This window comes from Cinclus cinclus, chromosome 7 (assembly GCF_963662255.1).
Source record: "Cinclus cinclus chromosome 7, bCinCin1.1, whole genome shotgun sequence".
NCBI lineage: Eukaryota > Metazoa > Chordata > Aves > Passeriformes > Cinclidae > Cinclus > Cinclus cinclus.
In genome coordinates, this window is record NC_085052.1 from 16,508,118 (window position 1) to 16,652,296 (window position 144,179).

General features: G+C 40.2%; 3 protein-coding genes across 3 annotated transcripts; 2 read left to right on the forward strand and 1 right to left on the reverse strand.

Moving 5' to 3' along the window:
- The first annotated feature begins 52,417 nt into the window (after positions 1-52,417).
- Positions 52,418-59,652, forward strand: ANKRD1 (ankyrin repeat domain 1). The gene is made up of 9 exons (XM_062496610.1): positions 52,418-52,447; positions 53,641-53,820; positions 55,665-55,802; positions 55,892-55,999; positions 56,621-56,719; positions 57,787-57,885; positions 58,027-58,125; positions 58,268-58,366; positions 59,542-59,652. Exons 1-9 carry the CDS (start codon positions 52,418-52,420, stop codon positions 59,650-59,652), a joined length of 963 nt encoding a protein of 320 aa, XP_062352594.1.
- A 3,639-nt stretch (positions 59,653-63,291) lies between these two features.
- Positions 63,292-79,887, reverse strand: RPP30 (ribonuclease P/MRP subunit p30). Its single transcript, XM_062496408.1, has 11 exons — positions 79,806-79,887; positions 78,785-78,840; positions 78,411-78,467; positions 77,662-77,736; positions 77,060-77,131; positions 72,398-72,487; positions 70,199-70,315; positions 66,675-66,704; positions 66,223-66,260; positions 65,021-65,100; positions 63,292-63,664 (listed from the first exon to the last, which is right to left on the reverse strand). The coding sequence occupies exons 1-11, from the start codon at positions 79,885-79,887 to the stop codon at positions 63,555-63,557; spliced, it is 807 nt and encodes a 268-aa protein (XP_062352392.1). The 3' UTR covers positions 63,292-63,554.
- A 6,844-nt stretch (positions 79,888-86,731) lies between these two features.
- Positions 86,732-109,402, forward strand: HTR7 (5-hydroxytryptamine receptor 7). The gene is made up of 2 exons (XM_062496590.1): positions 86,732-87,258; positions 108,652-109,402. Exons 1-2 carry the CDS (start codon positions 86,732-86,734, stop codon positions 109,400-109,402), a joined length of 1,278 nt encoding a protein of 425 aa, XP_062352574.1.
- Positions 109,403-144,179: the final 34,777 nt, after the last annotated feature.

A 144,179-nucleotide genomic window follows, 5' to 3' on the forward strand; every position in this document is an offset into this window, starting at 1 on the left:
TTTCCCACACTTAGCTGCTCCAATCCTCTAATTTATACTATGAGGTACCAGTGCAAAGTTCTAAACAAATAAAAATGATAACATGTTCTTTCGCCCCAACAGTGACAAACACCCAAATCAATCCTTTCTGTTCCCACGTGGAGAATGATGAGCAGTACAAAACACAGGCAGTGTCATAAGGGATACCTGATGCCACACAAAAGAGAACAGTTCACTAGCAAGACATACAAAGACCTTCACTTACTTTATACTGTAAAACCACGTGGTGGTATGTGTGAAGCACTACCTCCCTGCTAGAAACAGTGACTTTGCTTCTTCACGGTGGTAGGTATGCCAAGAAAAGAAAGAAAAATTAATCTTATAAAATTCATAGTTATGCCTCTGTACAGAAAGAGAAGAATGTGTCCAAAAACTGTGGAGGGTGATAAATCCACTTTGGAAGCAAGCTGGAGTTGAAAGGACAACTATATATAGGATCCAGACTCTATCCCATTTAAAACACCAACAGGCAAGATGACCAGGAACAGAAGTCCATCTAGGTACAACTCCAGCATGTTTTTAAAATCAACTGGCTTAACTTTTAAAAACATCTATTCATATATTTTTTACTTCAACAGAGACTATTTTTGCTTAACAAAAATAAGCAAAACAAAACCCAGATCAAAAGCATCTAGGATCTGCCTCTGACTTCAGGGTATGGACATAATGCGATGCTACCTCTTAGGTATTATTGTTTAAATTTTATTATTTTAAACTAACACACTTTGAACACAGTTACTCAATTCTTACCATTAACATCCCCCCTTTTGAGTATTTGGCTAAAATAATGGGTAACAAGCTGTTACCTGAAAGAGTTAATCACTGAGCCAGAAAAACTGCGACTGAATGGTGCAAAACTTTCACAGTCCACAAACCAGCCCCACGAAACCTACTGGGTTTCTGAGCATTGTCTGTACTTCTGACATCCCATTGCATGTCAGAAACTGACACCAACCTTTCACTATCTACGGTACCAACTACGCTCCCTCACAGTTGTGCGTCTATGTGAGATGATTCACTTGCTTTTATTTCAGAGAACTGATGATTCATTCCATCGTCTCCAGATCATATTAATGTACTAAATATGCACATAAAGGAAGCAAAAATCAAGTTTTTAAACTTTTTTTTTATGCTCAAATGTTTATTTTTTTTTTTCTTTGAGAGAGAACAGAAGCAATCAAACATGGGAGACCAACCAGGACAGGTTACATTTCTGCTCAAGAGCAAGGTTTGGGGAACACACCCAACCCACGTGTAAAACGAGCAGCCGTATTCCAGCGGCGGACTGCGAAGGGAGGGGAACTCCCGTCTCCTCCCGGCCGGGGCTGCTCCCTCTGCTCCGGTACCTGGAGCGGTCAAGGCGCGGCGGACCGGTGCGTTCCCCCCTCCGCCACACCGAGGGCTTGTGCCTCTCCTTCTCCGGTGACATCTTACATAATAAGCCGAGCTAATCACGCCGGAAGCGAGCCAAACCGCCACGGAGCATCAGCGGGGATAACTACCCGCGGGAGGAGATGCTCGGACCGCCACCCGCTCCTCGCTCGCTGCCCGCCCCGGCGCCTTGCTAGAAAAATCCTCGCTGGGGCGGCAGCGGCTCCCGCAGCAGCCGCCAGACGCGGAGCCCTCGCTCGTCCCCCGCCGCGCTGCGCGCCGTCTCCCCAGGAAGCCGCAAGCATCGCGAACGGCACCAGCCTCTCCCGAGCGCGCTCCGCGCTCCCAGCCCCGCCGCCCTGCCCGGCCGCCTCCTCCCTCCTCAGCGCCGAATTGTAGGAGAAAGTTACTCGGCGGCGGCCCGGCGTCCGCCGCCGCCGCAGTTCAAGAGCAACGTCACGTTCAACAACTTGTTATGACACATGATCCCCCCTGCACGCATCCGCAGCTCGGCGGCCCCCGGCGGGCCCCTTACCTTCCCCTGCAGAGGCCGCGGGCACCCGCGGGCGTGTGCGGGAGTGGGCGCGTGTGGCAGCGCGGGCGGCGCCGGCTGGGCGGGCGGGCGGGCGGGCGGGGGAGGGGAGGGCGGCGGAGCGGCGGGAACGCGCCTCGCCGGACTTGTCGGCGGGCGGGGGCGGCTGCGGGGCGGCGCGGGGAGCGGCGCGGAGGGGAGCGCGGGGGGCGGAGGAGTTCCCGGGGCTTGTTTACGCATTGCCGCCCGCCCGGTGCAGGCGCTGCACTCTCTGATTGGACACAAACTGGGGCACAGCCCGGCTCGGGCTTTGCCGCCCCGGGGGCCCCGGCGTCGTTCGGCCGCCGGTGAAGCCCCCGCCGCGCTGCGGGGCTCGTGGCCGCCGGTGCCCCGCGGGCTCCCTCAGCACCGCCGCCCGCCCTCGGACGCCGCCCGGCCGCCGCCCCCGCGCATGCCCGGCGCGCCGGCGGGCCCGGGGCGCGCATGCGCCCTGCGCGTGCCCGCGGAGGCGGCGAGGCCGGCGCGGAGGCGCTGCCCGGTCCGTGCCAGCGCGGCCGGGCCGCTCCGCCTTGTCCGCTGGTCTCCGGCGGGGCGGGGGCGGCACCGGGACCGGCGGAGCCGCCCCCCGCAGGCGCCGCTTATGTAACCGGGGAAATGGCTCTGGCGGCCCCGCGACACCGCCCCTGTCAGCGGCAGCGCCCGGGGAGGAGGGGCTGCCCCTCGGCGCTCCTGTGGCTGCGTTTGCCGAGCAGGGAGTTGCATGCGCTCCCTCCGCCCCAGGGACGGGCCCCTGCCCGGCAGCGGCCGCTGGACTTTTCCGCCCCTTCCCCGGACAGGTGCGGCCCTCTCCCGCCGAGCAAGAGCACAGCACCAGTCAGACCCTTCTTCAGCCGCTCTTAGCGCGCCGCATCCCGAAAAGTTCAAAAGTTTGGGCAGTGCGCGGTCACCGCGCGTCAGCGCGGAGCGAACAGCCCCAGGCAGTGAGGATTGCTGCGTCTGAGCAGCGGATGCACAGAAACACCGCGCTGTGCCCTCGCTGTAGGCAAAAGGCCACCCCAGCAATGGGTATTTTCTCCTTAGTTTATTTCTGATGCGGTGGGTGTGACTCATAGCTTATCCTTGGTAATTTCCATTGAAATAAAGAGCTTGAACCAAGGAAAGAATGAGAACATAACACGATTGTATGACATTAGTCATGTACTCATTAATTCTAATTAAGCAGCTCCTTAATGTGTTCCTTTTACTCCCATCCCATAGTCAGCAATGTCAATAAATGTAATATCGAAATACAAGCCATGAGAGCTCTTTACAATAGGAATCCCCACTATGTACTCTGAGTAGGCACCACGGGAATTTCCCTGACTCATTTGCAGATGAGTAAGCTTCTCAATCAAGTTTTCATGGCATTTGATGGTAAAGCACTCAACTTCCTCGTACTGATAACACAGTCAATAGTCCCTGTAACCTGTTCCATGTTGCTTCTTGCACAGAGTTTGAAATAAAGGCCCTGGCTAGAGCCATTCCCCTGCAAGCCAGCAAAGTGGTTGGCCAGCGGTCAGGACTGCTGATACTAACATGAGCATCCACCTGCAAATTAGCAGCTTTCCTGACTTCAACTTTCATTCTTAGATGCAAAGGAAGAGTGTAGTTTTGAAAGATTAATATATCCATGATGCTTTCCAAGTATCATTGCATTAAAAAATAAATCTAGAGAAGAGTTCTCTCGTGTCTGCTTATTTAGAACTTTTCCATTTTAGTCACTTCTTGAGACAAATTACCAGGGTATCTGAATTACAGATACTTTAACATCGTCTGAATCAGGTCACAGCACCACATTTATTTAGACAGCAGGGAACACTGTCAGTAAGTAGATATTCTGAGGCTTTGCTGGTCAGATTAGTGTTGATCTTGACTGTCAGGTCAGCTGTTGGTTATAATTGTGTTTTTGATAATGAGCCAGATTGGTTTTATCAGAGCAACGAATTTTACTCCGTAGAGTTTATAGTCAATAGGTCTCACACAATGCAGAGTATTTTTAGGGATTAAAAGAAACTTCACTGAAAAGAAGCTAGACTTCAAACTATCACATCAGGATCACTGAAAACTGAGACCTGGGTCCTATCATTACAAGTTTTGGGGACACTTGTAGGGTTTTGTTGGGGGGGGGGGGGTGGCGGCAAGTAAAAGTTGTGACTATAGATTTTATAGGTTAAAAAAAAAAAAAAGAAAAAAAATCTGACTCATGAAAGACCAGTTCCAGAGAGTGACAGTAGTTCTTTATCTGAAAAATAAGGTCAGAAAGAGAACAAATTCCTTCCTGTTCATCAAGCTACTTGAACAGTCATTGACTTTACTGTAACAACTGATGCCAACACTAAAGTCACAGGAAAAAAAAATAAGATAAAATTATTCAAGGTATTGTTACAAGGTGGAAATGTGGCTACCTGTCATGGTATAGACATGGCAGGACAGGGCTCAGAGAAGATTAACGTTCTTCACTAAAAGAGCAAGGAAGGCACATAAAGCCCCCAATGCAAAACATACTTCAGTACTGACAGTTCTCTCACCAAATGTCCTGAGTCTACCTAATGATGGATAGAGATTTCCCTTTCCAAGGTTTTCCTTCACAGCCAAGAGGGCTGTATATTTAAATATATATAAGTACATACATCTGTAAATAAGTTGAGATGAAAGTTCATTTTCTCGCGTGTTTTCTTGGCTCCTAGGAGACACCAAATAGTGAGAGACTAATAATCAAAGCACAAGAGTCGGCACTACTCGTTTTGTGTGTAGCAGTGTAAAGGTCTAAGGCTCTACATCCATTAAGTGGCTGTGAAAACCTGAATTATAAATTCTATTTTTATTTTATGTCTTGCATGACACTGAATTTTTAGTGTAAATAATTTTTGCAGTTTCATGGGAGATTTTGCATACAGGAGAAAATGGTTTGCCTGGTTCAACACTCAGTTCTCTAATTATCTTTCTTTCACTTCCTCTGCTGATTTTATTTCTAGTAGAGTGAAAAGCCTTAAACTACTCCCTGGGGCTTTCTTCTTGATCCCAAGCTTTGTAAAATGTAGATGTTTCCTTAAGATGATGGCTTTTATAAGCTGTCAGTTAATTGTGATTAGAGCAACAGCCACATCTCTAACTCTTCTGCTAATGCATCTTTGGAGAACTGGCATGAAAATTGTACTCAAGTGTGAAATATGTGGTTGAAAAATATTTTCTAAAACTAAAAAATAAGCAAAATGAAATTGCTTAATTGTTTTTCAGCAGTTGCTACATGTACGGTTGTGAGTTAATTTTCAATTTATTAGTAGATTTTGCCTGTCAAATAAGCTCAAAAAATTTCCAGTGAAAGGCAAGCCACATCCTTTTGTTGTATCAGGGATTTTTAGGATCCCTGGCTCTCAATTTCTGACCTAATATATATAAGTCTCAGTGGGTGCCCTCCCTACCTCCTCCAAAATATTGCCAAGGTACATTTTTCCTTTTCCAAAGATTACACAGAAATTGAAAATTATGGTTTTAAAATGGCTAGCATTAATTATGCAGCTTTCTTATGACTTCTTGCCAGTGAGTGATAAATCCCTCTCTCCCTTTCATCCAGAATTTGACTACTTTAGCTGAGTACTAGGGCAGTCTAAAACTACTTCAATTTGAAAAGAGGGTATCATCAGTCCTAAATCCCTATTTAGAACCAGGATGCTATTTTAAATACTATTTTACACTATGATTTTTCATTCCATTTGTGCTGCTAATTAACTTCCTCTCCAAGCAAGGTTATCAATTGTTTGCTGGTCAGCAAAAGGCACCCTTGGGTTTTACTGAGCACAGCTTAGTGTTGCTATAATTACAGAGTGTCTCATACCAACAGCGAGACTAAAGTGTGAATTCTGCTTTTTGGTAGATATTTTCAACTTGAGCATTGCTTCATTTCCAGTCTATAAATACTGAAACACCTTGACACAAATTATGCAGCAGAAAAAAGGTGCTCTCTTGCCTTTGGACTAGACTGGGGGTTTTTGTTCAGTTGCAGAGGGGAAGAGCTGTGAAACACCTGCTCAGCCTGGCTTCAGCTCTAGCAGGAGTAAGAATTGCCAGATATCTGTCTTCTGTCAGCTGGGATAGCTGCCTATTTACAAAGTCACTATAGAGCCTACCACATAAAAATCTAAGACTTTACTTTCTCCTCATGACAGAAGCTGTTGAGATCCTTGGGTAAACAGCACATTTAATCATTTATTGGTGCATTATAAATACATACATAAAAGACAAATATCTTCATTGTTGGAGCAGAGCTACAGCAACATCAGGGTTAGACCCTCAGCAGGGAATTCTGAACCCCTTCAAAGGCATCAGGAGTCTCCACACACCTGCTCCTGGGCTTGAAGGCAAATCATATTTCCAGTTGCGCTATTCCAGAAACTTTTTCTACTTCCTTCCATTTCACTACTTTCTAACTCAACGATGCTCTATATCATAGTATATTATGAAACATTTTGGTTATAGTATCAGAGAAAGGTATTTCCCAGCTTCATTTTATGAATATGAACTAAGGTATAGTTACACTGTATAAGACATTATTACAAGATGTCATTTCACAGGCAGGATACAATACCTGTCAATGACTATGGGCAATCTTCCTCCAAAATGGAGAAGGGCACAGACGTGGTCTCATAGTCATAAGCTCTATTTTACATTGGGGAGTTCTGCTCATAGAGAATAACCAGAGTAGATTTTAACAGAGTCACTACTAACACTTTGAATGGGATGGCAGGACAAGACTGATACCTGAGCTCAGTAATAATCAACAGCAGCTGTTTCTGAGCAAGTCTCCCTCCTGCTGGTGAGGAAATAATCCCTTACCAGGGAATTCAGAGCATAATTACTGAATGGTGTCATTTCATAGCCCAGCACCACACTAGACAATCTGCCAAATGGAATGAATGCAGGAAAGCAGGGTGGAATAGCAAAGTCTTCAGGGACACTTTTCCTCTTTGTTTACAGATGAGGACATGACTAGTCTTCTGCATTACCCTTTTGTAGCCTGTGGTGTGCAAAACAGATACAAGGCAATTGAGAGAAGTAGCTGCTCATGAGGAGGAGATGAACCTATATATTAAATTTAGGTCCCACGTGTACCCTACCATAGAAACATTTTTAGATCATCCTAAAGGAGAATATTTCCTAAATAGAATTTATTTCCTTTTGCTAATGTTGATTTGAGCCACTGTTGAAGTGAAAAAGTAGGATGACACTTCATTTTTTTAAGACCCCTAAAAATGGGGGTTTCTCCAAATTTTTAGTGTGTCAACTAAAATACCTGCAGCAGATTCTTGCTGGCAGCTCAAACAATTAGAATAAGTTATAACCAGTCGAGTTCTTGTATTACACCAATTTCTAAATTAGAATTCAGAGTCCTTAAGGTGGCAAGTGTTTCATCTGGTATACCTTGTCACAGTCCTTGCTGGAGCATCTGAACTTAAAGGGCAAACATATGTCTAAGTTTTTACCTGCATGTCAACTAGAATGTATGAGCAAAGATTTTTAAAAGGTAGAGAGGAAAAAATGTTCCTCTTACACAGCATTTATTTTCAATCTAGTCTCTGGTTGTTGAAAAGAAACAATTTTTAAGGAGTTTATATATTTAGGGCAACATGGTTGAGGTCTGGATGTAGATAACTAGAGCTGTAGATACTGGAGTTTTTTCTTTACAATGGGATGCAACAGTACACAGAGAAGAGGGAAGAAAAAGATCTGTGTGAAAAAATCCATCCCTATGTAAGAGGGAGCTTTTCTAATCTTCAAAGATCAACCTGTCCACTACCAAATACTTAGGATGACACAGCATGCACATATTAAAAAAAAAAAAAAATCTCTTTTTAGCACATAGTAAAATGCACAGTATAAATCTGGAGCTTTTTTTTCCTGCCCCACAGCATTAACATATTTTATACATTTTTTTATCCCCTCTGCATGTACCTGATGGCACCATCACTGAGAACACACTAATCTTCCTTATAAACTTCCTTGCAGACAGCAGTGATCCAGCAGTTTTTAATCCTGAATGATTTATAAAACCACTGTAAAATCACATATGAGCAGTCTGAACAGCTATTGAGACCTTAAATTTCCATCAGGCAATATTTTTTTTTTTTTGAAAGTGAGTCAGTGAATGATTTACTTATCAGGTATTAGTGTAGTAGTATATTTTCTTGGCAAACATGGAAAAGATTCTGAACTGAGAGATAAGGAAGGAGAATTTGACAGACTGCTTTTTATACTTCTAATCAGAACAGTTACCATTTTTGTTTATCAAATGCATGAAAATTCTCCCACTATGTGAGAATTTTTTAATAAAACATGAAGAGTCTACAGCTGCAAATCCATGCAGAAGAAATATAGTTCTTTCATAATTTGATTTTTCGTAGTGCTAATTCTGTGCATGGAAGTGTAAATACTGCCTATGACCATGTGCTGTGTTCTTGCCCCTTCTGATTATTTGTTTCTACCTCTTTCCTCTGCTCAGCCCTCTCTTCTGATTCACTGGTTTTTAATGAATTAATCACTGAAGATCACTTCTCTTCTCAATTTTTTTTTTTCTTAACCCCAGAGGAAAACACAATTACTGGATTTTATTTTGGGTATGTGCAGCCATGACTAAGGCCAGGGAGACTAACAGATGGTAATATAATGATCTGCATGATGCTCCAATTCCTCAGGCAGTAGAGCTTCAGTGGGACAAGCCCTGGTGCTGAACACAAAGAAGGAAACAGAAAGGATAAATCCATTTGCTTCTGCCCCAGCAGGGCTGGTAGCAAACAATGATCAAAATACAAGCAACACCTTCTAGGGTACAAATGGAAGCTTGTGACATACAGCTTTGTACTGTGTGTATGGACAGAAATGTGTATTTAGAGGGCCTAAATATGGCCCCTAAAAACAGCCCATATGGAAGGTGTCTTTTACCCAAATCTACACACGTGAGGACTTGGTTTGAAACACCTACTACCCGTGATCCTGATTAAAAATATCCCAGTACCCACAGAGCAGGCAGGTTTAATCCCTTACTGTAAATTATGCTCTTTTCCAGGAGCTTCATGTCCTCCAAGTCTCTCTCACAAAATATAGCTGGAACTTGTCAGTAAGCTGAAACATCATTAGGGAAGGGAAGCCAGAAGATGGACAAACTGTTGGACTGTGGATCTTCCTTCAAAAACCCAGCTGAACTCGAGTTAGATCTAGACTTCAGAAACTTAATACTAGCCAAACAATTTCCTATAACACTGGTTAAAAGTCCAAACTATGTTTTCTGTAAGCTGATGATAAACATAATGGTGGATATAATTGAAAGTCAAGGTTTTGAGAAAGAGCTTTAAGCAACCAAATTTACAGACATCCTTAGTGACAAATCAGTGGAAGCAGGTGGACATCTAAGCTTAACATTTAATTTGTTTTCACACAGCCAAAGCTGTAAATAGGAAGACTCTACAAGACAAATTGCTGAAACTAAAAAAAAAAATTACGCCCCCAAATTTTATGTAATGAAACTTTCAATATCTCATCTAAATTCCTGCCAAATTCAGGATCCATATGCACTGCTACAAAGTTAATTTGAATTTTGAATTTAAGGTGTTACTTCTTCACTGGTATATAGCAAATTTGATAAAGCCTGATTTATAGTTGAAGAGATGAAATGGGAAAGTACTGCAGAACATGAAGAAACAGACTGGAAAAATAAAAGTCATAGAAAGAGATTTCACTCAGGTGTCTGTGTTAAGTTGGCAGCTGCTCATCAGAGGATAACTGCAGGTATCATGGTAGTGTCAGGATTTTGCATCCTCTTTGGGGTTTTCATTCACAGAATCTGCAGGGGGAGGTAAAGAATCAATGCCACTTTTCCTCATCTTGTTGCCCAAAAGATCATATGAATGAAGTATGCCAATGATGTTAAATGGCATACCAGGCTGGGTAACTGTAAATCACTGCAATTTGTTCTTCCTCTCTCAGTATTCAGCATACACTTTCTCTGCTACAACCAGCCCAGCCCATATATCCTTAGTTATTGATAGAAGTCACTAATTTTAAATATACTAAGTAAACACATTAGAGACTTATGTAGGCCAACCAAAGGAGAAGATTCCACAATTGCTTAGATATAGATTTTAGAGTGGAAGAGCAAATAAAACCATGGATGCACAACCCAGCTGGTGAATCACACATATATGGATAGATTTTGTCTACCTGGGGTGATATCCTCATTTACAGTCTCATACCTCTATTGTGAGGCTGTGATTCAAGGATGCATTTAGGAAAGGCAAGAAGAAAGAGCACCAGCAGCACCAGTCAAGTATAAATCATAGTTCACAAAGGACATTCTTTCTTTAAAACACTATGTTACATCTAGTTATTTTCCTAAAATCAAAGACAAGTTACTAAAAACCCATGAAACTTAAAAAGTCCTCACACAGTAGGTCTAAGATAGGAAAAGTCTGCTTCCTTACAGAATTTACTTCCTACTTGGAACTAAATAACTTTTATAATCCTGTCCCATCATATAAAATAATCTGGTCAGACCTGGTTTGGTAACTGACACACAGGTAAAGCTTTATGAACTCCATCTGTGTATATGCAAAAATAAAAACAATATAATCACTTTTCACAAAAATAAATGTCAAAACATGGATATTCAAGTGTTTCTAATAAATAGTGAACTATTTTCAGTTTCAAATAGTTTTACAAATATTTTAAGATTTGCTTTGACAGATAGAGCTGAGTATGTTTAATTTTGCTGTGACTGCAGGACTTTGAACTTTGGGTCTTAAAAGAGGAGATATAACTAGCTGGACATTCAAAATTTAAATCCTGTATTATGCAGGTAAGTTTTAGTTGCTGATTGAGATTATTTCAGTTGTTATGTACCAGGCTCAAAAATGAGTATTTGGTGCAATAAATAATGAAAGGTTACCTGTCTAAATGAGAGCACACTCTGGGCAGTGATAGTTTTTAGTGTTTCAATGTCTCTTAAGACTCAGAAACCTGAGTAAGGCTAGCCTGAGACCCCTGATACTTATTTCACTTGGAACAAGAGTTCTTAGACCCTTAGATGGAGCCGCTCTTGTGTCTGTATGGATGACCCCTCAGTGATGCACAGACACCTCCATTGTGGCCCCAGCCACGACACACCAAGGGACTGGGAGAACCTGGAAGACTTGGAATGCAAAATCTCCCTTTTCTTCCCCCTTATAAGAACAAGTGCTGATCTGTTTGTTATCACTTTGACTCAGGAGTTTGGCTGGACAGCAAAGCCACTGAAGAGGGCCAACTGGAGCTAGTGTGTCCTTGAGCATTATCAGATGTGCCTCGCTCACTGAGCTGAAGGAAGAAGCATGCTGGGGTGACAGGATCCCTTATACTGGCATTAGCTATGCTAAGCCTGCCTGGTAGATAGAAAACTTCTGTCTTCAGAACAGATTTTAGGCACATTTCATCAGCCCAAGTTTAATCCTGCTGACAGCATAGCATGCCTACTTTAATGCCATCTTTCTTTTCAGAAAATTTCACCCATCTTTTCTCAGCAGCTTTTACCACAGGGCTCCTAGGGGTGTGAAGAGTGAGGAATTGTTAGCAAGAGGTCACATTCCTTTACCCAACAGATTTGATGCTAGTTCTAAACTAAAGATTAAACTATTAAAGTTTTATTCAGCTTCATTATTCAGCTTCACAACTAGTGGGATTAGGTAATGCAGTGCACATCTTCTTAGTGCCTAGCTAGACTCAAAGCCAGTAGTAACTCCTCATAGGTATTACAGATTATTTATCTTCTGAGAACATCCATCCACTGCCAAACATTTTCCAGTTGTGAGGCACAAAAAGAGGGCTTTCCCCCTCCCCCTCATTTAGCTGCAAAATGCCATATAATTAACATTAGAGTGTGCTTAGACTTTTTTTGAGTGCTGTTTCTTCTTTTCTTTTTTTTTAATTTATTTTGTTGTTTGTGTGTGTATTTTCCAGGGGTTTTTTTTCGTTGTGGCTTTTTTTTTCCCCCCCTTTTTTTTTTCTAATGGGTTATATAATAGCTCCAGCAATTTCAGTAAGACACAGCATCTTCCTTCTCTCAATCTCTGAATAAGCATCACTGCTGGTAGCCCACACCTCTCCTTTTCTACCCCTGCAGCAGCTTCCGATCTGTTCATCTTTGCTCTCTGCAGGGAAGGTACCTCAGCTGCCTTGCAGTCATTCTTCATTCAGCAAAATGTGGAACAAATGTTCAGTGACAGCCTTTTGCACACCAGTTTAATAGTGCATAAAACAGAGAGGCTACTGCAAGAAGCTTTTGGAAATTCAGCATTTTGTATTTAAAGCTATTCAGCTTTGTAGTAATGTGATGGTTCACTCTGCAGCTAGATTTCCAGAGATGTGTGGCTTTATGTAAAGTAGTATTAACATATTTTTAAGACACTTTAGGATTTTGAGTAGAATCTTTTATAATCTACTATGACATATGTTTCAAATATTGTGAGAGGAGGGGTCAATACTGCAAATATCCCACTAACCTCAGCACAGTACTTCATGTTCTCCAAGAAATCAGTAAAAAATTTTGGAAGATACAAAAGACATCAGAGCAAATTCAATCAATAATATGTTTCTCTGTTGAATATGTACTTCTACCTAATGGTAGGTAAGTGCTTGTTTAAGCACTTCCTTACCAGACCATATATCTTCTGACCACTAGTGAAGCTGTTTTGTTTAAGGGGAGAGGAGTTTGTACTAGAGAGGAAAACTGCAACCAATTTTTCAAACTTGGAGAGGCATTGTCCCAAATTTCCTTTTTTCTTCCCAGTATCCCCCTCTGCTCTTGGTTCATCTCCCCTTTCAGACTCTAAACAGCCCCATTTTTTTCAGATTTCTCTCTCCCCAGTCCAGGTCATGCCTCACTGTCAATTCCTTTCTCTTTATATTTCTATCCCCTTGCCATACTTTGGAGGGGTTATACACTTCCCCTCTGGGGCACCTGCTACACATGCCTGCATGGAGGAAATCTCCCCATCTCTTCCTGCATGACTGGCAAGTGGGTTCAGTGAGGTACGAAGAGCAGCAGAAGCACTCTTCCTATGAGGATCTTTTGTACCCCTGTGCCTGGGTTTCTGCCCTGGCTGCTGTAAGCAAGCTGTGGGAATCATTATTTAGCCCTGTGTTCTGCCTACTATATGAAAGACTCCGTATTTTCCTAGGGCTGAAGATGGCAGTGCAAACCTATTCGTATCCTTCCCTCTTAGAAGGCTGCACTTACTTTGTCTGTCATATGAGAACTGCTTCCCAGCAAAATTTGCTGGAGGAAAAACAATGGAGGCTCCTTTCACTGCTTAAAGAGCATCTCTGGGGTTGCAGGAGAACTTACTGGGTCTTTCCAATTGTTCTTCTTCCTGTTGCACAGGCTTCCCGTTGGCAGCCAGCACTTCTGAGCCCAGCCAGGAGATGATATTGCAAAAGAAAAGAAGTAGCTATTGAAACCAAGAGCATCCTTTTACACATAATACTAAGTTTTATGAAAGCATTTGGTGGTCAGGCATCATTCCCTGGCTGCATTCAATCCCTGTAAATGTTTTTAAGCATATTTATTATTAGCAGAGCCTTCCTTTTCAAGTTGTGCATTGAACATAAATGACATTTGAAGAAATTCTTTCATATGTGGTTAGTCTTTAAGACTAATCTTCTAAGAATAAGCCAATCAAATGCAAATCTATTTCCCAACACCATATAATATGTCATCTTACTATAGATAGCTTTCCAGGCAGTATGGTTTCCCTAACAGCAAAAAATAGAAAGCTGTCCTCATGGAGGGGGTTGGAAATAGTACAACACTGATGAAACAATACTATTGTTACATAGTCAAGGAGCCTCCAGATTGTCACTTGCCATGAATCCTGATTGTTGTCTGCAGCAGGTAATAAAGCTAATAGTGGGCCTCTGAAAAGCTTCAAACCACTTCAGTGGTTTGCCTCCATTTACCTCTGGCACACCAGTAATATCATAAGAAGAATGCAAGCTGTGCCATCACCAGTCCTTTGTGAACATGAAGTAACTACACAGAACAAAAAGCAGTCTCAGCTCAACTTCTGTCCCTCCCTAAACTTTAGTGAGGCAAGAAAAAGGTGATAGATCTTTAAAGGGTCACTACCTGCTAAAGAAAACCAGAAGAACCCAAATAACTCCTAGCTGAATGTTCTTAACTTCCATCAGTACTGGAACTGGGAGGTGAGCAACATGAAAGGGAAGCATTTTCTTTCTATGACCTTTCTTGCTGCAGTAGGTGAGTACAGCACTTGTCTTTCAGGTATAAAATATTGTAACTATTAAACTCAGTCTGTTCTCAGTTTTCCCTTCTTTTCCTCAACAAGGAAATAGTAGTAGTAACACTAACTTTTGAGTATAGAAAATAATAGAAAAACTTCACAATTTCCAGCTCTGTAATATTCTATGACAAAAATATTTAATAAAAAATACCATCTTTTTATAAGAAACATAACTTTGATTTATGCAATGAAAATATATTTGACATCTCATAACAATAAAAACCAGTTGCTCTACACAAAATAACTGGTGGGTCACTAGGGTTAATTTTCCTGAGAACTGTTGAAGTGCGGAACAACAGAATGAGAATTTGAACAGCAGCAATGTGCCAAAAGGATGATTTCATTCACTATTTCATGTATGCAAAAATGGAGCGACAAATCACCTCCATCAAGACAAAACTGCAGGGAATGCAGCAAGGGGTCTGTATTTTTATCTTTGTTCTTACAAGAAGAACAATGGAAGGTTTGCAAAGTGCATTCTGGTCTGTCAAAAGCATTTAATGTTTGAATCACCACAATGCCTGTGAACTGGAATGCCTACCACTTTTTCTGTGTTGATTAAACTTCATTAGAGGTGAAAGAAATTCATGGTGTTGCAGGAGAGGGGAGGATGCAGCACTAACAGGCCACTTTCCAAGCAGATTTCCCAGAAATAGAGCAATTAATAAAAGGCCCTAGAAAGGCTTTCCGTACCCTTCTATTTATTATGTCATGAAGTGCAAACTAAAAGCTTAATGAATCATAAAATGCAGCATTTTTATGATTATTTCTTCATGCCTAATCCAGATATGTCTAAATAAACAAGGATAGTAATGTACAGGCAGAATTTGGATCTATCTTACCCTTGGCCAAGGTCACATACACAAAACAAATGGTTCTGTGAAGAGAGCTCATGGAGCTTGATTTGCTATAGATTTTATCTGTGAGCTCACTTCACTGGGAGCAAACTGGGTGCGCATTTTAAGTGAAGTTTTATCTAGATTTAGGATACTCATGGCAGTTCTTCATGTGGAATCTTTTGTATCTTGTAGGAGCTGAATCCTTAGTAGAGGCACTCTCCCCTTGTTAGGGCCACTCTTAAAGCCTGTCTCTCCCTTGGTAATGAGGTTCTGATTTTCATAAATATATGAGAAGGTAAATTGTTTAGAGACTGCTGCTGCTTTCCAGTATGGAAAGTGAGTTAAAAAACTGCCATAGCAGGACAGACATATGCAAGACCACATCCAAATCACATGATTGCATAAGCCTGTTTCCTTAGAAAACCAGAAGAGGAATTCTGAGACCCACAGAAAGGAAATCACAAAGGAGAGCAATTTAAGCAATATATTGACAGCACTTAAAAAGCACTTCCTACCCCTGTCCACAGGAAATCTACGCACATAAAAGAGAATTGTTGAGGCAAATATTGTTCACAGATTAAAGACATCTTAATGGCACATTAGTTTTACTCATTTGCCACATTAATTTTACTTTTCCTTACAGTAAACACAACTAAACTTGACTGAACTAACTACCAAAGAATGCATACTTCATCATCCTAGTATCAATAAAGCAATAGAGTGCATCAAAGAAATGTTGCCTAGTGAATGATATTTCTTTACTGCAGAAGCAAAAAACCATCAATATAATTAATTTCTTATTTTTTTATAGACAAGAAGTCAGGTAGAAGTCTCTGTTCAAATAAGTTGGAGAATGAGGATTTAATCCCTTTAAAGATTTTTTTTTTCCTTTTTCTTTCTTTTTTTTTTTTTTTTAAATCCTGCAAGCCATACAGTTTTGTTTTACACAGTACTTTTCACTATAAACAGGATCAAAGCAAACTTCCAGAAAACACCTCCTTGGTTCTGCTGTGGAAAATTATCTCCTTTGTTTCCTTTTCCCTCCCCGTGCGCTATTTTCAGTGTTTCCACCAAGTTGTTAGCCATAACAAGTTACCAAACCTGGAGGGTGTTAGCTTTGCAATGAAGCAGAAACAAGTCATGGATGAGGTTCTCTCCTAATACCTTTATCATATGAATGACACAGAAATTGTAGCACCCTGGGCAGACTGATACGACTTATTTTGAACCAGTAATTTAATCATATTTTAGAAGAAATTGTTTCTGACAAGTAGCCCCCAAACGGGCCTCTCTTCCACAAGAGAAGAAAAATCTGTGTCGTCCTAGAAACATTTGCACAGGTGTCAGGGGACAAGGTTAGGGTTACGGCACAAGGAAAACACCTTTGCCCTGAACTGAGATCTGTGTTACTAATGATGAAATGACGGCAGCACTTGCAGCCCTCTCCCAGCTTGACACACACCTCCCCTCCTCTCTTTTGTCCGTCCTCCCAGCTGTAAACCCTTGCTCGGTTCCCTCCCTCCGTTTTTCTTCAGCCCCTTCTCGTCTCCCGCCCTGGAGGCGGTGCCGGAGCGGAGGCTGCGAGGGCGCAGTGCCCCGAGCGGCGCTGCGCGGGGGGAGCGCAGCCCCTCGTGCCTGCAGGAAGGGGACACGACCTCTGCATCTGTGCCAGATTCTGCAGGTTGGAAAGAGTTTCCATTGAAGTGCGCTCAGGTGGGTGATGCTCGAGGTCAGCAAATCATCAGCTGGGGAACCCATCCGAGACAACTTTTACAACTTTTCACTTTAGCTGCTGACATCACTGCAGGAGCATCACTCGTGTGTGCAGCACTGCTCCAGGGGCTCAGCTCAGGAACGCAATGCTAATCTCTAGTATTTAAAGAGGAGGTCTTGGTGAATACTTAGATGGGTAGATTAGATTTGATACCATGAGAAGGGACTATAAACCCAAAGATTTTATGAAATCTATCATCACTCAGAAGATTAAATGACATTGTTTCCTTGCTTCTGAATTAACTGCAGCCTCAGTACTAATTTTTAATCCTCAAAATTTGCTCCTTGCAATATATGCTGGTTAAATTCAAGACCTTAGCGTTTCTCGTGTTTAATGGAGCACTCTCGCACAAGAAATACAGACATTGCCTAACAAGCATACTTGGAGTCTTGTTTTTTTCCTGGTATGGCGTAAGAGCAGACTTTTTCTGACTAATTATTCAGGTACGCATAAATAGCTGGTTGTAAAGTTTGTGTTCGGAGATAAGCTAGCGAGGTGCCAAGTTCCAGGAGAAGCCCAAGCGCTCGTTATGGAGGTAGCCTTTCTCACGACAATCAAGCTTTGTCTTTTTAGCAGACAAGCTGTACCCGTTGCCACGTGGTTGTTTTTTCTGATGGCCTCCTCTCCCAGGGCAAGAAAATCCCCAGCAAGCAGCAGTGACTGCTACAATTTCTGAGAGCAGAAATAAATGCACATTCAGGACTGATCTATTAAGAGCCTTTACTTTCCTTGCCCCAGCCCATTATCTGTGTTTTGCATCAGATACAAACAATTCTGAAACCTGAGCAGCTGAAATTGTTTCAGTCCCTCCCCACCACCAAGGAGCTCAATCCACCACTGGCAATCACACCATGGTTTAAAACTCAAGGTTTTTCATTCAACTGAACATGTACATTCTTCAAAACACACACACACTCTGGACTTGGAGTAATCCAGAAAAAAAAAACCAAGGAATTAATGCAGACAAGAACTTTAATGCTTTCATACACAACTTTTGTAAATATCACTTCTGAATTGCTTTCTCATCTCTAAATGGCAGTTTGCCAGTGGCCTCTGCCTCCTGAACTTCTGTGTGTGCTAGATGCTATAAACATCAGCACATATTAATACTTCTATTTCTGCACCAAGTACCAGTTTGTAAAATGACAAATACGGTAGCACAAACTCAATTTAATAGAGGCTTATTACGAGAACCACATTTTTGCTGGTGAGATTTTGTTGTGATCTAAATGAAGCAAACTTATTTGTCCTGTGTAGCTCTGGGGACTCAGATGTGCACTAATGAGAAGTCAGCCCCATTTTTTTATTAATTGAGATATTAACTATAACTGCTCAGAACTCATCTTGTTTTCTTGCTGGAAGACAATACCCTTGAGATAGATATGCTAGATTTTCCACCTCCCTACCTCATCCTTGTGGCTTTATCACACATGTAAATAATTGTCTACCATTATTCTACAATAAAACATTCAGATTTGGCGCTTGGATCTCCTTCAATATGGGAGGAGGCAAATCCACACACCTTCCAAAAATAATAGAAAAGGCTTCTTCCTTTATAATTTATCATTCAAATACTTCCTATACAGAGGACTTATTTCTAGCTCAAGGTCCTACTCTGGAAAGTTTTCCTCCCATTTCCTGTTTCCATTCAGCCATAAGAAGGCAGGATTCAAATACTTTCCTTGCCAATTTCTTTTTCATCATTACACAGCAGCAGAGCTCATGGTATGATCTGCATCAAGCACTCTTCTTGAGTACTACCACCTCTACCAGACCTTTCTACAGGATCACTACTTCAACAACATCACTTCATCTGGGCTGCTACCACCCTAACTAGTGGGGTGTCAGGTTGTATTATGACTCTGTCAGTGATTTTCTTTTGTACTATTGCTTGTATTCTATTTTTTCCCTATTAAATGGTATTTCTGACTTGGAGTCTCCTACTGGTTTTGTTTTCAAACCAGTACACATTGTAATGTGATCACTAGCAGGGTCACCGAAAGTGGTCCAGTATGCAACTGTATTTTTGGACAGCAGAACCTAACTTATAATAAAACAATGTTTCAGTCAGTTATTTGTTGTATTTTAAACCAGAGACAGAGCAGGTAAGATGTCAATAGTACTTCTTGCTGCTTTTGCCAAAAGCTGACATAGTCAGGTAGGACTGCTGGGCTTTTTAAATATACCAATTGAGCCAACTCACTTTGAAATGATCCACCCAGGGACCAAACTCAAATCTAAAAAAGGCATGTCCAATTGAAAGTCCAAACATAGCCCCAAAAGTAGTACATATGGTTATATACATAAATTTACATTCTATGCATAAAATTTAAAATAAATATACATATAAACATATTCATGTAAAAAGGTGGTTAAAACACCCCTCTGCTCTTGTTTAGCTGTCCTAATCAAAAATACTACAAGAGACCAGCTGGCATTTAGCATTACGAACAGCACAACTTTGGGCAGCCTGCATTTGTCTTTATTTTGTCAATTGTTTAAGAAATTGGACATGAAGAGGCTCTTATTTGTGTGACTTCCCTCACTGTTAAGGGCTAAATAACCCTGAATAACAACAGAGGAAGAAGCAGAATTGATTTTACTGCCCCAACCATCTTGCTCAGAGTTGGTTCTCACTCCTCCTCACCTTACAGACAGCCCTGCCCATATCAGAGTTCCCGCTTTTTCTTTTGAGGGAGACTTAAGGAAGGGACTGTTTTGGCTGATGTTGGGCAGGCATACGATCCATGCAAGTTTTCTAGAGCAGAAGTGCAAGAAAATATTTCTTACCAGCAGCAAGATCTGTAACTTCACCATTTGCCAGAAAGAGAACAGCATAACTTTTGGACATGTCCCATATCTGGAATATGTTCCACTGCCCTCTGCAGAAGTATCAAAATGCAACTCAGCTACAGTGCCAGAACCTCTCTGTAAGCAGACACAGTCACATTGTTGCTTATTACTGAAATTTGAATTGTGGCTCTGATTTCAAGGTAATGACAGAAAGTGTTACCACTCCAGAGCCTTGCAGTCACTGTTCCACTAGAGAGAAGTGCAGCCTTTCGTCAGTTGTAAGAGTTGCCTGCATAAATTCATTCATTTATTTAGCAGGTATCTCAGAAAATTTCCTGCTGGGTAAGGAAGTATCCTCTCTATGGGGCAAGGGTAACTGTAGCACTGGAAAAGTGATGGGTTGAGATGACACTAACAGTCTGCTACCAAAGCTTCTTTTAAGTCCCAGGGAGTTACCTTATTCCTTAGTAGGACCACTCTCCTTTCTTTTTCATCACAATTGGTCACTCTGGCAAACTTGGTTTACGGTGACTTCATGATCAGAAGCTTCTGCTGATTTCAGTAGGAGTTGGGCCAGATGTTTTTCAGAACTACTGTCTGAAATGCACCTCAAAGTTAAAAGTAAAGTTTTCAAGTGAAGGCAAATGAGAAAAAAACCACAGCAGTGTCTCTATTTGATGAAACCAGAAGGTGCACAGGGAGCCTTGAAGCACATTTCAGTTATGATCTGGCTTGGTTTTGGGGGTCTTTAGCTTAAAGGATAGGTCTCCTTTTCATGCAATGAGGCTGAGTCCAAGTTCTGTGCAGAATTTTCTCCTAGCATCAAGATTTTAGTTACCTTCCTAGAATCTTAAAACAGGGTGGGGGGGGGAATCTAAACTCTCACCTTTTAATTTTTTTGGGAACTTGAAAGTGCTGAACATGCTGATAAATATTAAGAAGCTTTTCACTGTCGTCATGATAAGTTGGAAACAAATCTTTCACTGAGACTAAAAGCAGTGGAAGTAAAGCTCTAATTAATTTCAGGAGAGCACAGACAGTCAAGTCTGATAATTCTTCTACAGGTTCAAAAGAGAAGAGACTGAAAAAGGCTTTGACTCATCTGTCATTTATGCTGCCCTAATATACATAGGCTACAAAACTTCTCAGAGCAAACTCAGACTAAAGAAAAATTCTCAAAGCTCATTATACGGTACTTGCAAATGAGTTGAAGTGCTAAGTCTTTGATTTCTGGAGTCGCCAAACACTGGCTCAAATCCCGACCCCCTAGCACACAGCCTACATAACTAGGACAAGCACTGAGGAAATCAAGAGAGACACTCTTTTCCTTCTTAAGAGTTTGGGGTAACAATAGAGCCAATTCCAATTCATATACAGCTCTTGGATACATCTTTTCTCCACTGCAATGGCAAACATACTGATGTATCTCAGTGCCATAGAGTGTTTCTTTCTCTGTCCCTGGGGAGACTCTTGAAGTTCCCTCCAGGATATATAGTGCTGGTCTCCCTGTAGGACAGACCCAGTGCATGCATGGCTCTGCCTGGTGTTCAGAAAGAGTTGAGAAGCTGCACAACATATTGCACCAATCTGCAAAGATTACCTTGTAGACAAAAAAATTAGACTGTGAAATAAAGAGTCCCCAAACTCTCAGCTCCCTGCTGCAAAGCTATCAGCCCAATCCTCATTACCATTTGTTATGACACTGTCTGGAAGGGCAGGAGCATTTCAATAGGAACACATTCTCTAGCCAGACTATGGAATGGACAAGTATGAGAGCTGTGCATCACAGGATTAGTTTAGAGGCAGCATTATGCACCATGAATTCTGAGGCAGGGCTGTGGTGTAGGGTAAGCCAGCTAACATTGCCATTTCATTCTTAGGGCTATTTACAGAGGGTGGGGAGGAGAGAGAACAAAAACACTTTCTTACAAGTGCTTTTCCAAAGTGGAGTCATCTGAACACAGAGGATTAAATCTGTCTCTACTGACAGACTGACATAAAGCATTGCCTTTAAGTACTGCCGCTGCATTAGATCTGGCCCAGAGCTTCTTCAGGTCATTATAAAATACATTATTAGTTACTTTTGGCATCACTAGGACTCCTTCATTTCACTCCCAGGAGGCAAAAAACAGATACAGAGTTACATGACTGAAAATATCCTCCATGTGATTAACTTCTTTGGGATCACTGAAAACTCAAGGTATGAGCTCTGTATTTCTGTTAGCTTTGTCAGATTGAGCTGCTGTACAATTCAAAAACAGCCAAATTTTATAACCACACAGTTAAAATCATGAGGGAAACTTTCCACAGTCTCAACAGAAAACAGTCTAAAGTAAAGGTTTGAGTGTTTTTATTAATATATACCTTGACTACATGGTTCTGCTGTTTGGGTATGACTTTTTTTTTTCCCAGCTAGACCCATACTGTATGGGCTGCTTACAGAGTGCTGGTAACATCATCAAGGCTGTGTCTGATCACTATGCTAGGAGCATACTAGATGCAAAAGGATTTCTGAATGTCAAAACGCTCCAGAGAAACAAGCAGGTTACAGCCCAAGGGGACAGAAATCATCCTTGTAGTCAATCTCTGCAGAGGGCTTTGTAGACCCCACATAGGACATCCATTACCAGGGGTTTCCAAGAGGAAAGGAAGATAGAGGAGAGTGTGAGCAGTTGCAAACATATCATCAGTAGGACTTAAAAATACAGGCTCTCTCACTTTGTGGAGGACAAACAGCCTAGATTCCCCGTGATCCTTTCTACCTCAGTGGCTTGGTGGTTTTTTTGTTCTTTTTTTTAACTGTTAAAGCCTAATTTATTTCCTTAATCCATAGTGGTGGTTTTCTGAGTTACAAACTAGTCACAGGAATTATATATGGCTTTTAGTTTGATTTCAAAAGTTCTAAATATTGAGGGTCTAAGTGATCTAATTAGTCTTTTGTGCAATAAACCTTTCCTTTCTTCTAATGAGGACAATGTGTCTTAATTATTGTTGTACTACTAGGTCAGGCCACAAATTAAGTAAAACCTGATACAGTTGGTTGGCAATCACAACATGGTATTTCCATTTAATATAAGCCTGTTAATGGTTAATTTGGGGGAACACATTTTGTATGTTTCTTCACAATTTCTGCCTCCTTTTTCACAGCAATGAAATAAAGTGCCTATTGAGCAGGGCAGCAAGTGTCCAGGACACCTTCTTATAGGATATTACAAACTTGTCTCCAGCACACCTTTCTTCTGTAGCTCCCTAGAGGGAAAATTGGGGTGATGTTAGCAGGCTGATCTTTATGATACTAGTCATCTGTTTTTCCTGCCTGGGGAGAAATGCATACCACCAGATAACCCTGTGGTGATAAAGAAGTAGACAACATCTCACTGAATTTGGACTACAGTTCTTACATCTTTTGCTGAAATAAGTAGTTCATGATAGTAGTGGGTGACAAGGCTTTCTTCTATTAAATACACAGTTGGGAAAAAAAAAAATCCAACAACAAAAAAAACCACCTTCCCCTTGTCCTTACAGTTATAACTTCCAATAACTTCAGGGGACCTACTGTTTTTCTTTGAGGTCATAAGACTTATTAATAATTTAAAAAGACAACTTTTTTCTGCTGCCTACAGCAGAGAATGCATCTAATGTCATCCTCAGGGTTGGAGCTCTCTTGTGTCACTCAAGGAGCAAAGCAATTGCAATTCTCTTTCCTATTGCTAATTAGAAAGGAAAATAGATTGATTGGCAATCATTTATATCACAACTAGTGAATAAGAGGAACCCAGGGACTATTATTCCATAAAATTAGGGAGTGGTGAATTTAAGGATTGGTCTAGCAATGGACAAAATTTTTACTAGGCATTATAAATATAAACCATGGGCTTTAAACCTTCTTGCTCAGAATCCCCAATTTTTAAAGACCTTACGCACTTTGGCAGGGTCCAAAGTGCTTGGCCAAATGTTTCAGGTGCTTTCCACCTAAAGAAGCCAAGGAGAGGGGGGTCAAAAGTGAAGGAAGAAGCGACATGTTGGGTTTGGTGCATCAGGAAGACTCTGGGAACAGGACAGACTCCCAGACATTCCAGATCACATCTTAGCATGCACCTGAGGAGGCTGTGAGCAGGTAGCAAGTGACCTAAGGACACTGATGATGATATAGTCAGCTCAAATTACCCAAGGCAGTGGAATTATTTCCTTTGATTCTATCCATGCTGCTTTGCAACAGTTCCATATGGCACCTTAATATTCATTCTCCCTTTTAACATCAGTGGTAAGACACTGCTGAGTGGCCTGTCATACAGTACTGAGTGCATTTAGAACTTTAAAGGATAAATTTAAACAAACAGGACACCTGCATGCAAAGCTTTTCCTTTTGGGCTTTTTAGAACAGAAAATCTGTTCAATACCTTCTTTCTGCTTTAGCATTTTTTTTAATAAGTACTGAAATATTCTAATGTGATAATAAAATTTGTATTATTCCTGACTAGAATTCTGTACCCGAGGTGTGTATTAGTATTCCTCGTGAATGGTGTGCTGGTTTTACCCTGGGGCGAGGGCACACTAGGGAGTTTTTTCTCCATGAGGACTTCCTCTGTGGATTGATGGGAACAATTGGAAGCTGGTTTAGTTGTGGACAGCCTGAGAAAACAATTGGAAAAGTCGGTTCGCTCTTTGAATCACATTTGAAGCAAGGAAAGGCCGGGAAAGTCTCTTTTGCGTTTCTGGTCTCTTAGAGCGTGGCGCTGGCCTGGCCCGGGTCCCTTCTAGCGGGGCCCGGCCCCTGCGGGAGCGGCTCCGGAGGCGGCTGGGCCCCGTCTTTACCGGGGCCAAGGGGAGCAGAGCCCATGGCTGGGATTCTCCCCTTTTCCCGGGATGGCCGCGGCTCGGCGGGGGAGGCAGGCGGGCCCGGTTCGGGAGAGCCCCCAGGGCTTTGTGTGCTGGGCAGGGCAGAGGGAGAACCCCCGGGCTGCGGCTGGAGCTGGGGGCGGGCAGCGCCGGGGGAAAGCCATGGACACACGGCCTTGGCACCCATTTCTCCTCTGGATGGACTCTGCGGATTCCATCCAGCCCCCCAGCACAGCCAGGGCACCCTGAGATCCTGACACAGCTCCGGCATGGCCGGGCACAGCCCCTGCAACTTCTGTGGGAGATTTTAACTTTTTATTTTTTTTTCTTTCCCAGTGCTCAGATAAGACTTACAGACTTTGATCTCTCCTTGAGTGAGAGGAAGAACGGAAAGGATACACCAAAGTCAATGAAGTAAAAGCTAAGTTTCTAAATGGAAGGAGAATGAGGAGACGCCATGAAGGTTGGCTGAAATATCTTCTTGTAAGTTACAGCGGTGAAATGTACTTCACGAAAAAATTCCTTTAAACCATGAAAAAAACAAAACAAAACAAAACAAAACCGTGGGAGGTGGAGCAAGGTGTAAAGTGTTTGAAGAATCCTTTGCCCCGAGGAAAAGAGGGGGATCTCTGTTCATCTGGAATGACATGTGAACAGAGAGAAGTGAGCTGAAGAGAACTTTTGCCTTTGAATAGCTCATCCTTAAAAGTAATACCCCATGACTTTTTAACATGGCCCGCAACTCAGTTCTAAAAAGACTGTTAAGAGGAAAAAAAAAAAAAAAAAAAGATAGCAAATCCCGGGTAGCTGTTAATCATGAAAAAGTCAAGTCAAGAAAGAACTGGTGATTTCCTCTCTTGGTAAAAGATCCTTATAGCTAAACAAGAAACTCCTCTCCCTAAAGTGAAATGAAAAATATTAATTAAGTAAAGAATTGACTGAAGCGTCTCTGTATGTTGTTAAGCTGTAACAAAGGGGGAAAGAAGAACTGGTCTGAAAATCTGTTCTACATTTATTATTATTATTCTTTGTGTTGTTAATAAAGTTTTTTTCTTTATTCCCTTTTTAAGTTTTAGGCCTGCTTTACTTTTACTCCTAATTCTATTTCACAACAAAAGGTAAATATATTACAACTGGCATACCTTAAACTATTACAAATGGGCAAGGCTAAAAACTAAGTATTGGAATTAAATGTATTAAATCAAATACTCCACATCTACAATGCAACATCAAAAGAAGTCTGTAGTTTTTTCCAATCACCTTGTCTCACAGTAATCATCAGAACACAAAAATATTATTGAATCACTCAGTTTACAAGTTAGGCAGTCACACCAGTAAGTCTATAAAGGCTTATTATAAAGCTAAATAAAAGTTAGCACTAATAAAAGCAAACAACCCTTTCATCACTAAGAACTACATATGAATGAACTCTTACACACACATATCTGTGTTCTTGAAGCAGTGCAAGAAAAGTCCTCCAGGAAGCACAAAGCAAGTGAACTGGCACTGCTTTAAGGGTTGCACAGATGTGCAACCTGGGGACTAAGGCTATGCTCTTCCATAAAACACCAAACACTGCTGTGCCACAGCACAAACACTGCTTTGGGGTCAAGTGAAACAATTGCAGGTAAGGAGATCTCTTATTTTCCTGAGAAGAAAAATCCAAGCCAATTTAATTGTTAACCCAATGTTTTTCTTGAACGTTCCAGCTTAACCACTGATCAAAAAGCCCCTCTAAATTCAGGCAGCTCTGATTGAAGCCGCTCCTCAGCTTGTTTCTAGAAGGACAGCTTGGAGGAGCTTTGTGTTGATTGCCAGTGTGAATGCTTCAGAGACTCACAGGAGAAACTGCATCCGTTAGAGGAAAACCATACACCCATACATGTGCAACTTACAGATGTAAATTCAAAATACCTCTAAATGATTCTAGTTGTAGAATCTATTTCAGCCCCATGGGTCTTCAGGAGACTGGGTATTCCTCTACTGTGAATGGTATTTGTAGACTGTTCAATAGAAACTAAATGCAGTAACTATATGATAATTCTTAAACAAAACCCAACCCCTGAAATGGATAAACCAACTCTTCTATTTCTACCTCTTACAAAATACTTTTACTTGTGCATTAGTGTGTGGTTGTGTGGAAGAGTGAAATAAATTTGAAAAAATAATGCTGGCAAATCTAAAGAAAGCTTGAGTGACCAAGACTGAAGTTTCCTATTTAAATCTTCCCCCTCCTGCCACAGAAATTCACTGCACACAGGCTTATGCCCTGCAGCTCTTTTACTCTTGGGTAATCAGCTGGTGCTTGGGAGAGCAAACCTGTTGTTTTGAAGTGGCAGTATTCCTGATAGCTTCTGAAATTAGCTTCCTGAAATTAGTAGGACTTAGCAAAAGGACACTCCCCTTTCCTCTGCAGCCTTTGTCTTTGGGGAATGAGTAGGAGGAAGTGGACAGCAGTCAGGCTCCTGTAAATTGATATAAGAAGTTACCTGAAGTATTGCCTCCTTTCACTATTTTTGCCTCAGGTTCAAGTGTGGTGTTAAAAAATAGAAGACTTAACACAACACAAGCTATATTCAGTATTAGATGTTACCAATAGATGAATTATCACAAACAACTAACACTTGGCACCATCTTTACCAAAGATCTCATGATTACAGCTTTAATATTTGTTTTCTAACCTGATTCTGAAATACTTATTTAATAGTCACTCTGTTGGTGACCATTCCGAGCATTAAACTTAGATGCAAGGACAGCCACGCAAAAATAGGAGCAATGTAGAATGTAGACCAGAGTTTTTGCAACAGGAAGTTTTAGAAATGAAATGAGCTGTCACAGAAGTCCATAATACATCTTCCCCCTTGCTTCATTTTCACAGGGTGTCAGCACAAGCCTGCAATGCTGTGATGAACTTGAAAATTATTTTACAGCCGTGACATTATTAGGGAATTGCAGTTGGGTATTACATGAATTCCCCACTCCAGCAAGTCCTGATTGCTTTATTTAAGGGAAGGGGCTGCTATGAGCTTCCAATTCTCTGCCTTGCAGTCCCACTTGTACCCCCATCTGCTGTACTCTGTTTTATGCCCTGTAACTTGTTTATTAATTTGAGGTCTACCTAACACTTCTGAAGTATTCAATAAGGAGTTTGCATACCTGTCACAACAGATGCAGTCAGAAGAGTTTTGAAATGAAAAAGCAGAATGAAGCATAGATGTGCCATTGGAGGACACTGGTTTTTTTTTTTTTTCGCTAAAGACAGCACTGGAGAAGCAGCAACTGATTTTTTAGCACTGTTTTCCTTCACATAGCTACATGTGCCATGTGTGAAGCTATCCTACATAGAACTGGAAGAGAAACTCTGCACCCGTACTGTCAACATGGGCCATGACACTGCAAACATGTGAGTACTCACACTGCCAGAGCAGCCAGTGCAGATGGAACCAGGCAAAGCTACTGACCCTCCATGACAAACTAGCACTGCTACACTTCATCACGCCACGATGGAGTGCCTGGCACAAATCAGCAGCTTACTTCTGGCATCCTTTACAATTCAACCATCACAGGTAGAAGGCAGAGTAAACTGAGTAACTAGGATTCAGGGTGTGTAATGATAACAGTCCTGCTGCTAGCTTGAAGAGCTGCGTTGCCTGCAGGTAGCCGCACCATCATTATTTTGAGACTGCTGCAATTATTGTCCTCTGTGCACTGGAAGTCAGTCACTCCCCTTACTGAAGGGCAAGGCCTTTCCTCTCATCTTTTTGCAATGGCCAGACAACTGCATAAGAACAGTAAGCAACAGATATCATCAGCACAAACATATTACAACAAGCTTACATCTATAATTTATTCTCCACTTGTTGACTAACTGAAAAGGGTGAATTCTAAAACAATGCACAGATCACTATGATAATATATAGTTACTTACTTACATTATTTTTGTACCTCAAAGTTTCAGCCAACAATTCATGTTGCAGTGCCCAAGGCCTTATGTGAGGGACTTCCCCAGCTGCCAGCTAAGTGCTTTTCCTCAGGGAAGGAGGCCTGGTTATGTGCTCAGGCTCAGGTGAGAGTAAGCTCCAAGCCTGGGACTGCGTGGGTGCAGATGCACTAATGGATTGGTACAGCAGATGATTGTGAGAACATGCAGGAAAAAGGTGTTTACAGAGAGCAAAAGGCAGAGTCCAGGGAGTCATCACAGCAGTGAAATGAGGTTTAACTACTTTGGCAAAGCTTGCATTTTAGATTGTTTTAATTTACACTCATCTCCACAACATATAAAGTGGTATGAGGTAGTTATACGGTGCAGTCACAGCAGGAGACTATATAGAAAAATATTTCATTTTCAGGTCTACGTCAAACCTAATTTTGAGTTGTCCATTTTCTTTTCATTTTCATTCATGCTTGCTCATCTCGACAAGTTTGTACAGTATGGGAAGTGGAACATCTGGTTGTCACTCATTTTTCTGCTCATTTATGCAGGGTTCATTCAGTGTGATGGATAGGGTAAAACCAACAAAAAATAGATTTAGTTTTAGTTTATGGAAGGAATACAGAGCCAGCTGGGAACATCTTACTTTCCTAAGAATGGACCATTTTGGAATACACCACCTCAGCAGATAGCCAAGCATGCATCAGTAGAATAAACAACCTTCCTCACAGTTATCTGTTCGTGCTGGGATCTTGTATCAACACTTAAAGAATGAACGCCAAACATCACATGTAAATATTATTAATCGCTCTACATTCCTTATCTCTTTAGAAGTATTTTTAATTGATAGAAGTACTTCCAATTATCCATGTCTTTTATTTTGTGTTTATTGCAATACTTTTCCTTGGCAGGAAAACAACTGTTATGTGCACATAAACAGAGAAAAAAAAGCTATTAAAAGCAATTTAGCCCCATGAACACTTATCTAGGTATTTGTGTAGCCCCTGGCTATATGAATGTGCTCTTATGCAATAGGATTTAGGAATCTGCAAACAGATTTAACGAGTGCCAACCAAGAGTTCCCCAAGCAAGCCTCCACACATGACAAATCAAATATACAATTCAAAAAGAGAAACTCAGCATAAGGTTAGAGTTTTATAGAAACATTATTCCACAGTTTTGTTACAAAATCCCTGAAGAGTGAAGAAACAGAGGAAACTGCTTGGTAAAAAGGCATAAAAATTCTATCCTGGAATAAATCAGTGACTCAGGAACTTATCTGAGACACCACATACCCGAGTTCACAACTCTACCGTGTCCTATTCTAACAAGAGTTTTGAACCTGTTTCTCTTTGTCCAGGGGAAACCTCCTAATCATTATCTATTTGCTGCTCTGCTTTCGCATTCTCATAGTGACAAGAATTTAAGGAAGAGCAAGTCTCCATTAAAAGATGAGACAAGTCTGTTTTAGTGACTCAATGTTTTTGCTTGGAAAGATGATACATCAAAAAACCCCAGAACCCCCAAACTCTTTATCATTTCTACTTCCAGAGGCACTAAAGGACTTTGGAGTCAGGGTGTGCAGAGGGAGGCTCTGCTTCCCAAGGGACCCTGCAACTCCCTTCAGGTGGAGGTCCCTGCTTTGCAGAAAATCCCTGAGGTTGGCTCAGGGGCTTTTGGGGTCCATCTCAGAAATTATGGTAGGAGCAAGCCAAAGGGAAACTTCTTAGGAAGATTTCCACAACAAAACAGTGTGAAATAAACATATCTTATAAGAATTTATCTTAGTGGATATTTAAGACCTGAGGGACTGAAGAAGAGAAAAAACCACATTCTTTATTTACAGACTCAGGTTACTTGATATTATGTGACTTGAATTTAGGTTTGAGAGGCAGGGGTGAAGAGAAACTATGATTAAGACTATACTGTAGCAGAGCAAGGATCAAAAAGTGGTGAATAGCTGGGTGGCTGCTATATGAAATTTGCTCTAGGCAGAGGAGAAAATGGAAAGCAATCAAATTGAAACTGCCACATGTGCAGCAGCAGAACCCAAAATATGTGCAATAGAGGTACAAGGGGGAAAATGAGCTTAAGTTGAAAGAATTTGGAATTATGGAAAAGTGGAAAACTAGAGTCTTATCCTCAGAATTTTAAAATGAGAGCAAAAGAAAATAAGAAATAGCAGCACCATGTCTGTTATATTTAAGAACTAAACAAGAAAAGCAGGGAGAAGGAAAAGCCAAGGAATAACACTTACAAGTTTATATTCATGATAAAGTTGTCTTAAAGAAAAAAGATCATCAAAACCTGATAAGAGTGTCCTGCAGATCATATTCTGTGGATTTCCTAAACCCTTACATGACCTCTCGCTCTGCTTTCGACTAAAGGTTGCCCCTGAGCTCCTGACTGCATTGAATTGGGTTTTGATCACTTCATGTCATTATCATTAAAATTACTTTCACCTTGGCCTGGAAACAAACAAGACTGGCTTTTACTGCATTAGGTAATACTGGGGTTGGTCCTGCAGTGATTCAGACATTGACAGGGAGAAATTTTATTCCGTCTTACTCAGGGGACAACTTGGGACAAGAATATTAAAGTTCTTATGATCACCCTAATGAGTGCCACGATTTTAATACCACAGCTTATTTACACAACAGTATCAAGAGAGTTTTAGTACAAAATCACCAATTACTGTTGGAGTCAAAGCAGAGACTCCATAATCCACACAGTTGGGTCCACTTGAAGCCCAGTGTTGGCCGCTGCAATTCATTTGTGCTGTAGGTTGGAAGATGTGTGACTTTTCTTGGGATATTTTCTCTTGAAAGCTACATCAATCTCTGGCTTGCAAGAGAAAGTTTCACTGTCTTGAAGACTGTCCCAGGAAAGATTAATCTCCTTCCCAGGCTCGCATGTGAAAGCACACTTACCGCCCTGCAGATTTGGCTGACAGCTCACCAGGACACCAATGTAGAGCAGTGGGCAATAGATGAATTGAGAGTGATGGACCTTTTAGAGTCTAAATCCCTGTCCAGGAAATCCTGCTACTTTCACTCAAGGCGCTACAGGCACAGCTGCTCTTGGCAATGTCTCAGGAGGTTGCTCTATGCCAGCTCTGGTTTCCCCCAGTGCTTTGAGACAGTGTCAGGTGAGCTTCTCAACAGAAGCAGCACCCACATGGGGCAGTGCTCAGGGCAGCCGGTGTGCTGCTTGCAGCCCTCCTCACAGCTCCACTTATCCACTTATTAGTGATCCTACAAGGCTCCAAGGGGTACAGTCAGTTGCACCAATAGATGCTCCCTTCCCTAGAGCCTCTGGGCAAGTTTACTTAGGAAGTAAAAGCAAAACATACCCCCTTTCATCTCTTCTTCTGCTCCTGGCTGTAATATTTCACATGGAGCACAGGAGCTTCTCTGAAGTTGCGTCACCTGCAAGTCCAGAATGTGGGTCATGCTTCAATGAAGTCTCATGAGGATCCTAGATCTGCACCTAAGCTTCTGCCAAGGGAGCTACCAAAAATGCCACGCAGTATGCAGCTTTGTGTGTAGCCCCATCTTCCCATTTCTGCCACAGCCTCACCCTCCACCCTCTGGCAAGACTGAATTTCCTTCTTTGCTTGTTCAGCTCCACCCTACCTGTCCCTCCCAGAAAGATGGCAGAGGGGCAGACTTAGCAGCAGAGAATGATTTCTTTTCAAGGCACATGCTTAGAATGAGCCCTAGAGCATTAAGGGGAGACCCTCTTCCTCATACTTATTTCAGGAGTTAATACCTGATAAATCCAAGGCTGTATTTAATGTATTTTAACTCTAACAAAACAACTCTGAAGTCATCTGCTCTTTGTCACCAGTGCTGGCAAGCAAGGCACTTTCTTAAAGGACAGGTGGAAGATCATGGGGACCTCTACTGCTTCAATAAAAGGAATTTTGTTACAAGCTGCTCTTTCCTTTTTGTTCTCCATTCAGCATACATGGCAATGTCATCTGATGTATTCACAATTGATTTCTGGAAAAGAGGTATGCTCTTTTTTAGCCTTGACACAGACACATTGCATTGCCATGAAGAAAACACATGCATGAGATAAAACAAAAACAGCTTCCAGCATGGGTTTTCTACAGTCACGGATTTTAGTTGGAACTCATTTCCACAGAGCTGCCTTCAGAGACATCAGGAAGAGGAGATCTCCACCCTGGAAGTGCACATGCTCTTCCTCCATAATATGGCTGGCCAGGCACTGAACTGTGGGTCCGCAACTCCCACATCTGAGACATGCCAGGAGAGCTGGCATGTGGGCAGAGGAGATGTAGCTTCTGGGAGAAGAAAGTACATGGAAATAGGTTGTATTTTATTTGCTGAGAAGGAGTGGGGAAAAGGCACTCAGGTCTTGCTTCATGAAACCCCTGCTCCCAGAGTGAAACTTGCTGCTTACATCAAGCTGTAAACAACCTGTGGCTGTCATCCCACTCTGGTTCAGACTCTCAAGGTCCTTTGCAACACATCAGCCTGAAATAAGCAACCCTATAAACAAGGGCACTCTCAGATGGTCACACTGGGCTAGACATTCAATGTCTCCATATGGCCAAGTCACATACAGAAGAGAGAACAAAAGACAGAAGAAGAGGAGGGAAAGATTCCTGCAGAAGGAGCTGACACTGATCTACTAAAGGCTTCAGCCTTTAGAGAGAAGTGCACCCCTCACTACAATGTTTACATCACTACTTGCAGTACTCCAGCTCATCTTTTGCCTTTTTAGAATCCATGTCAGCAGCTAAATGCTCACATCTAGGACATTAAGCTGATGCCAGACAAAGGCAGATGGATTAGGGCTGGATTCAGCCACACCATACCTGCTAGGGTGCCCACAGAGCCACACTCCTCACATGCCAGCAACAAAGGGGTGAATCTAGACTTCTCTGCCCTGGGGTGTGTGCAACCTTGCCAAGGCCATGCCGAGACTGTTTAATCCTATTAAAGCATAAGCTGGAAGTACACGATACTCATTAAAAGAAAATAGCTTGCTTTGTTCCTGAGATCTAAACCCCACATCAGCAGACACTGTGGGATAACCCAGCATTATGGACCTCTGCAGGCAGGCTTGCCATTCCCAGCTCCACTGTCAGGAGAAATCCCACAACCCTTCTCTTTGCTCCCATATGAAAACACAGATTTAGGATCCTTACTCAGGACAAGTGCCAGAGCTAGAGCACACATTTCCAAAGGGAAATTGCAAATATGAGGGCCCAGCTAATCCTTTGGGTGCTGCTTTACAGGCACACAAGGCCCATAGAGAGCCACAGCTAGTTGTCACTGTCCCCACACTGCCCTTCTCACTGAAAAAGTACCAGGTGGACAAAACATTAGCTGGTTGTATAAGTCAGCAATAGAATCTTTTAGGAATAGTAATTATTTAGCAAAAGGTTAAAAAAAAATCTAGGTAGACAGGCTATGCAGACTCATCCAGATCTGTTAATGCATGGAAGGGGTAGGAATTCAATAGCACATGGAGCTTATCTGCAGCATCCAGCTAAAGTGCAAGATTCAAGATTTCCAAAGGTTTCAGCTGTTTCCAACATTTGATTTAATCTGTTAAACTTCTGGAAAGTGAAGAAGTTTTCCCCCTCCAAAACTGTTTATTTTTAAGATACTTGCGCTGCAGTGCAGCACACACTGTTCATTACATTATCACCTTACTAAGGAAGTGATGAAATCAGCCTTGTTGCTTTTATTCATTCCACCTGTAATGAGCTGAGGCAATTCCTTCCAGTCTCATGCCATCAGGAAAGACAGAGCTGTTTGTATCCAGGTAACCAGTGCTGGCACCACAGAGCTGGCTGCAGATGTGTGCCCAGGGACACATCTCCCTGATGTCAAAGGGCAAGCCCTCCTGAAACAGTAACACATCCTGACCCTATAGAAGCCAAGTCACTTGCCTGCCACATTCCCCAGAGAAGCCTGGTGGGGGTATCCAGGCACTAGGCTGCTTTGTGGATACATAGAGCTGTGCAGCAACACCCCCCCAACAAACAAAACCATAAAACAAAGAGGAAAAGAAGCAGGGGAACAGCAACAAGGGAAACATACACATGCACGTAACCAAGAGTTAAATGGCTTTCATTCCTTCATGCATATTTCCCCTCGCTTCTTTGCATTTCAAGTACTAGAGCATTGCCCCTCTGTCTTCTGATAGCAGAAAGTCTGCTCCACAGTAATAACTACAAAACCTGTTTCTTAAAGGGTACATCTTCAAGCAGCTGATCCTGCTTACCAGCCCCTCAATCAACAGAGCAGTCATTTTTCCCTTCCTTCTCCTTGGTGCTTGCCTCAGGTAATTGCCTATCAGGTCTTCACTCAGGGTATTCTCTCTGTTGCTGAAGAATCACCATAGATCTTACCATGCATCCACTAACAGTCTATAGAAAGCAGAAATCCCCCATTCTCTTTACCCAAGAATGTCTTCTTTTAAAAGTGACATCTAAAAAAAAAAAACCCCATGAATATAATTTTTACAACAATAAAAACAAGACAAAAAAATTACACAACACTCCCTTCACACAGCCAACTGTGAGTGGCTGGCTTTTTTTTTTTTTTTTCAGAGCCTGCATAGTCAGTTATTTCTTAAGAAGGTGCTTTATATGCTCTCCAAGGCAGCATTCATCCTATCCCACATATCCTGGCTGTTGCTATGGAAATCATTCCTCCGTAAGCTGATGTGCAAATGCAGGTCTCATTGCTGAGCAGAGGCTAAAGGTGTGCATGAGTCAAACTATTTGCTGTGCATTATTCCTCTGCAGCCTGGCTGCTGCCAGGGGACAGGAAAGGAACAATTAGTGTCTGCACAGAGGGTGCCTGTAACAAGGAGCTCTGGAGTTAGCACTGCAGGATAGTCACAGAAGGGCTCTGGCTGTTGCCTGGATTTAGTTATCCAGCTCTGGGTGCCCCAGGATACAGGTACAGGAGGTACAAAACAATCTAGGAGGTCTTTAAACATTTCAGAGGGTAGATACGTCACAATGCACCATCACAGCCACAAGGCACACCATCCCCTGCCCTGTTTGTAGGCCTGTGCTCCCTCAGAAAAGTCAATGACAAAATCAAGTTTTCGGCAAAGACCTGCTAGTGGGTACAAAGAGGCAGAGACTGAGGAGTGCTGAAGAGCCCTCTCACTCTGGTGAAGCAGCAAGACCAAAAGGGAAAAACATCTATAAAAATCAAACTTCACATACGCTGTATTCGGCAACTTGACTGAACGTGGTTTTTGGCTACCGACTACCTATGAATAAGCATTAAGGCAGATATTGGAATCCCAAGTCAAAAAACAGCTTGATGCCAGCAGGCACTTTTCAGAAACAACTGCTAGTGTCTCCCAAAGTAACAGAAACAGAGGGACCTGCAGCCTCCAGGACTCAGCCCCTGACCATGAGCACAGAGGCAGCCCTGGAGCAGAGGACACGTGGGGGCAGCTGCAGAGCTCCTCTGTGTCCCACTCCACCAAACACCAGCACTTCTCTGCATCTGGGAGGCTGGGAACATTTCAAGACAAGCATCCCACATCCCTTTCTTTTCCCCTTCTCTGGAATATTTGACAGTAATTTTCTTAGCTACATTGCAAGAAGGTCTCAGGGCAGCTCCCCTGACTCAGTGGTTGCTTAGTTGATCTCTTCTGCAGCCTGAGGGGAGGAACCAGGATCAAAGAGGGAACAAGGGGTATAATGAACTCAGATTTACAGCAGGTTTTTAACAGGGGAGAGCATAGGGTCTTTTTGGTGAATGTTAGAGTGGCCATCTGGTTATTCAAAACGTTTCTTTCGCATGAGGAACTAAAAGGCTGTAGCAGTCAAAGGCAGATCCATCCAAAAAAGCAAACATGGGATTTTTTTCTTTCACCCCCCCCACGAAGAAATTGCTCCTGCAGAAGAGCAACAAGTGGTCCACCACACAAACTTCAGGTTTCTAGTCACATCTTACCTCCTTTCTCACTATTCTACAGGAAACAGGTACTATACCTAACCTCTCCTCTGATTTATCTTTCGCACTAAACATTAGGGAACTCTTAGAGTTCTGCCCTAAACCCGCTTGAACTCTTAGAGCTCAAGCAAAAAGCTTCAATTACAGAATCACAAAAGTTGGTGAAGTTTTTACACCACCTTTTTTATTTGTCAGTCACCCTGGGGAAAGGCAGCTAATTCAAGACCAGATTCCAAACACCCAAACAGAAGTCTAAACTTCTACAAAACATCTTAGATCACAAAGGCAACAATCACAAAGCATAACTCCTGTGAGGCACATTACAAGTGACAATTAAACACAGTAAACAGACTGCAGCAGATCAGTGTAAACAAAGCAAGCACATCTCCCTCAACAGTAGCCCAAAATAAAGGTAGCACTTACCACATTTCAGGGCTAAAAAGGAGCTTGCTATCACCTAAAGCTGCTCTACTCCTGTTTGCTTTCTCAGGGGAGATGGTCTGCTCTCCTCTCCTCTCCTCTCCTCTCTTATGGGCTACCTGCCAGAAGGTCAGCTGGTCCCTGGTCCTTAGCAGAAACACCTGGTTCAGCACAGCTTGCTAGCAGAGCACAGGGGTGGCTGGGATTTAAAACAAAAGAACATAGTTAATGATTCTTTGCAGAGATTGTTGTAGTTTTAACTATCTGTGAGCTGTAATGGGCATTTTTCTGGTTTACTTGATCAATGCCTCCTAATATTCTACTAAACTCTTACACCATTTATTGAAAATATGATGATAAGCAAATAGAAGTGTTTCCAATTGCTTTAGGATGATATGCTATGAATGTGAATAAATTATGTTAAATCATACTATCATAGAGAAGTATATTGTGATTTTTAAGTTCCTACCTTATGTAGATTAATGTCCCACAGTTCTGCAGCCTGTAGAGAGCTCTCTTTTGTGTTGTGATATGAACACACATACTATGCCTCAAAAGCTTCCAATTACGTGGGTGGGATTTGGAGAATACAAATGACATAAAAAACTAGAGGGGTTTATTTCAGGAACAGCTCAATATGATAGAATATAGTATCAAGATTAGAGGTTATGAATTAGAGATTCACTTTCACTGTCTTGTTAGAAAGGGTATAAAAGAAACACTGAAAGAATAGTAGAGATATAGGAAACAGCAAAGTATACATTTAATACAATTCATCACCAGTCCTCTTATTTTTAATATAATGGCATTCATGGTGAAACATATTGTGACTGTAATTTTAAGAAATGTGATTTTTAATGACTTTTTGGTATGATCTGTTTATGACATTCCTAGGTGTAGACACAATGCTGTTAGAGGGACTGGGAATGATTCTTCTTATGTACACGAAAGCTAAAACCTATATATTTAAATTCTGAGCAGGTTCCTGAATTTTCTAATCATTAAGGTTATTTCTTCCTTCTCAGCTGCATCATTTCATGTAAACTGCTTATTTCGTGGCAGCTCAGAGTGTGAATTTGAGCTAGAATGCTCCTTAAAATATTTGATGCTCTTCTGTAACAGATGTAAGTGAATTTAGAAATCCAAATCAATTAAGTGATATATTGAATCCAATATTTTTCTAGGATAACTTTCTTCAACTAAACCCAAGTCAAACTCTGAGACAAGATTCTTGCAAATGTTAAAAGTAACATATTTTTTTTAAGGGTTTGCTTCATTAAGAAGTGAAAGATTAAATTTGTACATGTCAAGAGGGAGGATGCACAACACAGAAAGGGGAAGAGGCGTTACTGACTTAAAGTTCCTCTAAGTTTTGGTTTTCCTGTGGGACAGACACTATTTTTCTGCTTTGCATGAGGAAAAAGTTCTCTTAGCTATGGCAAAACTACTCTAAAAAGGACTTTTACTCCTCATCGTTCTGTAAGAATAAGACCCTAATTTATGTGTGTGACGACAAAAGAATACACAAAATGCAAATCAGTGCAAAATCCTAAAATTAAACTGCAGAGGAGAAGGAGGGCTTGTCAGCAGGATCCTGTACATCACCCTCTGTATGAGGCAAACCCTAAGATATCCAAAGCTCCCAGCTGGGATTAACTCCTGCAGCAGTGAAGTGAATCAGCACCAGGCAAGAGATCTGAGTGCATTTCAGGGTGAGGCCATCTACCTACATGATAGCAAATATTGCAGTGCTTCTTTAAATTGATTCTCTACACATACATACAGTGTAATACATCTCATCCTCAGCACCTCATCAGGCCAAAATTTGTGCTCTCTTGGCTGAATATTATGCAAGTTGGTTTCACTTGACCAGCAACACACCCTGAGGGTCAGATATAGGGGGGATATTTTCATCTGACTAGACTGTTAGTGAAACCAAATACTATGCATCTTTCCCTGCCACTCCCCTTTGTTGCTGCATTTGTTTTGTGAGAACAGTTGTCCTGTAAACAAGAAAGAACTCATGTGGTTGTTTTTGTCATTTCAAAAATAATTCCAGAACCTGTTAAAGGATGATAGCATCTAATGCAATGTGTCCTGTCCTTCCACAGGAAAGGCACTGGGCTCTAATGGCTTTTTCTCTTACAAAGCAAGGAAGACTAGTGATGTTTCCTTCTCTTCTGCCTGAGCCTTTGGCCCTGAGTTAAAATCTCAGTCTGTCTGATCTAGATTTAGAGCTGGAAAAGGACAGATAATAGTATATTATTATCAGATGCACCAGTTCTACTGATTCAGGATGGTAATATGCAACTTACCACTTCAAGAGGAAACCTCTGGTTATTTGGCTGTTGAACACAGACAAGCTGTTGTTGTGCACACAACAGAGTTGTTACAGGTATTTTCCCTGAGTCCAGCATATCCAGGATGTATCTGAACAGGATATATGGTCAGAAGTGTCAGGAGCAAAGTGCCCTGAGGGCACTGGAGCCTGCACAGAGTTGGTGCAGCGTGTGTCCTTAGCAGCTCTGATGTGTGAGGTGCACTGTACTCTTGGTCACTGGGCAGCACTGCACCCCTACACATTACAGTAGGGTCTCTGTGCTTTCCATCTCCTCAGGCCGTTTGTGGCACCTCATTGTATCTCAACAAAAAGAAGATTTTTGTAAGATACTGGGGAGTTGGCAAATTGGCTGCTTCATGGAAACAATATTTCAGGTTAGTTCTACAGTGTAAGCCAGTAGAAAGGCACGTTCTTCCCACAAGACTGACTCTGGATTACTTGGAGCTCAGGTGGTAGGAGCATGGTGCTAATAATGCCAAAGTCATGGCTCAGTCCCTGTATGGGCCATTCACGTAAGAGTTGGACTCGGTGATCCTTGTGGGTCCCTTCCAACTCAGAATATCCACAGATTCTGTGATAATGAAGAAAGGCAGAGCAATCCAGCAGAAACTTCATTTTGGTTGGCAGCAGTTCATCCACCTCCATTTATCAACAGAATAAATCCTCCTTGTGTTTCCCCCGGCGATAGCCACTATCAGCACAAAAGGCACATTGCCTTTGGAAGCACAAACTTGCAAGCACTCTGGAACGGGATGTGCATGTCCCTTGTCCTGCTGTAACCTGGAATCGAACCTGATTCAAATGTATTTCATAGACAGGGCAACTACAGTTACACTTTCTCTCTTGCAGTGAGACACATTGACAGCTACTCAGTTCTGGAATATCTACAGTGTCAGAAAACAGTAACTTGATACAAAGAAAGCATCAGCAGAGGTCTGAGCTCACTGCTCAGGGACAGCAGCTCCTGGACTAGGAGAACAGCTTCAGATAATGTTAGGGTGACACATCCCAGCCACAGTGGGGAATACACAATTGTCCCCATATGACATGAAAGGTGACACTGTCCACAGCACACAGTTTTAGCCATTAGACATTTGTTATGAATATCTAGCAGCTGCCACTGGGAATAATTTCTAGGGTGAAAGTCTTGCATTCCCTGTGCAGACACAGTAGAAGGGGGAGTCAACAGCTGCTGAGGTTTAGTCCTCAGCCAAAACCCTGCAGACTTCTGACCCTATAGGTTTTCCCTGGACTGAGGGGCTCCATGAACCTGCAGCTCCAGAGGTGGTGTTGCACTTGGTCTGAACAAGAAGTGCATTTGTAGCTCCATGTTCAGCTCCTTGCAGTAGCTGAGTTTGTCCACTTCTGACTGATGCTTCTGACAGTTACTTGGCTCCTCTTTCTCACGACTATTATGACTAATAAATACATCCTGTCATCTCTTAAAAGATAATATAAGGAGCTATTCCCTTTCATCACTTGTGTTCAAGCCATCTTAATGAGGGAGGAAGTATGAGAAGATCAAAGAGAACTCTGCACTAGTTCAGCCCAGCAGAAATCTCACAGACAACTGTCCTTACAAGATGGGAAGAGATGATTGTGGAAACTAATCTATACTTAGAGCAAGAAGCACTTTATGAAACTTTGGAGAAGTTTCAGTTTCTCTCCTGTGAGCAGGACTGGTATCACTAACTTGTTCTTGTCAGCTTGGATGTCTTGTGGTCAGGTTTTTGTGTTTAGTTGACTTAGGAAAATACTGTCCTGAAAGAGAAGTGAGAAATCTTGGCACAAATTGTGCATTTCAACATGGTGGTTTGTGGTAGTTTTATTGCATCTAGGGATGGTTTCCATATGGATGCCCTGCTTCATATGACAGTTCTTGAAGAAATGTCCCACTGGCTGACAGCACACAGCCAGCAGGAAAAAAATGAGATAAATTTTGCTGTGTGCTGGTCAAAGAGGGGGTGAAATTGTTGGTTTTCATCTTAGGAGAATCAAGGCAACCAGGGTCAAGTCCAGTACAACGATGGCACAACCTTCTGCGAAGATGCTGAAGGTAGCACCTATTTGTGGTTACCAGGTTTTCAAAAGGCAGACTAATCTATGATTTTGGGATTTCTCTTTTTAACTGATGATGCTCTTACATCACAATGGAATAGGTCAAGGGCTTCTCCTGTAAACTTCATCTTTGTTTTGGACATATAAAGCTGGGCTTTAGCTGCTTGAAGTTAAGAGCTGATTATTGGGGAAGCTTCCAACTCTTCTATGACATCTCAGGAGACTATGGATTTTAGGCAATAGACTTCAACTCATACAAACTATGAACTGAAACCTATATTACCTGGAAAGAGAAATAGATATAATATTCTAAAATGCACAGGGAAAATTTCTCATTTCATCCCAAAACATTTGAATTATTTGCTTGAATGAAATATTGGAAGTATGAAAATTTAAAATACTCATCTGTTCAGTTTTTTATTTTTAGGCTTATACTTTAAGAAAAGTCTGTAGGCACCGCATGGACTGACTCCACCCATCTGTAACTTCATAATAACCATGGAGATATACTCAGACCAAGAGCCTGCAAGTTCCATGATTTTGTTTCTGAGTTGGTATCTATTCCCCTCATGATTTCTTATGGCTAAGTAATTGCTAAAGCCCACTCTGCTTAATTTTATTTTCAGTAAGAAAGGGGTACTGTAGTCTCAGAGTGTATTAGATAGCATTTTCAGATGTGTGCACTTCACTGGAGGACTTCTGTGCCAAGTCAGTGGTTTTGAGACAGTCCATCAATGCAAAATGCCTTGTGTGTGTGAGGAAGACCAGGACTTCATTGAGGGTACAGAACAGCTATGGGATTGCTTCAAACTACTAAGGCCACTTACCTTGGCATTGACAGGTGACAGAGGCAACATCTTACACGTTCAAAACCTTCCATTTTAGTTTTCTTCACATTTATAAATGTCATAAGGATGCCCACAAAACTCTGTCACTCGGTGATAGAGTGCTGCTATATCTAGGAAAGCTGCTACATGTCCCTGCCATTATTCCTAGACACTTACAAACAAGAAAATGTTTGGAGATTTCCCTCCCTCCTCCCCACCCCCCCCCCATTCTAAAGGCTTCAATAATATAGATAACTGAGATCTCCCTAAGTGGTAAATAATCATATTAATTAATGATCATGTGAAACAAAATACAAAGAATACATACCCTTCAAAGGACTATTCATTTGTATGTGAGTGCCTCTAACCCCAGTGGAGACAAATGGAAGATGCACATATAAACAAAAGGGAGAATATGTTCACCATGATGGACTGAAAAAGGCCAGCCTGGAAGAAAGTGGAATGCATAGAGGGATTTTAAGAAGGATTACAGATGCTGGTAGCAACTGCACTCAATAAATTACAGTTAGATCAAAGAAAAATAGAATGCTTTGATAAGATATTAAAAAGTGCCCCTCTCAAATGCACAGCTGTAATTAAAAGCAAATAAAATTCTATTTTAACCCTATACTCAAGGTACTACTTTTTACCCCCTCATTTTATTAATAAATGACTTCTGGCACCCAGGGAAAAGACAGCTTTTTCAATGTCTTAATTCTGTTACAACCAGCCACCAAATAAACATGCAATCATCGTTTTCATGCATATATTAAACGTTCTGATGGGGGCCATGGGCTTTGGGTGCAGATGGTATAAATTTTAGAAAAACTAGGTGATGTACTGCAGCAAAAACATGAAGAGATAACCCAGACAGCAAGTCTGCTGCTTTTCTTGGGTTGATAGCTATGTATTTACCAACTTCTAATAAAGAGAAAAGCAAAATTGGATTTGCTTTCATCTATTGTCTAGAATAATTTCCTGCCCAAGAACAGAATGAGCATGTGCACTATTGCTTATACAGCTTAGTAAAAAAAAAAGTAGTTATTTGAAAGTCAATAGAAAATTGATCAGCAAAGTCATAAGTTATTACAAATGTGAATATGCTTTCGTCATGTTATACTAAGTGTAAAAGTTGCCTTTTTTGCTTTTGTTCTTAGCTTAAAGCTAGCATGGGAAGATTCATTATGACTGTTTCACTCCAGCAGCAGAGAAGCAGGCACCCCAACATGCATTCTTCAGTGACTGGGACCACAGAACTATTTGCAGCTTCTTGATTCAAGGCAATTCAAATCTGAGCAATTTAATGCTGCAGTTGTCTAGAAATTCTGTCCTTGGAAAAATCGCCTTCACATGACTACTCCTCATTTCTAAAAAAATTGCTCAGAAGTAAAAGTCAAATCTGGCATCATGGCCTTACGTTTTTCATCTGGGAACTGCTTCGTCTACACATTTTTCATCTGAAGGTTAAAATTTGCCATTTTCCCACACTAGTTTCTGGTTGTAAAAATCATAAGTTGAAATTCCTCTGCACTTGCAAAGTGCTTTTAGTGGTAGACTTGACTTTCTCAATCATCTGGTGCTGAGGGGTCTGATGTTTTACTTAGGATTAATTTGTTTGGTTCAACAGGATGGAGGTGTGCTTCACTGCACTGTGTTACTGTGAATGATGCTGTAATGCTTTGAAAGCCCATTCCACTGAGCACTTATTACTGATGAGAAGATGCTTTTGTCCCCTCATCAATAATTTATAGTTGATATAGAATGTGGTGCTCCTCCTGCCTTAAAAACCCCCAGTGAAAAGAGCACAATTCCCAGTTTCATCAGCACTAAGCTATACAAGTTTCCACGAAATCTCAGTCATGAAGCTGAGAGAAGCATAGATGCATACTGTCGGGATTAATTTCTTCAAGTTTTCCTAGAAGTGGCATTACAGAGTCTGTGTATGAAGTCCCTGTGTTTGTGCTTCTGGGATAGAGGCTGCACATGGCAGTAGCCCACAAAGATCAAATGACCATTGTTGGACACAGAATACAGCTGTAGTGATCTTAGTGCTGGGTAGATGTTCAAAACACATGACAGTGCTTTATTTTGGCTCTTTTTGGAATAGAGTTTTTCTGTTGCTCCTGATTTATTGATTGACTGGCTTTTGATCAAAGCCACATCTCTTCTATCTTCCATCTGTGCAAGTCTCCAGGTCACCTGGTAGGGATTTCTGACAGGAAGTGACAAATGTCACATATGTCTCAAGTGAATTTTTGACCCCAAAAGACAGGGAAAATATTTCTACTGATTTCTGTGGTCAAACATTAAAAGAGGAAAGCCCAAAAGGAAATTGCAAGGATAATCACAAATCTACCTGTACTTGGCTCTAACCTCAGCAGTCTGGCATTCTGAGTCAGCACACGCAAACCAAAGAGGTCAGACTGTGACTGTGTGTTTGTCCTCTGACATATAAGGCTTAAGAATACTGAAAAAGAAAAGGAAAAGGTTTCCCCATACCTATTTGAGCTGGAATTGAGATGAAGTAGTCAGTCAGAGATGCCCAACACTCCCTTGCTTCAGGAAAGCCAGGAGCTTGGTGGAATTTAGACATTCAATGTTTCAGTATTTCTTTTCCACTCTCTGCCAAAACTAAGAATTGCAGAGAAATAATATGAAGAAAACAAAATAACTAGCTGGACTGTGCTATGTCTCACAAGCTGCAGTTTCTTAGAAAAGCCCCTGGTGATTTCTCATTTCCTCCAAAGTAGTTCTCTGACTCATGCTGCTTAGTGGGAAAGCAATGCCTTTTCCCTTCCTCATCACACACCACTGTATGAAAACATAAGGTTACTCAACAGAATTTACTGGCCACTCACTTGAAATAAAGACAACCCAGTTGTCTGGATCCAAGTGTCAGAGAAGGCAATGGCCTCTTCATTGCCATTCAGGCAGGAAGCTCTGGGAATGAATTCATTCCTGTGGTCACTCAGCCACAACCCTCGGCCATCTGAAAAACTGGACAAATGACAATGCCCTTCAGTATCTCAGTTTCTTATTTTTTTTTTCTCACATCCACGAGAAGAAGTAAAGTATGTATTTGTTTTTAGGCTTCTTCACCATGAAGTTCAGTGTTTCATTTGGATTAATACCATCCCCCATCCTCTATGTCGATGCCCTAGGGAGAAGAAAAAGAAGGATCTTCCCACTCTTTCTATGATTTTAGAGTGAGAACAGCCTATGCCTACATTGTCTTTGCCACACAGATGGTCGAAAAAAACATGAAAAAAGAAGCAGAGCCCAAAGCAAATTTTTCACAGGGTATGTGAATTAGATATGGGCTGAGCTTCAGGGGGAACTGGCTGGTCCTGGTCACAGCCTAGTCACCCCTCGAGTTCCTTTGGATAACAACAGGTTTTTTTGGGGAAAAGGCTACCCATGGTGTCCTTATCCAGGTGGCTCTGGTGTGAAGATGCCTTGGATGAGACAAAATATCTCTGGGGGAGATCCTCAGTATTTTCCTTTGTGAAGTAGCAACTTCCTAAAAGTGGTGGCTGCAGATGAATACACTGCAGTCACAGAGAAACCAGTTTGGATCATTCGCTCCCTTTCCCCCCTTTGCATGCACTCCCTACACTTTCTGAACCTGAAATGGAACAGAATAGAGAAACCCCATGCCAGTTTCATAACAGACTCCTGTAAAACTTCTGAGTTAGAGAAGAACAAGAGATTTTTCTCCAAATTTATCACAGATATAAATTTGTCTCTGATTATTACATTTTAGAGGAAAAGGTGCATTTGGGTTTTTTTGCTTGCCTCTTTTTTTTATTGGTGTTTTACTGTCTCTCTTCTCTAAAATTAAACTTCTTTTTTTAGTATATGCTATGCACCTATAATACACTAACAAAAAAGAGAAAAAGTATTTTCTTATCCTATTTGCAGTCACAGAAATACCTATCCTCTAGCTCCAAAAGGATGACCAACATATGATGTAATGTAATTCCAAATTGCATCAATGCATTTCTACCCTCACTGGTATTGTCGGAATCAAAGGAGATATTCATTAAACATAGCTTGGATAAAAAACCAATGATATCTTACTGCCAAAGAAAGCTTGTGAAAGGGGTGAAATATCTTCTCAGCAAATTTAATGTGAAGCAGATTTACAAATTTACATTTCAATTGCAAAATGTTAAAAGCAAAAACAAAACCCAAACAATAATCCCTAAAATAAAAACATTAAGGGGTTATTTTCCCCAGGTAATAGTGATTTTAAAATGCTCCTCCAGCTGTTTCTAACATTATAGTGGATATGATTCCCACAAACGAGAAAGACAGAGGCTCCCCGAGTGCACATCTTATAAGAGAGTTGTGACACACTACTATTTTGCTAAGAGATTACAAAATCAATGCTTTATGAAAACATCATCATATTTTAAAGCAAAATCCATCCAATTCTTTATCCCCTTGATTCCCTGAGCTCCCTTTTACTCACAAGAAGCAGGAATCTCCCTCAGATAGAGCATCCACTTGGGCTGCATCCAAAGACACCATAGCTTCAGTGCCAGTAAAGCAGAGAAGCTCCTTTTCATTTTTTCTTAGCTCCCAAGATGTCTTGACTGGCTGAAAATGATGAAAGAGTTAACAGGCTGGCTGACCTGACTCAGTCCTAGAAAAACAGAGGGAAGAGTTAACCAAAGCTTTATCAAGACAGAATCAGACAAGTTACATGAAATGGATGCCAACATGTGGGGCTAGATGCAAAGCAGATTTTTTTGAAAGTGTGGTTTTGCAGAATGAAAGGTCTGGTTGAGAGTAGCATTCATGTTAATGCAGTTTACTTGGGTCTTGCCAAAGGCATTTCATTTCATGGCATATGTTGGTTTGATTAAAAAGCATGCATTGTAAGGAATTAAAAGGATGCACTTTGGAAGAACTAAAAGTTGGCTCGCTGACAGATTGCAAAGTGGTGAGAGTAACAAGTGGAACTATTTCCAGCAGATTCCCACAAGGATCAGTTCCTGGTACAACATCGTTTAGTATTTTCATCACGTGTCCAAACAATGATGTAAAATCAGTCCCAAGATGGTTGGGGCCTGGAACACTCATGGTCTCAGAAACGGCTGGGAGAACTGGACTTATTCAGCCTGGAGAAGAGAAAGCTTCAGGGAAAGTAAAAACAGCCTAGGAGGAGGTTACAAAGAAAGAGCCAGGCCCTTTACAGAGGTTTGTGGGGAGAGAGCAAGACACTATGATCATAAGTTGAAAGTGGGGGAGTTTCAACTATATATAACAAAAAAGAAATTGCTAAGAGGTCAATCAGACATTGGATCAGGATGGCAAAGGCTGTTATGAAATCTCTTTCCTTGGGGGTTTTTAAGATCTGATTGCATGAAGCCTGGAACAACCTTACCTGAATTAAATTTTAACCTTGTTTGGAGCAGAAACTTGGACTGGATGGCATCCCAAAATCTCCCCTTGGGAGGAATGCAATTTGGTTAATTCCTCCTGGAGAGGGATTTGGGAATCCTGATGGATAACTACTTCAACATTTGCTCTAATGTAAGACTACGGGGAAAAGCAATGGCTGGATGTTATTTGGTCGCTGCTGTCAAGAGCTCCATAAGAAAACTGACAACTTTGCAGAGTGGAATTCCTAAAATAGAAGCAGCCAGTTGGAAGTGACCATCACTTCCTTAGGTACAGCCTGTCAAGGCTTGTACTGCTGCCCCATGGAGCTCTCCAGCATCTCCTGAGCTGCTGCTTTTGCTATGGAAGTGGAGTGAAGGACAGCTAGGACCCGGATTTTGTCCTGTGCATGCTATACAGCATTTCAGAGAGATGTTTCTATCACCCAAAACTATAGCAGCCCCTTACAGACAAAAAAAGGCATTGCACTACTGGGGTGAAAGGGAGTACTTAGGAGCTTTTAGGCAAAGCTTTACCAAGATTCAGTAACTGGAGGCTTTAAGTTAGACAACGTGAAATTCTAAATAAAAATAAAGTCAAAAAATGCCACAGCTCTCCAGAGTGAACATGAATTCTCCCTTGTTGCTATTCAAAAGTACCTGCCATGCTTTACTTCAGAGCAAGTGGCCAGTGATGGATCGTGACTCAGGTCAACAGGATTTGCAGGCAGGCACTCACTGTTCTCTACTTTAAGCATATTTCCTTTCCTGCCTGATTTGGAGTTGTTCTGGAGTATTTCTGAACAGTAGAAACCTTTAAGACAATTCCACCACAAATGTAGTCAGAGGTTACATGAACAGCATCAGCACAGGTGTGCTGGAGCAGCAGGACCTTGACCTATACTGGTAACTAGAAAGGCAAGAAGCCAAGAGATAAACCCATTTGACCACAGGTACCAACCCTTCTGATGTGTTTGCTGCACTTGCTTGTTAGCTGAGATCCATTAAGATGAATTATCTAGATTCACATGTCATAGAGATGCCACTGTGATAAAGCTCATGGCCTCAAATACATTCAAATACCTTGTTTTTAAATAGAAATCACAGTTGTATTTTTTTTCTGTTATATGAAATCCCCAACCCTTATGTAATTTGAAGAGGTTTTTTTTTTTTAAGTTGATCTGAAGTGATGCAACTATTGACTCATTGCTGATTTGAGTTTTGACACTAGAGAACTGTGTTAGTCAGACCAGCAACCTGCTAGGCTATGAATTCTTTGTTTCTTCAGTAACAATCAGAAAAAAAATGGCATAATAAACTCATCTTTTAATTTAATAATCTCTTACTTTCTTATTTTGTACTAGCCTAATATTCCTATGTAAAAAAAAAAGTTTTGTGGGATTTTTTTTCCTCTGAGAAGACAATGTACTTCCCTTTAGCAGTTTTAGACACAAAAATACACATTGATGAGTAGTCTTTAATCAGATGATGTAGCAATTCCCTGACCACTTTAGAAAAAGCAGACAGACATATATTGCTAAAATGAAAAAGTTAGAACATGACTGGTATAATTATCACGTCATAGTTAATTCATTCCAAAATCAGTTAACTTCTTGACAAAAGTATGCAAAGAGTATATGTTAGACAAATAAAAGTGTTTCCTGGTTTTTATGGAAAACCAACAAGAGGAGGAAATGAATGCATTCTTGCAATATGCAATTATATACTGCTGTGCTGCATGTGGATATATAAGGTGTGCTGGGTGCACACACACTACAAAATGAACAAGCCATTACACACCAACACATCACTAAGCCAGGAGGAGTAACCTGTGGGTTACTACTTCTTCTGTGTACCTTGGTTACAAATTTATCTTTGACTGCACACACGTGGAACAGTTTGCTAGCTCAATAATCTCTTAGGTGCATAACCACTCCTCAGCTGAGTGAGTTTTTCATACCTTTACTTATTTAGCAGCAGGAAAAGGATAACAGGCAGCCAGGCACAGTGACACCCAAGGGCAGCATCTAAGGGTGCATGGACAGGGCCAAGGGCAGAGAGCTGGAAAATGTAAGATAGATGAGTTGAGCAGTGACACCACTGAAAACATGATGCTCACACACTTGATGGGAGGTGGCAATATAATTTTTATCACACATGATACTTTCACTCTACCATTAATCACTTAGAAAAATTAATTACATTCTTTACTCTAAGCAGACAGTTCCATTTTGGTAGCAGGGAACAGGGTGTGCCACAGTTTTCTCCCTGTGCTGAGCCTACTGTCCTTTCGTGTTTTCTCTGTGGAGGATTTTGGTGACAATATCCAGTTGCCTCACACCTTGCAGATGATTGCTCTGCCCTTATCCTTCAGTGGAGTGGCAAGAGTTTTTCAGATTCCTGTTACACATTGCCCACTGACCATCTGCTATTACCACCTTAACAAGAAATCACTTGATGAAAGGTGATTGAGTGGTTACCATCCAGTACAAGGTTACAAGCTCATTATACTACTTCCCTCTCCAATATTAAGCAATAGTGATAAGCCAAGAGTCTTAGCTGATACAAACCGGTGCATTTCTGCTATTTCAATAGTGCTGCCCTTGTTTACATGACATTTAGCTTAAAAGCATTTACTGTTAGGTTAATTTAGATCCCAGCCATTGGTTAAAGTGGGTTTCTGGGTGCCACTGTCTTAAAATGGAAACTTGGGATAATCAAGGAATATTCTTTATTATTCTTTTAGTCATCATGGATGGGATGCTTTAAAAATGAATCAGCTGTGGTGTTTCGGTAGCACTCATGAGAACTTGGTTTCTGTTTCCCCTCAGAGCACTGAGGTTTCCTGTAAAGCTACTCTGACTCTGGATTTATGTACCATTTGCAGAGGAAGATCTGTCTGCTTAAAGCTTCCACATTAGGTTTTGCTGAGTCAGTTTTATATATCAAGCTGTTAAAAAGAAAAAAAAAAAAAGGAAAGCAAAACCAGGGAAAAGTAAGCTTCAAAAAAAAAATTAGTCTAGAGGAAGTTCCCAGTTCCTTAATCAGTTTTTGTTCTAAAACGAAACCTCTCTATTTCTCTTGCTGCATCAGGTCTCTGTTCTGATGTGTTTCCATTAAACTAGAAGCATTCTATGCAGCCTGTTAGGGTTGTGGATTTCAAGACAATCTCCCAAATGAAAATCAGAGAACTGAACTGGTTGAGGTAAGCTGTTAGCAGACAAGAAAAAGCCAGAGCTTCCTCTTGTCATAGAGACATTTAGCAGGAGTACAAAACTGCAGTGAAAAAAAGCCTGGCAGTGTGAACATACCACTAGAGGGGAATGATAGCATTGCTGTACTTAAGTTTGGAAAAAATATTCTGAAAGGTTGTGTTGCTAGCACATACTCTATTTTAGTTCTGGGACTCATCCTCTAATGTCATATATATTCTGAGTGCTAAAGGCACCACCTGATGTCCAGCTTCATTTCAGGGAAAGGGAGGGCATAGGTATGATGGGCACTGTAAGACAAGTTTGGATGTACTCGGATTACTGGGAGATAGTTCAGAGGAGAGACACCTTGAAAGGTCAATGTCAGGAATGCAGCATGCTAATGATGCTAATGATATAAACAACACCCAAGATAGGTCTCAATTTGGTGAAGCACTTATGTACATGTTGTACTTGAGGCACCTGAGCTGCTGTATTCATTTCAGCCAGGTGACCTGTGTACCTCACCAGACATGAGTTCCAGGCATTGCACTATCACAGAACTGGTGTTTCTTGGCATTTATCCACAATCTTTGAATGCAGAGATTAATGCATCTTCCTCTTATAAAACTGCCTTCTGCTGGTGATCATTCTCCTGATTCCAGACGACTCAGATTCATAGCATAAGAAAAGCTTTCCCAGAGATTCAATAGGTTTTGTTCCTCAAAACACATACATCATCTGCAAATATCTGTGTGTATCTCATCTTATCCTAAAAATAAAAGAAATCACTTCTGGGCCCCTATTCTCTCATATCCAGAAGGAAAACATTGCCTGAGAAAACAGTACTGAATTTCCCTTTTTTTTGGTTTGTTTTTTTTGTTTTTTTTTTTTTTTTTTTTTTTGTTTGGTTGGTTTGTTTGTTTTGTTTTTTTCTTTTGCATAATAGGACATAATTTATTCTTTGGCTTACAATCATTGACAAGGGTTCAGACAAATGCAAATCGTACTGTTTTGATATCTTACACTGATTGTAACTTATCATGTCATAGGCCCTTTTAGCACCAGAGACATCATTCTGGTATAAAAATCCCTACAGAGAATTCCTTCCAACAAATATAGAAGACTGTCATCATGATGAAAAAAAGCCTTTCCTCTAAAAGTGTTTATCATCCAAAAATAAATACCAATGAAATAATGGATTTTCGAGATTTTAGAGGTAATAATCCATTCATCAGGAAGATATTGCTGCAAGCGTTGTACATAAGCCACTTACCCTTTCCAGTCTTACAGTCATCTGAATGTCAATTAAAAAAAAGAGAGAAGAAGATGAAGTTATAATGCTGCATCAACAGACAGCTGTCCTAGTGGGCACTGGGAGGACAGAATGACTCGCATTGCTGAGCAGTGCAGTCATTGCCTAAGGAATGGTGAGCTCACATTTCATTGTGATTCCCATCCTGGTGTGGTCAGACTGTGGGGCTCTCCCCCTTGCTCGCCCAGCTGACGCCCCTCTGCTGCCTGGACACCAGATCTGGCTCGTTAACGTGTCTGGAATGAGCGTGAGCCACCTCTCAGCTGGCAGGCACAAGGGGCATACTTGGCTTCCCAGGTTGGAATATTATCTCATTCAAGCACAGTTCCCCCCAAAGATATATAAGTGCAGTGAGCGTGGTGGTCCCTGCAGAGCTGGCCTGAGCCCTGGGAGGTTTCAGCCATACAGGAGCACAGCCTTCAATCGCAGCAAACATGACGATGATGATGAAAGTAGAAGAGCTGGTAGGTGCAACCTTCTTTCATTTACTCACAAACAATTGTTTTCTAGACTGTCATTAAACCAGGCAGAGAAGGAGGACTTTTGTGGATCACTGGTTTAGCAGGTTACCAGCACTGCTGTGCTCTAGGTGCAAACACTTATATACTGTTTATTATATTATTGTATTTTCATTTTCCTTGGGAAAGGGTCTCACCACAGACACAATTACACAGCTGTTTGGATTTGACATCACAGCACAGCTCACCAGAAGATCAACCAAAATTTAGCTATTTACTTGACTTTGCCTTGATTTTAATTTACATATATTTTAGAAGCCAGTAATCTAATGATCACACTAAGTAATTTCAATCTAATAAGGCACTGGAACAACATATTAATGCAGGGAAACTACAGTATTTTATAATACTAAATTAACAGTTTAATAATAGCATTGTTTTCTAACAATAAACTAACAGTTCCTAGAGCCACTGCTGTCCATGATGTAAAAGAGCCTTTGAAAAGTTAGGTCTAGATCACAAGTAATGGGACATTCCACTACAGGATTCAGACTAAGAATGTCTGATCTGATCAGGAAACTGGGGAAACAGGAATGATTCAGTAAAAGACTGCATTTATTTTCCCAGATGGCTTTGTTAAGATACAACTGCCTAACCAGTTAATGCTGTCTTAAATTCTTTGGCAAGGTTCTCAGTTTCTTCTGCATTGGACTCTATAACAAATAAAATTTTACAAGGTAATCGAACAGAAAGGCAGTCTAGGCCACATGAACCACTCTCAAAATACACATCTGCTTCTACTAAGTTTAACACATTATCTCTTTGTACACACAGAATTGGGCATCAGAAATATTTCTGAAAACTATTGAAAGCTGTGCTGCTACACAGCACCTCATAGCTTCTGCCATTCTGCTATAAATGGGACTTTGGTACTGACAGCAATGGATAAAACCAGCCTTGAAATCACTCAGCAAGCCAATTTAACTGCATGGGAGATGTGCCCCAGCCAGTTGCATCCCCAGCTAACCCAGGCACAGGCAGAATGGCCTGTCCTGGCTGTCACACACTCCCAGAGAAGGCAGGAATGAGGTGAAATCAGCCCTAGACAATCCATGATCCCAGGTGGAGGCTACTGCAGTCAAGAATCCACTGATGCTCTTATATCATGTTTTATATCATGTCTTGTATCACATTTACAGGTGACTGGGAAGAAGGTGGATGATAAAGAGACTGGCAGCTTCCTCCCTGAGGACTTCAAAAATGGAGAGTATGAAGCTGCCGTAAGATTAGAGAAGCAGGAGGACCTAAAGACAATCCCTGAGCACTCACTGACCCGAGGTGATCTGGCTCATGAGAAGGACAAAAAGCTAGAAGCAGAGGTAGGTACTTGGGTTTTCTGCTTGGATTTTTATCATCATGGATGCATTTACTGCTGCAGTCCTTGAAGTTCTGCCTCTCTCTAAGTTAGAAATACATGCATGGTGAACTAGAAAAATGTTTGGGAGACCACCATGAAAGGAGGCTGGTCTAAAGTCCACTGAAGACCATGGAGATCTGCTCACCTCTGTAGCCTGTGGGTGCAGGCAGTGACACCTTGAAGCAGAACCTAGAACACCCCCTGTATTGCCTGACTGAAACCCTGAGAGCTCCTGCTGGCCAGGGTCACCTGCTGCAGGCTGTCAGTAAGGGGGGAGCAATCAGAGCCAGTGAGACACCTTCAGCTTGCACACCTAATGACTGCTACCAAAAATAGCTAACTCACAAAAGATGTAAGAGTGCATCTCTGAAGCCAAAAGCCTTAATTAACATGAAAATGTTCTTTTTATGCAAACACATCATTACACTTACTTGCACATTTGGGAAGAACACTTAGAAATGAAACTCATACTGGTCTACAGAACAGTACTGGCTTCTATTCCTGCAGCATGACAATTCTCCCTAGATCCCTAAGAAATAATGCTTTTCCCCCAAAACCACAGTAACTACAATATTTTTAATTTCTTTTTGTGAATAAGATATCAATTGGCTTAAAAATTTAAAGTGATTTGGAAATGAAAAAGTTTAGCAGGGGCAATAAGACTTTGTTCTAAAATATGAAGAGTGTGAAAGTCAGTCTCAGAAACATTAGAATAAAAACTACTTCTTAAACTTCAGCAGAGACATCATTAGGTACAGAGGTATTTTTGAGTTCCTTCAAAGCAGGTTCTGAAGAACTTTATGGGTTTCCAGTTATCCACAGTCAGCATAATTATTTTCCATTAGGTCAATGATCTGCAGATCAAACCATAAATGCAGAGAATAATAAAAAGAAGAGGTGGAAATAACTTGAATAAGAATTTAGTTGACAAAACTGTATACCATACGACAGGGTGTCACCAGTGTATTTACCCTTAATCACACTATGGGACAGAATCTGTCATCTGTGCTCACCCTGAGTTAACTCTTGTTTGTGAATCTCCCTTCTGAAGTCAAGGGCACCTCGTGGGATCTCAGTTCAGGCAACACACTCACCCTTGGTGTCAGAAGTGCCCCACACTGACTTCATGCCCAGATGCTTTTTGCAAGCAGGTTTGGAGAAGTCTTAAACATATATTGAACTGCCCCATCAAGGATGCAGGACATTCTTCGTGGCTTCCCTGAATGTAATAACACTTGCAGATTGAAATGCTAGGATCATTCTGAACCTTGTTCTTCTCTTGAGGGTATGTTTTTAAGCAAAGAGAATTAAGTTCAAATAATTAAGGGGCTGCATCATTAAAAAAGTGATTAAAGAAAATCACTTGGTGGAAGTCAGTTGAAACTGCAGGAGCTTTCCAGCTCTCATAAGCTGCACATGAAATTTTTTAAATTCTTGTGCCAGAAGAGAATGTAGTGCTGCTCTGACTCCTGGTCTAAATTCATGGCACAACATATGGCTCAAGAGGAAGTTATGAAGAGGCATATGAATGGTATATGAAAATATATAATGGTATATGAAAAACTATAGATGAGGTAGAATTTCTTGCATAGTTAGCAACTTATTGTAATGGTCAGTTAGCCCCATCCACAAAAAAACCAAAACAAAACCAAGAAAAAAACCACCCACAAAAAAACCCACAATTATTTCAAAGTTCATCCACTGTCAATTGAATTCAGCTGAATAGTATCACATTGCTGTCCTGCCACTCTGAAAGGGAGAGGTGGTCACACAGCTCAACTTGCTGCCTTCCCTCATTTGTTTCAGCTGAAGAAGAAGAAATTACAGGCCAGGTCAAAACTTGAAAACTTGGAAGATCTTGAAAAAATTATTGAGCTGAAGAAGAAGAAAAGATGCAAGAAAGTAAAAGTGCCTGTTTTAAAGAAACCTGAACCAGAAGTTATTGTAAGTTACTTCAAAGTACCTTATTCTGGGAAAGCATTAATGGGGGTTTGTGCCACACACATTTATGTTCTCTATATTCTTTCCTTCAGACAGGACCTGTGGATATTCCCACATTCTTCAAAGCTGCACTGGAGAATAAGTTGCCAGTAATTGAAAAATACCTGTCAGACAAAGGGGATCCAAATGTCTGTGATAAGGTACAGTCTTCTTCCTAATGCAAAGCCTGCTACAGAAGAGAGCAAAAATAATTATTATCATGAGGTTTTGTAGATTCCACCCTCATGAGAGGAAAAAAGGGGTGGGGGAAAGTAAATAAATTCTGCAAGTTTTCTACTTCAAGATTTCTAGTGGCCACTGAGACCCTTCAAAATCATATTACCTCAAAAGAGTTTTATATTTAAAAGATGCTGTTGGTGCCCAGGAGAACCTGATTTTCTGTAAAAGGTGATCTTCCAAAGCTATGGAAAAAGAGAGAAGTTTTTCTGCAGAACAACAGAAATAAGTGACTGTCCCTGTACTCCATCGTGCACTTTCAAAACACAGTGTAGCATGTTGGATGGGGAACTCAACAGGTGTCATTTTAAATCTGGACACCATACTGCAGATACTTCTCCTATCCTTTAAAATGCTGGGTAGGCGGCTCTTAGCTATCAGGTTGCTATTAAAATTTAGCAGATTTCAGGTCTCAAAACTATTAGTTCTTCAAAAGGAATCAGCATGGAGTATGCATTTGCCATCAAACTAGGGGGAGGAGAAGAGATTTAGAGATATCTTTGTGCCATATGCAATGTCTAACTTGGCGCTGTTTCAATTGCCAGTACAAACGCACTGCGCTGCACAGGGCATGCTCTGAAGGACATCTAGAGGTGGTGAAAAAGTTGGTGGAAGCTGGAGCCCAGCTTGAACAGAAAGATATGGTATGCACATCCACTCACACCTCTTCCAAACACTGCTCTTTGTTTTATACGTGCCAGGAGAACCATTTATAGAAGTGCTTCTTACTGAGGAGGAGCACTAAAAGGTCTTAAAATGTCTTTGCAGTTTATCCTTAAAATAACATTGTTGAGAAGAGATTTCAGGAGGGAGGGGCTGCCTCCCTGTGCCGAAATGGTTGTTGGAAAACACAGGGAGTGCCGGCCAGCAGAGAGCCACAAACAAGGAAGCCTAGGGCAGGCTGAGAGAGCTGAGGTCAGGCTCCCGGCTCGGCGCGGTGCTGGGACAGCGCAGGTAGCCGGGGGCAGCGCGGATTTCCAGCCTGTGCCCGGGAGAGCCGCCTGCTCCTCCGGAATTCCGGCCACAAGGGTTCCCGGGTATCCGCAGCTTCTGCAGCTGTTTCTGTGCTTCTCTGCCCTTTTCCCTTGGCTGAACAGTTGGCGCTGGCCAGCCTTGCAGGCGCTCGCAGAGTTGGGAGGAAGAGGAGGAGGGACGGGCAGAGTGGGACCGTCCCTACCAGCACAGCTCAGGGCGTAGATGTTGAATCTTGTAGAGGAAAGGGGTTTTAATTCGCTTTGTGGACTTGCATAACTTGGGGAGTTGGTTATTTTTTAAAAGAGAACTATTCTTTCCTTTGAGCTTCATGTTCTATGTGTTTTAGAACCCAAAAGGCATTGAATAAAAAATATTAACTAGCACCTACCAGCCACATACCTGGCTAAAGGTGACATCTAAGCTTAAATAATAGACACAAACATCCTCTCTCACAGCAGGGTTGCCAAGATCTCTGTCTTTAGAAGCAATGTGCAATGAATGTGAAGAGTGAGAAATTCACAGCACCGCAGAAATTAGGGCAAAATAAGAAAAGCTGTTACTAGAAACATTTTTTTTTTTCTTTTACTAGAAGCAATTCTTTTTACTAGAACCTGTGATCGCTGTGAAGCGGTCTTGGTTAAATCGCATAAAATTAATCTGCGTTAATTTAGAAAACTGATAAATATAGTGGGTTTTTTTAATATTAAAATATTTTAACTTCTTTTTCCTGTTAAAGCTTCATTCTACAGCTCTGCACTGGGCATGCCGGGGTGGGAATCTGGATGTTCTGAAATTCCTACTGGACAAAGGGATAAACATAAATGCAAGAGACAAGGTAGGCGCTTCTGGAACTCCGCACCTTTTTACACGGGATACGAAAGCCGACCCTTGCTCGCAGTAGGTAACCGGTGGCAGCTGTTTTTGCAGCCGCTTTTCCCTGTCCCATGGTGTGACCGTGTGGTCCGTGTCCCCCCAGCTGCTGAGCACGCCCCTGCACGTGGCGGTGCGAACAGGTCGCTACGACTGCGGGGAGCAGCTCATCGCCTGCGAGGCGGACCTCAACGCCAGAGACAGGGTAAGCGCCCACACCTCTCCTGCCACCCCGGCAGCACCGGCCTGCCGCCTGTCCCCAGAGCTCCAGCCGCCTCGGAGGAGCCCGGAGCGCCTGGGCTGGCCCTGGAAGCCGGCAGGACTGACGCTGTGTCCCGTGTCCCTAGGAAGGGGACACACCGATGCACGACGCGGTGAGGCTGAACCGCTACAAAATCATCAGGCTTCTGATTCTGCACGGAGCAAACCTGACTCTAAAGAACTGCGTGAGTAATGGCGCGAAATCGAAGTCATTTTAAAATGCTTTGCGAGAAGTTTCCCACCAGAGCAGTTCCATAGGTTTCGAGACCGGGAGACTATTTTGAACACTTAATTAGATCATTTCAGAGCTAATTAAAGAAGAGCTGAGACAGGGAAAGGGTAACAGGGGAGGTTAGGGAAAAGATGAAAAAACCCCGTACCTCTTTTAAAACCAGAGCCCACTATCTGCTACTTAGACAACATCACACCTTTCTATCATTTATTTTGATTACTCATATCACGAAGATATGTAATAGACAGACACGCTGCACAGCTTCTGAGTTTCAACCACCACTGAGACAAGATCTTAGCTTGTAAGAGAAATCTCCTTTTCTTATGCCCACAGCTGAGGCCAGCCCCAGCACTACACCTGGCTGATAACTTTACTGCTGGGTAACAAATCCCTGTGGCTGAGCAGAGAGCAGTCCCCACCTGGCTGTGCTCAGAGCCACTGCAGCAGCGGCACTGCTCCAGCTCTGTGACCACTTGTTAAAATATAGCACTTGACAGACCTTTTCTCCCACATCCAAACCTAACAGCAGTAGCATTGCCAGTCAATGTTTTTGACTGACAATCAGTCAAAACGCCAGGGGACAAGGATGAGAACAGTCACTGGAACACTGTACTCCTTGCTCTCTGCCCACCTCCCTGAAGTGTGGCTGCTCCCAGCACTATCCCTCATCAGAGTACAACAATTATGGAAGGTACAGCCCCAAAGGCCAGACTTGCTCTCTCAGACTTTGCAAATAAAAGTTGGTCCTACTTAATTCCTGTGGTTCATAGCCTAATTAAACTCTTACCTGAATTCTGCATTAAGTGGAAGAGTGTCTTACTGAGCTTGCACCTAAATATATTTCTAATCACTTGAAGCTAGAACAAAAGGAACACCTGCATATTCTGCTGGTCACAACATTTGCCTAAACCCACTGAAACCCAGGAAATTTTCATCGTGGGTCTGGCCAGGACTGGGACTAGATCTGTAGAGCGAAAGTACTCTGACCTCAGGGGTGCAAGAGTAAGTCTAAGCCTGTGCATGCAGAAGGAATTCACATCATGCAGATGCACTGAACAAGTATTTAAGAAAGAACAAGGACTTGGCCATCACCAGATGAAATGAAATATTCCTATTTCTTTTAACCAGGAAGGGAAAACCCCTATGGATCTTGTTCTTCAGTGGCAGAATGGCACCAAAGAGATATTCAACAGCCTGAAAGATAATTCCAAAAAGAGTGCCCATCGAGGTAAATTCTGAAGAGAGAAACCAGACCATGCTCATTTTGCTGCTTTGAAATGCTTCCCACAAACCTGAATGAAAATGTCCCTGAACATCTACTGAAAATATTTATGGCACTGGATTATTTGAGGTCCTTCCACTGAAAACTGCAAGAAACCTGCCAAGAAATTATTTTAAAAGACAGGTTGAGTGTTAAAATTCCACTAGCTCTAAAATGGCTTTATTTATTACTTATTTATTATTTATTTATTTAAAAGTAATTTTTAATTATGCTCATTATTTAAGCTTTCTTTTTATAGATACAATTGGTCTAAATGCAATTTTTGACAGCAATTTAAATCCTTTTGTCTTAAATGGCAGCATTTCAGCTACATTAGCAACTTTCCTCAAGCCTTCCAATAGCTCTAAATAGCAAATACATGCAACTGTTGCCGTGTCTCATTACTAAAATAACCTGTGAATTGAGTGGTGGTATGTGGAAGAGCACTGGAAGAAGGTATACTGAGGTGCCAAGTGGATTTAATGAAGTAGTTGAGTAATGGTGTTTGGCAATTGTGGTTGATAATGAGCCTGAGGACAGAGCTCCAACCACCATGTACCCCTTTGGACTGAAGGATTCAGATAAAATGTTGTGAGGGTGAGAGGAGACTGTATTAGGGAAGTGGGTTTTTTTTAAAACTAGACGACTACAAAGTATGATGATATAAGAATGCAAAATCAGATTATGTATATTTGTAAATTTGTACTGCTTTTTCTGTACATTTTGAACTGATCAATTTCAAATTAAAATAACAGAGTGGTTCTTTTTACTTGCTGGAGTGGTGAGCATGCATGGGGAAATTTTGTCTCTCTTTAAAGCAAGTTCACATCATGTCTGTTGTAACAGTCTTAAAAATTTAAAAAAACTCTCTCAGCTGCCAAGCGCAACCATCACTTGAACTACCTCCCTGCCACTGTTAGATAAACTCCTTCTCACTTATTAAATGAAGGTGAAACATGTGAAAGCAGACAGTATTTTGAGTACCTTTTTTTTTTTGAGTACCTTTGTTTTGTAAAACAAAGTTAGTTCCATTACTGAACTTGATTTAAAAATACAAATTCTTAGTTAGTCATTACTCTGTGGAACACAAGACAGCTCCAGTTACCCAGGCCAAGAGAGATGCCAAGTTCTGTTAGGAAAGGCAGACACTTTTCCCTTTGCAGAGGCAACTTTCAGTGTTGCCAGCCAGGGTATGATGTCCCATTTCATAGAATCACAGAACAGTTTGGGCTGGAAGAGGCCTTTAAAGCTCATCTATTCCAGGGCCATTTCCAACACAATCAGAGCCCTGTAGCACCTGGCCATCAATAGGGATAGGACAGCTACCACTTCTCTGGGCAACCTGTGCTAGTGTTTCACCACCGTCATTGTAAAAGACTTTTTGCTTGTATCCAAACTAAATCCACCTTTTTTTTTTTTTAGTTTAAACCCATTACCTCCTGTCACATCACAATAGGCTGAGATGAAAATTCTGGAGAAATCTTTCTTATAAGTCCCCTTTAAATAGTGAAAGGTCCCAGTAAGCTGGCACTGGCACCTTCTGCTCTCCAGGCTGAACAGCCCCAGCTCTCTTAGCCCTTCCACACAGAACTGCTCCACCCTTCTTACCAGCTTTTGGCCCTTTATGGACACACTCCAACAGCTCCAAGATCTTCGTGTGCTGAGGTTCCCCAGAGCTGGATACAACACTCTGAGCAGAGGGATAGTTAGATGCTGCATTCAGGTAAATTCCTAGTTATCCACTGGGTAGCCTGACAGACAAATATGCCAGAGGATTTCACACTCCTTTACCAATCCACATTAGCTGGCTTTACAGTCTGTGTGCTGGGCAATGTCCTGAGATGATGTCAGAAATGGGCAGCAATGAATAGTTGTTCCTGGAATGCCAGTTTTGGAGTGAATTTACACAAAACCCAGAGAAGCAAGCAAAAGAACCACCTCTTCTGTCTGCAGGCAGCTCTCCTAGACTGAGGCCAACAGCTTCAGACAGATGAGACTTTTCTCACACGAGCACTGTATTCACAAGTATCACCTTGCCAGCCCCAGCCCTGATTTGTGCACACATCCTTCTCCATGGGAATTATGGCACACCTCCACTTGCTGTCCTTCACTGCAAGCCACAACTTTGCTGCTTTGTTTCTGCCCAATCACCTGGACAGGGGGAGCAAGCCTTGCAGGAAACAGCAATCACATCTGTGCTGGCTAACTCAGTCTGTTATCACCTAACCCAGCAGCAGCTCAGTCGTTCAGGCACCCAAGTGGCCACAGCAATGTACTTCAGGAAACTGGGGGAGAAGAACATTTTCAATCAGCTCCTAAAGCACTGTAACTAATAAAGGGCAAAGATGCAGAGTTTAATTTTTTAAAGTCAAACAAGTAGCAATAAGGATCTCACACATTCAAAGCCTCCTTCCACATGTCAGTTACCAAGAACTTCTGTCATGCTCAAAGCAGGTTATTCTCTGGCCGAGGCAGGATTAATGTGTCATTCAGAAAACTGACTAAGCACATCTTGCTTCTTCTTCTCTGGTTAGAGCATCATTTTAGAGGTAAGTCTATAAATGACAAACTACTTTATGCATATATATACACATACACACATATATGAAAAACTCCCCAATGCCTATAATAAAATGGACTCAAGTCACAAAGACAAGAAGTAATAACATACAGGAAACATATTTCATATTTGTTGAACTAAGCAAAAGCTGTTAAATCAATGAGAACTTCATCAATTCTGCTCAGTCCAGCTACCAAGAGCTCAGAAATGACCCACTGCAGGATTTCTGCAGTATATTTTACATATTACAACTTCCACTTTTCAACTTGCAAACACTTACAGAAAAAAGGGCTCAACAGTATCTCAGTACAGTAGCATATGTGATTTTTATATTCACTTAATGAAATGAAAAACTTCAGTCAATATTTGGAAGAGCTCTGAAAATGCTCTGCTGATTGTATCTGTTTGATTGGTGTTTTGGCAGCTAGATTAGGTTTACTGGGGCATTAAAAGGAAGGAAAATGGAAAAAGCAAGAGGCAGCAAAATGAACATGTGCATAGATAACAATTCCAGAGCAGGAAGTAAAGGAAATAGTACAGCAAAGATGATGTGAGGTGGAGGCTGCTCAGGCCTAGATGAGACAGCTCCTACACTGCAACATCCCCTGCTGAGCACACATTGTAACCTCAGCCTAACCTCCTGCTCTTCCTTCCCACCTCTGGCTAACATCTAATGGTACTGTTTAGTTTTAAGTGCTGAGGACACAGAGGGCCTTTGGGATATGTATCTGGCAAGTCAGGTCAGTCACTCCCACTGTAACCTGAATCCAAAATACCTCCTAGCAAATGACAAATCCTGGGATCTTCATTATACTACTGATCACAAAACTAAACAGGAAGCAAATTTTTTTTGCTGTATTATTCTTCTTCTTCACAGGCCACTTGAAGGCCTGTAAACTTAATCTACTGGCTTGCAGTTTGTACAGAGATGTGTTTAAAACTTGAGAAACCAGAAGAACTAAACTATGAAGGCATGTGTTCTTAGACATGCTTTTAATATAAAAGGAATGTATGCGTACAAGTGAAAATTTCCACATTAGAAATGTTCTGTTGAGTTTGCATTAACTCCAGGAGACCTAAGGCAGGGTGAAGAGTTAGTCTCCTGACCTTGGCCAGAAGTCCAGCAAGACCTTTTGGATGTGTTGAATACCATTCAGCAGTCTCATGCACGCAGTTTTCCTCACTTGAATGCTGGAAGAATAATTCTTCTGCAGGCTAAGCAAGGCAGTAAGGGAAAAATTAGGTTGGCTGGAGGTTGGAGTAAGACTCAACACTGGGTAAAGAAGAGATGGAGGCTTCTGTTGACAACTGGTTCAGTCCTCAAACTTGAGTCTTAGCTTTTTTGCAGGCTGGCACTGCTGTTTCTTCCTCCTCAACCTTGCGAGGCTTCTTCACCGTGTACACTACACCACAAGCACTCTTTCGAGTTTCTGGAATACACAAGCAGAAGCTGCGGTACCTCAAATACTCAAGTAAAATGCATCTAAAGCATACTCAGTTCAGGTGTTTGTGCCCCAAACCACAGTGGGACATGTTAAGCAACCAACCAGTCAGCACACACAGCAGGAAAGCAACCTGCAAGGGCAGGAGCTTGGGATTCACTGCATTACAGAGTGGAGAAACTGCCAGGGGAAATACAATGGTGGGTGTAGAATTATAGCAAGCCAAGCCAAGGTCTGCAGGGGCTGAGGAGATGCAGACACACAAAACCATAGGAGACCAGGCTTAGTCAATGCAATAATCACAGAAGGACACATTCTTGGAAGCACTGTCAAAACCATTTCTGACCCGAACATACTGCTCTTAAAAAAATACTAAAAAAATACTTTCACAAGCCCCAGGATCCTTAGAATGCGTGGGCACAATTGTATTGGCAGAGGATCCCCTACATACCAAGGAAGTGACTTCCTGGAATTCAAGAATTTTATTTACTGAACTCTCAACATTACCATGAAATACTGGTGTGATGTTACCACATCCTCACATTTGTCAAATAACCTACTGAGCTCAATCATCCAATTTTATAATTACAGCTGGGAAGCTTCTCTGCAAAATTCAAGTTAAAAGAGATTCCCTACAAATACTCTATCAGCAGAGAGGCTCTGCAAGAACCTTGATGCAATATATTGACTTATTCTGGGCTAGTATCCTCTCTGGGACAAGGGAAATGATACTTCCTATTTAATTTCAGAGAAAAGATAGACGACAGGCTTGAGAAATCCCATATAAATTTGACAAACTATCTCTGTGTAGATGAATAGCAGGCTGGAGGAGAACCTGTTGATTTTGTCATGAGTTTGAAATGACCCATGCTGAAGAGTGAGTCAGAAATAATCCACGTATTAAAACATCAGAAAGGGACAAGACTAAGGTTCTTTCCACACACATGCTGCAAAAAGGCAAATGCAAAACACATGGCTACCCATTTTTTGAAGCAAATCAGTTTCTGTCAGTGTCACCAAAATCAGCATTCAAACCTTTCTGAAATGGGATAGTTTCACTATGAAGCACAGCAGGCAGGTCCCTATTTTGGTTCAACCATTTATGACTCATTAATGTGGCTGAGCAAGTCTTCCAGCACAGACAGCACCATCAGTTCAGCCGCTGATTTGCCAACATGGCAATAAGGAAAAATTAAATAGCTTTGCCACACAAGCTCCTCTTCATGCATTGGACAAAGAAGCTAAAACCCAGATCTGACTTGCTCTGTAAGGTCTCAGACCTTCTGGAGAATATGCATCAACAAGAACTTAGTTTAACAAATGCACACATTACTTAGTGCTCACCTCCATGCAGCACGGTGGCTCTGCAGTTGGTGGACACAGCTGCCTTTGCTTCGCCTTCTGACAGGCCAAACAGCAAACCTCTGTCACTGCTGCTCAGGATCAAAACACGCAGGAAGCAACAAACAGAACAGGGAAGGCTCTTGGCACCATAGGTTAGCTTACTCTACAAATAACTGGGAATTAGCAAAGCTGTAACTCAAAGTGACATTTTGCATAATGTTACCCAGAAGCACAGAAACGAGGCACCCAGTTCTGGCTGCAATTTCATTGCAGCCCTCCTAGAAAGCTCCTGGCAACGTTGCTTCTATCCAGACAAGAAGCTGTACTTTTGAAAATAAAAGTCTGTCAATACAGGAACATTCTAGACATAAATAATCAAGCAAAAAATTACCCCACGGAAAATTTCAGTTTTGGGGTCAGGACACTGTCTGATACAAAAGCATTATGCTGAGGTTTCCAGCCATCTTTAGCAGGGATGACACCACATTAGCTATGTTAATTTGGGTTGAGCCTGACTGTTCATTTTAAGAGGGAAGAAAACGTTGTGTATAAAATCCTTCCAGGCCACACAGCCTCCCACACTGCTCTCATGACTCAGAGCATGCTCCCTCCCTTCCAGGGACAGGCCAGCTATGTGCTTCTGGGGTGGGGAGAACAATAAAAATGCATCTGAACTCCTAAAAGAAGGGAATAAAATACACTCTCCTTTGTTTCTAGAGCACAAACACTTATTTAACATTACATATGTAACTAAGGTCTGGAAAATTCAGAACAGGAACAGTTACTGCTCAGATATGAACTTTTAATATTAAATAAATATGATTTTATAGCTTCTGCTACCAAAAACGTGGCACTTTGGAGATAATAAGTAGTAATTTCTTGTCTGGTTTACAGTGTCCATAGATTTTTATAGGTTTTATTAATTTCTCCATTTACACCCACACAACATGAATGCACATCACAACAAACATTCCTGTAGCTGAACACAAACAACATTAGTTACTGTGACTTCTCATGCCACCCCACGAGATCTGTTGCTCCTTCCACACACACTCAGAGCCCTGATTCACCAAGTGGGTCACCAACAAATACCACTGTAAAAAGTTCAAAGACTGTAAAGGATGAAAATAATTTCAAAACCACTTTAAACTTTCCAATGTTACTACTAACTAACTGCTGCCTTTGACTTTGGGAAAGGATACAGATTAGCCACATCATAAGGACCTCGGAGCTCCAGAGGCTAAAACAAAACAGAGAGGTTTGGATATGTGAATGCCTTTGCTGTCAGGCTTACAGTGTGAGCAGGTAGGGCAAGGCTATCAGATAGGCAAGATTAAATGCTATATAATAGCAAGCTACTGAAGATAATAGGAAATCAAGCAAATACTACTATTTTTGGCATACAGAATCTCCATCTGGAAGAAAACTGTCATGGAAAATACCACAGCAGCAGCAAAAAAATCCTCCAAAAACCAATGAAACAAAATAACCAACCAAAAAAAATCCTGAAACCCACAATACAATTGTTTGGTAATGGCAACCATATTTAAACTCACAATTTTTATATGTTTAATGTGTAATTAAAGCAGTATTTTCAGCCACAGATAAATCTTCAGATTGCTCTGACTTAAAAAAAAAAAAATCTGGGACTTACCCTTTCAGCTGCACTAGATATAACTATATTCTGAAAAACAAAAGAGAACAAACATTCACCTGTCAGACAGAATCAAGAAATGGAAAAAAAAAAATCAGTAAGACGCAAAATCTTTATGAGCATTAGCTAAGTTCAGGCTTAAAGCCCAATTAAACATCAGAGTACCTGATGCCCTCAGATGAAGTGAACTCTACCACGGTGGGAACTTAAGTCTGGAGACATGATAAACTTGTTGCCCTGTTCCCTGCACAGACAGAGGGACAGGCACAAGCCCTCCCTTGCAATTACAAACCTCACACAACCAGAGAGGAGATAAATAAACAGATCACATTTTAGAGGGACAGGTTAAGCAATGTAAGTGTCCAGAGTGGTGGCATTAAGCAGTCACCTATCAGCCTGTATCTCTCATAGTGGACTTCAAAGTGCCCTGAAGGGTAAAGAAAAAATACAGAACTGCAGGCACTGAGTTAAGAATTGTGCCCTTTATTTACACCAGCTGAAAAAGGCTCCACAAACAAATCATCATGAGCTGTAACAGAAATGGATTTAGGAATCCAGGATCCCGCAGAAGCAGCTTACAGGTAGTGCCTTGAGACAGTTCGGTGCTCCCAAATTTTTAGCCTGTTTATACTGTTGCAATACAACTCAATTCTAAGCTTTCATGTTAGCCTTCACCATAATCACAGTGGTTTGGGAAATGTGTCTACACTTGGGCAGTGCCTGCCACTTCGTGCCACACACTCACTCATTTCCCTCAATACTGGCCCCCCTATGAAAATCACCAGGCAGAGAAATCCTTCCCCCCTCTCTCCCAAAAAGTTTCTGTAGAATAGGTATGTGACTACCCAGAGGCTGGCAGATCCCACAGCTCAGCTGCCAGAGCTCTTTTGATGCTAAGATCCAAGGATGCTCACCTATGGGAGCCTGTTTAGCTCAGGTGGTAACTCTGCAGCAGCAAAATCTCCTTGCACCTTTTCTTATACTGAACAAAAGGCTTTGGGAATTCCTCCTTGAGTGGGTGAGAATTAGAATTGTGCTGAGGCAGAGACAGACTTTCACTCTGATGTGAGCACCACCACCACATCACGCCATCCCTGGTTTCAAGGTAGGGCTTTAGATCCCTTCCCCACACTGCTTTGCTTCCCCTGACACCTCCCCAGCAAGAAGAGCTGAGCAGGCACTGGAAGAAAATGCCCTGTATGCAGCTGGAGCTCAACAGCTGAAAGACCAATGTACAAACGACTGCATGATCACACTGTGCCCAAGGTTTCCTCGTGTGCCGAGGAGGAGAGGATGGTACAGATGCCTCTGCCTCACCATAAGGAAACCAGAAGAAGAAGCAACATATACATCAAGATGACTTAACAGCACACATCCTGATGCCTAGAACATTGTTTTTTCTAAACAGTTCACCTTTAAAATGACTACAACTATGGATGCCAAAGGTGCTATTGAGCCTAAGTGGTGCTGACTGCAAGAGCTTGCTGGGAAAATTCAAGTCTCCTGCTCCAAACTGCTGCAACTAACACCTGTCACCCAGGCTCAGAGAAGCTCCCAGAGCAGCTGTATGAGACATCTCACACCAGCATGGGATTGTGGATCACCACTGTGCATTGGAGCTCCACTCTGCCTGGTTCAAAGGCAACTGGCATTTAATTTTCATAGGGGATGGGTAAGATGGAGGAAGGATACAAGAGCAGACAAGAAAAGCATTGCTGGCAAGTGAAGGAAAGGAAGGCAAAGGCAAATCCAAGGCAAGAGCTAAAGAGAAATCTAAAAGGCAAAGCACTATCTCCCCAGATAAAGCAGACAGCAGCTGTTCAGTACACTGCTCCAGGCAGCCTCCAACTCAGTTACCAAAACACGGGAGGTGAGGGACTGTGCCTATTGACCCCTTCTGTCTGGCAAGGTGGGGGAGTTTCTCCTTCATTCTCTGCACATTTTACTGTTTTAAAGACACTGCTCAATGCCAGCTCTGAGAACACAAGTAAATTTGTGAAGGTTTCTCTACCCTGCTATAATAGAGGATGAACAAAAGGATCCAAAAGCTACTACAGGTTCAGCAACTACATGTTACAGAACATGAGAGTTGCATGCCAGGTGCCAATGGAAGCAGCCTATGGACCAGCCATCCCATGTCTCACTTAAACAAGGGCCTTTAGCTCACTGACAGAGGCAAACCCTCAGTAAGGGATAATAACCATCTCTGCCGGTCCACAGCCTACTAACTCTGGAAGCAAAAAACAAAGACAAGTTAGCAGCCCTCTTCCAGTGCCCAACAACAACTTGTCATGTGCCGCTCCAGCTGATTTACCTTCCAGGCACAGATGAAACACTAGACTGACAGATGTAGAATGAAAGGGCACTGTGCACAAACTGAGTGCCTGAACATCTCTCTTGCCCGACCATGACATCAACTCAACTGGTGCTCTCCAGTTCAACAGCCATGTGAAAAGCACATCCTGAAGTGCACAGAGGAAATAGGAGCAACATCAAAAAGGGAATTCCAAAGGAAAGGGGTCTGGTGTGTGCAGAAGTCATGTCTAAGTCAGTACTTCACGTCATTAACTACCAGAGCTGGGTTTCTCAAGAGAGGCTGTGCAAATACTTACTTCTCTAGCACCAAGGAAACTAATCTGACCCTCCCTGCTGTTCTATAAAAGCTGCCATACTTGAGGAAAACTGAGGTAATGATGGATCTACTTTTAATTTACCTTCCAAGCTCTATATCCCACTTCAGATTCTCCAAATTCAGCTGCCATTCAGATGCCAAATCTAGCTTCTCTGGACTAGCTACATGGGGCAGAGGCCATCTGCAATACATAAGGGGGAACTACAATTTCTGTTAACTTTGATCTGTATTATGACATGACCCCCTGAGAAAAAGCATGGCCCGAGAGGACACAGCATAACAGACAGCTTAACCTCGTAGCCTGAGAGGAGGTAAGTTATGAAAGCCATAGGTTACAGGCATCTCAAAGTTACTTCTTCCTTGGGTTTCAGTAGCATGAAAGAATGCAGTTCATCTGACTGCACCAAAGCCTTGGCTGATAGCCTGCTAGCTGTTGGGTCTATTTTGGACACAGAGAATTTACTAAGCTTTTAACAAAACAAAGTTTCTAACTTTTTTTCTTACTGTTTTCTAGCTCCCATATACAAAGTATACAGTCAAAAGAAGTTTTGGGCAATGAGAAATATTAAATGGAGGATTTTAAAGAAATACATTAATTTCAGTTCTGGTGCAAACCTTACCTCCCACCTGTGTTTTGGGAATTGCATACCATAACACATGGGTTGCTCTGGAAAAAGAATCTAACAGCCTGACAGCTTAAGAAGAAAGCATGCAGTGATGCAAGACTGGAAGTATCTGGAGCTACAATGATTGTGTCCTTGTGTTAGTAGGCCAAGATTTAGTTACAGCTTCAGATGTCCCAGCATCAAACTCATTTAAAATGGCTCAGTCTGTACAACTCCAGAAGAATTTGAACTGATTTAATTACCTTGTTTTCACTTTGAGAGCTTACCTTTCCTTTGCAGATCTGCATCAGGCTTATGGCATTTGAAATTGTGTATCTTCTCATTGTAGAGTCTTTGATGGCAGGCGTGTAAAGAAGTTCAAAGTAAATGCCTCTATCTATTGCCTTCACATGAAAGAGAGTGATCAAAAATCAAAAGGAGAGAAGCCTAACAATCTAACAACTGCTGTCTGTTACTGATGTAGCCAATTCTCAGTTTAACTGTCACATATGAAAATAATTAAGGCAGAATTGTTGCAGTAAGAGCACAGCATAGCACGAAAACAGAGTGGGGGAAGGCTTCACTGTACACCAGATATGTGTGCATAAATCTTGGATGACAGATAAATGAGGTTTAACAAACAAATACCAACCACTAATTTGCTGTAATTGGCTATCACTAATATACACACACTATCACAGAGATGAAGAGACAGACAACCACTGCTGGTTATCTGCTGTCTTGAAACTTTGAGGACCCTACTCTAGTCCCACACCCTGCTGTAAGAAGGATCACTACTTCCCTCAGTAGCCATGTATTGCAGATGAAGAATTCCTCCTTGCATAAAAGCAGCAACGAGGACCCTTCTTCTCCTGTCTCACAGCATACTGGTGTTTGTGACAATGTTAAATAACAGTGACTCACAGAAGTTTCAGATAGTAATACTGATTATATTTTCAGCTGCTTTGACATCCTTTGCTATCTGTCAAAGTGCCTCACCAAAAGCCTAGCATTCTTGTTTTTGCAAACACAGAAAGGTTAAGCAACTTGCACACAGTGTGCTAGAGATAAAGACACAATGTGAAGCCAGGACTTCTTTGATCCACGGCAATCCTACATTTGTCTGAAATGATACTTTACATTTACACAAATACTATTAAAATATTCTGCAATGGTAATACTGCAAGAGAATCCAGTAACTGAATACAGCTGGAATTAATCCAGCTCCCACCCATGCATGACCTCTGCATACAAGCACAACAGAAGCTATATATGCATGAAATGCTTCACACAGAACTGGCCTGATAGCTGCAAACAAGAGAAGCCTGAATTTATCAAAGCCAAACAGGTGATGGCAATACACCAATTTCCAGTCAAGGTGATTTTTAACCTCATCCCTATCAGGTCTGCTGCCTGCCAATCTGTCTGGCTTTTTAATAACCAAAACTGACTGCCCCAGGATGCACAAACCAGTCCAACAGACAAACTGCCTGGAAGCTGGGAGTGTGGAAGACGAAAAGTAGTTTAAAAGGAAAATGTCTCCCAACACAGGTCTATAAGAGCCGCACAGCTCCTTACCTGGGCCAGCTGCTGGGGTTTTAGGCAGCTAGGGTACTTTCATACAGTGTTTCATACAAAGTTGTTATTCCAAGTGGAATGTATTATTTTATTCCAATGTATTATTTTTATTCTGTTTCAGAATTTATTCTAGTTAATTTTGAATTTTTATTCTAGGTCGAACTTTCTAAGAAAAGGAAGTAGGATTACTAGCTGCTTCCAAATTTAAATTTTTGAGTACTAAGTTCTACGTCAGCCAAGAATGTCCATGTGGAATGAACTTTTACATATATTCAGAGGAGAAAACAAATTCCCCTAAGAGCATGTTCAGATTAAGTTTTCTGGCAAACTACCAACAGTAGAACTATATTTGATGCACACTGATAGCCATCTTGGGTCCCACAGCACATATTTAGCAATGCTACATTTGGTTAATTTACCAAGACATTCTTTTGTCCAAGTACGGATTCAATACAGTTGTCTTTCAAGTAACCAGCACAACATCCTTCTCCCCAATTAACACAGCCATTCACATTTCCTGTCTTTTAAATCAAAGGGCTGTTTATCTATTTTGACACAGCTATACCATTTCTGGTTTGGCAAGCAGCTTAGTCAGCAATCACACCATATCTCCCTGCTTAGCAGCACAGTGACCTCAAGGTTTCTTTTCCACTCCTTGGGAACACCACTTCTACCTTCTTAAGTGGGGGACAGGAGGAAAAAAAAGAAAGAACATACATCACTGTGTATTAAATGCTGCAGTGGAGGCGCTGAAGTGAAGGACATTTGAAACAACACTATACACTACGCAAGAAAATAAAAGAACCACTTGGATAGGAATGGTGGGAGGAAAGCAGTAGGGAATTAATCTCAAATTCTGTATTTAATGTCAGTCTAACAGCAAGAGAACAATTTAGATGTAAATTTACCATATTCACAGGGGGCCTTCGGAAGTAGAATGGCAGCTTTTCAGTTACATTTATGCAGACCAGATCCACATCTAATGTTGTGCAAGCAATCTACAGCAAAGAAATAGGACCAGATCATTAGATATGCCAAAAAAATGCATAACCAATTTAAGGTGCACTAATATTCTCCTTCATTTCTTAATGCAACAAATGTTCAAATGTCTCTCCAGGGCGAGTTCAGTTTTAAAATTAAAAGGTACTATGCCTTGAAGGTATGCCAATAGAACAGCAGCATTTGAGACTTAAAACCCAAATCTTCCCTTTGTTAGAGAACTAATTTTCCAGTCAAATAATGGTCAATCCCAAAGCAATACCTACCTCTTTGTTTTATCTGACAGAGGACATACAGAAGCAATGCTGGCTTTTGACAAAAGAACTCACAGATAATAAAGGCAGTTTACAAAGGGAAGAGTCCAGGAACTGCCCCTTGTCCCATCATGCTCTGCTTCCAGTGCAGTACCTGTTTGTTGTCAGGATTAATTACTTTTACCAGAAGCAAGAGAGAAAAGAATGAAAAAAAAGCACAATGTGACTGTTACTGGTGGTGCTGCATGCCCAGTACTGGAGACCAATCCTCAGAGCTTCCAGCTGGGTGGAGAACGTGCAGCTCCTCCTGACAGCCACACCTCTGGCAGAGTCTGGAGACAGCACTCAAGGCTGCAGCTTAAGAATTTAGCTTTGAATTACCACCACAATTTACAGGTTGTATCAAGAGATGGAGGGAATGAACAAAGGGCGGAGGCTCCTCACACTGAGACAAAGGGAAAATTAAGGGCACCTAAAAGGGAGTCCTTGCTTCACATTAATCTCAAGCACCCAAGGTAGGAATTACATATGCCTACTCTGTGAGGATGATTACACAGGGCCGGACTAACCTGGGTAGAGCAGTGTTGTAACAAAAGAGATAAGATAGGCTGAAGAAGTTGAAAAGGAATTTTCTGTGTGTAGGGGAACTCTGCACTCAGAAACCTGCCAGGAACTGCTCCAAACACACCTGGGCCAGGTGCCAACCATTCATCCCTCCTCCCACCAGCACAAAAGCAGTGGGGGCTGTGAGGAGCCCCAGGGGTAAGGGCTGCTCTAACATAGGGCACCCTACTGCTTGGCAAACTGTTCTTCTACCGGTTTGTTCACATGGAATTTGGATGGAGATGAGAGCAGAGGCCCAGCTTTAGGAATCTTGCAGTAGCTGTTGATAGCACTTTCTCCCAGACAAAAACCACAGTACACATGCAGGCAAACCACAAAGTTTTTGAAGTTGAAATGTCTCTGTCAGGACATTCAGACTAAACTTTTTCTTCATGCCCTACCTTTATCCTCCATTAGGAAGGACATGGGATGCCTGTGGAATCTATGTCATAGAATTAGATTTGCATGAAGGAGTTGAGCTCTACTACAGCCAGTTTCTCTCCTTTTCTTACATGAGGTACAAACTTCTACAGAGAGGTGATTAATGGGAACATGCACAGAATAAATAGCTCTGGATCATGCCCTAGAAAATATGCCAGTGAGGTCATAAAAATTCAGGAAGAGATAATGCTAAAAATTAAGAAAAGCAAGAAGAGACATCAGACACATACAAGTTGCCCTATGTGAAGAGAAATCAAGCCTTCCCAATCACCTCCAGAAACACTGGAAAACTCTTTACCATTTTGCACATTAAACACAGTGGGACAGGGAGTGACTCAAAAGCCAGGATATCTACAGGATTCCAGTGACATGAACATTTCAGAAAATACCACCAAGGAAAAGCAAACTGCGAGTCATATTTCCCCATGAGGAATTTCTGCACTGTATGAAAAACTGGAGAACAGATTTCTCCCAGAACTCTAATGTTCAGCCTAGCTTGGGCTCCCAGACAAATCAGATATGCAGGCAAGTAAAGGTTACCCAGCCTGCTGAAAAGATCTGAAGTGCAACAACTTCATCCAGAAAATGACATGCAGTAAGTTGCACAGCCCAGCAGCTGCCTGGCAGCACTGTGGGCAAGAGCCCCATCTGCTGGGAAACTCCAGCCAGCCATTAATAAACACATCTGCCATTGTCTGGATGCTCTGAAGCAAGCTTTGGCAAACGTTTTAGAAATAAACATTGAAATCTGTCTTTGACTACCTCTTCAGACTTACATATATGTTTTTTTAGATACTGGTGATGTGCTAAGTGCTTATGAACAAAAGACAGAGATAACTAATATCATTAAAACATCTTAGAAAGCAACATTTTTGAAAAGTGGCAAGTACAGATCCTATTACCTGCATGGAGGGGGCATTCCTGCTGCAGGCCAAAACAGTATTTTTGGGAGACTTAAACAAGGAGCCTGTTCTATAATTGGCAAACATGGCTTCCTCATTCTCATAAGGATACAGATTGAAGAATTTGAGCACATCTTTCAGTACATATCACTACCACACTCAGTCACAAAAGAGCTTCCTTGGCTTGTGACAAAAGGGCAGAGACTAGTTTCGGGCCATGTTAAAATTGGAGTACATCTCCAGTGGTCTAGTAATTTTTTCATAAAAACATGAAAAATCTTGTTCTATGGAGAAAATACAAACATCAAACTGTCAAGAAAGGTGATGCTGTTGAGGTAATGTTATCAAAAGCCATAGGAAGTTAATTTGTCATGCAAGACCCACTCTTGAAGGCTTTATTCTTAACAATAAAATATCCGAGTTGTAAGAGTCAAACTGAATGTGTTGAAATCCCCTGTGTAATGTCCCTTTCACCAAGACTCCCTGTGTGATACCTCTGTGAAAATGAACCATTCTCCACAGAGTGAGACATTCTAAAATGTCTAAACAAAAGTAAACCATACAAACCTGCCCTGAATATGAAAACGTAAGGATAAGTCTTTCACCACATGCAGTTTGCAAGAAACATGCTTGCGTTCCATCCCCAGCTCAAAGTGCTGCCAGCATGGAAGCAATGAAGATAATCTCACTGACAATCCTGCTTCTTTCCTCACACCCTGTCCATCACCTGCCAGAGTGTCACTTTAACCAGGCACTGTCTGCACTGGCCTGCCAGAGCACAGCCACCCGCTCTGCACTGGCATGACCCTCCACATGGCTGGGTGCTGAATCACAGTGGGAAAGTGGATCTGCCTGAAAAAGAACTTGGCAAAAACTCTGGTTACTGTTCAGCCAAAAGCAGGCTCCTCAAAGCAAACTGCCATGCAGCTAAGCAAGCAGTCTCAGCAGCAAAGCAGACAGGGACCTGCAGAAATGAGTGGCTGTTAACACCAGTTTAAACAGCTGGACATCCAACTGCAGCAGGAGTCATGATGTGGCTGAAAATAAACAATTATAACCCTTAAGTGAGAGATCATCCTCTTCCCAAAAAAAGCCAAACAAACGCACAGCACACCCCTGCTGATTACCTAGTTTCAGGTGCTTGTTTAAACACATGGTAAAGTGATTGAGCTCATTTGAGAAGTGAGATTTTATACTATTGGCACAGATCAAAAGAAAGAGGCGGAGAATGGCCTTAATATTTTGAAGCATTTGTCTCTGTCACACCCCCAAGAGTCCTAAAATCTTGCAAGGGAAATAAAATTCAGAAATCAGTTTCATTTAGCTGTAACTCTTATAATTAATGCTTGAATTCTGCAGAAAAATTCATTGAAATTCGTGTTCTTCAACAGCCTCTTGCTTTGTACTTTACTTGGACAAATCTTGAAATAGGAGGGGAAATAATGTAGAAACAAAACAGAAGAATACAATTTTAATGTAGCAAAACAGATACTCAGCAGTACTAGAAAGTGGCTTTAACTTATTATAAATAAACAACCACCAGACTCAGTTTTAAACTGAGAAACTCCCTTTGAAAGTAAATTCTTCAAAGAAACTTGCTTTTTACACTGCTTAAAACTGCATGCCTGCCCCCTGCCTGTAAAGGCTAACAGACATGGATAACTTGCACCTACTCACCCAATTCAGACTTTATGTTGTTATTTACGAACTTACAACAGCTCAGACATCAAAATTTTGGGTTTTGTAAGAAAAAGTCTGAGAAAAACTTAACTGGCTTCAAGGTGTTGCACCCAATCAGAACATCAACATCAGCTGTTATCAAGTATTTGAGAACAACTTAAATAAAAATACGAAGGACATGGAGGTGAATAGCTATCAGATAACTCACAGAACTACATTACTTCTACTTTAAAATCATCCCTATTATTTTAGACAACAGGAATAATTAGTTCAAACAGAAGATCACAATTTTAAGGAAGTTGTCAAGAGTTTGATATGTTAAAAGCTGAAGACAGAAGTTTTTTTACATGATGATAGATTACATATATTGGGGGGGAAAAAAGGATGTTATCTCTCCTCCCTACAGTATACAAGGCACACAAAGGCAACCACAGTGTAGGGACAAGTCTATTCATCGGGTAGATGAGGTAGACATTTCAGACTTCAACCTGTAACCTCAGAGTCCTGCAGCCTCCTGCAAATCCTCCCAAACCCCTCAGCCTATCAACTGATCAGGGAGTCTATGGTGTTTGATTAACTACATTAAGTCTTTATAAAATGGGAAATAAAATCAAAACAAAACATGTATTTAAACTAGCACAAGGCCCTAAAGTTACTGAATGAGGATTACTGATGAAATGATTGTACTTACATGGAACAGTTTCTCGGTTTTTGGAAATACTGCTATGATGTCATATAACCTTATATTTGCAGATGTTGATCTCTATAAAAGGAGCAAATAATTACTACCTTGAATTCTGACAGATGTCAAAGCTATGCACAATGACTACAACCAAAACAATGAGAAGAAAAATGCTTTTGCCTTGTCAAGTACGAAAACAAAGCCAATAATCATCCAATTACACAGCAGATTTCTTCAGTAAATTCATCCATTCTCAGTTTGAGGCTTGTCCCACCCATCTACCAAGACACTTATACTTTTTGCTTTAATCTTGTTGTACAAATGCATAACCACACACAAAGCTTGCTCATGGTCTTTAGCTTTATGCACAGAAGTCCAGAAACCAAGGAGCAGAGCTGTTTTTCCATGTTGACAAACCATCAAGAGAAGCCATATCCAGTCTTGTAAGTCTGCATCTCCTCATGACCATATTATTTATTAGAGATGCAATCTCAGAAATCACTGCTGAGTGCCCTATAAATTACAGGATGTGGTCCCCACAGAATTTCTAAAGTTTCATTCATTGAGAAAAGTAAATAACAGTTGCAAAATTGGTTGCTAAGTATACTTACCAGGAGATTACAGTGGGAAGGATCAGAAACAACAAGTGTTAGCCGGGTCAAGACTTTAATTCTTTTAGATGTCCCCTACAGAAAAAGCAATAATATTAAAAAAATGTAAAAACTCAAACCAAAAATTTGTGGAAATTTCCACACAGACCGCTATAAAAAGAAAATGGTGTCATGCTTATAGTCTTGCTATACTAATTTTCTAAAGTCTATAGTTATACTTCCCTAATTTCCATTATCTCTTTGATATTATATCTGTCCTTACAAAGAATAACTTACTGTGTCTCTCTGGGGAAGAATGAATAGAAAAGAAAAAAAAATTATGAAAGACAATCATAAAAACTGAGTATGTTTTAGTGCTATGATTCCTCAGGCAGGCCACAACTACAAGGAAAAGCAGTTCTTGAATGCCAGTGACACGAAACACAGTCTTTTATTTCTTTATATCCAAATTTTGCTCCATCAAAACCATGAAGTTATTTCCAAAACTTCAGTTTCAAGAACTGTACTGTAATTGTTCAACTACAAGCCGATTCAAAATTCACACAAAGTAATTTCTTTAATAATTTCTAAAATAATGAATAGATGTAAGTGTACCATTCTTCCAATGTCTCGTTCTTTAACCATTAAATAATGGACAAATTTCTTTTTTGATTAACACTTCATACACAAAATTACATATACAAACACACAAAGGTAAAAAAAGTAACTAAAAAAAAAAGAAAATATATATATAATGTAACTAGTCATACTTGTACAATAGGTAAAGATGGAAACATCTCTGAAGGGGATACTGGCTTGATGATTTCCTTGAAAGAGAACAAAGCAAAGTTATTAAAAATATCATGGGAGAGGTTTACACATAAACAAAAACTGTGTTCCAAATTAAGAAGTAATTTACCATGCTAAGAAAACTAATTTTGTTTGACAGTACTTGAACCATATTAAAAATTAATCCCAGGGCAGTTCTACTGAAATATAAAATGGGAGTTTTGTTACAAATAGAGAGATTTGTACTTGTGTCTAGATGTGCATTCTGCTGCTAAAGCTATCTGGAAACATGCAATAAGGCAGCAGGTTTACTAAAGAAAACACAGTAAGAACAAGTAACCCAAAGAAAAATTACCTGTTTCTTTTCTTTAAAATCGATGACATGATTAAGTGCAACTGCAGAATAACCCACTGAAAAACACACAGTAAGAATATTTTGTCCAGTAAACAAAAACAACAATGAGAAAACTGTAAAATACGCATTACTTAAATGTCTTAAAGTTAATAATCACGTGCATGTTTAGATTTCACAGTATTTTTTAAGAAGTCTGCTTCACCCAAAAGGGTTTTAAAATAGAAAAAAAAAATCCGTTTGGCTTTTAACACAGCCACGGCCTGACAACTCTTAATGGCAGAGCATTATGAACTTTATGAACGAATACTTGGGCTTGGCATGCCCAAAGGTCTGGCCTAGTTTGGCCCTGTTTATGACTTTCTTTATGGAAAACTGCTAAGGATATTTAGGAGAGTTGATAAAACTGCAGACAACGCAGAGCTGGGACAGACACAGCTCTCTGCAGAGAAGGCAAAGCGAGCAACTCAAAACGATGCGCACAGAAGGGAGGAGCAGGCACCGTTCAAAGGGCTCAGAGGAGGATGACAGACTTGCCGGGGCATTTAAACCACCCAGGGGCATTTAAACCACCCAGGGGCATTTAAACCACCCGCCCCAAAGAGCGGGCGGGCAGCACGTGGCTGTACCACAGCTCTGCAGGAAAACATCCGCCCCGTCCAAACTGCGGGCGGAAAAACGCGTCCAGATGGGAAAATCCAACTGTTACACCGGGGTAAGCAGGCAGACACAGAGCTGCAAGGAGCACCGGGAGCTTCCCCAGCGACCCAGTCCCGGGCAGGCCCGGCCCTGGGCACCGGGCTCGCACAGAGCCGCGGGCAGAGCGGAGAGGCGCCGGGGGTGAGGGTCGGGCTGCCCGGAGGGAACGGAAGGCTCATCCCGGGGAGTCCGGCCGTGCCTCCGGAACCCGCGGAGCCGCCGCTCGCGTCCCGCTGCCCTCCCGGCCGGGCCGGCCCGCCCTCCCCAGCTCAGCCGCACCGAGCGCCGGGCCGGCCCCGCCGCCCTCCCCGCTCGCAGGACTCACGGTGCGCCGCGGCCTCCAGCAGGCCCTGCAGGCACTTCTTGTCCAGCCCCTGCGGCAGGTTCAGGTCGGCGAAGCCGGCCATGCTCACGCCGCGGCGGGCGGGTTCCGCCCGAGCCCGGGCCCGGCAGCGGCTCCGCCCCTCCCGCCCGCGGCAGCCTGGGCCCTGTAGTCCCGCCGCTGGGCTGGGCTGGGCGGTGATCGCTCGGGTCTCAGGCGGAGGCACTGAAGGAGCTTGCCCGCGGTTCGTTGTCAGGCAGCGCAGGCTGGGCTCTGAGGGACACCCCGGCACAGGGGATCCCCGGCTCTGCCGCTCTCCGCAGCCGCAGCGGCGCCGGCCGAGGCTCTCCGGCCCCTCCGAGCCGCCGGGTGCCCACCAGGTGGAGCGGTAGTTCCACCCTGTTCCAGTAGCCTGCTTATCCCTGGTTACACTGCTTCAGCTCCGGCTGAACGTTGCCAATAAAAATCAAAACCAATCTTTTCTGTTTATAGTTTTATAGTCCTCTTTCCTACAAAGCCCCGAGCTGCCATGCCAAAGATATCCCTTGATAGGAAAAAGGACTGAGGAATCCTCGCAGACAAGTTCAGTGTGTAGCACTGCCACGGAAAAGTACAAATTTGTTCTACCGCTGATAAATAGCACAGAGTATAAAAAAGACAAATGGAAATTCTCAGTAGGCGGTTTTTTGTGACTTAGAGCAGCTGCTGAAGACAGCAGGTCTGCAATTCCCATCCAACTTCATGTGGCCACACCAGGGGATCCTTCACTTTTTCTGTTGTCAGATTGGGCTAAAGGCTCACCAGGGGAAGTCTGTGGAATATCTGGAGCCCTGAATTCTCATTAAGGCAAAAATGCTTCTAACCAACGCCAAGGCTGCTGCCAAGCCCTGAACATCCCTCCTTACAGGGTCTGATGTTGATGCAGCTTGTGCCAGCCGTGCACACTGGACTGGTGGGGACTTGGGACTCATTTCTACCAAAGAGATCACTTGGTTAACAAAGTATGGCTGAGAAATAACAGTGTGTTCTTACTGTGTTTCTGGACTTCCTGTCTGATGAGTTACAAATACCTGGGATGGTGGCAGCAGGGAAGCTACTTGGGGGCTGGACTAGGAGCTGAAACAGCTTTGAAGGTCAGTACAAAAACAGCTCCCACATCTGTATGGCAGGAAAAAAAAACCACATTACTCTGAAAGGGGTAAACCCCCCCCCAGCAGGTAAAACATCTTTTTTCATGCCACATCTATGGCAGCATTTTTTTCTCGACAATATTAGGTCAAGGTATTTCCGTAAAGAAGTTCTGTTTAGTCCATCTGCATCTGTAAGATGCTGGCCTGTTGCATCAGATCAGCCAATACTGCTTCTCTGCCAGCCATTTGAACAAGCAGCACAGCCTGAATGATATTGCCAAGGTTTTTCTTTGATGTGTGTAAAAATGGAACAGCTCAAGATATTATTCCAGGTTTTCTTTGGCTCAGTGTTTGATGTAACTTAATTTGACTTAACAAATGTAAAAAAGTGATCCAGAAGCATGTATCAGTCATTTCTGAATGGCAGTGTTCAGAGATACCAGAGGATTAAGCAGCCTTTGTGTTTGGCAATATACAAGGAAAAGAAACCTTTCTTTGAGGTGCTTAAAATGGAGTACATTTAAACAGATCTTCATGCAGAAGATCTGCACAACCCTGTTTGCTGTAATGGAGTAAGAATCTGAGTATGAAACACTTTTAGCACTAGCTATCACAAATCCTGTACTCAGAACAGTGCGGATCCTTATTTCCCGAGTTATTATTTAGATATTACTGCTTTTATTTGTGCCAGCCCCAGTGGTCTGCTTAGAACTTCCTTATGGTCCTTACTGTTTAGCTGCAAGCTTCTAACATGCTTTGTTGCATTGCTGTCCTGAAGTTTTCCTTAGTGAAAACAGATCTCCTCACTCCAAGTGTTTCTTTCTCAATACACTTAGGCCTCAAGACAGTTCTTTCAGTAAATTTTAATGCAGAAACTGTCACAATTCTTCAAATAAGTTTTCAGTGGGCAGCCCATGGTAGCAACTGTTAGTTTTTTTTGCTTTAGTTATGCATTTGGTACTTCTGGGTGCACAGATTTTATTTATTTCTATCTGCTTCAGCAACTCAGTAACATGAATGTCACAGTTGCTTTTATCATAACCTCAATAAGATCCTATGTAGAGGTACAGACAGAGTTTTCAGCTGGGAGCTCTCATTTTGAGTGATACAGAATTTTAAGCATAAATGTCATCTTAATTGCTCATTTTCTTTTCAGATGCCAGCTTGCTGTTAGTATTTGCTGGTTCCAAAAAAGGGAAGACTAATTTCATATTTAAGTTGCACAGATGCAAGTATTTATTTTAACAATGATTTGAAATGCCAAATATGGGAATAGTTACCTCTCTGTTTTAGTGCCACAAAGTGATGATAATTTATCTTCACAAAGGCAAGAAAAGGCAGAAAAGTGCAGCTGCAACATATTTGCTAGAAGTTAGACAAGAATGTTTGCTAAACAGTACATGCTGGGTATAAAAACTGAGTTTTCAGTAATACCTCTAGCCACTCTCTGATAAAATATTCTGAATGTTTTGAAAACATATTTCTCCAAGGCAAAATAAATAGATACCTATACTTAATTTATTGTTCCCAACAGTTCGTCCTCACCAATCTTATAATGGTAGGAAAGGAAAGGAAAGGAAAGGAAAGGAAAGGAAAGGAAAGGAAAGGAAAGGAAAGGAAAGGAAAGGAAAGGAAAGGAAAGGAAAGGAAAGGAAAGGAAAGGAAAGGAAAGGAAAGGAAAGGAAAGGAAAGGAAAGGAAAGGAAAGGAAAGGAAAGGTTACGATAGAAAAATGAAAACAACAGTTCAAGGAGATAAGGTCTCTCAGGCAAGGAAAGACAAAAAAGGGGATGATAAGAAAGAGCAAAAGAACAAGAAAAATTTCTGATGTGTTTATTTATTGCATTGCATACTTATGTTGACTTCCTGCCATGTATACGATACTGAATAGTTTAAGCAGGGGAATGTAGAAGTGCCTTCAACTTTTTAAGCTAAGATGAGCAGGGCTGTTGTTTTCTAGAGGCAGAGGGAAGGTGTTAGGTGTGAGGGAAGGTGTTACCCTGCTGAGCTGTCAGCATTTTCTCCTCTGCTGCTTGCACTGCATTCCTTGACCCATTTCAGTCAGGGTCTTCTAAGTTAGCACAGACCTGCTGTCTGCAAGAACTAAGTCCTCCAGGGAGGGATGAAAGGGCCAGGATTTAGTGTGAGGTTTTTCAACACAAACACTTTGATAGATACAGTCTGGCCCCACTAAATCAACATGTACTTGGGAAACTGTATTTTCTTGGCTAGCCCTAATGACCTGTCCTTCCTTATCTCACTAACAGGGTGGCAAAGAACTGGTACCAATACCCACTGCTACAGCATACACTTAGTATGAATAACAAATGCTGAAGATGTTATGTGATTAGCACTGGTTCTGGAGGAGGGGAAAATGAAATAAAGGAGTTAACTACTTTGGGAGACAGGAAAAAATCAAAGAAGTTATCTTGCATTTTTTTTTCTTTTTAGAATCTGGGTTTTTTTTCTATATATCAATAATAATATACCAAAGCTGAGACTGGCAAATAAAGTACATTATCAAATAATAACAAAATAGTTTAACTTCACTAAGTGTAGAAAGAATAGGGGACAAAGGACTTAGCACAGAATTGGAGGTATATAGATATATTAAGAGGCTTTTATGCATAGAGATCCTAAATTACTCAAAGGACAGAATTTTACTAAGCCCAGCCAGAAAAATGATTTGATGATTTTTTTTGAAGCCTAATGGAAGGTGAAAAAGTAATTTCTTGGGTAGAAAACAAATGTCAGCTTGCTATTAATGACATCTAATTGGACATTTGTTTCACTTCTGTATGCTGTCTGGAACATGTTAGAATTTTTAAACAAGATCACTGAAGACAAAAGTGGGATGCACCCTTGGAAAGATTGAGTCCTACTTTCATGTATTGTTATTTTAAGTACCTAAAATAGATGTTGTCTCATGGAATGATGGATTCTCTATGCTTTTCCAGACACTGGCCATGTGAAACCCTCTAAACACTCACGGAAGGCAATTTACCAGATTCAGCCCAACCTGGGAAACTGGAAGTTGTTTTAGGTCTGTCCTAGTAAAAACCTTTCAAGGAACATATTTTTGAGAGGTGTCAGCTGCTTTATCTTGCCAGGGTTTTTCACATGTTCTCTGCAATAGTACATAAATCTCTTTCTATAATGACACACAAATTGTCTTAAAGTGCTTTGTTTCTACAAAGGTAAGATTACAACAAATTCAAAGAATTGTAACATGGCCTTTGAGAAAGAAAGAAATCAGATGATTAACTTGAAATGAACTTTAAGGGAATTTAAGATACAGAACAAAAGACAAGGTTTGAGGTTTTGGGTCAGAATGAGTAGGAGTACACACAAATGATCCTGCGTATCATCCACTGAGAACGTTTAGAGTCATATCCCAGAATTGTATTGAAAAGCTGTCAAGAAGAATGACTGATTTAATGAACTGTGTTAACACATTTGCAGGAAGCACCAGATTATAATTTGCTTTGCCTTTGTGGCGTTTGAAGAAATTGAAAAATTGCTTTTACTGGGAGTATTAAACTGTACAACTTTATCAGCTTTTGAGATAAGAATCTATTTTGAACAGAATTTACTAAGTTCCTAACTCCTTTAGCTGTACTTCAGACACTATTTTAAAAAAATGCGTTCAACCAAAAAAGAAACATTCTTTCTCCAAGTTTTGCCTAAATGTCATAACTTAGATACATCCTTGCCATTTCTAAAGACCTTTTTCTTCCTAATATTTTCTTAACAGAGGAGGGCAAAAGACATGATTTATCACCTGGTGGGGTAACTCACCTGAAGCTCAAGGCTCCTGAACACATTTTGGGTGGTTAAACAGAGATTTTTTATTTTGTGATTTTATTGCTTTTGTTGTGTTTGGACACAATAAGCAACTAGCAAACTGTAGGAAAACACTTGACTAAACAGGAAAACACTTTCAACTTCGTAATGGTCAAGGAGCTGCCCAACAAGATTTCATCCTTATCATTGCTTATTTTATTATCTTAGTCCAATCAAGATGTGGGGGCAGTAGGGAAGGGCAGCAATTGAACTACCAAACCCTGCATTTCTGACCCCAGGAAGCTCTGCCTGTGCTGAATCTGCATCAGGCACAGCTGAGCCCAACCTCTCAGTCTTGTACATGCTCATACGTACGTGTGGCCAATGCAGAGTTGTGCATGTTGGAAAGCCCAGCTTCCAACAGGAAGGAGATGAAGAAAACAGGAGATGCTGTCAGAATGGAAGATTTCATTAAAACCAAGACATTCTGTGAGTCAAGTATGGAAACCTCAGTTGCTATGGATTTGTGTTTCACTAGTCTGTAGGACTGTCAGCTGATGGTTTTGTGTTTTTCCCCCCAATAAGTGGAACTTATTAGGTTTGTCTTCAAAGCAGATTTTTAAGTTGGTGTGATGCTTGGCTATCCTGCAGCCTTTCTCACTACTGAGCCACACAAACAGTTCTTCCCTGTCCCCTGCATACTTAAATAAAACTTGCTATGTTTTTGCAAGATCTCCCCTCATTTAAACTTCATGGTTATAGATACATCTGGGACCAACCCTTTTCATTTCCTTTCCTTCTTTGATTCATCTGGATTCTGTCTCATGTTGAAAATGTGAGGGACACTAAAAAGAAGTTATTTCTTGTTTTCAGTCCTTACTGTCTGACAAGTTGCTATACCAAGGGGTGTGATCTTCTGCTGGCATCCCATGGGTAACTCACAATTCAAACAGTTATTTTTCACCCCACTCGGAGGCAAGGATAGGGCTTAAAGAATTGAGAAAGCTGGTGAGTCCCAGAAATTGGCTTGTATCTAAGAGTTCAGGGAACCTACAAGAAAAGCAGGTAATTCAAACAATGGGAGTTTGTTGGTTTTAGCTTTACTGAAGGAATTATACATGGAACAATGAGTAAATTCAAAACCAGGGTATAAAAATATTAATAAAAGAGAAAATATAGGTGATGGAATTCACATCAACTTAATCTGAAGAATCTGCAAGCTTGGATACATAGAGAAGTGCTTCAGTGCTGGCCGTATTGCTGGAGAAAGATCTTAAAAGAACAGCCACTATCAACTCTCCAAGCAGCAGCCGGGGTCCTGCCGACCCTATTCGTTCTGCACGGACGTGCCCCAGGGCTGTGGCGGAGCGGGCAAAGCGAGAGGCTCGTACCCCGCTCCGGCCGGGGCAGCCCAGCCTGCGGCCGCCAACTGCGCCAGCCGCGGCCACCCGCCCGCAGCTTCCCGGGCGAGCCCTGGCTGCACACATACACATATGCACATATGCACACATACACATATGCACATATGCACATATACACATACATACACACACGGGGTTCCCAGAGCGCCCCTCCTTTGGGGCGGCCGCGAAAGAGAAGCCACAGGAGAAACCGGCTTCCCGGACTGCGGCGAAGGGACGCACCCCCACCTGCAGCTCAGAGGGCAAGAGGGAGAAGGAGGCGGAGCGGTTGCCATCCCCTCGCCTGTCGCCTTCGGAAAGCAGCCGCGGGTGGAGCGGGCGATGGGCGCGGGTGGGAGGGAGCGGCCGCCACCCCCGCCCGCCCGTCCGCCCGCGGGCCGGGGGCGATAGCGCCGTGCCCACCCCGCGGCCGCCCGGGATGCGCCGTGGGCGAGCCCGGCCGCCCCGGGGAAAGTTGAAGGCCGGGCCCCCACGGGCCGCTCGGCAGGCTGCGAGGGGGCGGGCGGCGCCGGGAGCCCGAGGAGGAGCCCGAGCATCCCGGCGCCGGAGACAGCCGGAGAACGGGCGGCGAGGCTTCATGGGCTGCTCACGCCGACATGGTGCTCGCCCTCAACGGCAGCCACCCCTACGGTAACCTCCGGCCCCTGGTCCTGGAGGAGCCGCGGGCGCTGGGCGGCGGCAGGATGATCGCCGGCTCCTGGCCCCCGCGCAGCCTGGCGAAGCTCGGCCCGTCGCCCCCCCCGTCGGCGCTGCCCACGGCGAGCCCCCTCCCCGCAAACGACTCGCAGTGCGGGGAGCAGATCCTCAGCTACGGCAGCGCGGAGAAAGTTCTCATCGGGGCCGTGCTCTGCCTCATCACCCTGCTGACCATCGCCGGCAACTGCCTGGTGGTGATCTCCGTCTGCTTCGTGAAGAAGCTGCGGCAGCCCTCCAACTATCTCATCGTGTCGCTAGCCCTGGCCGATCTCTCGGTGGCCCTGGCCGTCATGCCCTTCGTCAGCGTCACCGACCTTATCGGCGGCGAGTGGATCTTCGGCCGCCTCTTCTGCAACGTCTTCATAGCCATGGATGTCATGTGCTGCACGGCCTCCATCATGACCCTCTGTGTGATAAGTATCGACAGGTGAGACAGCCCGGCGCCCCGAGGCTTTCCCTGGCCTCCCGCCGCTCCGGGGGACCGGCCCCGCGCCGCTGCCCGCAGCCCCGGGCTCCCAGGACGGCCGCCGGCCCCGGCGCGGGGACCCGCCGTGAGCGGTCCCACCAGCGGTCTCCTGCCTCCTCCGGGTCCCTTGGAAATGAGCCGTGCTCAGAGCAGGGAGCGAGGCGAGTGCCAGCCCGCAGCCTCTCTGTTCGAAGGAGCCCGTCGGAGCAGGGTGAGCTGCCGCCCGTAGGCCAGCCCAGGTGCCTGGCTATCCCTCCGGGTAACTTCCTTGCTGTCACTCGGGAGCCAGGCTGTCAAAGCGAAACCGGACCTAAGCTGTCAGCGTTTACCGCGGCTCTATGCAAGTAATAGGGCTTGCAGCATTTAAAGCAGCATTTCCAGCGCTGCTTTAAAATTTGGAACATATGTCTTTAAACTGCTTTTTACCGCAGCTAGATTTGAGCTGATTCTTTCAAAGCTGGTGACAGTGCAACCTCACTGGGCTCAGTGGAGTTTTACCAAACCGGAGAAGGTGCAGTAATTACAGTTTACTAAGGCTCTATCTTTATTCTAGGACAATCCAAGAACAGCTCAATTTCATTTTTGACAAATAACGTTTTGTTTGAAGTTAAAATTATTTTCAAACGTTTTCTTTCTAAATTTTTTCACCTGCTGTCTTAAAAACCAAGTTATGCTCATTGACATTTAGCTTCTTCCAAAAGATACAGTCACTGAGGCAACAAGGTGCGCACACAGTGCAGAAGAATATCTGGTGTTCAGTTCTGGTGCAAAAAACATACACATACATTTGTCTGTGTCGATCCTCTGCAGAAGAAGGCTGAGAGATTCCTTTATTCCATGCAGCTTCTATTCTAAAATAAGGTGCAGCCTGTAGCTTCCCTTTTCTACAGCCTAAATTCTATGTCAAGAATTTTAACAGCTAGAAGGTCACTTTTCATTACAACTCCACACAATTGGCTGAAATTTTAAAACTTTGTAACTAGATTTTAGAAGTAGTTTACTAACTCTGATATCCAATAGGAGCCTTGATTGTTTATTTCAGAAAGTTTTAAGAAAAGCTCTGCATAAGGCTTCTGCAAAGCAACAGTTTTTGAAAGGGATTCTTACAGTAAATGGAGGTTGTTTCGTACCAGGGAGCATCACAGTTTGTATTAATTTCAGAACTTTAATTTCTGTACAAGCATCCTCTACTCCACTACTCTTTATTTGGTGACTTCTATATTGGCCAGCAGTTATCTGAATGCTACAAAGCATCTTGTAGCAATGAAATCCACATACACACTTTGACAGTGTCAAATGGTTTGTGGTTTTGGTAGTTTTGTTTTTTAAAATTTGCTGTTACATTGACATTTGCTTAATTTAAACTTATCTAAGTTAATTTTTTAACTTAATCCCTGTATTGCAAGAGAATATGAATAGGCTTCCAATGCCAAAGATATTGGGAAATACCTTCCCAGTGTTTTTCTCTGCTTTTCTATACTACTTTAAAGATAGGCGATTTCATTTTTACAATCTCTCCCCATAAAGTATTTCTATTCTTTGATTGTTCTTGTCTCCATCTCTGAGCTCTCCATCTCCATTTCTAATAACCTTTTGAAAACAAGTTAACATAATTAAGATTTCTTTAGGATGTGTAATGATTCACACCGTAGCACTGGGATTTTACTCTTCTTTATTTCTTAGTTTAACATTTGAGGTCACTGCTGTGTGCTGAACAGGGGCTTTGACTGAACTGGTCACACTAATGACTGCATCTCTTCTTGTCTTCTCTCAGTTCTCCCTCCACTCCCCTCTCCCCCTAAAACACTAGCAAGAGGTATATCTCTGTATTGAGAAAGAATATAACCTCTTGTAAATGACTGATTTGCACCAGCTAGTGCTGAATTTAGACTAGTATTATTCTCGTGTTTGCATTCTCACCTCTTTCACTGAATTTTTGCTGAACACCCTCTCTCATAATTCATTATACTGTTGTCTACTACCTACTTGAAATTAAAATTCTGTGACTTATGATGCTTAACCTCTGTCACCCAAGTCCATTATAGAGCTGAGATAGTAGAGATATTGTAAATAGTTGAGATATCATAAATAAAAGGAGACAAGCCAGCAATTCATTAACAAAATGTCTCTACAGCTTGGCAATAACGAATTAAAAAGACTTCATGATTTGTAATCCAATTTAAAAATAATTAAACTTACACTGTAACACTGCTAAGCCAGGCCAAAGATTAGTTTTGGATATTAAGAAATCTTTGAATAGTACACATGTACAAAATATGCAAACCAGGGAGGCATTATGAGAATCAAATGTGAACGATGAAACGTTGCCAGTATAGCATTGATTGTCATGGTGCTGTTCACATCAGCAGTTCTTCTTACATGTATGTAATTAGGAAATCCTTGAATGATCACTGAGGAAAACTTCTCTCTGAAAACACATACCTCCAGTTTAAGCATTGTTTGTAGTACAGGAGCTGCAAATCACAATGTATACAGTGCATTAGAGGGTCAGAATGTTTCACAAGGTCCATTTTTCAAAGGCTTTGGTGAAAGCACTTCCACGTTCTCTGGTATGTAGGAGGAGAAGATTGCCAATGATACCTCCCCTACTAGTCTTACTATCTCAGGGTAAATAATACAAATATAGGACCAGGGAATTTCATTCAGAAATTGCAGAAGCAGAGAAACTGAATGAAATTCACTGTCCTTCAAGTTGGCCACTATCTCCAGAGGCATTTAGATGTACTTAAATATTGAAGATTACATGGGAAACACTTGTTTAGAAGAAGGGTTAAGACGGGACAAAGAAACATTTTTGAAATATAATTAGGAATTGCACTGTCACCTGGCTCTTTAGGGCACTTCAGGAAACCTTTGTTGAGATCCAGTAACATCTCTCCTGAAGTAAGAGATGAGGCTGATGCAAGCAGTGCAGAAAGAACAAGTAAATTTACTATTTTAAAAATTGTTCAATCCCTAGGTTCTTCCTGAAGCAGATTTGAGAATCATGTAAATAGTTGAAAGAATATTACTATTGAATAAATTTTAAGGAACCAAATTTGTTACAAATTGTTAGGCAGGGTTTGTAAAGAGAAAGAGTACCTTTTATTAAACGAATAATGGAGTTAGTAAAACAGAGGCTTTGAGGAGCTACCAAGAAGAAGAAAATGGGTAAATTGAAAAGGCGTTTTGATTTGTTTACCTTGCAGAATATGTGCTACTCAGTTTATGCCACTGAGAGCCCTGAAATGCCAGCAGCTGGCAAACCTATTGCTCACAGAGAGATTTTGCTGCACAGCCCTCGGTGGTGGATGTGTTTTCTTAGCTGAATATATCAGCTTCTGAAAGAAGCATATTAGCATGGGCTGTACACATGGGCTGGTTTCATTCTGTTGGAAAATCTTTTATTTTTTTCCTAGTTAGACCCACCAAGCACCTCTTGTACTTTTAAAGTTGCTTCTATTCTAAGTTGTGTAGATGATAATGGTGCAAAGTAGTTATTAGTGTGCTATTATGGGGATATCTAGCTTTGCACAGGGTGCACAAGGAAGCAGCTAGGTTGGAAAGGTTTGATTATCCACAAAGACCTAAATTTGTGGAGATCATGAGACAATGTCCTTGAAGTTACCAAGATTTGGACTATTATGCTTTTCTTCAGATCATATCTTTCCTTTTGTTTCACAACATAAAAACCTTCACACATCTTTATTGGGGGACCTGAGGTGAGCATATTTTTTAGGCATCTCTATCTTGTTTAAGTCCCCACTTTGGAAGAAGGCTATCTGCTTACAGACAGGTCTGTCAGAACTAAAACAGATATATGATGGAGAGATAAGAGTGTTTATTCCTTTTTAAATTTTGTAGGGATTAAATAGGCAAGACAACTTGATACTCAATCAATAATTACCTTTGCTATTCTCTCTCTCCGTGATAGGAAGATTCACTGTAGAAAGGTAGGAGCTAGAGACTTTCACAGGATAATTGAACAGGTCTTCATTAAAAAATTTCTATTAGTGTGTTTGAATTTTTTTCTTTTGCTCTTAAGGCTCCACTTTTCTAGTTCTGAATTAAATAGATTGTATCACACCACAGTTCTTTTACATTCTTTACATTTAAGAGTGAGAAAATATTACGAGTGAATTATGAGGGATGGATACAAATGACATCTTAGTGGGGAATGAACAAATAAAGGGAATTAATAGCATTTGAACTGGTGGTGTTTTCATGCTGATTCATCATGCTGTTCTGACCCAAGATAGCTACAGAAATGTTGTTTTGGAGAGTATCCACAGGATAACTGCATGAGTAGCAATTTTTAATTCAATTAAAAATAGTTCTTTGGCTTAGAAAGTGATAGAGCACCATAACTACTCAGATACAGTTGAAGAATTATAACACTTTCCCCATACCCACACAAGTAATGAAACACTTTTTAAGGAACTTTTCCAGTCTGTATATTGGCCAACAATTCATGAGTATTCCAGGATTCCATTAAATTGATGAGGATTTAGAATTTCTATGCAAATAACTGGGCCTTTTCGTTGATCCTGAGATTTTTATATACCAGCCTCAGCTCTCTCTCCCTGCCTGTGTTGCCACGCTCCAAGTATGAGTACTTATGCTTCTCCTCAGAATGTGTCAGTCCCAAAAGTTCATTGGCTTCTTGAGTCCTCATTCCATGTCTAGGAATTGTGCAGATCTGAAATTTCCTCAAAGGAAGAATTTGGAGCAAAATTTAAATAAAGATTTAAGCTTTTTCAATAGAATCAAGATGTCTAAATTCTACCTACATCCCAAACTGATAACATGACCTGAAAACTGTCAGCAATTTGCTAAACCTAATGGTAGCTAGCAGTCCTGTGTAGCTTCCTATTTGGTATGAAGAGTTTTTCTTCCTCAATGCCACGGGTGGAAAAAGCAGCAGTCTGTTCTGCCAAGCCTGCTCAGATCATTCACAAAATCCATGTAGACTATACATGCAGAAATAGCTATGAAAAAATCCTCTATGTAATATATTCTGGATCTAGAATAAATATAGATGGCCACCAGTAGTGCCACTCATGAGATTTTTTTTTTTTCAATATATGTATATTTACATAGAAATAACAGAGAAATGAGGAGAAACCTAAAAGGAACTATAGGGAAAGTATGTGATGAAGTTATTGCAGTTAAAGTCCATATTGCAGAAGAAAGTTTTGAGATTGGTATGGAAGCTAATTGCTAACAGCAGCCACCCTCACAAGAACAATTTTTTTCATTTTTTAGCCTGATAAACAACAGTACTCTTTCTGAGCCTGTAAATAACTTATCTAGCTTATGAAAGACACAGACAGCATTGCTAAATTAAACTAAAGTGAAAAAGAACAGATTTGGTCTTACTCCTTTCCATGTAGTTTTTCTAATGCAATCTGTTTAAAGAATGTCCCTTAAGCTGATGTAGTTTCTTTTTTTGCAGAGAATTGATGGCTGAACATTTATGCAATCCCCATTTCATTATTTATGTTGAAAAAAAGGAACAATATGAATTTTTGGTGCAAAATTCAGAGATGAAGAAGTTCAATTGGAAGTTGGATGCATTAAGTAGTATAAGGCAGTGCAGTGTTTATTTGTCACTGAGAGCCCACTCCAAAAGAGTAAGTTAATCTGGGGAGTTTTGTTGTATTAGTGTGAACCCATTTCTTAAGGTACCTTTCTGTGACATCCTTGGGTGCTGTTTCTTGTGACACAGGCAGTCTGAAATTGATGCAGTTACCTACAGAATAACCAGGTTTTAGCCACGAGTATTGTTTCATTGTGTCTTTGCAGAGACATTATGCTTCATGAACACACTGCCAGATGCACAATAAGCAGGTGAGAATTAACAAATAAAAGACATTTTATAAAACATATGGACTATTCTGTGAAAACACAGGAAAAAAGGTTTAACATCAAAACAAAAGGAAGTTTTGTCCTTTTGCAGAGGAAAAAGGCATAAGATCTGAAGTTTGATGGGTGTGTCTTGCATTGGCACAGCAGAGGCCGACAAAATTTGGGAAGCTAAAACATGTTACAAAAAAGAAATCTCTAGATTGGATATTGTCTTGCTGTTCTACACTGGATGCATTTAAGCAGTGTTGCTGCAAGAGAGTCACAAAATATGTAGATGCAAGATAACCTAGAGTTGTCAGTGCAAAGGGGAATGCAACTGGTAATTTTTCAAGGTGCATGGATGGGGAGTTATAGTTCAGTGAGTAGCAGGAGGTTTCAGATTAAACCACATTTACCTGAATGCCTTTTCTTGAAACTGGATGTTGTATTTTCCCCCCACATTTGAAACTATCTTCTGTTTGCTCCTACCAGGATTTAAACACTGGATGAGTTTTCAGAAGTGATTTTGGGGTCTCTAATTCTTGGGGGTTCATCCAGACATTTCAAAGGAGCCTGATAAGTCAGAGGTAAGGGAACATTAATTTGCATTTTTGCTAAGCAGGGTATCCTGGAGACATTTAAAAAGTGATTTCTTTCATATCAAGGTGGCAAAAATAGTTTAAGTAAGGTTGGATTTGCTGCAAGATTCACAGCAAAAATGCAGTTTTAGAAACACCTCTCTTAGTTTTTAAAGGGAGCGTTCAAAAATTATCTTAATATAAATCACAAAAATGTAAGTGCATATCACACCGGCATGATGTGTAGCGTAACCTGATTACACTGGTATCAAAATACATTTTCTTAGTGCTTTTCTTGAACTGGATGAGTATCATAGAATGAAACGTCAAAGCTTTTTTAGTTTTGTACACTGAAACAAGATTACTACATCAGTAATAGCACGCTCACATGAGCATCTAGAAGAACAGGACTTAGGCAGGGAATGTTTTCACTTTCCTGAATTAATTTTCTCTGAAAATTATTTCTACAACTCCTTGAAAATTTTATAAAGCATCTTATTCCTTTAAAAGAAACCCAGTATTATTTTTTGATATTGTTGTTGAGTTTGAAATATTTAATTGGAAATATTTGTGGCAATTTTTGAAACTATATTGATCTGCAGTTGAGAAGTACATATGGCATTGTCTGTCAGCTACAAACACCTCTTTAATTTTATTTTTTTTTCCCTCTCAATATATAACACAGATCTGGTTCTTCCTCTGTGGACCAGAATGTCTGAAAAAAGCTGGCCATTGTAGGTCTTGTACGAGAATAAAGAGCTTGAGAAACAGTTGAGTCTGCTGAGGTGCAGCTGTCAGAAGAAAGACTGGGGAACAAAGTCACAAGTTCTGATAGCTGCATGTCCAAAGCACAAGTATCATGAAGCAGTGCTCACTGCAGTTTTGTTCTAATGGTCACTACTGTCTGTAAGATGAGGATAACTTCTCTCACTTGGAAAGCTTACAGGTTTTAGTTTTTCTTGTTGTACTAGATAACCATCTATTTCTGAAGGATTGAATAGTCTAATTCTTTCTAAATATACTAAAAAGAGGCAAAAAACAGCTGAAATTTTTGAACAATCTCTTACTGCAAATTTTTATTTTCAAAAGATCCCAGGATTAAATATGTCATAGTGAAAATCTGTTTTTATTCTGTTTGAACTAACATAGCAAAATTAAAGAGTGTCATTGATTTTCTTTTTGTACCCTGCTGTTTATACAAGGCTTTGTATAGCAATCTAGTTTATCTGATACATCTGTGTGATTCTATACATACTAGCATAGATGCAAATCTGGTAGTGATTCACTTCTAACAATAAACATGGCTTTTGGGTGATGCACAGACAAGAATGAATTCTCTAGTAGCGCTGAACAGAGATGTGTGTGGAAATCAAATCAGTACTGAGCATATTCTTTCTCTTGTGGCCTTTGCTATCAAATGGGAGCTAGCACAAGACACCACTGAAGGGGGTTTGTTTCATCACTGATAGCTCTTTCACTGTTAATTGTCATAATTGTTTAAAAAGCAAACCAAAACATAAAGCCAAGAGGGATATTACAAAAATAACTTTTTAAAGGGTGAAGTCTATTCTTAGAGGTCCATTGTGTCTTGAAGAGAAAACTGGCAGCAGAGTTTTTTCCTGAGATATGTCAAGGAAAAGGGTGGGATTTTGGTACAGTTAAACACATAAATCTGAGGTTTTTAGCTTGTAGAAGTTTAAAGTATAACCACAAGGAAAGTTTGTAATCTGACAAAAATCCATTTCTGTGTACAGTTCTTATGTCTCTTAAGGAGACTGTGGGAAGTGGAGGCAGAGCCATATAAAGGGTAATATTTTTCTCACACTGGTAATTCTTTGTCCTGCACGGTGTGGCAGGCTGAGAGCCAAGCAGCACCTTCTGTGCATGGAGAGTGCTGGAAAAAGTGGTCAGGGACCAAGGGAGAATGGACAGAGCTTATTGTGTCTCAGACATTCACCAAGTTGGGCAAAAGCAGAACTGGCTGCAAAGGCTTGCCTGCAAGAACACTAATGAGGCAGACTTACATACAAACTTTTTACTTTTTATTTTTTGGCTGAAAACTCTCCAGTCTTTTGGGAAGAGATTGTAAGTGGAGATCCAGGCAAACACATCGTGAGGTTTCTTCCCAATAACCTGGCATGGAGCTGTGCCACCTTCTCTGCCACTGAATAACACTGATACCCTTGGTGGCATTCCTGTGATAATTTCTTGTCACCCATACAAGTATCTGTAATCAGAAATACGGCCTATTGCTGCTGCAAGTGAAACTGGGCCACTAGTAGAGAGCTTTATGTACCTTATTTATAAACTGTTTGCTTTTCATGAGATGTATTGGAGACTGGGGACAATGTATTTCAATGTATGGTTTGCAGATCTCTAGAGTGGGACACAAAAAAGTAACTGAAAAAATTCCAAGTCTGTGGGAGTAGTATCTGTTCTCTATAGGGTTGTTCCCGTGTGAGAAAATACAGGAATTTTGGAATCAAAGTAAAGAACAGTGCCCTAGAAGATTTACTCTAATGACAGGTGTTTGTTCAGAAATTGTCAATCAGTATAAATATGAGAAGGTAAAAAGGGAAGGCATAAGTACAGAAAACAGAAGCATATGCTATTATCTACACTTCTTGTAGAATTTACAGCATAACTATCATCATGAATATAAGCCATAAAAACGTCTGATTGTCATGACATATTTCAGACACACAGTACCGTTTTGCCAGAATCATTTTCTGTAAGCAGTTCTCCATGTGGGTTGTTAAATTTTGTTTATTTGCTGTAGAAGTTGACATTTAACAAAAAGCTGAAATAATAAATCCCTGAACAAAGAATTTGTTGTCTGGCCAGAAATTACTTGGAAATATTTATACCCACTACCCAAAAGAGCTGCTGACAAGATGCAAAGCTTTTCTTTAATAGTCTAATAAGATGTTTTGATGCTAAATGTGGTACAGCTTTGGCTCAAAAGACTTAACTTTTAAATTTTTATGTACTGCAGTTTCCTTTTTACCCTAAATATCTACATTTGAAGACCTACTTCTTATCACAAGCAGTTTTTGCAACAATACTAATTGTTTTGTCTCAAGAGTATATCGTTCCATATGAGAAAGCTATTTTTGCAAAATTAATATGGTCATTAAAAGAACATGATATTATTTTTTTAAATAACTGAAAAAAAAGCATAGTGAACCAGCTGTCTATAAATTAAACAACACAAGGAGGAGCTAACATGTCCAAAGCCTGTTACTTAACATAAAGTTTGTGCACTGCTACTGAGGTGTTGAAATAAAGGAAGGATCTTGTCAAATTTCTCAAACATCTGCAGCTTGCAGTGAGCTACCTGAGATATCCATAGGCCAGCTGTGGTGATTGAGCCCACACTGATGCCAACATTCTGCTCAAAAATTCAAGTGAATGTTTGGAGTTCTCAGCCTGGCAATAAAAGCTGTTATCATTGGAAGCTGTAGTCACAGAAATAAACCTTAGGTATTTTACTTTTTATCCACACAGAGTTGATGCCACCATACTCCAGAAGAACCTTAGAGTTGTTAACTTGCTGCCGAGGGAGGAAAAAAAGCAAAGGAAAGACATTCTCACTGAGATGTGGGAAGAAGGGCTTCTGTCTGCTGATCCCACTTGTTCCACTGTTTTTGTGTGTGGTATAGCATCTGTAAAATGAATATAAAAGAGAGTTCTGTGATCCTAGATAATCCTCATATCCTGCTATCTTTGAAGGTTGTGGAGGAGGAGATGATCTATCATCAGCTGTACTTCTGTTTTAGCATAAATGTATAATTCTAAATTCTGAAGAACACAAATGGTGTTATGAAGCTATTGTGACCACACAATCACACATTCAGCTGGAAAAAGGGGTATTTGTGAAAAATCAATAGCTGAATGTGTCCTCAAATTTTGTCATTCCGCATGGAAAGCCCAGGGGAGAGGAGCCAGAAACTCTTTTCTTGACAAGAAAAAAGCAAGAAGTTCATTCTGTAGATTGAATGTACTATGTTTTCATGCCTGTGAAGTTGGTGGTAGCAGTTTGTGTTGAAACATGTTCTATATTTTAAAAATATTTAGTGTTGCAGATTTTGCATCATTTTAAAAAGAAAGAAAAATATGAAGGATGTTGCTGAAAAAAAGAATACGCTGTAGTGGAAATTTGTTGTGGGCAGGCCTATGTTCATGTAGACCAAGAGGACACACTGTCCTGGCTAATCTTTCTCCAGCTTTCCTGCCTAGTGATCTCTAAACTTACTTGCAGCTACCTTGACAAAAGCAGGCCTGGTGACGAATTAAATGGGGAGTATGGACTTCTGGATTTGGAGTAAATGTTCCAGGTGCAAGCTGAAAAAAGCCACCTGTGTGGAACCACAGCCTGGCAGGCCTGAGCAAGAGCCAGGAGGTTCAAAGTTCATTAGAGCGGAGGATTTGTTAGCTAGAAAGAAATAGTGACCATGTGGCCATTACTTTCTTCATTCTGAAGGCTGCTGGCAAAAGTGAATAAATATTATGACAAATGAGCTACTAAATACTGAGACTGGGAAAGGCTGAACATACAGTTTTACTGACTGCAGTTTGGCTTTGGCTGCAGTTACTTCTCATCACTAGATCTTCCTCTCCTTCTACCTTCTTCAGTAAAAGGGTGCCTGGGGCTCTGTATTTAGGGACTCCGAATGACTGCAAAGGGAAAAAATATTTATGAAGTAATATTAAATTCCTCAAAATTTTCCATTTCCCATTTATATGGGAGAGCTCAACCTGACCAGTTTATTTATCGATACTAAATTCCAAAATATCACTTAATGAGATATATTGTGAGGAAAATTACAGCAGGCAGGAGAATTAAATGTGAAGGGGGAACTTGAGGCTAGGTGTTTAAGCATGCTGCGTATGTTAGTTAAAATGAGTGCTAAGGAAATAAATAACATATGGATGAGAAATGTGCTAGCTACAGTAAACCTTACATTCATTGGCATGAAAGATGAGAAGACATGATAACCTCATCTGTATCAGATACTGAGCAGGAAATATACCTCTAAAATATCAAGAAATTACACAAGATAGCTGTTTATATAAGTTACAGGGGAGGAATCACCTTATTATCTAATGATAAGTCACTGAACCAAAAGTTTCTGCTGGAAAGGACTGTGAACAGCAGTTTTCTAAATTGTAGACTTACAAATTGATCTAACCTCCTGCCTTCCTTCCTTGGTAGCTTCCCCTCATGCTGTGCTCTCTCCAGCCCACAGCCTCTGCTTCTGAAACTGGGTATAATTTTTCCTGTGTTAAGACTTATTCAGACTAGGAAGAGAGATTATTTTACTACTGTAGGGAAAGCAACTCCAGTGTGCATCTTTTAAAAATAGCTAGATAAACACTACACAAGCTGCTTTGTATATCCCAAAGTTTTTGAAAGAATATTCTTAATTAAACTTGCTTTAGACTTGGATTTTTCTGTGTATCTAACACAGTTTATTGATGTAGTTTGTTTTTTGTCTGGCAAGCTTGGGAAAACAAGTAAAGCTTGAGATCAACATAATTTTCATATACCTGATCCAGTGGAACACAGCAAAAACTTTTGTGTGATGTAAAAAAAAAAAAAAATCTGATCTGCCTTCAGGCCAATACAACTATGGACAAAGCCAAAAATGTCCAAGTAGATTAGGTCTGTACTGAGATTCACCCATAATCACTGTACAGGTGCTTCTTAGGGCTATTGCAAAATTACTGTCACGAAGAAGCAAAAAGGAGAATTTGGACCTGGTCTTTCCAGCATTTTTTCATGTCTCTCCTGAGAGAAGAAAAGAAAGAAGGGGGAGGAGGGAAGAAGTATTCTAGAGGGGGTTGTTCCTTAAGTGCTTTATCTGGAGATATTATGTTGAAACTGTTTGTATTGAAGGAAGGAAGAGAAGGGACATAAATATCAGCACATTGAAATAGCTATTCCCTGAGGATACTTTGTTTTAATGTAGTGGTATTAGCAGTTCAGTGGGCTGTGGTTTTTCATTTCATTCATCACTTATACTATGGAAATTTCTGAAATGTTTTATATAATTGTACTGAAGACATCAGTCATGATTTTCTAGTTAAAGTTGTGGGAGGCTTTCATTTTGAAATACTATTATAACTTTCAAAATAATTCCTTTTAAGATGATGTTTAGTATCAATCCAAGAGTGACTCATGTAGTGAAGTTGAAGAAAATCACCTTAGCCATTTCTGCTTTATGGTAGTCTGATGACTGATTAAAAAAACAAAAGACAGTTTTTCATAGCTCTGAAATTGTGCCTCTACACATTCTTTGAGAATTCCCTTGGGTGTGACGGACAAGAGAGTTGAGATGGGGACAACACAAAAAGAAAATGGGGACTTTCCAGTTCCTATCTGAAAAACAGATTCTTTTCCATTTTTGTCTTCGTTTGTTCGGAAACTGCCTCTGGTGAGAAAAACAGGGATTTCATCTCAGCTGGTGCTTCAAGAAACGAGATCTTGAAAGGGCAGAATAAGACCCCTGTAACACTATTAAGCAATATTTCGAGTCAAGCTTCATCCTTCCTCAATAGCTTTAGGGCTGTGTGCATTCATGCTCAAGGTCTCTGCTGCTCCTCGAGCTCACTGACAGCACCACCTCCCTCCAGTCATGCCACATGATTACTCAGATTCCTTTTCCCTTTTCAGAATTACCCAGTTCTCATCTAACATACATGAAATAAAACCTCTTTCCTAGCTTTTTCCTAGCTTTTTCCCTGCGTGTTCAATTGCTAATGAATGTTGCATCACAACCAGACAGAAATAAACAAAAATACTATTCCTCTTCAATAATTTTTCTAGAAGAGAGTTTTTCCTATCTTAGTTTCCCAGACAGTATCAGAAAGCTAAATATCTTCTCTGACCTCACAAAAAGAGGGCAGGCATGTTATAATAACTTAATAAAATGAAATACTGCATCATGCACATAAAGATGAAAATGAATGTAAAAAACTCATGTAATTAGATACTCAGGTATAACATAACAGTGGACATGATGCAAATGTACTGCATTTGTTTCTATTGGCCTACAATATTTTGGGATAATAAAAAGGGTCTCAATGTGGAACAAGTTGAACTGGGAATTTTAATAGAAATAGAGTTTTCTGATATAAATCCCCTCATTGAAGATAGCAAAAAACTACCATCTTTGAAGATGTTTTGGTTTTCCTTTTTCTCCTTGATTGATAAAGTGACTTAACAACTATTCTGACTGATACCATGGGGTATGAAGCTGTATTCACAAGCTTTTGCACTTGTTGTGCAGCTTGTGTGCATACTATGATGAATTTCATGAAGAAATTTTCAGTAAATTAGATATTTATTAAAAAGCCTGAGAAGTCTTTCTCTAGGGAATATTCCTAAAATGTTACTCGTATATATTTTAAATCATACTTTATTCTAAATTTTGATTAATATAACTTTTCACTTAGAAAAAAGAAACAAAAGAAAAATTTAGGAAAACATTTTGACTCTCTTCTCACTTCTTCCACAAACATAAGTATACCTGTGTTAAATAAAGGAGCTTGCAAATCTGGGAGGGGCTATATGTGTGTGAAAAGGCAGAAGTGGGTAGTATTCCGTGACACAGTTACACATTTTCTTTTAGAAAAACATGAAATTATTTTTTATTTTCCCTCATCCTTCCACACTGTTGAACAGTGTAAAGAAAATTGATGTTTCCTACATGTGACTTGCCCAGATTTGGAGAGCTTTTGAAGTATTAGAAATAATCTATCAAGAAATGGGGTGAAAAGCACTTTTGAGGTCTGTATATAATTAAACCTGTTGCACTCAGTAAGCAAACCACACTTGTATACAGGAAACAAGTGATAATGAAACCCACAAAGTTGGAATTCAGGCATTTTGGAAGAAAATAAAAACAGTAAATCTTCCATTACAGAATGCAACTTAATTCTAAATAATTTGTGTCCAAAACCTTTTCAGTTTTCAAATGTATCTGCTTTCTAGAAGTCTGGTGAAGGATTAAAGGGGCTGAAATCCATCTCCCTCCTTATATCTCCTACATTAATGTCTCTGGTGATGGTAGAACAGGTAAAATATACAGGTACAGTTTTCTTCATAGAGAGGTAATAAAAGCATTTAGTCTACAATTTAGAATATTTATAAGGGTAATTGCAAAATATTGGGTAGGAAATACATATTATCTAATATTCAGGCAGTGCTGCAAGGTAAACATCAGCAGCTCCACGTTGGCACCTTTCCTTCCAAGCAATGTAGAATTTGCAGTGGAAAATGAAAGGCTACTGAGCTGGTTTGTCAGGAAACTGAGAACAAGGTGTGACAGGTCATAAATGCTTTGACATTCATGAAGGGTGAAAATGAAAGGCAAAAGGTGAGTGCAGGTGAAAGAAATTTTCTAGGATCTGGAAGTAAAGGGCAATATGGTTTCAGAATTACAAATAAGGTAATAGAAGTTGAATGGAAAGATGTTACACATATTCTGACAATATGGGAGATATGTATTTCTTAGAAAGAGAACAGAATGTATCCCCCTATCTATGGAATGGGTGTCTAAGATTAGTAGGCAAAAACGAAGAAGGAAAAAATACAGAGCTAACTGAGAAAGAGAAATAAGACAGCAAGAAGGTGAAATGAAAATGAGTGAAATAAAAGTACAAAAAATAAGCTAAAATAAATAAGAAAAATATGCAGCTGTGAAGTTATACAACATGAAAGGGAGAAAGCCCAGGAAAGGAAAGAGAAACTAAAAGAAATACAAGAGAGGAGAAAGCAACCTTCTACTATGCAAATTACATTCCTTTAGAATGAAGATATTTAATTTTGATTGACTTAATCCTCCCCCACTGCCAGGAAAGCCTACACTGCTTGAATTCATCAAAAATAATCTTCTACAATAATTTTTGAGAAAAAGAAAAATCAAGTCAGATCTTTTACTATGCAGAATAAATTCAATATGTACTCACTGTAGCAGTGGAAATGAAGGTCGTCCTAATGTAAAGAGAATTTAAGAATTTAAGAGATTTTGCTTTCATTTCATTAGGAAGGAAAAGGGGAATAATATGAAGTGTTAACATTACTGAAAGCAAAATAAGTATTTCATTCTCATTCTTCCAAATAACAAAGTTAACATAACACCATTTCAATGATAAGAATAACGTTGACATTTTATGAAATGTGAAGCATAAGCATCTAGAAGAATAGATATCAAAACATAAATTTAAGATCTTTTATGTTTGTTCATTCACCATCAGCTGAGGAGGATGAAGCAGAGCTTTCCAGTATTTCTAGCAATTAAGATGTGGAAGCTGACCACTGTGCTAAGACTTTTATAAACTGTGTACTAATTCACAGCATAGGAAAGATGCAACATTAGCTAAATAGAACATATAACTAATCAAAGTCCTTTTCTCTCCACTGAGTAGTGTGTTGATTTTGTTAGTTCTGCAGTCTCACTCTACCATTGCATGGTATTTTATGTTTAGGTTTTAAAGTGACCCAATTCATATTCTGTAAGGTTTCATATATGCATTGAAATTAGTAACCTTGATGATTTCTGCTAAGGAGAAAAGCATTTTACTGCCTCTGAAATATCCTCCTCTTCCCAGGCAATAAATTGGCAGTGACCATGATGTAATTATGAGGCCAGTCTGTATGGCAGAAAGGTAAAGTACTGTTGTACAATAATTAACAAGATAATTGTTGCTTTATAGCACCATAGCTGCACACTGCAATGCTCATGTCCCCCATTTAGGTCTTTTGATGTTTCTGTTCTTTTCCTTCTGTCTCAATTACTTAAGTATGTGGTGGGAATAGTATTTCCCTGATCAGTTTGTATGTTTGTATACCTTGCTTTATTTAAAGGAGATCTGAGGGACAGAGCATCTCTTGCATTGTGCAAACACATCATCTTAGGAAGCGGTATTTGCTAGGTGTTTTGACATAGCCATAACAGAAATTATAGATTTGGTATTTGTTTCAACTTGTTTTATTTACATTTGAAGGAAAAGAAATAAGTTATCTAGATACATTACTATGCTAGGGAGAATATTATTGAATGCTGGACAGATTTTAGGAATGGCATCTTACTCCTATTCTTGTGAAGTGTCTCTTAATGTTGATCTGAACCAAATAGAAAAAAAATATGAGAGATGATAATTCTTCAGAATAAGTATTATTCCTGGTGAAATACAGGATGGGATTCTATTGATGTTGGTTTGCAAAGAAATCCTGCATGGAGATACACATTGAAGACAGAAAGTTTCTGTGCTAGAGAAACAGAGAAGCAAAGAAGGAAGCATTATTGTGTCTTTGAAATAAAGCAGCTTTATGACCCTTATAATAAAACAGTAGGAGAACTGAGAGAACCTCATAACTCCTAATCAAATGGTAAGTGATAACAAAACAGTGTATTGCAATTCCTGGCAGAAATAGCTGTAATACACAAATGTATAATTTCCAGTATAATATCTCTAGTCTTATTCCATAGCAATCCAATCTGCTTTATAAAAGCATAGTGAGACAGTGAAAGATCTAGTTTGATTCTGGAATCTGTTAGATCAAGTCAGTGAATTCTGAGACATAAACGTGGACTAACTAGAATGGAACTTATCTGCCTATAAAATACAGGGAGACCAGAAGCAAAGGAAAAGACACATGTGGTACAACAGTTGCATAAGTGCTGCTGATGTCATGGTGCATTCAATTTATTATTGAATTAGGCAGGAAGCTTCAAAACTATTTTAATTCTTTTAACTGTACAGTTTTTGTTGCTCTGTGACTTTGCTCACAGTGACAGGCAAGTCCTTTTTACTCTTTTGATTTATTTTTCAGCCATATAATGGAGGTAGGAAAGAAAGATTTAGGACACATGATCACAAATTGGACCATCCTGTTACTATTTTCCTTCTATTGTTTAAGTCAATGTAGCTGTAAAGTCTCAGGTTGTTTGCTGGATATTTCAAAATGTGTGAAGACTAGACCCATCTGTCTATTTGATCTACAGTTGAAGTGGTAACAGAGATTTTTTTAGCCCTGTAGGATAAAAACTATTCTATGTGGTCATTGTAATGGGTTCATGGCAGAAAAGGCAGAATGAAAAAGCCCACAAACTGAGTAATTTCAGGAGCAGACCTATATAGTTAGAATGGTTTTACATTAAATTGTCTATGACAATTTCTTGTCATTAAATGCTAACCACTTAGAGATTCTGGGGAAGAATTCTATGCCACAGGGAATCAGATTTTTGTAAAGTAAAAGGAAAGGATTTGTTCATTTACCTTTTCCATTGTTGGTGTTCACTGTGTGTGGCAAATGGCAATTATGTACAATGGCTGGTGAAAGGAGGGAATTCTTTACCCACTCCCAGGTTTGAACAGAGCTCCAGAAAGAGGATGGGGTAATTCTTCCTCCCCAGAGCTGGGCACACAATGTGTGCCTCACACCTGAATGGGACTGCAGCAGAAGAACCAGATTCCAAACCCCCAGTGGGGAAGAAAAGACACTGAAGAAATCATAAGAAATCAACCCGGAATAGGGATGTGCTCACGTGTTTATACACGTACATGTAACAAGAAATGTACTCTGCTCTTCACCATTTGCTATCTTTTTGGTCTCTGCTTTTTACTTGAGCTCTCCAAGCCAGGATCTATTTTCCACATAAGTGATACAGTAGAAGAGTGTTCATATTACCCTTTTTTGCTGTATCTATTAAACAGTAGTGCCATATTCTTCTTCAGTGCTTTGCACTCACCCAGCATCCTTGGAAAAGGCCAGAAGGACATGAGTGCTCTGTGTGTTGTACTTCTTGTAAGGTTGCACAACTGGAACAGCATCCTGCACTTCAGCCTTCTGTGCACGCTCTCAGGCAGTGCTGAATGGAAAATGCTGTGACCAGTTTCAAAGAAATGAAGGCCATTCATCTGCTTTTGGGGAGTAACCCAGATACAGACCTCACTGTGCTGGGTGTAGCAGGGAGATGCCCTGTCTGGCAGAACCAGAAAGTCAAGAAATTCAGAGCAGGAAGAATACAAAATAGCATTGCCTTTCTTTTAAATGTGACAACTGAGGCACAGTTTCTTATCCACCAAGATCAAAATGAACATCTGTGGCATGTGAAAGAAATAAATCTCAGAATATCAAGTCTGAGACACTTCTTTCATGTGGGGGATAGCTGAGACACATGAAATGGTCTTTTTAGGGACTCTGACTACATTCTTTCCCAGTAATAAGACCACAAGGTGTTACTTACACTTGAGTATGTTAAGTTGAGATGATTTACCTTAAGTATTTTTTATTAAAGTGCTAGTCTAAGATTAAGCATTACAAAGCATATTTTCCCACTGAATTTGACACAATATTTTTGAAGTTCATGAGTCTATTAAGCCCTGAACACTCTCTAGTGTATTAGACAGCAGTAGTGATTTACATTATTTTGACATTGCAAAAGAGTTTTCAAGGGTAATGGATTTCATATAGAGAGATTAAAACATAGCATTCCTTCATTTGTGCCTGCTGACTTCTTTCCCCCTATCATACTACATTTAGCAAAATGAATAAGGCAGAAAGGATGCTAGTGTATTTTTATGTTAATTAGCATATTTTAATTTCAAATAGCATTTCTGAAGAAAAGATACATTCCAAAAAAAGTGATGCCAGGGCAAAACTAATGAATTTTCATTCTTTTCAGTGTACTTCTGCTTTCATGAATTCTTTTTGTTATATTCTGGTGCATGAGAATGCATCAGTAAGCACTCAGAATATGCATCCCACAGATCTGATTTTTACAGAAATCCAGCTTAATTTTTTTAGCTACATAATAAAGTTCACCTCAAAAGTGTGTTATTTTTAGTGACCAGTTGGGTAATAGCTGTAGAAGTACATACTTCAGGAAGGCAGATAAGGACTTTTTTAAGAACAACACAATGTAAATAACCAGAAGTCTTTATGCACAAAGTGTTTAACTGTTTTGTACCTAAACTGGGCTATTCTTGGACAAATTTTAAGGGTAGGCCACTCTTGTCCCTGAAAATCTGAAGCTTGCATCGTGAAACTGATGCTGCAGTTGCATTCCTTAAAGCAGTGTGATGTACACTTTAATTAGTTAAACTGAAATTTCACTGCACTAACTCTTCCATATCTTGGAGCACCTTGGAAAACCCTTGGCTCCTTGGGAATCAAAATGGTTTTGGCCATGGTTCTATAAAACAGAAATCTCCATGGTCTCTGCCTGATGCCCCTGGACCAGTGACTATATTCAAATGGTGATGGTGAAGGGCTCAAGAAGCAGCCCTTTGTAACACAGTCCATGGACTGCACTGCTCTGATCCCAGACAATTCCAGTAAGAATTCTTAGTTCTTGGACCCTCCAGGTACAGATTCACTGGCAAAATACTGACCTGCTGTAATTTACTTGTGCATTCTGTCAAGAATAGGGCACAATAAACCAGTCTGTCCTTTGTGTAACACTTCATAACAGCAATATAAAACCAATGACATGGTTGAACAGGATTGCTGATACTCATCAGACCAGATCATTAAATGATGTTTCTTTTACTTCCATAACTGTAGCCCACCCAGGTGCTTGCATAAATCAAGAGCACTGGCCATGATTTACTGCACTGCAGTAAAATCAACAGGGCAGCATTCCACAGAGCCAGGCAAATCTCTTATTTGAAGTACTAAGTGAATAGACAGAGAAAACATGCTCCCCAAAAATATTTTTAATCACATTGCTATAGCTCTTGCTTGTAACACTCCAGAATACTCACTATATAAACAAAACACTGGTAGCCCTTGAAACCAAAACATTACTCAGAAACTTGATTTGAAATAATCTTTTCTACAAGTTACAAAACAAAACAATAGCACCGGTTTTCTCTAAATTTTTTTGGAAGAAGTGAAAAAGAACAATATGAGAAATTAACACTAACTCATAGATAATTTCTAGTTGAGGAGAAGCCAAAATTGAAACTAAAAATCTTAGATCTAAATAAAGGCATCTGATTCCATCTAAGCGAAAATTCCCATTGTTAGAGAGAATGCACAGAAATTTTCTGTAGTTGAAAGTAAATTCAGACTTAGGATATTCTTACCCAGCTATATAGAGCCATAGTAATAGTTCTGTAATTAGAAAAAGATACTTAGTTTAAAATACCACAAATTAGGAAATACAAAAATTTTCAACAGACCTAATTTGTTTCTATGAAAAGTTGACCTGTTATAAAAATTTTTCTTGTCTATGAAACCATGTTTTCTTCCCCTTGTCTTCTTGAACTGGGACAGATTTTTATTTTGTTCAGTAAAAAGTTTGGACATTGAAAAAATGTATTTTCTTTCTAATTTGGCAATAACATAATTATTTTAGTACTGAAATAGTCTGCTCTTGGTATAAGTTCACAGTTTGTTGTTCCTGCCCGAAACATGAAGGAAAGAAAGACAACTCATCAGCTTAATGGCAGGGTTCTTCCTAATTGCTGAATACATCAGATTGAAGGTAGATGCTTGCTTGTTATAACCATCTACTCAATACAAAAATGATAGGCTTTGTGGAATGAGCATTCTTCTACACCCCGAGATTCCTTAAGGTAGCAAAATAAAATTTTGGTTTCAGAATTTCCTTAAAAGCTGAAATATGCCTTATGTGCACGAAGATTGAACAAATGCATAGAAACCACAGCCTGTTAAGGCCAATGGGAGCTTCCCCCCTGGAATAAAAGGCCTTTTATATAGAATATTAACAATATAAATTTTAGCATGAAAGACACATGGATTTACAAGTTGGAAGTACATGCAAAGAGAGGATTGAAAATTATGAAACAGAGAACTTGGCCAAAGATTTTGGTCTAGGGCAAACTGCATGACAGACATAACTTTTAAGAGTTAACTCTGGCCTTCTGTAGTAACTCTGTGTTATCATTCCAGGTACCTGGGAATAACCAGACCTCTCACCTACCCTGTGAGACAGAATGGGAAGTGTATGGCCAAAATGATCCTCTGTGTTTGGCTCTTATCTGCCTCTATCACCATACCCCCGCTCTTCGGCTGGGCCCAGAATGTAAATGATGAAAAGGTTTGTCTCATCAGTCAAGACTTTGGCTACACCATTTACTCCACAGCAGTTGCATTTTATATCCCAATGTCAGTGATGCTTTTCATGTACTATCAGATTTATAAAGCTGCCAGGAGGAGTGCTGCTAAACACAAGTTTACTGGTTTTCCCCGTCTGGAAGAAGTGGAAGGGATTTCTGTGAATGGACTTGTAAAACTGCACAAGGAATCCGAAGAATGTACTAACTTTTCACGTCTCCTAAAGCATGACAAGAAAAACATTTCCATCTTTAAAAGAGAACAGAAAGCTGCCACCACCCTTGGGATTATTGTTGGGGCTTTCACCATCTGCTGGCTGCCCTTTTTCCTCCTCTCAACTGCAAGGCCCTTCATCTGTGGTACAGCATGCAGCTGCATCCCCCTCTGGGTGGAGAGAACATTCCTATGGCTGGGCTATGCAAACTCTCTCATTAACCCTTTTATTTATGCCTTCTTCAACCGGGACCTGAGGACAACCTATCGCAACCTGCTGCAGTGCAGATACAGGAACATCAACCGCAAACTCTCGGCCGCAGGGATGCACGAGGCTCTGAAGCTTGCAGAAAAGCCAGAATTCGTTCTGTAAGGTCACTCATCCTCTATGGTGATAATTTGTTGTTTTATCATGTTAGCTTTTCCCCCACAGGTTTGAAAGAAGCATTGTAGAAGAACCAGGCTGCTTGAGCACTGCCAATGCAGCCATCAAGAAACAAGGTAGAGCCCACCAGTCCTAATCAGCCTGGAAAAACAAAAGCACTACCTAAAGAATTTGGGTGTAAGACGAATAAAGGATGAAAGTGAAATTTAGTGCAGGATGCTTGAGCTGTTAGTGAGGAAAAAGCAAAGTTGGCCTAACCCATTTGTTTGGCACAAAAAATGTTTAGTAGGTCTGAATGTTGGATGCACTTTGTGTCCCAGAGATTCTTTGCTGTAATAAAGACCTGAGAATGGTGAAAAGTTCATTCCCTTCCACTTTAATATTACAAAAATAAATCATTAAAAGAGAAGCTGAATCAAAGAACTTCTATTGCTTAGAAATAGTCTTTGTTATAAAACCCCATATATTAATTAATTGACTGGATTGCCTGGAAGTTACTATGTTGTGAAATTTAATATTGTGTTTGCACAGCAACTCTGGCACTGAAAGAATGTGTTACACATCCAATGTGATTATAAGAGTTTGAGTAAAGTCACATGGACCAGCATCTACTTCTGCATACAGCCATGCAGCACAGTTAGCTGCAGTGCAGCTGTGCAAATCACACCAGGTAATCTTGTACTGTATTTCTAACATAACAAATGTGTCTGATTATGGTTTATTTCAGGATCTGTCTGGTCTTTGTCCATCTCTTCATTCTTTTTCAGCTGAGCACTTCTCTGTACTTTAGCTGGAAACTGTCTGTGCTCAAGTAATTTCTGTTGATGTATGGCTAGTCCTTGCTCCACCTCGGTAGTTAATTTACTGTCTATTTGAAAGCTTTTTGCTTTTTGGGATTTCTTTATCTTCTGAAGTCAGTAAGCAGAAAATAAACATAAGACCTTATGACTTCAGAGACATCTGGACTTTATCCTTAAAAAACTGATTTTAATCATCACTTGTGCTTAAACTTTATCCTTAAAAAACTGATTTTAATCATCACTTGTGCTTAAAGTGATTTAAGTGTACAAATAAAGATAATTTACTTTTTCTGGTTCTAGCTTTTTCTACCACCATTGCAGTTTGTCCTACCACCATTGCAGTATGCGAGCCTACTTCTCCTGACTTTGGTAACATATCACTTTGGTCAGTGTAGCAGGGCCAAATATGATAAAGTTTCTATTAAAAAATAATAATTTAAATTTTGATTATATTAATATATCACTAGCAATGTATTGATATAAGATGCAGCAATTGTGTAAGATACTATTATAATAACAGACGACCATAATAAAATAATTCATAAGATCAAGATGAATTCTTTGGCCCAAGTTTGCACTGCACACCATGTTCCAGCTGAAGCAGAGGGCGAGGGTACATTAATGAACAAAGACTGCTTCAGAGCTTGGGCTACTTTTCAGATATCAGGACATCAGTGAGGAGATGTTCATTATCAAATTGCCTCAGCATCAGATCACACTTGAGGCTGGCTTCTGTCCCTGCTTTCTCAAGTCTGAAACCAAAATGACTTAAATGAGTTCAGTGATGTTAATTTAGGCTAAGTAGGGAGCAGTCTGTGCCAGATCCCTTGTTCCAAGCACACGGACACAACTGCAAACACTGGAGCCTCTAACTGGCACGTAGACAGGACCTGGACTGATGTGCTGAGCTATGTGTACTGAAACATGCTTGACTAATTTTAGATGCATTCATACACTACAGTAGGGAGCACATTTTGGCCTCATTTTCAGAACAGAATCGTAGAGTAAGAGGCTGTATTCCAGATTCAAAGTGGTTTTCTAAAGAAGTTTCAAATTTATTTGGGACAGTCCTATTTTTTTTAAACATTCCAATATTTTGTACAGGGACAAGAAGAGATTTGGGTCCAGAACAGCCACAAGCACTGGAGTAAAGCTCACGTTAACTCAAGCATATTTTCCATATTCAATGTGGAATTATTGTTGTTTCTTTATTACTGATCAGAGTAGCTTTTTGTTTGTTTGCTTCCTGCATAAGTGAGAAGTTTTCAAACCCTTCTGTAAGTTTTGGGGTTTTTTTTCCTGTGTAAGGATATACATGGGAATATACTAATAGATGTATCTGGGAAGACTCCAAGTGGAACTATAGAACTCTGAAGGTGATTTTAAAATTCTGGACAGAAGTTTCAGTATTTTATTCTGCAGGAAAGCCTGAGAACCTGTGTTTGCTCCAAATAAGATTTTTCCTTTTTTTTTCTTTTTTAAATGAAATGTGTGTCTTGTGAGTCAGAAATTGACATTTGCCCAGCTGTCACTAAAGGCAATTGCTTTCCTCTGGGAAAACATCCTGCAGGAGTCCAGCTTTCTTCTGCCATCTGTTTCAGGTAATGAGAGCCCAGGAAGGAATAAGAGTTGTTATGGTGTGTATACCAATCCTTGAAGTTTTTTGGAGATAAACATCTATATTTGATCTCTGGATATGTTTAGAAAGAAAAGACAAACAAAAGAAAATAAAACCAAAACAAAACACAAACTGGTACAAAGTTTCTTCATACACCCAAACCAAAATACAGACAAATGGAAGGTGTTTTCAGACAGAGCTGTATTTGAGGGGAAGAGTAAAGGAGTTGAGAAGATTGGAAGAATGTTGCATTGCCCAAGCACACAGAGAAGAAAAGAAGTTGAGAAGAGGAGAATGTTTTCAGAGAGAATTACAATGGAAAGAGCCTTTAAGAAGAACAAGAAGGAAATAATTGTTTGGGCTCATGAACAGGAAATTTCACTTTTTAAAAAAGGTAAATAAATAGAACTGTATCACAGTATCTAACTGCAGCAGTAGCATTTTTTTCACTTAGATAATTCACTACGCATCTGACAAGGGAGTAATAGAAGAATGTGCTCTTATCAAACCCAAGAACAGGCTGCACTTGTGGTCTCTGTGTTCTTACATGTGTTTCCAAGGGAAAGCCAGAAGGGTGAATCAGATAGATGGGGTTCTGAAAAAATTGGAAATAAAAGACTCCAGCAACCAGCCGGAGCACAGGCAGGACATCACAGCACTGAGTGAAGAGGGACAAAGTGAGAATTGTGCTCCCCCTGCCTGCTCAGAACTGTTTTATAGAGGGAGGCTGACTGTGGTAGGAAACTCATTCCTAACACTTTTCCCAGCTCCCACCACCTACCAGCCTGCACATCTAATACTGTGACACAGTACTGGCACTTGCCAAACTCCTCTCTTCAGCAGGAGTCTTACTGGGTAGTAATAGGAACAGCATAGTAAAACCTGTGACTTGATGATAATATCTTATTATTGTTATCCATCTACTGCTCCACATTTCAGTTTCATAAAAAGAAAAACAATGTATTTCATGCTCTGTTCAGTGCTAGCACCACCTGCAGAAAGTGTGTCAAAGAATGGCAGATAAATCTAATGCAATGAGATATAAAGAAGGGCATTATTTATCAAATTAACACTGTAAATAATGCAGACAAAATCCACTCACTCTTTTGTCTCTGCTTCCTGGCAAGAAAATAGATTTCCAGGCAACCATTTCTCCAAACAGTGCAGCATTATTTAAAGAACATTATTAAGTTCTTGGATTACCGATGAAGATGCTGCAGTTACAGAACTGGAAGATGTCAGAAGCAATGCCATTGGTTTTTGTGCTTTTCCCTAGCTATTAAATTTTCATATGATTCTTTTAATCTTTAAGGAAAAATCCTATTTAAATTACAGTATTCTTTGAGAACGTGCAAGATCAACGCGTCATCAAACCCTCTTCACTGTTTGCTTAAGAAGTAGTTCTTGTCTTTTAAAATGTTTCCCAGGAAGACAAAAAGAGAAAGAGAAAGGAGAAAATTTAGAGAATTAGGGAATAGTTTTAATATGCAAAATTATTAATATCCTGGAATAGAAGAGACCTCTTATTTCAAATGCTGAGAAGGTAGGGATTGTGAGGACTAGATTTTTTTTTTAAGAGAGGGGCTTAAGCAAGTAAATTTTAAGACAGCTTGAGAAACATGGAATCAGAAGAGTAATCTTTAAAATTTGCAAGAAATAGAAACTTAGGTCCCTCTTCATGGTTTTAAATCTTCTAAGGTTGTTATTGCCACTAAAGAGTGGGTTCAGCATGAGTTTGAAGTGAATTATTTTCTATATCTACTTTCTAACCTTTTTGCCTGTCATTCCCTACACCCGAAATTCAGCTGCTCGGCTATTTTGCCTTTTGAATCCCTTCTCATGTAGGGATAGTTCCGAAAGGACAGAATGGCTTTTATTTGCTGAAAACTGAAAAGATGCTTAATGATTCCCAGATTAATTTCTCAGTGCTGCAAGCTAAACCCAACCCCCCCCCCACTGAGCTATTTCTAAAAAATACTAATACATGGTGATTGCTGAGGATAGTATTTTGATGATTTGTGTAACTTTGTGACCTCACTGATTGAAATTATAATTTCTCTCATTTGTGATCTTTCACATAGAGTTAGTCAAGTTACTTCAGAAAAAAACTGCATACAAATGTATCAAATTTTCCAGAAGACATCATAGAGTTTTATAAAACAACATACCAGACTGAATAAATATTTTGCCTTTAGTTTTCTGTCTACTCAGTCAAAACCAAAAAAATTTCATTAATTTTGTAGTTGTGTGGTCTTGCTAGATCCAGAAAATTGTGTTTACAGTATATATTTTTACCTTTTGCAAGAGAAGAGAAAGCAAGCCACTGAAGTATATTTAGTACAACCCTTTTGAAAAAATCTCTTTTAAAGCATGGAAAAATAGAAAAGAATGCATCTGGATAAACTCATTATTGCCTCAGAAAACTTGGCATCTTTAGCTAAACTAACCAGGTCTGTGTTAAAACAACAGGGATTCCTCAGTCAGATCTACCATCCTGAAAGATAGTTGCAAGGAAAATACAAAATTAGGCAAATTAAATGAACATTTACTTCCCAATAATAGTTGCAAAAGCTGACAAGTCCATCAATTTGATTTCTGTCTTCAAAGAAAACAGAAATGCAGCAAGTGAAAATCATGCTAAGGACTTTTACTTGTCATTACAAGAAAAAAAACCTCAGAAGTTCAATTAGACACAAAGTTAATGCTGCAAAACAACAATTTGAAAAAATATTAGTATGCTCTTTCTGAAATAATCTCCTTTCAGCCCAGAAAAGAGAACAATAACATTCTCTAGGGCAAATTATATAAAATCCAGATTTTTATTTTGACTTTAAAAGAAAATCTACAATTGCCTAAAACATAGGATTTAAAATACTTTTATGTTTCATTTATACCTAGTTTTGAACTTGGCTATAATTACCAGACTTCCTTTAATTTGGATCATTTTTTGCCAGGATGTCTTTTCAGATAATAAAAGAGGTGAGAATGCAGGTTTGTCTGTAAAAATGCCTGCTCCTGATACCATTAGAGATAATGAATAATTCCATAGTTTCAACAGGGGGGCTCTACCAAGACAAAACAGTGCCTTGCTGCAACACTGGAGAGGGATGCTCTGAACCCTGCCTTGCACACGTTCCTGTTACAACATTTCAACCTGGTTGCTGTACAAGAGTGGTTCTTTCCTTCACCCTGCAGCTTGAGGAGGGAGGCAGGAATTTGTATATTCCATGTAAAGATTTTCCAGTAATTTGTCAATAGACAATTTTATGAAAGCAAGGAAGAAGTCTTCATTATTGCTCTGGCTCCTTTCTCTCTCCCCCTCACTCCTGAGGTCTCCATGAGCAGTGGCATGTGGAGCTTTGTGCTGCCACCAGATCCTGGAGGGCTGGGCCAAATGCAGAGCTCTCAATAAAGTTGCCTGTATTTAATGAATTTAGGGCTTTTGCCACTGAATTGGGTAAGCAGACTGAGAACTCCCTCAGTTCTCACAACAACCTGAAAGATGTTGAGTACAAAGGACTGAAAGCCCCCAGAATGCTCCACTTTCCACAAGCTTCCTCATTTGCGTGGGATTTTAGAGAATTATCTCAACAGACATGACCTAATTACCTCTTGAGAAATGTTTCAGTTTATGTCAGTGGTATATTTGGTCAGAGCTTTCAGTTGCTCCAGGATATCTCTCATCTAATTCATTCACTTCTTTAAAAACAGGAGAAGTCCTGATTTCTCCAGGGAAAAAGAATCATGACCAAATGTGCTTCAAAGGAGCCAGAAAAAGTCAAGCCAGAACAGGAAGAAGAAAAATGAAGAGATGGCTTCTGAAGAACTGGATAGATTTATGAAATGCACTTCATCTTCCTTTGATGGGAATGTGCTAAAAATATTCCATGAGCTCAATACATTACATTAAATATATTTCTATTGGAAGTACTTACATCTTGTTTGTTATGGAGGAAAATGCAGTTAGTTACAAATGAAAGTGGTTTTCTGCCCGAGAAAGCCAAATAATTCCAGCAATAAGTTTGACACAGGGTGGGGGGAATGCCACTAAAACTCAAAGATAAAGCATTGTACAAATTTCCAGCATATTAAACTCCACAGAAGAACATTTGTATGTTTACCATGCTTGTGGATCCTAACATTGGTATTCATATTCAGGGATTGACAGTGATACTGAATGTATTTTGCTGTACTAAAAAAAAAAAAAAAAAAAAAAAAAGGCATTTCAAGAAAATGCTGTCTCTGTGGATGCTTTCAGAGCCTGTGTTCAAGAAATGCTGTACACCTACAATGGGACTGAGAATGACAACAATAAAAGACCAATTTTTATTAAAGATTTCTGTTGTCTGTTGCTTGTTAACATACATGTGGTTGGTTCTCCCAAACTTTTGTAAAAAGTTAGTGACAGAAGTTAAGGGACAAAATTAGAATGCACATGTATTCCACCCCAGCTAATTTACAAATATAATTGCTTTGCTTTAATGTAATTTTCATAACCTGCCCATATATAAATTTCTGTCACTTCAACTCATATGTGTAAAAGGCTGGAGAATTTTCACAACACTTTGCTTTTTGTCTTACTGGCTAGCTAGAACGACAATTTTTTTAATGTGTTTAAGAAGTGTTATTTCTGCCAATGGTTTGTTATAATCAAAATAGATCTCTTTGGCTTGACAAAACCTAAATAGGTTAGTAAAAATGACCATTTTACCCAGGGAAAACTGATTCAAGGCATTGATCCTTAAGCATAGTTTCTAACTTTTTTTTTTAAGCTTTTAATATTAATTTCCCTTCAGAATTTCTAAACTATGCAGGGTTATCCAATGCACAGTGCAGAAGCATATCCTATTCCCAAAGTCTGTCTTCTTTAAAGGTACACCTGGTTGAGCACTTGCCTTATTTCCATAGCTGTGGTGCTTATGTTAACTTGATCCCTTACTTGCAGTTTAACCAAAATGCTGCTGGTAAAACATCCAGTGGCTACGTTTGCCATTGAGGCTTCAATTTCCTTTGTTTAAATTAATATAAAATTTCACCATAGCTGCCTAGATAAGGAGTCAGACATACCAGAACAGGCCAATTAATTTCTTATTGGCAAGGGATCAACATGGGAAGCAAATCAAACATATGTTAAGCCTATGTAAAATCTAGAACAGAGTGCCTAATCCTCCTTCTGATCCTGAAACACTAAGATAACTCTGATGGTTACATGAGAGCACCAGAGTGGCAAATTTTCATTTCACTAGGTTAGCAAGGTTCATTCCAGTATTTTACTGATTTAACTACTCACTGTGAACTCTGCATCTGAAACAACATGAGTCTGGCAGTTTATTTTATTTTCCAAAGGGAATGGCACAGAAATGCTTTTTACTTGGTTAGCCTGAAGTATTTAACAGGAAACAGGACAGTCATTATCAATGGCCAGTGGAGCAGTTCTCGCTGCATTATATATATCTATATATTATATATAATATATATATAGAATACATTCAGAGGAATTCAGCTGAAGGCAAAACTACACTGGCAGACAATATAACTGAACCTAGTGAGAAAGGGAGATGATAGGTTCATAAATGTAATAATAAAAAATAAAAAGAATAGAGGGGGGGATTTGTTTACTTTTTTAAAAACAACCCAAGCCTTAAAATGAAGGGCAGTGGCCATACTCTGAAACTGATTATCAAGCTTTATGGTTTCAGTTGTACACCCATTTCACAAAGGCAATGAAACAAGTTTACTTTGATGAATTATATTGTTATTTTCCTTGTTCATGATTCTGTGTCAAAACCTTTACTTGAAGTGAAATGGAAAAATTATATGCCATATGAATATTTTAAATATAAATAAAAATACCCAAAGAAAAAATAGCTACCAGTAAAATTTTTCTTTGAAAATTTATGGGGCTTTTAATGTCATTATTTTAAGCTTAAGGGAAAATGTATGTTTTAAGAGAATCTTAACGGAGGGCAAAAGAGTCAGAAAGAGCTTTTAGGTGCTAGGGAGCTACAATTCCAGGCAGATATATCTCTACATAGATATAACACACACACATTTATGTCCCTTGTATTTTAGGGTGGTACTGCCTCATGAAAAGAAAGTAGTGAATTTATTATTACCTGATAAACAATGGTTTATTTTACTACCTATTGCAATCCCAGAATCTCATAGAAATTATGAGGATCTTTTAGGACAGGTTGTGGCATCACAGACCTATAAAGTTGCAGCTCTACCTGTTTTTCCATGAAAAGTCTTTTCGTCCAAGAATTTTCAGACACACCAACAATGCAGAGAACTTTAGGAGATACACAGTCCTGATACTTTGGCATATGAGATGAAACTCTCTTTCTTTCCCTGCTGTAACTCGGGTCTGTCACCTCTCAAACCAATCACAAGCCCAACACAGCAGCTAGGGGAGTGCTCCAAGGTAAGTGCATGCCCAATACCAGCGAATAATGCACACAGGATTTTAGAGAACTAGGAAAGAAATAGGGCTGATCAAAAGAGGTCAGGAGATGAGACAGCCAGCTGGGATGAGGAGGGGAGCTTTCAGCAGTTCCTGTAGCCCACAGTACAAGGACCTGCCTCACACTGAGATAATCCACAAGGCTGTGGATATAACAACAGCAGAGTGGATAATGCTGGAAACAAGGCTCAGAACCAGTGCTCTGCATCTGCAGAGGATGCCTCTCTAGCTCTGTCACTAAAACCTGTTCTGGGATGTGACAGTGAGCAATTTGATTTTTCACTGGGCTGCCTTATGGTACTTACCACTGCATTTATCAGTTACCATTGTCATTTAATAAAATAAATTACTTTAAAAAAATGCATACCCCTTGATCTTTTGCTACCCACCCAATCCTGCCTTTCCCCTATATACTCTTGTGGTGAACAAACCACTGAGATTTTTGGTGGATGAGCCTACTACACCTTTATTATATCTCTCCCACACTTCCCTTACTATCTCTTTATTTTTCCAGATTAATCTTTTGTTGTACAAACTTAAAGCCTTTTCCTAGCTGTCCCTTTCATTCTAGTGTAAAGTTCTTACTAAATTATGTTGTTTTGTCAATATGACCAAGTGATTAATTTGCTGCAGACCTGAGCAAAAAATAAATTCAGTGATAAAAGAACGAAGCTTTTACTATCACAATATACACTGACAAAAAAGTTACATGAAAGCACAAAAATCATATCTACATATACTATGTAAACAGTCACATGGTCTCAATTTTAACAGATAAAAGTGAATTCTACATATTATTTCAGCCAGCTGGGACTTTCAATATGCAAAATTCACCTGAGGGTTGAGGTGGAACTCCATTTTAGGTCATATATTTTACCTTGACAAGGTCTCGTAAAACATAAAGATGGGTAACATAAGAGACTCTTTTCCCCAGATAGCTTACCAAGAAATACAAATATTAAGCTCTTCACATTCTAAGTGGCCTGTGCTGAAAACATGAAGTATCTTTTGTTGCAATATGAGCCTTATGTGTAATAAAAATAATTGCTGTCACTTGCATAACAAATTATTCAAATTTATACAGCAGACTAATTTAGCAGAAAGTGAAATAGGGTTCTTCTGTATTAGGTACCGAGTTATAGTATGCTTTTAAAATGTATAAGCCTAGAGGAATATTAAAATGTTAATTTGGATAGTGTTTAAAAGGTAATTACTTTTATACAATAAAATAAGAAGTCTACTGAATACTAATCCCTGTGTCATGTGCTTTCTTTGAACTAATGTTACATTAAATAGAGAATCCATTTGTTTAAGTGATTTTAATTTAGATACATGGAAGACATTATCATCTACAAAAATGTCTGGGTTTTTTCAGCTCAACTAATGCAAAATCCTTACTGTATTAAATTCAATGTTGAAGAAAGTACCTACACTGTTGGATGGCACTGAACTGAAAGAATGAGAGATTTTTAATGACTCTCCTGAAGAAAATGTGGTTTGGTTGCTCAGCACAAGTGCTGCTACAAAGAGCAGTGGGAGGGCCATACAGAGCAGGTTGAGACTGATTGCTCCTAACCAAAACCTGATTTCATCTATTCAAGCCTTTTCAGGGAAGGCTAAATGCTAAAACAAATTTATTGGCATTTCAGTACAGAGAGGCATACTCAGACTAGCCAGCACATTATACCCAATTTCTTGAATTATATCATCTAACCTCCTGTTTGTGATTATCTTTTCAATGCACAGAGGGCATCCATTTTGGGACATCCTCAGAAAATTATATTCAGGTGTTTCATAATGTATTTCATTCACGCTAGTTGTTTTTTAGTTTTTAAATCTGTTAAATCAATGCTTATGTCTTTAGCCAAAATCTTTTCTTATGGTTCACTACCTATATGAATTATCTTGTTAAAAATAGCATTTATTTAAATTGGGTATTTAGCCAAATAAACAGAAATTATTTCCAACGGAATCAAAAAAGCCAATAATGCTCTTTAATTTATAAGAAATCTGGAGATAATATTTGGATGTTTTTTTCAACATATTATAAATGAGATTTTTTAGAAGACAGTATTTCAAAACCGCTCTTAAAAAAAAATCAGTTTTTCATGTAACCATTTCAACCATTCTGAGCAAATCTCATCTCTTCTGGTTTCAATTACCAGGCTCGGGAAATATGAAAGACACAAACAGCAGCACAAGCCGTGATGGGAAACCACATCAGAGAAAAGCTCTATTTGACACACTGAGCGTGTGCTGCAACTCTCCAGAAGAAAGGCAAACCAAACAAGCAGGTTATAGCTGTGTCCTCAGTCTGGGGCTACTTGCCAGTGCCTGGGTGCAGAATTACCCATGGGGAGTGTGCCACAAGGCAGGTTCCCTGCCCAGCAGCACGTCCCTGCTCTGGCCAGCTCTGGGCATGGCTGTCCCCAAAGCTCAGACCGACCAGGAGCTCAGTATTCTTGGTTCTGCTCAAGCTGGATAGCTATTGAACATTACTTAATTTTTAGCAAGAATATGAAGCCATTTTTAAAATTATTTCTGCTCAAGTTCCAGCCAGTGCAGATTAACCATGTAAGAGTCCTTCACATGGTGAAATTCAGGTTGATCTGTGCTTAAAATGAGAAATGTTAAGAACCTCTCTGCTCTCCTAGGTCATTTACATATACCCACTCTATATTCATTAGTTTGACATTTACTGCTCTTATTCTGTCAGCAGAAAGATGACTTGATTTTCACTGTTGCTATTACAATGTCACAGGTATAATAGCACTATGAACAGTGCAATAGATTTACAGAGTGAATAAAATATGATTTCTGAGAGTAATTGCTGGTAGGAAACTAAACTTTAATAACAACTTACAACTGGTTGGCAATTAATGAAATATAATTATTTTACTTATTTTCATGACTTTTAGATGAATCATTAGAGATAAACCCCCAACAAAAAGCTTCTCTCTCATCTGAGACATTATGAAGATAAAGATATGGGGAGTGATCATTTTCTTGAAAAGGACAGCAAAAGCAAGAAGCAAGCAAAGAGAAAAATGGTAAATGTGTTGCCTGTTTCAAATCACTAAGAGCTCCGATGCTGGTAAAGCTTGTTTTCCAATTTGAATGAGTTTAAGTGAAACAAAGCTCGTTTTGATGCATATATGACCAAAAATAGTAATTTTTGAGCAGAAATTTGGCATATCTAATAAAAAATTACCCTGAGGCAAAAGTTTTGTGGGATTGAACAAATTATTTCTGGAATTGTGATGCAATAAAGACCTACCTAGCTGCTACCACAGCATGGGTACCTCTAAACCAACACTTCTGTGTTTGTCTCTAAGCTCCTGCAAGGCGCAGGGGTCTGCAGAGCCAGAGCCAGCCCATATGATCAGCAGTCCAGGCTGCCAGTCCAGCACAGCCTGGGAATGTGGACCGTGCATCCAGCAGAACCAGAGCTCTGCATGTCACTGGCCACCTCCTTTTAGAGATGGTTGTGGCAGTATCTATGTTTCTTATAAAGCACTCAGGTCACTTAGCACATGGAAAACCTATGACCAAGGCTGACATGAAGCCCACAGCCCCCTTACTTGGGGGCTGAGTGTGCTAGCAGGCTGCTCCATGTGACAGAAGCCCTGCCTGGCCCTGCTGGGGAAGACCCTTTGCAGAAAGCATTTCAATGTTAATCAGACCAAAACAGAACTGAAGAATACATGACTCCATAGCCTACTACTACTTCAGATGCTAATTTACATTTATGGAGTTTTTTTATCCAATGAATCTATTGTAGAAATACGGTCAAAGTTATGGATAAAATTCTGGGAGCAGAAAACAGGACTCAAGTTTACTGTTTCCCAATGGGCTTTATATCATCCTACAGAACATTAAGCACAACCTGAAAAATACAACTTCTCTCCTAGGAAGGGTTTCAGACCAGAGGCACTTCCTCAGCCACAGCACACTGATGTGATAACATCTGCTTCAGTGTGGCCTTATGAAGGACATGTGACATCCTAACTCCTGGCAGTTGGAATTTGTGAGAAATTGGCAAGCTCCACTATTTGGATTTGCCCTAGTGAATTTTTTGCTGATTTCTAGCTATCCACAAAAGTTAGATGGCAAAAATACTTCCATTTTCACAAATGAAGCTAAAAAACATACCTGTTGCATATAATAAACTAATATTTTACATACTCTAAGGTTGGATTTGGTAGGCGAAGTCTATGTAGCACTCAAAAAACAAAATCAAAATGCAACATTGAAAATCTGAGAATTTAACACTGCTTTTGTGATATACAGTCTCTTATTCTGCTCAATATGACTTTTCTGAGTGAAAGATCTTCAGACCATTGAGCATAAAAGCTTTTGTAGCAAAGCAAGTTTTAAAATGTTACTCAAAATTATTCTGTTGCCACAAAGGTACACTCTAGTCTTTGTAATGATCCCTTCAGAATTGTCCCAGATAATTGACAAGGCAAAATTGTTGTTTGTTAAATTATCACTTAGAAGAGGTGGTGAATAGACTATAATTCTCTCTATTTCTATGAACTACCTAATTTACTGGTTAAACAGGACAGCAGATTGCAGGAGAAAAATAACGCAAATGAACTCCAAAAAATATATTTCTCTTTATCTGCTATAGTTCCATAAATGGCAGCTCACACAGATAAATCTTTTTCCACTTAGACTTCAAACTCTTATCTTCACGTTACAGTCTGCAGAGCCTAAACTGTGATTTAGTGAACAAAGTAGTAGAAAAGACTGACTAGTTCTGATAAAATGCAGAGAAAGATTAAGCCTTTATTGGAGAAAATGGTCCTGAGATTACTTGGGACACAAACTCATATGGGTATCTCTATCCTCCAACTGACATTTGATAATATTTCAGCCTTTCTAATTTGTAGTACAGATTTAGCTTCTTGGCTAGCAAAAGCTTTTAAAGGGACTGGAAGACACTGACATTTTGTGGATTATGGTGGAAACAAGCAGCTCTGCCTCTTGCTGGTGTCAAAGATCATTGCTGGGCTGGCTAATTTGGATTCATGAGGTCCCAAATTTTTTCCAGGTGTTGTTTATTAGAAGATGAAGGATTAATCTTTTTTTCCCTATAGGAAGAGAAGCCAGTGTGTATATATACATATATATATTTTTTTTTTAATATGGATTTTCCCCCAGCCCACAACTCGCTCAAACTGATGGGCCTGTGGTTAATAAAACATCCTGTGGGTTGCATAGTTGGGTGTGGGTGCACCTCCCTGCTTCCCTATATCCTTTACACCAGGTCAATAATAAATAAATTTTAGTGTATTCTTACTGAAAGGTCAGAAAAGTTTATTTTTCTATACTTTCTTGGTCTTCCATGATGATCATTCAGCATGAAAAGAAAAAAATGCTTCCATAAGTTTGCTCTCTCTATTGAGATATTTAAAAAATCAGCAGTTAGACCTATTTTTAGCTGTTGCACAATACTGGTAAACTGAAAGTCTCGAAGTAATTTTGCTCAAGATTTAAGCCAGCAAAGAACACAATTAACAGACCAGTTTTAGTCTTCACATTTGTACTTCCTGCTGTGTTTGAAAAGGACTAGTTCTCATTAACTAGAAAACATCAATATATAATAAATTCACAGATAAATTTACTTTAAGTAAGCCTCTACAGTAAGCTTGATGTTTGCCTTTGCTCACCAAAAGGTTATGATGCAGATATTCAAGATGTTACATAATTTAATGCACATGTACTCAGAATCTTCTAATTAAATATTAACAGATCCAAGCTACAGATTTAAGCTGTTTTAACTGGTGGTATGCATCCAACTGGATTTGAAGAAAAACAACATTTTATAACTGATTTGTTAAGTAACACAAAGGAAATGGGATTTTGGGTGTTTTGCACTTCAAAAACTTTAATTCAACAATAAAACACTTAATAACCTATGTAACAGGACCTGTATTTGAATGTGCTGAATTAAAACTTTCTCCTTCCCTCTGCTCCTGAGTGTTTGAGAAATTATAAGTAACCAATAATTGCACACTATCTATGGGTTCAAAGAAGAAAAGCTTTCCTAGTTTTTCAGTGAATTCAACTGAAAACACTAAAAGCAGGTCATCTTATCTGAGATGATATTTACTAAAAGCTGGCCTGGCAGTTAAAACCATGATGGAGTCAGATTTGTAGTTTGATACTTCAACTAAATCAATAATATCACCCTTTGAGCTTTGATCCTAGATCAATGAATTTTTAGGAAGCAACTTGAAAAAAAGTCATTAAATATTTTGTAACCTTGTTTTACCTTTTTAAATTTTTTTTTTTTCTCTTTACATGTAGTTTGTTCATTTTAGAAAATCTTCCATTTGTTGTTCAAAGTGTAGTTATTCAGGTTTTTCATTTAACCTGGAGCATTCATTTATATAATTTCATTACTAGTTAAATTTTTTTTAAAATATTAACTTAAATAAAATCTAATGTTTAAAAATGAACTCAGTCATATACATGAATCTTATCAGCACAATTGTAATTAAAGTGATAGTCTGAAATATTTTTTGAATATTTGAAAAAGGATGTAGAAGAAGGAAGACATAAAGAAAATCAGAAAGCCCATATTATATTGAGCTATTTAGGCAGGAATGACTATGAAATGACATAACCTAGTGGCTGTCAGGAGGAGACAGCCATGACAGAAAATCTGATTTTTGCATTTCTCCTAAGAAAGCTTTTCTGCAAAGAAACAGTTTCTAACCAAGGTGACAAGCTGCTGTATTACTATTAGCACATTCCCACAGAAGTTTCACTACTAGATCTATTTGAAGGCATCTTGCATGTACTGAAATTAAACAGTCTCAAAGGATTTAAGATAAAGCTTTTCCTTTGTTTGTTTTTGTAAACTGCAGGTGCAGTCTGCTCTTCTCACATAAGTCTTAGTGATATTTCACTGGTAAGGTATTACTTCAGATAAAAGGCCTTTAGATCTTTGAAATAAATTAATTTATATGTCAAGAATGCTGATTTAGACAAAAATTATTCTGGTTTTGAGAATACTTGTCATGAATGAGCAATTTAGTGCATTTAGTGACCCAAGTGCACTAGTTCAGATGAAGAAAAATCTCACTATTGTCACAAATATTTTATGAAAGTTCCAGAATTTCTAAATTACTCTCCACTTAATAATTTCAAAAAGCCCTCTGTGGGCAATACCCTACTTTTAGGCTATTTTCAAGATTCTGCTGCTTTCCTTTACCTAGCATTCAGATCTTTCTGTCACTCCACCCACACCTCCAAGACCTCAATGTATTGTGTTTAAATTTCTCTTTTTCAAACCTTGACTCTACCAACTTTTTTTTCTCTCTATTCAATACAGTGCCACTGAAACAATTTTTGTAGATTGTCTTTGTTCCTCCATCTAATCCCTGTGCTGGTTGTCCCAAAAAGTCATATAAATGCAGCTGTAATGCTACAGTGTCTGAAGAGAAACATTAGCATTAATTAATAGGAAACACTAAAGAAAGGTTACTTTAACGTTCATATCTCTTCTCATTGTTATTCACCTTAGTGCATAGTTACCTTGTAAAGGAGGCTTTAAGTTCCTATCTACAATGTTTAATTAGAATTTAGATCTGAAATAAAAAAAATTAGTTACATAGAAAAAGTGGCACAGAACAAATATTTTTTCCCAGTACTAAAACTCAACTCTTGCTTGTGATTCTTCTGCGCTGTATTTGATCTATGCTGAAAATGCCAACACTCACTGGCAGCACCAGAACCCTGAGAAGCCTAAGGAGAAAAATAGTGCACTTGTAATGGATGTGATGCTGAGTAGAAAACAGTCTAGAAGAGAAACTTTAATACTAAGGTCAGTCCACTAATTAAACAACCATTTAAAACCATTTATTCTTGTTACAGTCACAAAACAAACAAACAAACAAAAAAACAAAAACAAAAAAGGGCAACATTGAAAAAAATCAGAAGTTTAATTAAGAGCTTTTTAAAAAACAGTAGTACTTATTCTAGTACATATTTTACAATAGTGCAGTGGCAGTAAAGATGCAGAGTTTAAAAGGGTTACATTTGGTTCTTTGCCTTCATTTACATGACTTTACATGAGCATCACCAAGGGACGCTTTTCTTCCTAAAGCAGGATTTCAACTTTTTCAATCAAAAGAACACAAAAGCCCTGTTACCCTGTGCTAGCAGTGTTTTAAGGAATTATTGACTAATGCAAATGGCAACATACCCTCCCATTACTATATAAACAACCAGCAGCTGTTAAACAGAGGAAATCTACATTTAAAAAAGTAGATGACAGTCACCAAAGGACATACTTTTAACATAAAACCAGCAGTTTCTGTTTCCCTGATGCCCCTATTTGAGAGAGAAAACGTAACAAATCAAACTAGACATGCCATTGGCATCTAAATTTATTTGAGTTCCAGAGTGGGATACTTTCAAGAGCTCTGCAGGTGGAGGAAGGGAGGCCCAGCACACCCTTGACACCACCCAGCACACACATCACTGACCCCACCCAGCACATCACTGACCCCACCCAGCACATCACTGACCCCACCCAACACATCACTGACCCCACCCAGCACATCACTGACCCCACCCAGCACATCACTGACCCCACCCAGCACATCACTGACCCCACCCAACACACACATCACTGACCCCACCCAACACACACATCACTGACCCCACCCAACACACACATCACTGACCCCACCCAGCACATCACTGACCCCACCCAACACACACATCACTGACCCCACCCAACACACACATCACTGACCCCACCCAACACACACATCACTGACCCCACCCAACACATCACTGACCCCACCCAGCACATCACTGACCCCACCCAACACATCACTGACCCCACCCAGCACATCACTGACCCCACCCAACACACACATCACTGACCCCACCCAGCACACACATCACTGACCCCACCCAACACATCACTGACCCCACCCAACACATCACTGACCCCACCCAGCACATCACTGACCCCACCCAGCACATCACTGACCCCACCCAACACACACATCACTGACCCCACCCAACACACACATCACTGACCCCACCCAACACACACATCACTGACCCCACCCAGCACATCACTGACCCCACCCAGCACATCACTGACCCCACCCAACACATCACTGACCCCACCCAACACACACATCACTGACCCCACCCAGCACATCACTGACCCCACCCAACGCATCACTGACCCCACCCAGCACATCACTGACCCCACCCAGCACACACCCCACTGACCCCACCCAACGCATCACTGACCCCACCCAACACACACATCACTGACCCCACCCAGCACATCACTGACCCCACCCAGCGCATCACTGACCCCACCCAGCGCATCACTGACCCCACCCAACACACACATCACTGACCCCACCCAACTCATCACTGACCCCACCCAGCACACACATCACTGACCCCACCCAACACATCACTGACCCCACCCAGCACATCACTGACCCCACCCAGCACATCACTGACCCCACCCAACACACACATCACTGACCCCACCCAGCACACACATCACTGACCCCACCCAACACATCACTGACCCCACCCAACACATCACTGACCCCACCCAACACATCACTGACCCCACCCAACACATCACTGACCCCACCCAGCACATCACTGACCCCACCCAACACACACATCACTGACCCCACCCAACACACACATCACTGACCCCACCCAACACATCACTGACCCCACCCAACACATCACTGACCCCACCCAACACACACCCCACTGACCCCACCCAGCACACACCCCACTGACCCCACCCAACGCATCACTGACACCACCCAGCTCACACATCACTGACACCACCCAACACATCACTGACCCAGCCCTGTCAGAGAGGCTCACATGCTGGACCATCCAATCCACAAGAATTACTTGCTGTGGAGTTAATTGCAGCAACTACAAAAGCAGGGAGGCCACGTTTTATGCATAATCCATATACAGCACATCTAAAATTAATCCAGCAACAAAGAGTACAGATGGAAAGGGCCCAACTGTTGCTATTCTGATGCTGACAGCTTTCAGAAGAATATCATCGCTTCTTAAAAAAAATAAGCCCGGCTCTTTTGTTTGGAAAACATTTTCAGGCTCAATCTTAACCTGCTGCAAAGTGATAAAGGTGGATAAGGCACAGATTTTCAGTGCAGAACACATTGCTGGCTTTCACCTGAGGAAGGTGCACCAATAAAACAGCAAGTGTGTAACATGCTACAGCTTTGATTTAGAAAGTAGAACACCTCTGCTTCCAACTCAATTTTTTCCAGTAGAGATTAAAATGTTGGGAAATTTGAGACCATTCCAAGCACTAGTTCTGTCCTGCTCTGTTCAGCCAACCTTACTAACTGCTGCTTTGGGAATAAAAAATATGAGTGGTTTGCAGACCAGTGAGACAGAGAATTACATGATGGTCCCTCCTTCTTAAATCCATGCAAGACATAGAAAACTTGGGTCGTCAGGCACTCACATCAAATTGACACAATGCTTAGAGCATACATTTGTTTAATACATTAGAGCTTCACTGCAAAGCTTCACATGCAAAGGAAAAATCTTAACCAGTTGCAAAATAATTGTACTTACTCCTGGAAATGAGATGCAAAAACTGAGAGAATAGGTCACGGCAGAAAGTCAGAGAGGTAAGAGTAATTAACTTTGCACTAACTGCTTATTCCATGAGGAAAAATTAGAGAACATACATCAATTTAAGAATACCACAAAATTTACTTTGCTCTACATGTGCTAAGACTTCTCTTTCACACCCTTTCCCCAGAAGCTCATTCTGAAACCCAGGCCAAACGCTTCCAAGCCCCTCTGAGCCCAGCAGTGGGCAGAGCAAACCATGCTCTCCTTTCTGGCCAGCCCAGTTCCAGCTCAGACTGGTGCAAACCAGCGGTGTCACCGTCACCCATGGAGCACAGCAGCACAAGCGAGCTCTGCTCCACATATCTCCTCAATTCCTTTCCATAATCCAAATGTAAGGAGAGCTTGTATGTGCTAAGCCTGACAGGAAGGAGCAAGAACTAACTTTTGCTCTTCTCCACGGTTTTCTAATATTACTCCTGCTTGTTCAGACATTTGAATTCAGCGATGCTGCTGTGGTACCTCCAGGGTAATACAACTGGGTGCCTTCTGATGGTATCCTGCCTTCTGCTCTTATCCTGACTCTGCCAAGTCTTTATGCACATTATGTTTCCCTGCACATGGCAAAGGAAGTGAGACACATGTGGGAATGCCTACCTGAGCATTTGTCAGCTACGTGGGCCACAAAAGCCCCTGAGATGTGAACAAAGTAAAATACAACCCCTGTGAGGCTTTACCTTAGCACACTCCAGTTGCAGGATCAGAGGAGCCTTTTGCATGTACGAGATGCAGCCCTTGATGGGCGAAAAAATAGCCAGAAGAATACAGTCTGTCCAGCACTATACAGAAAGAGCAGTCCTCTCACTCGTGTCCCCTGCCTGCCACACGAGACTCTAAAGCAAGGGAGGTGCACCTTGCTTCTCTCTTGCTTGGAAAGTGCAGAGTAAGATTCTGGGGTCTTTCAGGGAGGCTGCCATCCACTCTTGCATCATGGTGTGTTTGACCAAGAAGTCCTGAACTTGAGAGGAACTGAGTAATTTGGACTGTACTTAATCTCCTCCATGCTTGGGAAAGTCAGCTGAAGCCTAATTCCTTAAGCAAGCAGAGTCCTTCTCAATACATGTATTCCTAAATCCCATCTATTTGCATATGTATTGCTAGACTGAATAATGTGTTAGCAGTTGCAACTGAAGTTAATATGAAAAGGCTGCAATTGAATAATTTGTTTTCCTTTTGTACTTCTTTATTATGACCACTACTGGTGTATAAATCATGAATCACTACATGGCCTACAGATACCATACACACCCACAGTGAGCCATATGTCATTTGAACATATTTTTCACAGGCAACAGACTGCTTATTTTAGAGACCTCTGCCCTCCACAGAAAGTCTGACCTCAAATGTTGCTTGCAAATCACTGAAATTTCAAAACAAAGCTCATTTACATTGATCTACACTATTATGCTCATGATATTCCAATAGTAAGAAACTACATTCATAGTTCTACACTCAGCAAAAGAAAATCATTCTAGCAAAATGTCTTGTTTTACTATATTTTATTATCTGGGAATTATTCCAAGTGAATAAATGTTGAGAAGCTTAATTAATTTATCATTCTGCAATTAGTTTGATTTTGTAAAGATTTCTGAATTATTCCTAGATGGATTTGCCCAGGCAATAGTAATTCAACTTTAATCTCAGGGCAAACCAAAATAACAGACACTATCAGGATAAAACATTAATGGACAAAATGAGAGTTAGAAGCTTCAGGAATGTTTGGACAAAATATAAAAGCTTATTTAAGGGACTGTCATCCTGCTTTTGCAGATCTGCTTACTATCTTTTTGCCTCCAGAGACTGGAATACATTCTACCAAGTGGTTCTGTTTTGTAATTGTTGCAAAAAATGTTTATCAAGAAACCTTCTTTGGATAGAAATGTCTTCATTTAAGCAAATAATAATTATAATAATTTTTTTAAAAAGCAGGTATTCTTCTTAAAAACATACGAGCACTTTTTATGATTGACATAAAAAGCTACGTTTTTCTATCTAATCTATCAAGTCAAAAATTTTAGGTGAAAATTGCAGGATCTCCAAATGCCTTTAAAGGTTGTGTCTATGAATGAGCATCAGCCCTCCAACACAGATCCTATGCAAGACAATAAAGAAAGGTTATTATCTAAATCCTGATCTCTTGAATCTGAGAAGCCGGCATTAAAAATTACTTTCAAAATAAGTTCTTTCAGTAAGAGTTCAACAATGTGAAATAAAACAATTTCTTTGTCTGCAAAATGAAGTCATACAAGAAAAGGTGTTCTGATATCATAATGGTATTTCCAGCTTAAACCTGTCTCCATAGAAAAACCTAGTAAAAATTGTTGGAAGTAATTTAGACTGCCTTAATGCAAAACCACATGCATTATGTAAACAGAAATTTAACCTGTTCATCTAACGCTACTTAGTTTTTTTCCAGTTATGGAAACACAGATATGCTTTTTTATGTGTCTGAAAGAGACAACAAGCATGAGCATGGCTCTGAAGCTCACTGATGAGGGCACTCTTCTAGAAGAAAAGTGCTAGTTTATGTTCTAGGAATGTTTAATTTCTAAAGAAATACTCAGAGAAGGAACTAGAACCAGTGACTCTCATCTCCAAGGTTAATGCTCTACCTGCTGTTCTACAACATTTGGATCTGACCTGACTGCAATTCCAGGTCACTGAATGATTTTCTGCTCAAGAGAACTGAAAGTGGAGAAGGGAGGTGTCCCCTCCTGCTATGTGACCTGGTCTATCAGAACAGTGCTCTCAGAAATTGAAAAGGGGATTTTAATTCTCTTGGATTTATTTAAAAATCGAACTTCTCTTTCCCACCTGAAGGTTCTGTAATGCCACATTAATGGATTTTGTGATAGGGAAGCAAGAAGGGGGATGCTATTCCATACTGCTTTGAGAGAAGCCCAGTTCTGTCAGCAGAAGACTTTTCTGAGAATGATGCATAGAGAGATTTGCAAGACCTGAAAACTACACTATACATTTAAATCACTTTAAAAAATCAGGTAAAAATGTTAATGACTTGAAAGGCAATTTGATTTGGGAAGGGGGAGTTCGATGAGACATGCATAGAATTGCTGTTAATGAATCAAAAGACTGTGCTAGAAAAGTTCCACTTACAGAGAAGCTCCAAAGCATTAAATTAGCACTCAGAGGCACTTGTTGACGTCCCTGGGTCAGCTTCCCATGAAATGCAATGTCCTCTGCAATATACTGAACTGTCAAATAAAAGTCAATGTATCGCTTTTCCCTAAGGTTCAGAACTTCTCTTCCTAAAATATTAAGTAGATAAATGTGATTAAACTGCATTTGAGAGACAGATCAGGGATAAGAGATGCTTTAACAAATAACTCTAGTAATAATGTGAGCTCTGCTAAGTGGAAAGGTTTATACCTCAGAACTCATAGTTGAGCTATTATTTTTCTCATTTCATCAGCTGTACTGAGTTTCTGTCAATCCTGCAGTCCTCAGGAGGGACTAGTAGATCTGGCCCTGACATTTTTCTAATTTCTTTTGTATGGTTTTATTGTTAAAAGCTCATTTGCAATCAGGAGTCAAAGACCGTAATCAAGAGAATGAGCTCTAGTCAGAGCACAATGCTGGTTGTGATTTTATTCCCACAGAGATTGCAGCGAACACTGGTAATCAGATGTTCTTGGGGGCAGCAGCTAAAGAGAAAACTATACATTTATGTAAGAAATGACAAAAGTGTTATTTTAATCTGAACTTAAAGAACTATTTACAAGAATCAACTCAACCAATCAATCCATGTGGGAGACAAACTGCAGAAGGGCTATTCTGTAACCATATTACACCTCATCCACATCCAAGTCCTTCAAAACAATCTTAAATCACACAATTCACTCTGTTTCCTGTATTAATTCACCTAAAACTCTTGGAAGTTTTATCAGTTCTCCTACACTCCCTGTGGCTTCCAGGGAGGCTCCAGGTAAGGCAAGCCAATGGGTGACCATCCCTACGGTGCCTGGAGCCAGCAGCCTCGACACTTGAGCATCCAGAGGATCAGAAAACAGGAGTGCCCTCCTTCATGCCAGAGCAACTTAGGGAAATGAACAGAGCTGCTGCAGAAGCAGAAAATTTAACCCCCTTAAATTCCATATGCACTGTGTTATAACAGTAACTCATGAGACCTCGTGAACTCAGAAAAGGACTTGGAGTTTATTTGCGTGTCTTGAATGCCTCTGTTTTTGGAGGAATGGAGATTAGTAGCCCTGAGTTCCAGAAAACACAATATGTTTCATTGTCTCTATTTATTCTGTGGTTTGGGTTGCGTGTGTGGGCGTGTGTAAAGTAAGTTATATACCTAAGCTTTATTTTCTGCAAACTATAGAAATATTGCAATTAATCTAATTGCATTTCTTCCACAACCACAAGTTATAGCAACCCCTAGACAAAGGTTTTTGCAGAGAGCCATTAAGGAATAGGAAAAAAACATTTCTGTTTTGGCCTGCTAACACAGGGCTTTGAGATTGATAGCTAAAATCACGGTTAATCACGAGTCTCAAAGCTTGCCCTTATGTGAAGGACTGGACCAGAGAAAACTCCTTTAGCTTAATGCCAAGATCAGTTTGGGCAATTTGAGGTGAGCACACACAATAAAGTCTTGCTCTGGGATGTGCCACATGGTTGAATTGGTTATTGTTATCTGCTTATTGGGAAGGAACGAGCACATATTCATAAAAACGAAAACACCAGCCAAACAAATGCAAACCCTGAAATCCTGAGAGCACCTCTGGCTTTTCCCAATCTCTGAATTCTTCCAAAACCTGTGAATCAGCAGACCCCTAACACAGCTCTTGAGAACCAACCAAAGCACGTTGACTAATCTGAAATGCCTGTTTGACAGCTCTACATCCAAAGGGAATCCAGCTCTTGGAAAAAAGTTACAAAAAAGTCATAATCCAGGGGTTACTGGGTGTTATCTTGAGTATATAATTCACAGGTCTTTTAACCTTACATATAAATAGGTGACTAAAAAAATCCCACAAGGAGTGTGGAAGTAGATAAAAGAGAATGTTTAAAAAATATTAGGAATTTTTTTTTTTAATTCTGAAGTGCTGAAAAAGTCTTACCCTGGTTTAACTTTATGAAAAAATATAACTGCATCATTCATTTTAATAACTTGAAACATTCAACTAAACAAACACATAGTGACTATTTCCCCTTTCTGTTCTCTTACATTTTCTTAGTAAAAAACCCCAACCAACCAGCCAGAATCCCCACATCATTTGGGAACAAACCTCAAAGCACAGTTGGCAACATGCAGTCCTTTAAAGCTTTTGTTTAGCAATGACAAATCAGAGAGGTGGGGTATGATTTGTGCCTATTCTGTACAACACAGAGTTTCTTAGCAGCCCAGATACACTAACATGTGGAAAATGTGCCTTTATGAGTCTTTGAAGAAGTCTTTCCTTCCATAGCCATGATTTAAAACACTTAAACTTGTGTGCATTTGCAAAACCTAAGTGTCTCTGTATTAACAAACTAGTGCAGAAGACTTGTCTGCATGCCTTAGACACTGTGCCAAGTATCTTCTCTGCTCCATCTTTCACTCCTGCTCACTTTAGGAACGAGGGCTGAGCTTTACTCTTTATTAATCAGCAATATACTCGCATCCTTTAAACTGTTAGTGATAACCATCGTTCATTCAGCCCGCAGATAAAAAAGATTTCTAAAATAGCAGTAAAACTGGCAACATCTCACCCATGGATCCGAAAAAGCAAGCAAGGAGAAATAGGAAATTTAGAGCAAATGCTCTTACAGGAGGTTTCAAAATGCTCTCTCCACGGATATTCCTGTAATAGAAAAGCCCATCTGCTCCACACAAAGCTAATGAAATCACTTGGCATAATAAGTCTTTACTGCCCTCCTCATTGCCCAAGAATTCCTTCTCAAATGATAAAGAGCCATTTTTGACAAAGCTGGTGTCCATTTCAAATAAATTACCTCAACAGATAAATTCTATCAAGATCTTAAATACTTCCAAAATTTTCTCATTTTAAATATTATCAAAGAAAGGAAGTTAATATTTATTTATCATGAGATCCAGGTCATTAAGAAAACAGATCCATTAACAAGGATAATAGTTCCTTTTTTAGTCTAGATGAAGGCAGTTTATGAGCGCTAGGAAATTTTGCAGATTGCCTGTGGGTAGAGCTTGGCATCTATGTAATTATGTGGGTTCTCTGAAGGCATTTAAAGGCCAATTGACTGCTTTTAAATCATCTCTTAAAACTGGTGACAACTAGGATATAAAGATTTAGTGGCCAAATGAAAGAACAGTATTTCAGTGTTGCCAATTCTGGCCCAGAAATTCACAAGCCTTGAAAGTTCATACCCACGTATATTTTATAAGGTATATATTAAAAATTAATCATAAAATTGATGTTGAAAAAGATTAATTTTAAAATAAACGAAAATATTCCCGAGCCATTGGAGAAAAATTTGAGTTTGTGAATGCTTTAATTATAGGAAGCAACTTGCAAAGCTTGCCTGGTTACAGGGATCAGATCCAGGAAAAGAACATTTTCTTGGCCCATTCTTCACATATTTCTTAGTGCATGCCTGCCACTATTAGCATTCTGGCTATCTGTCAGAAGGGAATTACTGTGCATACAACTGTCAATCTGCTCATAATTTCAGACTTCCCACACACACTCCCTAACACATGCACTGAGTCATTCCCAGCATCCAGGTTTACTGCCTATTGTATTTTAAAAGACAGTAGAAGCCATTTCCTTCCTTCCTCCATAGAGTTCATATTACATATAATAGAGAGATATGTATCTCCCTGTCACCTCTGGATTACAATAAGGTTATATATCATAAGGTTCTTGCTTTGGTTCAGTTCCTCTCAATTCCTACGTAACAACTGAGCTGTGTATTTTCTTATGGTTGCTAACAATACCTTTGGTTACATACATTAATTAAAGGCTATTAAGGTATGACTCAAACAGATTTTCAGTAAAACTTGTTCTGAATGAGCTGTTCAGTGCACTAACAAGTAGAGTTGCTGATTTACTCACGTAAGAAACACTGAAGGAGACCATTTCTCACTGACCATTTTTAGTTTTTGCACAGCAGGAATCACAGCATTCAGCACTGCACTGCGCAGGGACACTGAAGGGCAGAGTTTAACTGCTAAACAAGCACATTACTGAGACCTTCTGCATCCAGCCAGGAAATTCTCCTGCTTTTGCCCAGTAGTCCCAGGAAGAGGGGCACAGTGGAGCAGCCCCTGCTCCACAGATGCTCCTGAGTGGGCTGGTCTAAGTGCAAACCAGAACACCAGGACAGTTATGCATGATGCCAAAAGGGAGGGGAAAAAACAACCCCTCGAGGACACGCTCCCAGAAAGGCTCTCATTAACTGTATCAAGCACTGTTCTTTCCTGCACTTTTCTGTGCTGTCTGTTATGAGCTGCGTCAATTCATGTCTTTCATGCATGACAAATCTGATCAAGCCAGAACATTTTCCACCAAAATGTCAGCAGAGCAAACTATTACAGAAGAGATTTTCTCTTCACAGGAAATTGCAAATGCCTGTATTACTTCTGATTAGAGCATGAAACCTAGGGCTCAGCATTTGAAGGAACGAAGAGCTACAGTACTCTCTGCTGTAAGGAGAAAAAAAAAACTAGTCACTAATATTACAAGTAAAGTATATATTTAGCATATATGTATTATTTCACTGTAATTTATTGAAAAAAGTATCCTTGTCTTTTTGCAAAGCAAAAACTGCTTTTACTTTTATTGAAGAACTAGGTTTTCAGTTACTCCCATTGATCTATTAGTCATTTAATCACAGAATTACAGGCAGCAGTAAGAAACTGTTGCAAGAGTTCTACTCGCCTTGTTTCCAACAGATTTCTGCTCATCTTGTTTCTTAAAGCCCCTAATTATGAGGTTTCTCTACCTCTCTTAGGCAAGGTATCCCTATGCCTAATTGCACCCAGAGCCATAGAAACAAGAAGTTATGTTTACATTGTCATTTCTGTCTGGTTCATTTAATCAGTTGTACAAGGCGAACACTTCTACAAAGACTGGTCTCAAAATTTCAGGTAATCAGCTTATTTTTCTCCTAAGAAACAAAACCCCTCCTATTACTAAAGTAATAAGTTTTACCATTACACATCATAATTTGCAAAAAACAAACTAACTGCAACCAAGCTGGGTTTTAGAAACACATGCAAGTTGCTAAACAGCAGTGTAGCTATCTAGCAGGTATTTACAGAAATCAAGGAAATGCATAAACAGAACTCCAAGGTAAGAGAATTCACTTGAGCTCAGAAGCACACATTGATTTAAAACACCTCAACAACTCACTCGGATTATTCCTTCAGCAGTGATATCAAAACAGCACATCTTATAAAGGAATTGAATTGGAGATTTCGTTTGCCCACTGTTGCAGATAACATTCTATCTGCTAATGCAGAATTTGTTTCTAATAAACCTTTTTATATCATGTTCCCAATTCCTACTGGAAATACTTGGCCAAAATGTTGGTCAGTTGAAAAGTTATATAAATGTTGATTAAAAAAAAATAAAGATGCCTAGATTCCAAAATGAAGTTAAAATTTCTCTCCCTACCAATTAGAAATCATTGCCCCAGATGAAGCAGATAATGAACAGCGTCAGTATTCATTTACTTGGAAAATGATACAAGTTTTCAAATATGCATTTCTCCTTCTTCAGCTCAGTTTCAGCAGCAATGACATGCTTTCCAGAAGTACTGGGTTCACAGGTGAGATCACATTTCTGAACATATATCATATCATTTGTAAAAACAACCTTAGCAAAATGTAAAACTTAAAAACGTACTACAGATAAAGAGTCTTTTCATACACTCATGACAATTTCCTGACATGAATTGACCACAAATCATTTTGAGGCACAGACATTTCTTTAAAGGGAAACTGGCAAGAGCAGGTTCACATCTCTAAAGGAGCAGGAAGTTTGACTACTGAATTCTAACTGTACTCTGGGCAAAAAAACCAAACTCTTAGATTACAGGTATTACCTACTATAAGTCATGGGATGGTCCTGAATGAATCAAAACTATGATTTCTTTTTTAAAAAAATGGAAAGGTGGTCTTCAAATTTACTTTTATTTTCCCCCTCTATAGTTATAAATTATACCTGAGCTTTTTTAATGTAGCATGTAAAAGATAAAAATAATTATTCAGAGGTTTTCTTTTGGTTTTAGTGAATATCTTTTAAGATATTGTGCTAAATACTTATATCACTAATATATTTCTGCAGCAGCAAGCAATCCACTGTCCCTAGAAAATGTTGTTCCATGTCTGATATGAAATTAAGTTAAAAAAGTTATTTTTGTATGCTATACTGAAAAACATTAATATCTCACTTGGTAAGGTTTCTTACACACAATGTTATTTCATTACTTTCATGTGCAAGGACCTCACAAACCACCAGGCTAACTAGAAGCAGCAAACATTGTTTGGTAATTAGTAAAAATAAGGCATTCTTTTCCCAATCTGCATTCAGTAATTAGAAATCAGGATTCCACTTAACTGAATCGTCAAACACTTCTGTTCAGTAACTCTTAATATATTTTTAAATATTAATTATTGGGATAGAATTCCCAGAAAACCTAGCAGTAACATAAGTACATTGTTCTCCTAATGAGATTTTATGAGCTGGCATAAAGGAGTTTACATCTTTCCCAAGTCACCTTAGGACAGCATCTGACATTGAAAATATCACAATGTTCTTGCTACTTGCTATATGACTGCTCATTCTTCACCTGAAAAATGAATACTTCTGGGTGCAGAAAACAATTGTGACAATTTTTGCTATCCTGGTGATGAAGCAAATACACCAATACTTTGAGCAAAGTTGTGAGAAATCAACAGAGCTGGGAACAAGGCAACAAAAAATCAGAGCTTGACCAGTTGGTCACATGCCTGAAACTTGATAGCCAGAACCCAATTCTTTCACCATTACAGGATCTTTCTAAAATACTTACTAATCTCTATCTTGGCAAAAATAATCCCTAAAGTACAGTTTCTTTGCTTTGAAATTCATAGTACTGGATCAAAATAAAAATTACCAGACAATTAACACCATAAGCTATGTACCCTGGTGCTTATAATATTCAGGAAAGAGTTTTAAGTGAGGTTGAACAGACACAGGTACATTGGGCAAGTGAGAAAAACCTAAGTTAATAAAATCAGGTACTGAGGTTATCACAGAGAAAAGTAATTTGACCAAGAAAGACCAGAAATAAAACCAGAAAATAAAGTGATTCAGAACATGGTGACCAGAGAGTCTTATCTGGACAGCAGCCATACCAAAGAAGAGATTACATGATAAAACAGGCCTTATTAAACCTACAAATGCAACATGAAAGCAAAAAATCAGAATGGTATTCATGCAAGTTTCAGGAAGACATCCATGCCACATAATTGTCTGTAAATAGCTTTAATGGTAGCATATTTTAATATACTTATTTGTGATTTCTCCATCAGTTCAAAACAAAAAACCAAACCCAAATTACAGAATCATTTTATGAAAATTTAATTTATTTGAAGTCTTTAGCTATGTTTTCATAGTTAAATTACCAGTGCAGCTAGGACAAAAAATAATTTTGTACATAGGAGAGAGAAAAAATATAAGCCAGAAGAAAAGCAACCAACTAAAACGACAACTAAAAAGATGAAATAAGAGGAAAAATCCGTGAGGTGTGTTATATTTTGTTGGTCAGCTGGATGAAAAAAGGCCTGTGTCAGCACAAGTGAAAATCTCTTCCAGCTCAAATTTCACTACATTTTTCCTACTGAAAATCAGGGCAAACATAGTCCCAGCAGACCTTGAAACACCAGCAAACACAAACCAGACAGATTGCTACACTGGCTAAGCGTCCTGCCCAGCACCCCTTAACAGCAGTTTCTGGGGCTCATTTCAGATATTTCTGTACTCCAGAGCTGTCTGCACCTTCCCAAGACATTCAGAGTGCTGCCTACTCAAAAACATCACACCACAGCCGGGGCTGGTATCTGTAGAAACCCTGGGTTAAACTGGGGCCATGTAGAAAAGCTGCTCTGAGGATTCCATCACTAATGGAGACTAAACAGGAGAATCATTTGGGCAGCAGAAAGGCAGCTTTGGTGAATGAGAACATTCAGAGTCCACCCTTTAACAGAACATAATTTGAGAGATGTCAGGTGCCACGACTGACTGGTATTTGCCAAGCTGAGGACTGGTCCCAAGATGAGAATTTGGAATAAATAACAATGAGAAAATGGCACATAAAAAACTTTTAAAACTAATGACTTAGGGAAAAAAAAAAGCTATTTAGAAAGCTTATGCTGGATAGTTCTGCTTTCTTAAACTTTGAATGAGAGTTCAAGGAGCTTTGGTGTATCTGGATCTTATGAACTGAATGAGCAATGCATAGACATCAATCATTTGCCACCTGCTTCACAAAAGACTAAGCATGGAAAACAGAGTAAATAAAAGATCCTTAATGACATTTGACAGATCTTCTCCGGGCATTTACTGCTATTTTTGTGCAAACACAAACCCTACAGAGTAACCTAGGCTTGTTCCTGCATTTCTGATGTCAATTATTTCTTCCCCCCCTTGCTCTGTAGTAGCACATTCAGTTCTGTAATGTTTTGCATATGTTGAAACAGAGGTAGCAAAAATGTCCATTGTGCCCGAATACTCCACATTTTTTCTGTTCCATAACTGCCTGGAAACCAGAAAAGTGGAAACTGGGAGTAATAATGCCTATAAGTAGTATAGTTTATTTTGTTTCTGGAAACAGTCATCACATATTTGTAGATGACTATTCCTAGTTTATACACCAAGAGCTCTTTCTGTGGGCATTTTAATGCCTAGTTTATTTTTTTTTCCTACTGAAGAAGACAAGTTTTGCTATTTAAATCAGAATTCAAAGCCTGTTCAGGTTTTTAAAATATTAATTAAACGACTGAAAATGACAGTGGGATGAATTAAAAGCAGATCATTCTGCCAAATGCCTAGATATAGAGCTGCTCTTACTGCAGAATGCAAACTCTGTGGGGAAAAATTACTTAATCATGAATAAATTTGAGCGTTAGAAATGCTGAAATGCAAGAAAGAATGCTACAGAGCAGCTACCATGAAGCTGTTATGACAGCAGGAACTTATGGGCAGCAAATAGGCATTTATTTCCTCATCACTTTTCAAAAAATTCCCAAGAGCCAGACATTATTTAACTATTCACTAAATGTGGTTTTAACAAGCATTTACCTCTGAAGTTATGCACAGTGCAATGAATTGATGCTCTTCAGTAACCAAATACCAAACCAAATATCTATCACTAAAACATTGTCTTAAATAAGATCTCGAGTACAATTTATAGTGCTAGGTTTGCTTGCTGGGAATTACACTTAATCACAACTTACTCTGAAAAAAATTAGAGCATCTCAGTTCTTATTTTCCTCATGCACTTTGCACATGCTGACTGCTATAGTGTTTCTTTTAGAAATATGCATGGGAAAAGCTTTTCCTTCGCAGGGCCATTATCTGCCTGATGATGTAGACAGCTAGCTAGGGGGATTTTCAGGTGCTTGAGTGTCTTTAGGCAAGTAATGAGCTCTGAAAAGCCTGCCTAAACATTTTACTTACTGCTTACTTTTTTATTCCGCAGGGTCAGCTTCATCCACATTTCAAATTAATTTTCATCTCCTTTTCCCTATTCACAGCTTTTTCCCCCCTCTAGTTTTATACACAGATTTCTCCAGAAAATAGCAAAAAAAAGAAAAGAAAAAAAAAGGCCCCACAGGATTACTCACTTATGTTCCCAACAGTATTTTTCAAAACAGTATTTATGGCCACTGAAACCACCAAAAAACATAGAAACTGCCAGCTTTAGATGCTTTGGATTTTTTTTAATTGTGTGTATAGAAATCCATCTCTGATGCAAAAATTATAGCATCTCATAATTAAAAAAGCTGCCCAGCTATCAGCATTCCCATTCTCATGGGGCAGTGCCTTAGAGAACCCTCCCTCTGATTTCAGCATTCCCCAGCAGAGTGCTCCAAGAAGCCTGGGGATAGGATTCACACACACTGCAACACAGAAGAATCAGTATCCTTGTTACAATTCTTGCTGATTTCAGACGAGAAAAAGTTGGTCTTAGGACCAAAACATCCACAAAGTCTTCCTTTTCCAGGGACTCCTATTAGAAATTGGTTCTTTGCATTGTTTCTAGACTGCCACTCCAGGCATTTATGCTGGGCTTCTCTTCGTAGAGTTCAATTATGTTAATTTTTTTCCTCCTGAAACCTGTTTTTTCCCAAGTAAGCTATAATTTCTCTGATGCAGTCTCAGCAGCATCTTTGTCTGGCCTTCCATCTGAAAGAGATCTAGTAACTTGTACTAAAATCTGTCTCTGGCTGCCTTTGGAAAACTACTAAGTTTATTAGTGTGCAGAAAACTGCACACAGGTATATGAAGGAAAATTCTCTATTGCTCTCAAACATGAAACTTGGCACACAACTCATGGGCCAGCTCAGCACCTCCCACCACTTTACAAAGGCAACTGAGCCTTTCAGTGCAATGGCACATCAAAGTTACACATCCTAGGGAAGAAATAGGATATTCAGAAAATTCCTCTGTCTCCTTTTAGCTTTACAGGGAGACCCACCCTGTAAAATATTCCTATCTCTAGAATAAAAATAGAAAATAGCAGAAATGTTCTAAGATGTGTGACAGAAACTTGATCTACTCTACAGGCAATCTTCATAGCTCACAGCTTGTGTTCGTGTTGAAAGAGCTCCTTTGGTGGAAAAACAGCCTGTGCTGAATTCCTGCCCTGCTGCAATTGGACTACTTCTGGAAATAAAGATTGCTTTAGGTAATTTCCACATAACTCTACAGCTTTGTAGGGCAGTGTCACAGAATTCCATTGCAGCCCAAGTAGATGGAAGGTTATGTGTTTCTATCCAACTAGTTAACACTTGCTAAATTTTTTTAAACATGATAAAGATTTAATGCTACTTTCTGATTACCATATTGCATTATTGTGAGACAGTAACAAGAACAGCAGCCGGGTTTTTGATTAACTCTCCTTCAACAGCTTCTTTCTGTACTCCTGGACTACATGAAGGTACTGATATGAATGCCAGTCTACATAATATGCATTTCATGATAAACCGTTCATGATAAATCATGATCAATTGAATGCACAAAGCCATTTTGTTGTGAACATATTGCTTGGAAAAAAAACCTCACGGTGCAAAGTGAACAAAGAATTATTTTATAAAATAGTTTATAGCAATTTTTTTCTGCATTTCATTAACAGAGCAACAATAGCAGAATAGCAGCACAATCTAGCTGTAATAGAAAATTTATGCATTGAAAATTTTCTCAAAACCCTATAATCTTCCATGTTACACCCTGTTTCTAGGTGAAAATAATAGAAAATAAGAATCACAGATTTCTCAGAGGTATCTCTCTTGCTGTTGACCTTGACAGAATACAATGGCACCACTCAGATTTTGGTAGAAACACAGAGGGAGCCAACAGGGTGCTGCTGTCTCAGCCATGCCAAACACAAACCTCTGCTTCAGAGAGACTTCCATTCTCACCAATGTTTGAGGCAAAATTAGGATGCAATCAGCAAAATAAGATAAATTTCAGATGTTCTAAATTCTATAGGGGTAATCAGGAAACTCTATTGAAATAAAAGCATATGTAAAAAAAGAGTTCTTGCTTTTAAAACACAGAGAGGAATCCTTTTAACTTCTGTTTAACTGGTTTCCTCTTTCTACAAATACAGCATGTGCAGTTTCTCAGTTTCCTAAGCATTACATGAAACACACACACTGGAAATTATTGAGAAGTTAAAAACAGAAAGAAAAACCAAATATGCACCAGGCAAAGACAAAAATACTCTGTTCCTAACAGTAGAGGCAGAACTGTAAGAAAGATATGACAGAATTAGTAATTAAATGGGGAGAGGATGTTTCAAAGAACTTTGCTCTTGGTAGTCAGATAAAACTTCCCGTGAGCCCCAGAATTGCTAATATAATGTTATCTGGTATCACTAAAATTTTGATTAGTGTCAAGTTACCGTCTCTTGAAATTTCTCTTCCACATTAAACATAGTTTATTTAAGGTGAACATTTCAGCCATTTTTGGCAAACTGCTGAAAAATTTCAAGAACATT

Coding starts and splice junctions, on each gene's coding strand:
- ANKRD1 (XM_062496610.1), top strand. CDS start 52,418: ATGACGATGATGATGAAAGTAGAAGAGCTG. Junction 56,000..56,620: donor ATCCAAATGTCTGTGATAAG/GTACAGTCTTCT, acceptor TTCAATTGCCAG/TACAAACGCACTGCGCTGCA. Junction 56,720..57,786: donor AGCTTGAACAGAAAGATATG/GTATGCACATCC, acceptor TTCCTGTTAAAG/CTTCATTCTACAGCTCTGCA.
- RPP30 (XM_062496408.1), bottom strand. CDS start 79,887: ATGGCCGGCTTCGCCGACCTGAACCTGCCGCAGGGGCTGGACAAGAAG. Junction 78,841..79,805: donor GCTGGAGGCCGCGGCGCACC/GTGAGTCCTGCG, acceptor TGTGTTTTTCAG/TGGGTTATTCTGCAGTTGCA. Junction 65,101..66,222: donor CCTTATGATGTGGCTAATCT/GTATCCTTTCCC, acceptor CAGCAGTGACAG/AGGTTTGCTGTTTGGCCTGT.
- HTR7 (XM_062496590.1), top strand. CDS start 86,732: ATGGTGCTCGCCCTCAACGGCAGCCACCCCTACGGTAACCTCCGGCCC. Junction 87,259..108,651: donor TGTGTGATAAGTATCGACAG/GTGAGACAGCCC, acceptor TTATCATTCCAG/GTACCTGGGAATAACCAGAC.